The following is a 121,896-nucleotide window of genomic DNA, read 5'->3' on the forward strand; positions in this document are numbered from 1 at the left end:
AGGTGTGAAACTGGTAAGTGTTGATGTTCAGAGAGACTTGGGGGTACCCGTACAAGGAATGCACAGAGTTAACATGCAGGTGCAGTAGTCTATTAGGAAGGCAAATGGCATGTTGGCCGTCATTGCAAGGCGATTAGAGTACAGGAATAACAAAATCTTACAAAAATTGTACAGGGCTTTGGTGAGACCTCACCTGAAATACTGTGTGCAGTTTTGGTCTCCACATTTAAGAAAGGATATACTTGCACTGGAGGCAGTGCAGCGAAGATTCACAAAATTGGTCCCTGGGATGAAGGGGTTGTCCTATGATGAGAGGTTGAGTAAATTGGGCCTATATTCTCTGGAGCTTATAAGAATGAGAGGCGATATGATCGAGACATACAAGATTCTGAAAGAGCTTGATATGGTAGACGCTGAGAGATTGTTACCACTGGTCAGGCAATCTAGAACACGGGGACGGTCTCAGGATAAGGGGCCGATCATTCAGGACTGAGATGAGGAGAAATTACTTCACTCAAAGGGTTGTGAATCTTTGGAATTGTCTATCCCAGAGGGTTGTGGATGCTCCAATATTGAATATATTTAAGGCTGGGATAGCTAGATTTTTGACCTCGCGGAGAATTGAGGGATATGGGGAGTGGGCAGGAAAGAGGAATTGAAGTCCAAGGTCAGCCATAATTGGATTGAATGGTGGAACAGGCTCGATGGGCCATATAGTCTACTTCTGCTCCTATTTCTTGTGTTCTTGTGATCACAAAAGCAGATTATCTGGTCATTATCACATTGCTGTTTGTGGGAGTTTGCTGTGTGCAAATTTACTGCTGCGTTTCCTACATTTCAACAGTAATTCATTGGCTGTAAAGTGCTTAGAGACATCCTGTGGTTGTGAAAGGCGGATGTTAATGCAAGTCTTTCTTTTATTAGTGTTCCAAAACCTGAACTGGATGTAGTTCAGCTGACTGAGTGCAGTACTGAGGCCTGGGTTTATATCTCAACAGAATTTACTCAGCTTTCTAATCATTTGAAGGTAGTCAAGATAAGTGCCACATCTTTGGATGTGGAAAGAGAATAGGATGTTGAATGGGCTGTGTGCTATTTTGAAATACTGATATTTGAACTGGCAGTTTGTAAGACAGTTTGAACACACAGACAAAAGACACAGACAGCTGTGATGAGCACAGCTGAAAAAGAGCTCTCTACCATTTAAACTGAAGTAATAGGATTTTAGTCTGTTTAATTATTATCTCTCAAAATTCTAAAACAGAGATCACTGGTAATTTAAATTGAAGATAGGGAAGTTAGACTGTGACAATCTTTTATCCCTCAAAAACTCTAAAGTCAGATTGATTCTATTGAAAGTGTTTGCAAGTTGTTAATTGTTGAAATTCATCGCCGAAAAAAGCATCACCTGCTGCTGAAGTTAGCCTACGGACTGTTCTACGTGGAAGAACTTTTTCCCCATCGGACAGCTGCGAGGACTTGGAGCAACATCCTGTGAGGACGTCAAACAACATTGGACTTTTAATTTACAAGGACTCTATTTTTTTCTATTTTAAATGTTGTTTATTTCTTCATAGTGTTTAAGAATTTATTTCTTATAATTAAAGAGTTAATTTGTTGATTTAAAGACACCTGGTTTGGTTAGCCTCATTCAGGAGTTAATAGGGGAGGCAGTGGCATAGTGGTATTGTCACTGGACTAGTAACCCAGAGATACAGGGTATTGCTCTGGAGACATGGGTTCAAATCCCACCACAGCAGAAGGTGGAATTTCATATCAATTAATAAATCTGGAATTAAAAATCTAGTCTAATGATGGCCATGAAACCATTGTTGATTGTTGTAAAAATCCATCTGGTTCACTAATGCCCTCTAAAATGACCTAGCAAACTTAGCTAGCACTGTGGGTGTACCTACCCCACAAGGACTGCAGTGGTTGGACTGCAGTGGTTCAAGAAGGCAACTCACCACCACCTTCTCAAGGGCATTTAGGGATGGGCAATAAATGCTGGCCTGGCCAGCGATGCCCACATCCCATGAATGAATAAAATAAAAAGATGATACAATTTGGTGGGTTTTTCTTTAATTTGGAAAGTTTTTAAATGATATGTTAGCTGATCTGTGGAACAACGGGATTGAATTAACAGTGCATTTGTCCTACCACAATCAGAATCGTATATTTTAATTGGGGCTTTGACAGGAGCAGTCAGTCGTAACAATCTCAATTACAATTACAAACATTTTGACCAGACAGGGGATTTCCAGTAAAACATTAAGTGGAGAGTTAGTTAATGATACTACAATATGGATCTTGAAAGCAAGATAAACACACACAAAAAGGTAACACCTATATGCTAAGAGGTCAGATGATACCTTAGAAACAGTATAAACATGAGAGGTTCCGAAGCAAAAAATAGAAGTGTTGAATTCCTCAAACATTGTTTACTCGGGGGATTTAAGGTAAAAGTTTACTTTAAATTTTGCTGGATATTTTAAGATATTTTGCTGCAACATTAGCAGGGTTAAACATTTGGATTCTATTTTAGAAATAAGATTCTGTGTTCTCTTCTCTTTGGCCTCCTTATCTCGAGAGACAATGGGTAAGCGCCTGGAGGTGGTCAGTGGTGTGTGGAGCAGTGCCTGGAGTGGCTATAAAGGCCAATTCTAGAGTGACAGACTCTTTCGCAGGTGCTGCAGAAAAATTTGTTTGTCGGAGCTGTTACATAGTTGGCTCTCCCCTTGCGCTTTTGTCTTTTTTCCTGCCAACTGCTAAGTCTCTTCGACTCGCCACACTTTAGCCCCGCCTTGACTGCCTGCCAGCTCTGGCAAACACTGGCAACTGACTCCCACGACTTGTGATCAATGTCACAGGACTTCATGTCGCGTTTGCATACGTCTTTATAGTGGAGACATGGATGGCCGGTGGGTCTGATACCAGTGGCGAGCTCGCTGTACAATGTGTCTTTGGGGATCCTGCCATCTTCCATGCGGCTCACATGGCCAAGCCATCTCAAGCGCCGCTGACTCAGTAGTGTGGAGAAGCTGGGGATGTTGGCCGCCTCGAGGACTTCTGTGTTGGAGATACGGTCCTGCCACCTGATGCCAAGTATTCTCCGGAGGCAGCGAAGATGGAATGAATTGAGACGTCGCTCTTGGCTGACATATGTTGTCCAGGCCTCGCTGCCAAAGAGCAAGGTACTGAGGACACAGGCTTGATACACTCAGACTTTTGTGTTCCGTGTCAGTGTGCCATTTTCCCACACTCTCTTGGCCAGTCTGGACACAGCAGTGGAAGCCTTACCCATGCGCTTGTTGATTTCTGCATCTAGAGACAGGTTACTGGTGATAGTTGAGCCTAGGTAGGTGAGCTCTTGAACCACTTCCAGAGCGTGGTCGCCAATATTGATGGATGGAGCATTTCTGACGTCCTGCCCCATGATGTTCGTTTTCTTGAGGCTGATGGTTAGGCCAAATTCATTGCAGGCAGCCGCAAGTGTTACACCACTTAATAATATCTGATATTGTGATATATTTATCCACTTAGAAGTGTATTGCATATTAAATTCTTTAATAACGACATAAAAGTTAATAAATCATCTCATGTAGCATTCTGTATACAACGACAATAACCCCTCTCTATGTCTCTTTAAGTGGAGAGATATGTATTGAAGAGAGATTCCCAGACCCTTATAATATCTGGGATATTTATGACTTAGCCATAATTATTAAAAATAGGCTATCTGAAAGATGGTAATATTCTCTCTTAGTTTTCATCCTTTGAGGGAAAGCTTGTTCAATTCTTTGGACCCCAAATAAGTGTCTATAAGAGTTTGTCTGGCTTGAACGTAATTAAAGGAGATACATAGGGATGTACTCCTGATTTGGTTTAGCCCCTATAAGGGGTTAAAGTCATAAATCACTTCAATATAATGATCCCTATACACCAGCACCTTCGAACTACAATAGGCAGCCTGCCAGAGATCTTGCATGCAATGGCACAGAGCACGGAGGAATCCAGCTCGAGCTTGTGTGTGATTACACAGCACCACATGGACACTATCTAGTCAATCATGGAATGAGTAGTTCACTCTATGAGTACTGCAGTGGGGCCCACAACAAACGAGCATCTTGTCACAACTCTGACAGCTTCACTAGGTGCTTAGATGGCTGCCATCGTGGCTCTGGGATCCAGCATCTCCCCATCTGTCAATCCAAGGAGAGCATAGATAGAGCATCACAACACTCATTTGCTCTATTCTCACATAAAGCACAGGCAATGCAGAAATGCAGCCCCATGACAGTGGCATTGGTTCTGTGGTAGAGGCTCATGCTGTCCTTTCTCTGGATGACAGCACACCTGCTCCCCTGCTAGCTTCTGACCCAGTGCCTTTATTGGTCCCAAACAAGTGCTACCCCAGCCAACACCAGGATATAACACTCACAGCTCCCACACTCTTTCAACAGGGCGAAAACTTTGTACGAGGTCTATAATAGGTCAATGGCCCTCATTGCCAGGCACAAAGTGATTGCACATGGATGAAGAGGAGAAAAAGTTGCAAAATAGACAATGTTCATGATATAAAGTAAACAGTTTTCATTTGTTTGGTTTGCTCTTCATCTTCATATTCATAGTTATGTAGGAGGAAGACACGCGAGGTCGTAGTGTTAGATACATAGGAAGGAATATAGGAGTAGGAGTATGTCATTCAGCCCCTCGAGCAAGATCCATCATTTGATTAGATCATCACTGATCTGTATTGGAACTCCATTTACATACCTTGTCTCCATATCCCTTAATACCCTTGTATCACAAAAATCAATCAATCTCTGCTTTGAACTTTTCAATTGACCTAGCATCAACAGCTTTTGGTGGAAGAGCGTTCCAGATGTCCCCCACCTTCCAACTGTTAGAAGACATTAGAAGGTGGGTAGACGGTGTGGGTCAACTGGCGTTCTGGGGAAGGGATTTGCTTCAAAAAATCTCTCCTCAAATATTTGGTGCCTTACAGATTGTAATATGAGCTTTAAACTTCAAACAAATTTATCAAACAGAAAAAGAATGAGTACACATTAAAGTGTTATCATAGTTATTAAACTTAACTCTTTGAGTAACTAGAAAATAGCTGAAAGTTGTAACTGCTGTGCTAAACGAGGTATTTTTATGTGCCAGTTCTTTTTATTTTATCCTCATCTACAGAAGCTATCTGGCCTGATACCATTCTCCAAAGGCAGATGTCTTGATTTGATCCAGTCAGGCTGAGTAATATTTTCCAGAAGAGTACCAGGATCAAACAACTTTAAGTGACTGTTAAACCAATAATTTGCACCAATCTTGCAATATGTTCATCTTTGAAGAAAATGGCTTGGTCCCTCCCTGAGACATTTGGATAAAATAAAATGATTAGTTACTGCAACTATTGTAACCAAACTAAACCAAAGCATCTTTGTTGTGATTGAAGTTGTTTTTTTCTTACATACCTTGACGGAATAAAAGAAACCAACAACATTCTAAGACTAATACAAAATTAATTCATTTTTGTCACAATATAGACTACACAAACTTTGCTCTCCAGGTTTGTGATCAGCCCCTTGACAGATTACTTTGTAATGTGCACGTTCCATATTATAACTTTATATATATATATATATAGAACAGATTACAGACTGCTGTGCTGCACAAATATCGAGTATTTTAGTAATTTCATAGCTGACTAACATTAGCACTGCACGGAAATGTCTGGTGAAAGAACTGCCATTTCAAATTCCCAATAGACTTCCATTATGTGCTATGAAATTGCAAAACAAGTGATGTATAATAGGACTAGACACGGAATGTACCACAGAAAGAATCAAAACTAAACTCCATAGTATCTGTCAAATCATACCAACTACCTTCACATACTGCATCATTATCAGTTTTATCTCTATATATTTCTATATTGTTTTTAAAGTATAACTCATGTGACATCTTAAAAATCATCTCAGTCCCAGGATATCAATGCAGAAGTTCCACAGGGTAATGTCCTAGGCCCAACCATCTTCAACTGCTTCATCAATGACCTTCCCTCCATCATAAGGTCAGAAGCGGGGATGTTCGCTGATGACTGCACAATGTTCAGTACCATTCACGACACCTCAGATACTGAAGCAGCCTGTGTCCAGATGCAACAAGACCTGGACAACATCCAGGCTTGGGCTGATAAATGGTAATTAACATTCATGCCACAAAATGTGCCAGGCAATGACCATCTCAAATAAGAGAGAATTTAACCATCTCCCCTTGATGTTCCATGGCATTACCATCACTGAATCCCCCACTATCAACATCCTGGGGGTTACCATTGACCTGAAACTAAACTGGACCAGCCACATAAATACTGTGGCGACAGGAGCAGTTCAGATGCTGGGAATTCTGCGGCAAGTAACTCACCTCCTGACTCCCCAGTGCCTGTCCACCATCTACAAGGCACAAGTATGATGATATACTCTCCACTTGCTTGGATGGGTGCAGCTCCAACAGCATTCAAGAAGCTCAACATCATCCAGGATAAAGCAGCCCATCCACCACCTTCACCATTCACTCCCTTCACCACCAACGCACAGTGGCAGCAGTGTGTACCATCTACAAGATGCACTGCAGCATCTCACCAAGTCTCCTTCGACAGCACCTTCCAAACCTGTGACCTCTACCACCTATGAAGGACAAGGGCAGTAGATGCACGGGAACACCACCATTTGCAAGTTCTCCCCCAAGCCACACACCATCCTGACTTGGAATTATATCACCATTCCCTCACTGTCGCTGGGTCAAAATCCTGGAACTCCCTTCCAAACAGCACTGTGGGTGTACCTACAGCCCAAGGACTGCAGTGGTTCAAGAAGGCAGCTCACCACCACCTTCTCAAGGACAATTAGGGATGGGCAATAAATGCTGGCCTAGCCAGCGATGCCCACATCCCATGAATGAAAAGAAAGTAAATTAACATGGATTGGGAAAAGCCATTCAGCCCATCAACTCCATTAATGTGAAGTAGAAGGTGCCAGAGTTTCATACACACGTATTCAAATGCATGCACAAAACACTGTGCTAGTGGGATTCATAACAATTAAAAATACTTGAGCAGAAGATCACATTTTTTAATCATTAAGACAGGAATGGTGAACTACAGGGAAACTTCAAAAGCTATGATTTCTGATAGGTGAGAGATTCCCACAGTTACCGGGAGCTGAGACTAAGGATGCATTTAGACAACAATTTAAAGCGATTCCATTTTGTACCAACATTGCAGTTATAAATGTAAATGTAGCCAGAAACTGGTGTCAGAGCCTGACTAACACTGAAATGAAGTAGAGACTCCCTGAGGGAGGGAATTCTCTGCTTCACTTCAGGAAATTTAAGCTTTCACACTTGATTTGTGTTTCATGTTTAGCACTGGTGTGAAACAGTTTCAGCTTTCCATTTGTGGAGTGAAAGTGCATAAGACACAATTAAGAACTGAAGAAAATTAGCCATTTGGAACCTTACAGTGTCAGCTGTGTCTCAGTTGGTAGCACACTTACTGCTGAGTCAGAAGGTTGTGGGGTCAAGTCTCATTTCGAGATTTAAGCACAAAAATCAAGGCTAATACTCCAGTGCAGTACTGAGGAAGTGCGACACTGTCAGAGGCAGTCTTTCAAATGAGATGTTAAACCCAAAGCCCTGTCTACTCTCTCAGGTGGATATAAAAGATCCCAGGGCACGATCTCAAAGTTGGAGCAGAGTAGTTATTCCCAGTGTCCTGGCCACATTTATTACTTAATTAACATCACCAGAATAGATTATTTGGCCATTATCACATTACTATTTGTGGGAGCTTGCTGTGCTCAAATTGGCTGCTGTGTTTCCCACATTACAACAGTGATACACTTCAAAAGTACTTCATTGGCTGTTAAGCACTTTGGAGCATGCTGTGGTCATGAAAGGCACTATATAAATGCAGTCTTTTTCATTGTTTTTGAATCAGTGACAACAGGGGCAGCAAATTAGAAATAATAAATGTTTAAGTTTTGTCCTGAGGTGCTACATGGAGTAATTGTGTGATTATCAAATCTTGCTTACAGCTGGTAGCTTAAAATCTCACACCCAGAATCTGATTGCTCTGGCTGCCTCCCAATCTTCCATGGCCTTGTCCACACCTGGGTGGTCCTGGAGAGGCAGCATGTTGGTACATGCTGGTACGCTTGAGGTCTTCTGTGACTGGTGGGCACCGTAGGAACTGGAGGGCACAGTTGACAAAGGGAATAATACTAAATTCGATAAGCTTTGTGATTTTTTAATTATCTAACTTACTATTAGTTGCGCCCCTCTAAGAGGGGGATTAGCTTTGTTTGATGACACTGTGGCAACCCAAAGTGTTTGATGAGAAAAGACATGCAGAAGCTGGTCTCCCTCCTCAGATGGCAAGGCATTGTGGAGTTTCCCTGTTTATGACACTCCCTATTACTCGTCTGTCAAAAATAGGCACACTCAAAATCTGTCCAATGTTGGCTGTTTTAAATAATGATGGCTTTAAACCACGTGGATTATCCTTGACTATGTTTCCAACACATTTAACATGTTAGAAATAACACTTTAAAACGGTGCAGCGATGGAAACAGTCTAATGGTGAATAGAAGATCTTTTAGTAAAACCATGTGACACAATATAAACCTACCCAATGGTATCTTACTCACCTATCCTTCCTCCCACACACAAACATGGCCTTAGGTCGAAGTGCAACTTCTGATTTTATTCTTAGATACCGTGACGAACAGCGGTGTTTTATTGAGCTATTTAATGCAGTTGGACTATAGGTTGGGTGGCAGAACTGATCTCAAACTGTGAAGGAAATGAGTCACAGATTCTCCACTCCGCACCGCCGGCCGGGCTCCGGGGCGAAGCAGAGCCCGATCTGCATGAGCCGGCTCCAGGAGAAGGAGGATCTGCAGCAGCTCAATGACCGGCTCGCCGCCTGCATCGAGCGGAACCTCTCACTGGAGACGGAGAAGCAAACGCTGCTGCAGCGACTGGCCGACTCGCAAGAGGACAGCGCCGACAGCCGTTCCCGCTATGAGACCAAGCTGGCCGACACCAGTAAGGCGCAGGACAGGGCGGCCAGTGAGCGGGATCGGCTGCAAATCGAGCTGGACAGGGTCAATGAGGAGCACCGCAACTTACAGGGCAGGTGAGAGCAATACAGGCACCTCAACCCAATTGAAACCCATCAGTGCTTCCCAGCTGGTGGATTCCTCCATTCAAAAAGTTAGCATTTATTTTCTCCATTCTGATTATAAATGGTAGGACGTAATATAAGTTGACAAATTATGTGGAGAACCAAGTTAGTAGTTGTTGCTCTTGTCACCCAACCGGTAGACATGGGATCTCCAACAGTCAGGATTTAAATGCAAGCAGCCTTTTAAAAAAAAAATCAAAAGAATTGTCAAGTGGTCACCAGCCAGTTGACTAAATGAGATTCTAAACGTCAATGGGATGGCACACAATGATGTATCTAAAGGGTATTCAATAATGGTCACAAACTGTTCATTCCACATTTGCAAATTTTGGGAGGCCTGCACTTTGGATAGATTGGGACTTTAAAGTTATAGAGACATGGACACTGAGGGTTTTTGAGTGGGGATATAATTTGGTTCCATAAGATGATGAGAACCATTGCAAAAGTGGACATAGGCTGGTTATTTAACTTGGATGTTTGTGTGAACTAAAAAAAGCACGAAACTACCAACCCGCAAATGAAAGTAGAGAATATGTATTTTCCCCCAGAGTAGCAGATGAAGAAAGAGTCACAGCAGAATTATTTGTTATAAAAACAAGAAGCGCTGGAAATACTCAGCAGGTCTGGCAGCATCTGTGGAGAGAGAAGCAGAGTTAACGTTTCAGGTCAGTGACCTTTCATCAGAACTGGCAGATATAAGAAATGTAAAAGATTTTAAGCAAGTAAAGTGGGGTGGGGCAAGAGATGACAAACGAGAAGGTATTGATATGACAAGGTCACAGAATAGCTGACCAGAAGATCATGGTGCAATTGCAAACAATATTTTAATGATGTGCTGAAAGACAAAGCATTAGTGCAGATAGGGTGTTAATGGACTGAAAACTGAACAGCCACAAGCACAAACATGAAAAAATACAGTGGGTAGGTACAGTAGAAACATACTGAACAAACTAAATTAGAAAAAATAACTAAAAATAAAAGTAAAATGGGGGGCCTGTCATGCTCTGAAATTATTTGTTGGTTTTATTAACTAATTTTCAAGAGAAACTAACAAATATCTTTCGAAATAAAAATAAGAAATGCTGGAAATAATCAGCAGGTCTGGCAGCATCTGTGGAGAGAGAAGTAGAGTTAAAGTTTCAGGTCAGTGACCTTTCTTCAGAACTGTACCATTAATGCAATATTAGTTATCGCTGAAAACTAGTAATAGTAATTGAGATCTGAAATACTTTTTAACTGATTTTTAGGAGATTCTCATAACAATAATGACATCATGATATAGTCAATTTGCATGGGCTGATCAAATTCATTAGAACTAGTATTAAAAAATTCTTTTAAAGCCAGCCTCCATCTTACTCCCTTCAAGATATCTACTACATTCCTTGTACCCTTTATGGGGTGATATCTGTAATCATTGTCTCTATAGCACTTGCTGAAGATGTGAAAGGGTTAAGTGTTAATTGTTCCATGAACCATGGGCATGTCTAAAGGTTCACCCGGTTGGCAGATTAATATCTTTTTAAGCAAATGGCCATTTTTAGTACTCCTAGGAACTCCTTTGTGATGATTTTGTAAAGTTTATCTATTCTACCCTTGCTTAGAGCTTAATTTATCATTGGTTGGTTCAGGACAATAATTGGTAATGCAGTTATTGGCTGGTTATGGTAGAGTGGAAAACTAGATTTGACTCTACCCTTGAATGATGTATTAATGGGTCTGAGCAATGGACCATGAACTGGCTGTGTGACAAGTGTTCATTTTTTTCCCAACGTTTTCCATGTTCAACTTTCTTTTGAATATTGATATTTTATTTTAAATGTACAAAATGATTAAGTCCAAAATTCTTCCACTTGATCTCTTTTATAACTAAGTTTTTAATAAAGTTAATTCTCCACCATTTAAAATTAATTTGAGAGACGCACTTGCTGATGTACATTCTAATTCTCAAAATTGCAGAAAGTAAAGTTGAGAGTTTTGTATTTAAGAGGAATTTTCACTTGCAGTTTGACTATGTTATGACCAAGGCAGGAGGAGTGCACTGTTAATTCAGTTCCACTTCTCCACAGGTCACGGCATATCAATAAATTTTCCCCACTTACCGAAACAGCCAATTAGATACTCTGTGTCTCTGAATAAAGCACACCAACCAGGTTTCTTAAATCTCCAACAAAATTATCTGTTTATTATAAAACTGAGTCTTAACCAATAATGAAGTAAATCTATATTCAAATTGAGACATTAAAGCCCCCTTATTTTTTCCTAGCCCTCACACACATACATCCAAAAACCAGCTAACTGGGGAAAAAAGGATTTTGGTTTACAGCTGTTCCATAGCAATGAAAGGAATCAAAGAAACTTCGACTGTCATGATCTGGAAGGAGGTTCTTTGGTTTGGTGAGGTGTCCCAAAGTCGAGTAGTTGAATGCCACGTGAAGTCTTTCCGGGCAAGGTTGATGTCTGTGATGGGTAGATGTTCAAAGAGCTTCAGCGGTAAATGGCTTCACATAAGGTCTTCCACCAAGTGTGCAGCAATAAGGATCTTTTTTGGTCTTGCAGCAGCAGTACAGCCGTAAAAGGTTTCTTCCAATATTCAGAATTTCTTAACTCGGGAGGCAACAGGAACCACACTTGATGCAGGGATTCTTTAGAGACAGGAGGCAATAGAAATCTGCCACATTTGAAATTCAGCATTTCTTCTCGAGATGCAGGGTTCCTTTACAGAGAGGTAGTACTTTTTCTGGGTCGTTTTCTGATCTCCAGGCAGGTCAAAATCAAATTTCAAATGCCTGTTTTTGTCCAAACGTTCTGGCTTTTAAAAGTTCCAAACTGAAACCAAAACCTTTCGCAAGCAGGTCATGTGCCCAGTTATAAATTCTCTCCTGTCATAACAGAGGGTAGCTCTGAGATCAATCTCCTGCTAGTTTCCTTGAAATTACCTGCATTACAGTCCTTGTTTACCAGTTCAGCTTTTGTTGAACTTCCTTTCAAAATATCCATCAAGTTCAACTATTTGCAGGTGTTTCAATGTCCACTGAAATCCTTTTCCAATTTTTTTTCAAAAAACATTGAAATCCTAAATTTTAATACCAAAATAAAATCCTGTTAACTAATACAGCTGAAAATGGGCCTATCACAAAAGAGTTAAGCATTTTTAATCAGGATTGACACTACCACGTGAGAAACCCTATTTTAAATTACTGAGTGTATTTTTTTTTAAAGAAAAATATACAGAACTATTTGTTCATTATGTTGGGGCACAGTTTTTGGTTAATTAAGTTACATTCAAAAACTTTTAAATTGTGCCAATTGGTGCCCTTTCCTCCAATACACCAATTTAATTTTTAGAGCCTCGAAGGCCTGTAAATGGGCGCTATTAGAGGAAAGTCACAATGATGATTAATTCTTCTGAGTTTGGGGGGTGGGGAGGGTTCATGCTCAGTTTTGTGAGCGGGGCTGGCTTCTAGCACGATGTTTTTAAACTAGCACAGAAGATCGTGGAAACTTAGATTGCACTGAATGTATTTTGCACTTAACCAGCACAAAGGATTACAGAAATTTATCAGGTTTTGGGCAATCACCTAAAATCAATGAAACCTAGTGGAAACCTGTTTAAAGGTAGGTGGCGGTGAGACTATAATAGACAACAAACAAATACCAGACATATTGAATGAACAGTTTACATCCCTGCTCACAGTGGAAGAAGAGGATAAAATACCATTGGTACAAGGGAACCAAAATATAAGGCCAAGGAGGGAAGTTACTGGACTAAGAAAATGGTAATGGAGAAAATATTAGGACCTAAGGTTAACAAGTCTCTAGGACTTGATGGTTTTCATCTTAAAAGCTTAAAAGAAATGGGTAAGGACATTGCAAATACGTTAGTTAGATTTGGGGATTGTACCTTTTTGGGCTGGAAAATATCATTGCATTTAAAAGGGATGGAGGCGGAAACCAGTAAATGACAGACTTATCAGTTAAACACAAATTGTGGGGAAAGGAAGGTCATGTCTGACTAGTTGCATTTTCTGAGGAGGTCACTAACATATTGGACAAGGAAGTATCAATGGATTTTGAGTAGAATGGACCTGCACTCTCTGGAGTTTATAAGAATGAGTGCTGATCTCATTGAAACATCTAAGATTGAGTGGGCTTGACAAGATAGATGCTGAGAGGTTTTTTCTCCCTGTCTGGAGAGTTTAGAGCGAGGGGTCATCGTCTCAGGAAAAAGGGTCGGCCATTTAGGACTGAGGGTTGTGGATGCTCATTTGTTGAGTATATTCAAGACTGAGATAGATTTTTGGACACTAAAGGAATAGAGGGATATAGGGATAGAGCAGCAAAGTGGAGTTGAGGTAGAGAATTGGCCAAGATCTTATTGAATGGTGAAACAGGCTCGAGGGGCCATAAGGCCTACTTCTGCTCCTATTTTGGTGTTTTATGTTGTCTATAAAATGCCTCCTGGAAGTCCATATAAGGTTCAAATACAAGAGATTGTTAGCAAAATTGAAAATACACTGAATTCAAGAAATTCCTGTGCCATGGATTTGTAATTGGTTGAGAGGTAGACGACAGAGAACATTCTCTGATTGGCAGGATCTGACAAGTGGAGTTTCTGAAGTTTTGTGCTGGGGCCTCAGCTTTTCAGCATATATTAATGACTTGGGTGAACAAATAAAGAGTTGTATATCCAGGTTGACAGGTGACTAAGTTAGGAGGCACAATACATTGTGCAGATGGGAGCAGGAGGTTACAAAGGGACATAGAGCAATTTAAATAAGTGTGGAAAAACTTGTGGAAGTCAAAATTCAGTGTGGGGATTTATGAGGTCATCCACTTTAGTTCTTAATGGTGATAAACTTAAAGAGCAAAAGGATTTGGATGTCCATGTACACAAATTCCTAAAAGCTACTGCAGAGGTTTGGTCAGACCCCATCTGGAGTCCTGCATTCAATTTTGGGCATCACCCCTCAGAAAGGATATATTGGCTTTGGAGGGAGTACAGTGCATTTTCACCAGAATGAAAGTAGTGCTTCAAGCATTAAATATGAGAACCAGTTACATAAACTTGGTTTATATTTCCTTGAATTTAAACAACTGAGGGGTGATCTAATTGAGATCTTTAAAATAGTAATTTGATACAGTAGATAGATAAACTGGTTTCTGATGAGGGAATCCATAACAAGGGGTCATATTCTTTTAAAATTAGAGCTTTGGAGTGAAATCAGAAAGCCCTTTTATACACTGGGTAGTGTAAATCTAGAACTGTTCCCCAGAAGGCTGTGGCTACTAGTGGTTAATTGCAATTTTCAAGACTTTGATTAATAGATCTTTATTCAGTAAGGGTATCCAGGGAAATGGAGTAAAGGCAGTAAATGGAGTTGAGGTGCAGATCATGCATGGTTTAATTAAATGGCAGAACTGGCCATTCAGTGCTTTGAGCCTACTCTTGCTCCTGTGACCTCTGGGGTGAAAGTGCCCATTGCTAGCATACACCAACAAGGTCCCAGACCAGAAGATGTAGACTTGAATTCTTTTCATCAAACCCAGCTTACTGTGTTGGTAAAAGGACTTGTTTTGTTTACAGATACATTTTATTTTTTCCTATTTGAACCAGCAGAGTTGTGTGTTGGAAGAATAAGATCTGAATTTTGAGGAAGCTATCTGTCGAGCATTTTTAAACAAATTGTATTTTGTTCAATTTTGGATTTAAAAAAGTCACTTTTTAATATAATTATATTTTTTAACATCCATCTCTCTCTGCCCCACTTGACCCTCCACTCCCTGCATAGAAGTTGTTATGACACCAGAATGATGGATGAGTGACCTGCTCCTAGATCAGCACAATAATCCATTGAGTCTGCTGCCAATTTTCCTTTCTTTCTCAATATGGCAATTAAGTACAGTGGATAACCTAATCTGCATCTCCCATTCCATAGTGCCTGGTATTGGTGATTTAATACCCAGTGTCATCATGCTGAAAATGTTTTTTCATTGTAGAAAATTCGAGCAATTAATTAAAAATGGTCAACATTTTAGAGGTCTGAAGGTTCTTTATAGTGCATTTTTATATTTAATATCCTGTATTAAAAGTGTACATTTGGAATATTTATGATGAATCCACCAAACTGTTTGAATATTCTCTAACTTTGCGTTAATGTTTGTTCATGCAGGAAATGATGGAAATTAAGAAGAAGTACGAAAATAGACTACGGGAAATCGAGTCTGGTAGTCAACAGGAATATGAGAGCAAACTAGCTGAGCTACTTCAGCAGCTAAGGGGAGATCAGTATGAAGAAATCGAAGAATACAAGGAGAACTTGGAAAGAAGCTGTCATGCCAAGGTAACTTGTACGGTCTCAAAAGTTCTGTAGAATGTTCTAACACTCAAAATACTCATCATGTTCTGGCCATATGGAATTATTGCTTAGAGAAATTGTTACGACCGACCGCTCCAGTCAAAGCCCCCAATCAAAATATATGATTCTGATTGTGGTGGGAAAAACGCACTGTTAATTCAATCCTGTCACTCCACAGATTGCTTAGCATATCATTTACAACTTTCCAAATTAAAGAAAGACCCAGCCAAATTGTACCATCTATTAACCCCCGAATGAGGCTAACCAAACCAGGTGTCTTTAAATCAATAAATTAACTCTTTAATTAGAAGAACTAAATTCTTAAACACTGAAGATATAAACAACATTTAAAATAGAAAAAATTAGAGTCCTTGCAAATTTACAGTCCAGTGTTGCTTGAAGTCCTCACAGCTGTCCAATGTGGGGGGGAAAAAAGGTTCTTCCACAGGAGAATAGTCCGTAGTCCAACTCCAGCAGTACGTGATGCTTTCCTTCTCCAGCGAATTTCAACAATTAACGACTTGCAAACACTTTCAATAGAATCAATCTGTCTTTAGAGTTTTTGAGGGATAAAAGATTGTCACAGTCTAGCTTCCCTCCTTGAGTTTAAATTACCAGAGATCTCTGATTTGGCTTGACTTTTTTAGAATTTTGAGAGATAATTAACAGACAAAAATCCTATTTCTTCAGTTTAAATGGTTGAGAGCTTTTTTTTTCAGGTGCGAAACACCACAGCTGTGTCCTCTGTGTCTGTGTTCTGTTAGAACGAACTGTCTTCAACTAAAAAGCCAGTTCAAAGTTGAATTGTAACAAATGTATCGCTTGATACTCACTCCCATTGGCTGTATCTATGGTAACGAGAATGCACCCTTTGAATTGCAGTCTCCAAATGGCTTTTCTAAGGCAACAAAATGCACCTTCCTATAACTCCTGAGGCTTGCTGGTTCTTAAAGCAATACTGATCCTTTGCAAGTCTTAAAGGCAAACCACATATTCCCGGGGGTAAAAAAACTACAGGACCATGATAAAATGCGGAGAAAATGACGGTCCTGTAATGGAAGATGTCTTAACGTTTTATTCATTCATGGAATGTGGGCATCGCTGGCAAGGCCAGCATTTATTGCCCATTCCTAATTGCCCTTGAGCAGCTGGTGCTGGCAACTGAGTGACTTCCTCGGCCATTTCAGGTGCCAGTTAAGAATCAACTGCATTGCTGTGGGTCTGGAGTCACATATAGGCCACACTGGGTAAGCACAGCAGATTTCCATCCCGAAAGGGCATTAGTGAACAAGTTGGGTTTTTATAGCAATCTAGTAGTTTCATGGCCACCATTACTGATTTAATTAATTAACTGAATTTAAATTTCTCAGCTGCCATAGTGGGATTTGAATTCAAGTCTCCAGATCATTAGTCCAGACCTCAGGATTACTAGTCCAGAAACATAACCACTATGTTACCATGGAACTAGTTAGCATGTAAATAATTAGGCAAAACATATCAAGTAAACTTATATAATGTATAAATATAATATAGGGGAGTTTTCTTTTTAGAGGAGTTACTTCATGTTTATGCTTTAAATGTTAATTCACCAAGATTCAGATTCCTTTCTCCCACTATGATAGAGGTAGCTGGGCTGGGGGCAAAGTGAAGTGTGTTAATGGGTTTACACAAGAGCTAATGAACCAAACATTGAAATTGCTATCTTCATCTGCTGGAAACTAAAGGATAAGCCATTTGCATATTCAAAAGCTTCTGGTAAATTTTCACTCATTAAGGATTGGTATATTTTACCCTCTGGAGTTCCTGCAGGAGCTAGTTTGAAGAAGCCTCAACTCTGGAAGGGCTTGGAGCCAATTTAATTAGTGGTTCTAGTGCCCAAGGTCTGAACGAGAAAGGCTTTCCCGTGTTGGAGGCAGATTCAATTGAAGCATTCAAAAGGGAATTAGACAGTTATATGAAAAGGAAGAATGCGCAGGGTTACGGGGAGAAGGTAGGGGAATGGAACTGAGAGAATTGTTCTTTCAGAGAACCAGTGCAGACACGATGAGCCAAATGGCCTCCTTCTGCACTGTAACGATTGAGTTGGGTCCAACTGCAAATGTCATGTCGGGAGAGGTCACTTAAAAGAGCCGCATGTTCGGGTGAATTGTTGAGATCTGCTGAGAATCAGGTAGGCTTTGACCAGCCTCTTTAAGAAGAGAGGCCAAATCTTGGTCTGATTCAGTGATGCAGTTGGCCAAAGAAAAGTGTTACATAGACTGCAAGCTGGGAGATATTTTGTTTTCTTTTGGGTGGGAGGAGGAACTGGGATAGTTTGAAATAAGGTGAGAATTGCTATAAATGTTACGCTGTGCATGCACTTATTGTCTGTAAATAAAGAAACTTAAAAATTCATATATTTACTAATCTGTGAATCAGTTTTCCTTCCTGAAGATTGGAGAAGTGCACAATGGTATGAGCAGAGAATATGGTCACCAGTGCTGCAGCATATCGTCACACTCCTGGTTCATGTTTTTGTGCACCTAGATCAGTGGTTGTCAACTGTGACAATCTTTTATCCCTCAAAAACTCTAAAGTCAGATTGATTCTGTTGAAAGTGTTTGCAAGTCGTTAATTGTTGAAATTGCTGGACTTCGAACAACATTGGACTGTAAACTTGCAAGGACTCTAATTTTTCTATTTTTAAATGTTCATAGTGTTCAAGAAATTAGTTCTTTTAATTAAAGAGTTAATTTGTCGATTTAAAGACACCTGGTTTGGGTAGCCTCATTCGGGGGTTAATAGATGGTCCAATTTGGTGGGTCTTTCTTTAATTTGGAAACTTTTTAAATGATATGTTAGCCGATCTGTGGAATGACAGGATTGAATTAACAGTGCGTTGGTCCCACCACAATCAGGATCGTATATTTTGATTGGGGCATTTGACAGGAGTGGTCTGTCGTAACAAAATAAATTGTAACAAGTTGAGGCCCAGCATAGATCCCTGTGGCTCACCACTCGTTATATCTTGCCAACCAGAAAATGACCCATTTATGCCTACCCTCTGTTTCCTGTTAGCTAGGCAATCTTTTATCCATATCAATATGTTACCCCCTGCACCATGAGCTCTTATTGATGTGGCATCTTATCAAATGCCTTCTGGAAATCTAAGTACATTACATCCACCGGTTCCCCTTTATCCACAGCACATGCAACTCCCTCAAAAGCACTCCAATAAATGTTAAACATGATTTTCCTTTCACAAAACCATGTTGACTCTGCCAGATTACCTTCAATTTTTCTAAATGCCCTGCTAGAATGTCTTTAATAACAAGCATCTAACATTTTCCCTATGACAGATGTTAAGCTAACTGGCCGGTAGTTTCCTGCTTTCTGTCTCCCTCCCATTTTAAATAAAGGAGTTACATTCGCTATTTTCCAATCTAACGGAAATAAAGTAGAAACAAAGATTACATTACTTCTTGAGAATGTTCAGAACAGTAGAACCAGAGGACATGGCCTGTCTTTGAAGGAGGGTAAATTAAACACTAATTTGCAGAAACATTATTTCAGTTAGTATTAAATCTATAGAACAGACTCCTGATGGTTATAGTGGAAACACAGGGTTGGATTTTGCCACTGAAGCGGTGGTAGGTTAGAAGTTGGAAGAGCTGGTAAATTCACTTGCCCCCTCCGCGCGATTTTTCTGGAGGCAGCTTCTTGGGGAGGAGGACCACCCATTCGGTAGCGGCAGCCAGGCAATTAGCCCACTTAATGGCCCACTTGGGAGCAGGTTGAGGACACCACTGGGAAGCTCCCGGCACAGACTAACTTCACCCCCCCCCGCTTAGTCAAGATGCCAATGGCAGCTTGGAGGCAGCCTCCTCATGGTAAACTGTAGTAGGAGCATCGAGGCGTTATCCCACTGGCTCCAGGAAGCGGCCACAGAAGTATGAAGGCTGCAGCATTGGCCAGAACCCTTCATGTGGAGGAGTTTCCTCTCCACAATCATGGCCCTGCAACCTGTGAGCCCTTCACATTTTAGTATATTAATAAGGCTTCCAAGGGCTCCCCTACCTTCTTCAGCAGCGCCCACCTCCACCAGTCGGCTTGCCATTGGTCCAGTGTTGCGGACCATTCAAGTGGGCCTCCTGGCTTGGGATCCCGCCCACCTTCCTTAATTGGATGGTGAAAACTGAGACAGCCTGTCAGTTGGCTCCTCCCAGAAGACTCCATAATTAGACAACAACTCCATTGTCATTCTATCTTCTGACTATAAAGGATTATAGAACAGACCTTGATTTCTTTGGTCTAACAATTCCCGTGTTGCCATGTTTAAGCAATACACTTCCTACAAATAAATGTAATCTGGTTTCAGTTGAATCATATTTTAATAACTAAGAATAGCTGTAAACATTACTTTTATTTAAAAAGCCATTTATACATTCACTGTTTGTTTGACTGGGTTGAATAAAAAAGGCAGACTTGCATTTATATAGTGCTTTTCACAACCACCAGATGTCCCAAAGCGCTTTACAGCCAATGAAATGCAGTTACTGATGTAATGTAGGAATTAGTGATTATTGTAACATGCAAGTATATTATGCATTAAAAGTCTGAGTAAATGATTACAGCCAAGGACATTACATTCCGTAGTCAGGCAAGGCAGATTCAGACTAGGGGATTATAGAGGGTCTAGATTTTCCACTTAGAAGTAATAAATACAATTGAAGCAAGTATATTTTTGAACTAGCAGTAGCACAAGGCCTGGAATGATTGTCTTATAATAAAAAGGACAAGGGCAACAGTTGCATGAGAACACTATCACCTGAGATTTCCCTCCAATTCAACATGATCCCAACTCGGGAATAAATCACTATTCCCTCATCGTCACTCGGTCAGAATCCTGGAACTCTGCCTGTAACAGCATCGTGGGAGAACCTACATACAGACTGCAGAAATTCATAAAGGCAGGGGCTTACCGCCATCTTCAAAAGGGCAACTAGGGATGGGCAATAAACACGGACTTTGCTGGCGATGCCTTTATCCCAATAATGAATATTAAAAAGAAAATAACAAATTGAAATAGTGTATTAGCGTAATTTTCCAAGTATAATATGCACCCAAATATGCACTCCGATTTTCATGATCGAAGACTCAAATTTGTCTTATCACCACGAATAATAGATTTTTGCAATACCTTGTCCCTTTATTGAAAAACGTAGTGAGCAAACCTGACTAAACTAAAGAGTCTGTTCCCATGCTAGTTTGCTGAATGGCCGGCTCCCACCCTCACTTAAAATACGTCATACTCAAGTAGCCCAAATGAGCTAACAGTGTTTATCCATCTATCGAACGTCGCACATGACACGCAGACAAATTTCTCAGGGCAGCAAGGCAGAATTCTTTGTACTAATGGTCGGTTAAAAAAATTTAACTCCGTTAACATGGCAGAGAAAAGAACAAGTTACATGACAGCTTTCAAACTTAAGGTGACAGAAGTTGCTGAAAACCATGGTAAACAGAGCTATAGCTGTAGAGGAGCTGTGTAAACTACTTGAGGAGAGTGATTCAGACACAGCTCCTGTACACGTAAATGAATTTTTAAAAAATCTCAAGACTTAGCTTCTTGAAAATTAAGTTTATGAATGCCAAAAATTAATAAAAGCAAGAGACAATTCTCATTTGTGCCTTAGAAACAAGAAGAATTTAGAAGAAATACCATGGAATTGCAACATTTCTAGTAGGTATGTGTAATAAGTCAACGCGTCTGGAAAGGATGCTTTTGACCGGCTGCAAAAAGGAAATCCCATTTTGATTTGTTACCAAGTATAATGTGTAACCCAACTTCTAGCTAAATGTTTTAGGGAAACATTTATATTATATGTGGAAAATTATGGTAGCATTCACTGCAGGCAATTTCCTCAGCAGATTCTCCTGATCAACTTTGTCACAAGATCAGGAGAAATCCCATTTTCATGGTGTTTCCATCAAAATGAGAGTGATCATTCAGAAGAATCCTTCAGGGAATTCCAGGCACATACCTTTAATCCCAAGGAAACTGGCCAACATAAACATTTAGGTGTGGCATGAATTATGAACCCACTGTAAATGAGCTAAGTTAAGGAATTTATTTTATTGAATCGCTGGTTTGTCTCCCACACTGCAGAAGAGTATCACTATGTTGGTGAATTTGATTCAAAATTGCACCACAGTAATGGTGCATCGACAGTGTGTGCTGTTATTATGGAGCAGGATCTGACTTGGATCTGTATAGGACATCGGCTTTGCCACTTCCAACTTGCCACGGTCCTCACTACGGCACGTTCAAATGAGTACGTCATCAAATTTTGGTGTAATTTACTACTGGAGGATTGGTGAGCTCCGTGGTCTAATGTATGGCACGCGTCAACAATATTGTCATTGCACTGAATTCCAGGTCAATGAATCAAAGAGATTGTAAAAAGGACTTGGAACAACCTCTCAATCATCACAAACAATTCCGAAAGTCAGGACAAAGCAGAACTTCATCAATCGTGCTCACATGAGGCCCGATAAGATAATTACAAAGCCCTTAGATTATAAATGTAGCAGTTGGCTGCTTGGCGATCAATGTTATTTCAATCACATGGGTGGACTTAGCATCTATTGCTTTTTTTGTAAAGGAAAAAGAATAGATCAGTGTTTAATGACACATGCCATTTTCCCTTGGCTGGGTGGGAACTGACTGCAAGCAATCAATATCAGTACATGCTACACATTTGGAATCCGTCTTGGATATTCTCCCAGGTCCTGCGACATCTGTCACTCCTGTAAGTGCACCAATTCCCTCAGCATCAGGAGTTGATTTTGCTGCCCAATATTTTGATCAGTGGCTCTCAAACATTTTTGGCTAAAGGAAACTTTCAAATGCATTCGTAATCATGGACACCCTCATCTAAATTAAAATAATCATAATATGAAAGAGCTGCATGTGAAGTGTATTTTAATAATGCTTTTAATGAAAACAAGTATTTACTGACAGATACCAGTTAGATAGGTGTGCCTGCTTCTCACTGCAGAGCCTGTCTATCCTTAGCAGGAGCTCGGAGAACAGGGGAGAGCAAAAGCACTGTGGGAGCACAGCACAAGAGCATGGAAGAGTATGGAAAAAGCAGGAACCCAGAGACAGCAGAGGAGAAATGGGAAAGGGAGCTAGTGAGGAGTTGACAGGTCATTGGTGAGACCACATCTGGAATACTGTGAACAGTACTGGTCTCCTTATTTAAGGAAGGATGTAACTGCATTGGAGGCAGTACAGAGAAGATTTACTGGACTAATACCTGGAATTGGCGAGTTGTCTTATGAGGAAAAATTGGACAGGCTAGGCTTGTATTCACTGGAATTTAGAAGAGTAAGAGGCAACTTGTTTGAAACATTTAAGATCCTGAGAGGCCTTGACAGGATGGATGTGGAAAGGATGTTTCCCCTTGTGGGAGAATCTCAGACTAGGGGTCACTGTTTTAAAAAAAAAAAGGGGTCGCCCATTTAAGACAGAGATGAGGAGAATTTATTTCTCTCAGACGGTCATGAGTCTTTAGAATTCTCTTCCTCATAAGGTGGTGGAAGCAGAGTCTTTGAATATTTTTAAGGCAGAGGTAGATAGATTCTTGACAAGAGGGTGGAAGGTTATCGGGGGTAGTGGAAATGTGGAGTAATCAGTTCAGCCATGAACTTATTGAATGGCAGAGCAGGCTCAAAAGTCCAGGTGGCCTACTCCTACTCCTAATTCGTATTTTTGTATTTGAAACTCTACATATGTACATACAACTGACTAATCAGTTTGTGTGATAGCTATAGGAAAAGAAAATGAATAATACAGTGGAGACTCAAGTAACAGCAAACAGCGTGCTTACAGTTTAGACCATATGAATGTGGAACCAGTGCTCCGTATATAGTATACTGAGAAATAATCAAAAGGCTAAGGGTGTGTTTGTTATCTCAAGGGGGCTGATATACAAAGGGGTGGAGGTTATGCTATTATTGTGTAAAATTCTGCTTAGACCACATCTGGAGTACAGTGATCAGTTCTGGGCACCACACTGCAGGAAGGTTGTATTGGCCTTGAAGAGGATGCAGTGCAAATTCACCAGAATGATACCTGGACTCTAAGGATTAGATATATGAGGGAAGGTGGCTTGTAGTCTCTTATGTATAGAACATTGAGGTCTTTAAGATGATTAAAAGATTTGGTAGGATAAATAGAAACTATTTTCCTTAGTGGGGAGATTGCGAACAAGGGAGCATACCCTAATATTTAGAGATAGCCTATTCAGGGATGATACAAGGAAGCACTTCTTAACACAAAGGGTAATGGAAATCGAACACTCCCACAAAAAGCTCAATCTAGATCATTTGAAAAATTCAAAGCTGAGGTAAATAGTTTTTTGTTGGTAAAGGATATGGAGCAAACGGAGGTTGGTAGCATTCTCGCCTCTGCATCACAATGTTCTGGGTTGAAGTCCCGCTCCAGGACTTGAGCACAAAAATCAAGGCTGACACTCCGGTGCAGTACTGAGGGAGTGCTGCACTGTCAGAGGTGCCGTTTTTCAGATGAGCCATTAAACCAAGGCAATGTCGGCCCTCAGTGGACCTAAAAGATCCCATGGCACTATTTCAAGGAGCAGGGGGTTTTCCCCTGTGTCCTGTCCAATATTATCCTGCAATCAATAACACGAGCATAGATTATCTAGTCATTTCTGTTTGTGGAAGTTTGCTGTGTGCAATTTGGCTGCCGCCAAATTTCCTATATTTCATTGGTGACTACACGTCAAAAAATTTTCAATTGACTATAAAGTGCTTTGAGACATCCAGTGGTTGTGAAAAGTGCTCTATAAATGCAAGTCTTTCTTTCTTTCTGCTAAAATTAGCATTGGACAAGGTAGAAAGAATTTGCATCTATCTGGCACCTTTCACAAATTGTGCTTTATGGTTGATGACAGGACTTTGTAGTATAATCACAGTTGTAATGTAGAAATTGTAGCAGCTAATTTGCACATAAGGTCCCACAAATATCAATGAGAGAATGATCAGATAATTTGTTTTAGTTGCTACCAACTGAGCCACAGCTTATACAGCTAAAGCAGTGGTTCCACTAGGTAAGAAAAACTTGCCTTTCGTGACCTCAGGATGCCCCTAAGAACTCACCAGCCAATAATGTACTTTTGAAGTGTTGTCACTATTGTATGTTGTCAGACCTGTGTCACTTTTAAAATTGGCAACTTTTATAATTGTACACAATTCACAACCAGCAATTCACTTTCATTCCCTGAAAAAATAAATCTTTTATTCCATGGTCTTTCTAGGAGTCTACATAAATCCAGGAACAGAACTGCTGGAAAGTGTTTTGAATTTGAAAATTAGTAGTTTACTTCAGCAAAAAAAAAAAATCATGAGCTCATCTACCTTGAGGGCCTTGACCTGTTTAGAATGTGCTGGTTACTTCTCTTTCTCCATGTACTACAGCTTGAAAGTGCCCAGCTGGCTGCTGCAAAGAGCAGCGATTTGGCTAGTGCTGCAAAGGAAGAAGTGGAGACAGCAAAAATGAAGATCGACACTCTAACATCTCAACTTCAGCAATGCCGTAATCAGGTAAAACCTCAATTTATTCTCTCGAATGTATTCAAAGTTATAAACTTGGGAAAAATGTTTTACATGAAAATGGTAACTGTAGAATCATACATCAGAAAAGAAGGCCATTCGATCCATTGTGTCTATGCTGACTCTTCGCAGAGCTAGTCTCACACCCCTGCTCCTTCCCCATAAAAATTTCTCTTCTGTTTCCCAAGTATCTGTTCAATTCCTTTTTGATAGTGAGTCTACTTCCGCCACCCTTTCAGGCACTGCGTTCTAGATCATAATTCACTGCATAAATTTTATTTCCTCACTTGCCGTTGATCCTTTTGCCAGTTGTCATAAAGCTGTGTCATCTAGTTACCAATCCTTCTGATTACTATGAGCAGAAGTTCTAATTCTCTTTGGATATTAATTAGCATTGCCTGCCAGATATTACTATATTAGAGTTCTTTTTTTTAAAATGTATCATAAGAAGTTGGATAATCCAGTACAGGGGTTCTCAACCAGGGGCCGTAGCTACCTCGGGGTTCATGAGAAGGTTTCAAGGAGGCCACTAGAACTAACAAGTGGAAATGCTTGTTTCATCCATTGTCTCAATGTGCTGCCTGGCCACTAATCTTTGTGTAACTCACAATTGTGACTTCGATCTAGCCAATCTTGTTGTTCAATTTATTGGTACTTTGGACAGGTAATGCAAGATTACTGCTTGGGTCGGGTGTATCGTCATGCTTAAGACATGGTGGGGCAGAATGATCCTGTGCAGGGACTGGGCCAACAGGGTGGACATTGAGGTTATCACCAGCAGCATTAAAAAGATTGTGGATTTCCTCAATTCATTCGGTAAAGAGCAGCAGCCAGTGAATAATAAATAACCAACAGTAACAATAGAATCGCCAAAGGACAACCTCCTCTTTACACCCACTCTTTCTAATGATGCTGGGATTTAAGGCCTGGTTCAGGTCATATCCTGTGTTAATTTTTCTCTAAATTGGTGTTGGTGGAACACTCAAATTGCGTCTAATTTCCAGTAATCGATTTAAAGGGGTTGGGTTAATATATGATTGGTTTTAAATCATCTATATTATAATTAAACTTAACGACTGTATGTATATAATAGAGGCAGTTTTTCTCATTCAAAAATGTAACTCCAAGTATCACAAGCATTGTGGAATTCTTTCACACTGATAGAATTTGTTCATTACCCCAACACTGATGCATTATCTCAAGATTATTTCCCGAATTGCCTGGTACCTTTAGGTTAATCAGGCTCTAAACAGCAGTACACTGAAATCCACCAAACTGAGTATCTGTAAAGAGAAACATCTCTTAATTCTGTAACAAAAGTGTGTACAATGTTGCACAGTAAGGAAGGCTTTTTTAAGACCTAAGATAAAAGCAAAATACTGCAGATGCTGTAAATCTGAAATAAAAACAGAAAGTGCTGGAAATACTCAGCAGGTCAGGCAGCATCTGTGGAGAGAGAAGCAGAGTTAACGTTTCAGGTCTGTGACCTTTCATCAGAAATGCTGATATCTCTTCAGGTAAAGTTAATGAGCATGTTGTGGTAAATAATTACCAAAGGGAATTTCCTCCAGAATGATCAATTATCTGATGATTTCCACATTTGTACCCTTAAAAGTGATGTAGGGCCCATGGAATATAAGTGGACATGTGACTAAGTAGAAATTTTACACCTATCAAATACTGTTTAAGTCCAGAGAAATGAACCTTGCCCCCTTCCCACAAGTAAACATGGAATCATAATTTGTTTGTCGTTGAGATGTCGGTGACAATAGCATAAGATCTTGCTATTGTCCCCTGTCAAGTCATGAGCCTTTCTGCCCATTGCTTCTTGCACTTGGATCTTCCCACTTACTATCTAAATATCCCAGCAGGATGGAAGCTTTGTTTTGGCTCATTGTAGCAAACTGATTTTTTTTTTTAATTGTCTTTTTCTTATAATTCCCTTTTATTATTCTAATTTTCTCAGATTTCTACTCTGCAAACTGAAGTTCAGGATTTGAACAGGATATTAGATTGTGAGAAGACAGCTAGCCAAAAGCAGATGGCAGACCAGGAGCAAGAAATTGCTGAAATTCACCAGCAAATGTTGGTAAAGCAGGATGAGTATAATGAACTACTTGAGGTGAAACTGGCATTGGACATGGAGATAAACGCTTACAGCAAAATGCTGGATGGAGAGGAACAAAGGTGAGTTCCTTGTTTATTTGATTTTGACAAAGTTTCATCGCTTAATGATCTATCCGAAACAAAATTAATCAGTTCAAACTAATTGAAGGAAATACATATTTCCATGTTACTGTTGAGCATTGCTCCTTCTACAGTCACAGCATGAGACTACATTCTATAATTCTCTACAAAGTACACTGTCTTCTTATTTTAATTTATGCACTTCCTCTGTCCTGATCTGCATTTCTATCTAAAGGAACTCTGTAACAAGTTGCTCCACTCCTGACTCCCCAAGCCCTCTACTACCTACAAGTCAGGAGTGTGATGAAACCCTCTCCACTTGCCTGGGCAGTTACAGTTCCAACAACATTCAAGAAGCTTGACATTCGATCCAGAACAAAGCAGCCCACTTGCTTGTTGCCCCATTCACTGGTTTAACCATCACGCCTTCCACCATTGGTGTACCATGGCTGCAGTGTGTCCTGTGCTGTCTACTGACGCACTTCAACACGCCATGGCTTCCTCAACAAGGCCTCACAAATCAGTGACCTCCACTGCCTAGAAGCACAAGGGCAGCAGGTGCATGAGATCACTATCACCTTCAGGTTCCCCACCAAGTTACACACCATCCTGATTTGGTCAAACTCATGGAACTTCCTGGATAGCTGTATTGCAGGAGTAACTTCACCACATGGATGGCATTGGTTGAAGAAGGTAGTCCATCGCCATCTAGCTGGTGGCAACTAGAGATGGGCAATATATGGCAGCCTCGCCACTGATGCCCATGTCCGAGAATTAATTTTTAAAATAAATTTGCGCTAGTCCTCGTGCATCACTACTCCATCTTCCGTGACCATTTATTTCCTACTCCCTTTCTCACCCTTGCCCCACCCCACCCAAAAATATCAGCAGTCTGTAAAAATAGTCTTGGATATATAGTGGTAATTCTGTGATGCTGTTTTTCCTAGTCACTCCATTCCCTATCCTGTCTGAGTCCTGATGTGGAGTATCAGATTCCAGGATCATTTGGCCAGCAGCCGGCTTCCATCAATTTATCTTAACCACTATCCCAAATTCTCTAGAAATATTAGTATTTTTTAACTTGAAACACGGTAGCCTCACAATAAATGATTTAAATCCAATGAAGAGCTGATTGGTAATTTAAAGTGCTATGCTGATAAACACTTGCACTTCAGATTTTTCTTTGTCAGGTTCATTTGATTCTTTGTACAAAGCAAATATAGCCACAGATACACAACCGTTATAGAATATTGAATAGAGCAGTGTCATCAGCTGTTACTATGGGGGGTAAAGGGTGTAGATTCTGCATGCAGAGCTAAAATTATTTTGTTCAGTGATATTTTAGGGTCAAATTCTAGATTTTTTTAAAAAATCCTTTTCATGGGGTGTGGGTGTTGCTGACAAAGCCAGCATTTATTGCCCATCCCAAATTGCCCTTGAGAAAGTGGTGATGAGCTCCCTTCTTGAACGGCTGCATTGAAGTCCCCCACCCAGAGTACATTCTGTGTCCTTGTTACCCAAAATGGTACCCAAGTGGTGGTCAACATGGAGAAGCACTGATTCCTCAGCCGAGGGGAGGGTGGTAGGTGGTTATCAGCAGTAGGCTTCCTTGCCTGTGTTTGGCCTGATGCCATGAGACTTCATGGAGTCTGGAGACAATATTGAGGACTCCCAGGGCAACTCCCTCCCAATTGCACACCATGGTGCCACCACCTCTGGTGGATCTGACCTGCTGGTGGGACAGGATATACCCTGGGTTGGTGAAGGAGGTGTCTGGGACATTGGCTGTAAGGTATGATTTGGTGAGTATGACTATGTCAGGCAGTTGCTTGACTAGTCTGTGAGCTAGCTCTCCCAATTTTGGCACAAATCTCCAGAACTTTGCATAGTTGACTGAGCAGTGTGAGCTGCTGTGTTTTCTGGTTCCTATGTTGATACTGGGTGGTCCATCTGGTTTTGTTCTTTGTTGACTTTTCTATAAAAGTTTTGTACAACTGAATGGTTTGGTATACCATTTCAGAGGGCATTTCAAGAGTCACAGGTAGGTCAGACAGGATAAGGATGACAGATTCCTTTCCCTAAAGGACATGAGTGAACCAGGTGGGTTTTTACAACAATCTGGTCATTTCATGGTCACCATTACAGTGACTAGCTTTTAGTTCCAGATTTATTAATTAATTGATTTTAAATTCCAGCAGCTGCCGTGGTGGGATTTGAATTCGTGTCCCTAGAATATTAGTCGGAGCCTCTGGATTTCTAGTCCAGTAACATCTTCCCTAGTCAATGCTTGAAATCCTGTTCCATTCCAGGAAAACTTCAGCTATCTGAATTTATTATGTTAAGTGTCAGACGTTTGCTCAATGATGTTTGACGAGTTTATTCTCCCTGCTGTGGACATCATATTCCAGAATATTGGCAGTGATTATTTGAGCTGCATTGAGAACCCAATTCATTCTTCTGCATTTGGCTGACAAGACTGCCTTTCCAGGACCATTGGCATCAGGTCCAGGAAGTTCTCCTCCTTTTGTGGTTTGGCTTTATGTGGGCTATATGAAAGTTGCATTCAATAGAACTCCTTGAACTCCTGATTGATAACTGAATGTAGTCCCTTTTATAAGTGTTTTAAAACTGCTTGCAAATGTCATTTGAAGTTTCTTACCTAGAAGGTAGCTTTGATTTTTATAAGCCCAAGATTATAGGTAGTCTCATTGGTTAATTACTTCATATGGTAAGATGACCTCGAATGACTTGATGATGAAATAGCTCATGGGATAAATATTGCATTGTAACATTTCACTGGTAAATATCCTAGAGACCCAGTTTAAAACTATTCTTGCCATTCCACAGGTATTTTTTCTGGCTTCTCTCAAATCCACTTTCCATTGACTGTGTCTTATAAAGCAATTGCACAGCGTACTACCGTAGTTTCTCCAAATTTAGCTAATACTCAGGACAGTGTTTTTTGCGGATCTGTTTTGGCAACTGGGATTGGAGCATCCTAACTAGAGCTGTATTGATATAGTGCTTTTAACATAATAAAACATCCCGAGGTGCTTTACAAGCATTATCAAACAAAATTAGACACTGAACCACATAAGGAGATATTAGGCCAGATGTCCAAAAGCTTGGTCAAAGAGGTAGGTTTCAAGGGGTGGCTTAAAGAGGAAAAGAGAAGTCGAGAGATTTAGGGAAGGAATTCCTGAGCTTAGGACCTTGGCTGCTGAGGCCACCAATAATGGAGTGATTAAAATCAGGACTGCTCAAGAGGCCAGAATTGGCAGAGCGCAGTGATCCTGGAGGGTGTTGTGGGGTCATGTGGTGGCTATAAGTCTGAGGGAGATCAGAGATGGGGATAAGGCCATGGAGGGATTTGAAGACAAGGATGAGAATTTTAAAATCAAGGCTTTGCTTAATCAGGAGCCAATGTAGGTCATCGAGCACAGGGGAGATGGATGAGCGGGACTTGGTGTGGGTTAAGACTTGAACTGCAGCATTTGAATGACTCAAGTTTGCGGAGGGTAGAAGTAGGGACTCAGGCCAGGCGTGTATTGGAAAAATCAAGTCTAGAGGTGCCAAAGGCATGGTTGAAGTTTTCAGCAGCAGCTAAGCTGAGGCAAGGTCAGAGTTGGGCAACGTTATGGTGGTGGAATTTGATGGTCTTCGTGATGGTGTGGATGTGGTAGGAAGCTTATCTCTGGTTTAGATATAACACCAAAGTTATGCATACTTTAGTTCAGCCTCATATAGTTGCCAGGGATTAGAATGGAGATTGTGATGGGGACTGAAGACAATGGCATCTGTCTTCCCAATATTTAGTTGAAGGAAATTTCTGCTCATCCCATACTACTACAAATCTGGTATTTTGGTGTGGTTCCTATAAATGTGAGGGATTCCTATAAGAATGAAAGACCTGCATTTATAATGACAATGAAAGGGGGATTACATACCTTTTTTATAGGATCTTCCATCTTCAAGTAATGACCTCCTTCACCATGATTCCTCTCAACTATCCCTTCACTCATACTGCTATTTCAATGAAGAAGAACTGAGTTGTTAGACAATCCCGAGCCTTTGAGGATAACAGAAGCGAGAGGGAATGTCAGTTGAAGGGGTAATCTTTGTATTATTACAGAGGCATAGAAGACCTTTCTTCAGATTACGCAAGGATGGCCAGATTCCTACAGTTAAGGAAGCCTGCTGTCATCAAAGAATGACAAAGACTCAACAAGCATGTAATTCCACTAATCAGTAAATCAATCCTTAATTTCGAATTGGTACCAAAAGCATAAAGGAGAAAGTAGGAATAATATTTTCTGTGCCAAGAGTAATCAAGATATAGAATGATTTACCACAAGTGGCTTTTGAAGCTGAGTCAATGAGAATATTTAAAAGGGAATAAGAAAAAAGTTGAAAATATTAAAGGATCTGTGGGAAGTGAGTACGTAACTCCAGTGGGAGAGTTAGCATGGTAAAATAGCCCTAGCCTGTACCAAAACTTTTGTTAGAACAAGAACTGAAAAGTGTAATAATTGCTCTGGTATTCAATAATGAGTGTACAAATTCTTACTGTGTGCCAAGTGCAAGGAAGATTATTCACGCTGTAATGTGGTTTATTTCTTAGTGAGCTTTGGCCTGTCAATGCACCGTGGAAATATTAAACCTGTAGAAAGTGAAATTGCTCAGCCTGCATGTAGATTAAAATATTAACATTTTCAACATTATTACAGACTTGATTTGACCCCCAGACCATCTTCACGTAGTGGGGGACGCACTTCAAGTCTCGTCACTTCACTTCGAGGAAGAAAACGGAAATCGTTTGCAGCTGAGCATGCCAGCTGCAATTGTGAAACAACTGAACGGGTGTTTTCTACAGGAAAAATTATTTTTGGAGAAGTTGACAATGAAGGGAGATTTGTCAAAGTAAAGAACATTTCCGATAAGGTAAAGATCCATCTAGGGTTTGTTGCCTTTTTTTTAACTGCACCAAAAATGCAGTTGCATGCAGCAACTGTTGATTTACTAATTGGTACATACCATCTTACCTTCCCACCAAATTAAATTGTTTTCTGCCGTCGTCTGAAGGTGCTGACTCATGTAGGTGAATGGCTTGCTTTATTGTTTCTTTACTCCTGATAATAGCAAAAGAGAATTCTTAAAAAAAAAAGGATTTCTGGTACAGCACTAGGACTAAGTATTTACAATTCATAACCTGTATTGCTGATCGCAGCAAAAAGCTGCCGCTGCATCGATCAAGTGTATGTTTTTTAATCCTTGGGGCCCAGAAAATTTAAAACAGGTTAAGAAACAAAACTGGGATTTTGGCGAGAAGCTTACAGACTAAATGTGACCTCTAGGTTGTGCCTTGGCACTGCTGTCCAATACAATACACAGAATTGTAAGCTACTTTCTGAATTTACAGTATTTTCTGTTGCAGCTTATTGAAACGTAATGTTTGAATATTTTTGGGTGTGAGTTAAGTTAAGCCATGGTTAGGTTTGAAATATATTTTAAAAAAACCTAGATCAAATTACTTTTTAATAAAAGGTATTTTTAAATAGTGAGAAAAATCAGTATTGGATACAAATGGTTACTTTTTAATACTTTACAAGGAATTTCAAAGTACAATACTTTATTAATATCCTTGTAGGATCAGCCAGTAGGTGGATGGACTATAAGAAGACGATTTGAGGATTCGTCCGAGATTAGATATAAGTTTCCTGCACGTTATACACTTAAAGCTAAGCAAGAAGTAACTGTAAGTATTAACCTAGAGCTGTAGAACTTTGCATCTATAATATCCGTGCAGAAGCAACCCATACTGCTTTCTTCTACAAAATGAGTGTGATTTATTATTTTGTACATATTAAAATTGTGCTGAGAAGTTCACATTTCCTCTTTTCAGTTGCATATTGTTAAATTCCTGAATAATAAGTTTTTCTTTAGCATTACACGATGTACTTTACAGAAACATATAAGCAATCACTTGTGTCTGACATTGAAAGAGACATTTCTGCATCGAAGATCTGCACTCAGTGCTGTGAATAATGTAGGTATTAGGATAACTAATGAATTTGTCTGAGTTTCCAACCATCATCTCAACTTAGATGAATTAATCTTGTAATCATTTCCATGCATCTATTTCCTAGCTTTTTTTTCAATAAGTATCTGACATGGAAAAAAAAATGTTCATAGGGCTTGGAAAAAGGTTGTAGAATGCTGGCATTTCATCAGAAGCCTTTATCTTTTACAAAAAAAGGCAAGAAATTGGACTCATTGGTACCCATTTTGGGATACTGAGTGCCCTTAGTGCTCCAAAAGGGCATCCTGGCAGGCACACACATTTGGTTTAGGCATTAGCGTATGTGCAGTGAGTGTCTGCCAGGTGTATGCAAGAGGCAGATCTGTCATGAAAAACGTGTTCATGGGACATGGAAGGACATAGCGTGTGAATCATGCTGATTCCTTTTTTTTGAATGGACATTTGATCAAACACTAATTTAACATCAGTGGTGCCATTTTGGAGCCGCAGTCAACACCCTCTAATAACCTCGCACAGTTCAATGCACCTTCAGCAGCAGCGTGGGACTGCACCGTTGCTATTTAAAGGGATCATCAACTACTTACAAATTGGTCACTAGTTGATTTTCTTCTGGTTGTTGCTACATTTCTACAAGTGTTTGGTGCTTTCTGTAGCAGTTTCAAGTTGTAAGAATCTACAGTGAGTGGTATGACATGTTGAAGGAATTTCTGCTGACTTGAAAGCTTCTGCACAAGCCACTTGCTTCCAAACATGGGTGCGCTACTAGGCTAGTGCACCAGTATGAGCAGAGGGCATGCCGAGTACAACAAACTAGTGGAAAAGGGAGCAGGGAACCTAGACAGTGCCTTTCTGCCTGGGATGTCCGTGAAGAACTCACCTGAGTGCGATACCAATAACTACAATCTCTATTCACCAAAAGTCCCACATCTTGCATTCCCTCTGTTACTTGGCCACAATGCAGAATAAAAGTCACCACAAAATAAACATCCCAAACCAAATTTATAAATGAAATCATGCCATAATGCATACAAAAGTCAATTAATCACCCTTGTGGATTCCCTTAGATCCTGTCTTGCATGTGCCTCTGCTTATCCTAATGCTCCTTTGCAATACTACCGCAGTGGCTGCGGCATGGCAGGTGGAATGCTGCTGACTTTCAGTGAGGGAGTGTTCAGATGGACATCTCCGAGCAGCTCTGAGCCTGGAAGGATGGCACCATCTCAGTATGGGCAATAGCAGTCTGGGATGGCTGACGGGCAGCAGCCAGGTGGGGTGGGAGGTTGAGCACTGTCTTCCTGAGATTGGGCAGCAGGTTCATGCTGCATGGAGCTACTGGGCAGTGCCTCAGCAATGCTAGTAATCTGTTGGAGGATGGAGTGCTGGCCTGCAGTGACGTCCTGCAAGCCCCTTTGCACAGTGTAATCTACAGCCATGATGGCAGCAAGCTGACCTTGCATGACTTCAGTCTGAGCTTCCACTGCAGCACTGAAACATTGGAAGCTGCAACAGAAGAGTAAAGAAATGTCATGACAGTTGTATAGGGCATTGGTGAGGCCACAAAGTCTCCTTACCTAAAGAGCGTGCAACTAAGGTTCACCAGACTGGTTCCTGGGATGAGGGAATTGCCCTATGAGGAGGGAGTGTGCAAAATGTGCCTATATTCCCTGGAGTTAAGAAGGAAGAGAGGTGATTTAATTGAAGCATACTAAAGTCTTAAGGGGCTTGACAGGGCAAATGCTGAGAAGATGTTTCCTCTGGCTGGGGAATCTAGAGTGAGGGGTCACCGTCTCAGAATAAGGGGTCGGGTATTTAGGACTGAGGTGAGGAGAAATTTCTTCACTCAAGGGATTGTGAATCTTTGTAATTCTGTACTCCAGAGAGCTGTGGACACTCAATCATTGAGTATATTCGATAGAGTTTTATGAATAAAGGGATACAGCACAGGAGGAGTCCATTTGGTCCATCATGTCTGTGCTGGCTCTCTGAAAGATCAATTTATCCAATGCCACTCCCCTGCCTTCTCCCCAGAGCCCTGCACATTCTTCCTTTTCAGATAACAATCCTATTCCCTCTTGAATGCCTCAATTAAACCTGCCTCCACCACACTCTCAAGGAGTGCATTCCAAATTCTAGCCACTCGCTGCATGAAAATTTTTTTCTTTCATGTCACTATTGCTTCTTTTGCAAGTTACCTTAAATCTGTGCCTTTTTGTTTGCGATCCTTCCACCAATGGGGACAGTTTTTCCCTATCTACTCTGTCTAGACCCCTCATGATTTTGAATACCTCTCGTGGCGCAGTGGTTAGCACTGCAGCCTCACAGCTCCAGCGACCCGGGTTCGGTTCTGGGTCCTGCCTGTGCGGAGTTTGCAAGTTTTCCCTGTGATAGTGTGGGTTTCCGCCGGGTGCACCCGTTTCCTCCCACAGCCAAAGACTTGCAGGTTGATAGGTAAATTGACCCTAGTGTAGGTAGGTGGTAGGAGAATTGAGGGAAGTTGGGGATGTGGTAGGAAATATGGGATTCATGTAGGATTAGTATAAATGGGTGGCTGATGGTCGGCACAGACTCGGTGGGCTGAAGGGCCTGTTTCAGTGCTGTATCTCTCTATGACTCTATCAAATCTCCTCTTAACCTTCTCTTCTTCAAGGAAAACAGTCCCAACTTCTCCAGTCTGTCTTCATAACTGAAGTTCTTCATCCCTAGTTAAAGTCGATGATCAGTCATCTGTGTGTTGAATGGCAGAGCAGGTTTGAAGGGCCAAATGGCCTTTTACAGCTGTCTTTGTCCCTGACCAGCCAGCAGTGCACACATGCCAGTATCTCACCATGTGCAGGTCACGGCTCTATCCTCTAAGATTCGGTATTTGGTGACTGACAGTGTGAAATCAAGTGATAGCTCTGAGTCTGTAACACTGTCCTCTTGCTGTTCCACTGCTGCCTGGCCTGGTTGCACTTGGGCTATGGAAGGAAAAAGGCACAAGGGTAAGATTGTGGTGCAGGAGGGGACGTAACAGGTGCATGCTTACATCATCTGCAGCTTGCAAATCAGAGATTGTGGGATAAGGGGGAATTGGGATGTGAGAAGGAGAATTAGGTAAGGATACCGTCATCTTTGGTTTCAGCCCCTCAGCTAGCCATAGCCTCAGAAATGAGTCTCTCAATAATGGCCAGCATCGCCTCCTCAGTGGGGGTTAGGACATACAGGCACGCCTGTCCCCCCTCCAGTTAGCTGCTGCTACATCAGGTTGTGCGCCAGCAAGTCCTGCACGATAGAGGGAAGTGTGTCAGTGAATGTTGTGCCATCTGTTGATGTGGCTGTCATGGTTGAATAGCTGGCAGTGTGTTCAAGCTGTGACATGTGGATGTAAGGCTTGCGGCAGCGGTAAGTGTGTGAGGGTAAAATGAAGCATGTGAATGTTGTGATGAAAGTCTAAATTGTTACTATGCTACAAAGCTATGTAGACAATGCATACGGGACTGCATATACAGGGAAGTCAGGTTCATTAGTATAACAGAGGTTAGAAGATACATGTTCTGGTTGTAACTAGAGGTCCTTCTACCTTACTCCTGATCCTTGTATGGGATACTTTAATGTTGCAATAAAGGTTACAGTTTTTTTTAAAAAGGCAGGGACCCCTCACCTCATAGTATTCGGAGGCTATGGTGGAGATTGTCCTCTTCATCAGTTATATTTGAAGGAAGGCTATCATCAGAATTTTTGTCAGTCTGTGAAGCTGTCAGTTTTTTTTGGAACACCTGTCTTTTGTGTGGGGCTATTCTGTAACAGAACAGAAAATTGTCATGCCTGTGTCAAAGAGAAACATGGGCATTACTGCCAAGCTTGTCATTCAGCAAATACTTCTGCAAAGACCTCCTCACAATTTGTGCACTTCTTTCTGCAGCACCATTCGATGCTGGGTGATACGATAGTATTCGAGTGTGTTTGACTCCATTCTTGCTCAGAAATATTTCAAACTCTTCTGATGTAAACTGTGGATCATTATCTGACACCAACACTTCTGACAACTCATTAATTGCAAACCAACTTCCCAAAACCTCAATAGTTATGGCACTTGTGGTATTGTTCCTAAACTCAACATTTATCTACTTGCTATCGCTATTGACCAAAACAAAATACTCTTTACCTTGAGCTTCAAAGAAATCAACATGTACTCGTTCCCACGGTTTTCTTGTGTGTGGCCATGGAATAAATGGAATTGTGCTTCATTTCTCATTCTGAGACACACTTCACAACTTTTCACCAACTCTTCAATATCTCTATCTACCTTTGGATACCAAAAATAGCTTCTTGCTACTGCTTTCATACAGACTATCTCTGTATGCACTTGATGAAGTTCCTGTAACAATCTCTCTCCCTTGGCGGATTCACGACTCTTAAACTACGTAGGAGATGGCGTTGATCTACACTTAGCTCATTTCTGCTTGTGAAATACTCTTGCAATTTCTCATCATCACACTCTTTAGACCAGCCATTCGTGATGTAATTGAGTACTTTACTGAGCACCACATCCTTGTAAGTTTCTTCAGAAATTTCTCTGGCAGACACTGGCATGTCGTTAGCGTACGTAAAGTAATTTCTAGGTAACTCATGGGCTAAAAATGAATCAGTCTTCACAGGAATTCACAAGAACATCCAAATTTGCATGATCTGCTGACCTATGATATTTAATATCGTATTGATGGGCCATCAAAATAAATGCCCATCTCTGAAGCCGTGCTGGTGCAAACAATGATACTTACTTCTTTTGAAGCAAAAAGGTCAGTTAACAAAGTACAGGTATTTATGGAACTTTGTAACACCAAATATGATCACTAATGCCTCTTTCTCAACTTGAGTAATTTTGCTCTGACATTGTTAAAATACGTGAAGCCTATGTGACCGGCTTTTCCGCACTGTTTTCCATTATGTGAACATCACACCTAACCACTGTGGTGAGACATTGTGCACTAAAACCAATAGTTTCTTGGAATCATTGTGGATCAAAACAGCATCACTAGTCAGTACTTTCCTCAGTTTTTCAAATGCATTCTGACATTCCACAGACCACTCCCAATCTAACTTTCTTACAATTTGAGCAGTTGATAAAATGGACTGAACGTATTCGCTAAGTCGGGGATGAAATTAGAATAATACACAACAATTCCTGTGAATGTTCTAAGTTCTTCCTTGTTCTGTGGTCTCTTTGCTTTTAAAAACCCCTCAACCTTCTCCTGCGTTGGGTGGATACCTTCACCCTCTATTTGGTGACACAGGTATGTTACACTTGACACTATGAAGCAACACTTGTGCTTTTTAGCTTTGATGCCATACTCTCGAAGTTCATCCAGGATTTTATTCAACCTTACAATGTGTTCTTTCTCTGTCTTAGTACTTACAAAAATATCATTCAAGAAACAGCACACTCCTTTCATCCCACTTAGTACTGTCCTTACTGTAAATAACTCTGCCTGGTTTAAGCGTATATTCTTAAGCCAATTGCTTCCCATCGGGGAGACTTTGTTCCATCCTAATACTATCAATGGCAAGTAATAGGATGCATCATTGTATTCCACCTTTGCACTCACTTCATTTAATAGTGGAATACTGTTATGGGAATAACTAGTCAGTTTCACACCAATTTTTCATAAGGAAATGTGACCTTGGGGTTTCTTGTACTGTTCTAAGGTAACAGAAGCAGCTGCAGCAGTATCGATGACTAACATAAGTTGTGAATCTCTGATTTTCATTTTTACTGTGGATGCTGGAATTCTGTCTTCAGCCCTGTTTCTCTCAACATCCATATTCTGTTTTCCTTGCTCTCTGACTGAGTACAACTCTTGATCTTCCTGCTCGATAACATCAACTTCTGTTTCCATATCTATCATTTGCACATTTGTGGACTTCCAGGAGCCTGATCTAACTTTCGGGCTACCATGACTTTGACCTGATGCATTGCTGTGACCTGGAGCATTACTGTTTCCTGTATTGCATGCTGTATGGATATTTCCCACAGCCAAAGCACTTTGACTGGAAATGGGACCATTTAGTTGGTTGGTGGCTACCATGGCAACGATAGCTTCTATATTTCTGACTGAGTCTGTGAACTTGGCTGCCTGGTTCCTGCTGAAATCCAGTGGACCTTCCCATCTGGGTCAGGAAAATAACTTTCTTGCAATCTGAAGCTATCTCTTGCCATTTCCATGGCTGTAGCCTCATCACAGGCCTCCTTCCACATCAGCTTATTGCCTTTACACAAAAGCTTGGCCTGGATTTTACTGTTTAGAGTTTCAACAAACATGTTTCTAAGGTTGACTTTTCAGTTGGCACAATAACCACAGTGACTAGACATTTTCTTTATTGCAGATTATATTCTTAAATTAGACTCACTTGGCAACTGTATCCTTCCACGAAATGTATCTCGAAGCGCAATTTTTTTCCTAGTCGTATCATTCTAGACCCCCACCTGCCAAGAATGAGGCATATTAATTTCACCATATGAACATTAAATTTCAAATTGTTGCTGGGAACAAGAGAAGGCCTGTTCCAAGGGCTGTCACCACTTGATTGCAAGAATTTTACATACCAATAGGGGCAAGAGAGGTTACTTCCCTTATCCATTTAACCCACAATGGACTTTGAGCACCAGACATTGAAGGCAGGGAAGCACGTTCCAGGCCCTGCTAAGATGATACAATCCATAGAACTAAGAAATGGTCAGACCAGTTAGTCACATGACTAACCTGCTTGGCAACCTAGGGTTTTCTGAATGGTACAAACTGTTTGAACTCAGAAAGACTGCTTGCTCCCAGATTGCGAAGATCTCTGCTGTCTGCTCCCATCTTTTTCTCACAAGCCTCTGAATCCACTGAAGACACATGAACCCCAAGAGAGTAAAATCTCCTACAGCGAACAAGGTTTAAGAAGAATACTGGGCCCCAATGAAAAGCAAGATCTACCTACAATCAAGGACTCTACAGTGAGCTCGAAGAAATGTAACAAAACTCTCTTCAGAGATTGCCTCCAACTGTTGCACTTTATTTCTTCTGCTCTGTTCTGTTTCTATTTGCATGTGTGTATCGCGTACACGTTAGCATGAGCACATCGTATATCCATAGGCGCTAACCGAATTAGAGTTTAAGTCGAATATATTTCAACCTTTCTTCTTTCAACCTTTCTTCTTTCAACCTAAGAAAGCCTGTTTGTGCTGGTTTCTTTGCCTTATGATTGGAAAACGGTGAACATAGATTCACCAAGGGGAGCTAAAAACACAGTGTGTTTATAATTAAACCCCGTTATGGTAAGACCAGGTGAAGGCTGAGAGGGATACCTGGACTCCTTTTTTCACCAGATCTTAACAGTCAAACTATAATGAGTCCAGAATCTCATTTATTTCAGAAGAGTCCAAAGTACTGGAGTCTCGTGGGCAACATTGATTAAACACCACCTCAAAAGCATTTGTCCTTATCATGGTCAGGAAAACATACTGTTTATCATCCTTTAGGATTTTATTAGCTTGCAGCCAAATGTGTAACCTTCATTCATAATTACACCAGTCCTTTTTTTGTTAGGGTTGAATTCCCCCATTGTCCCAAAATGTGTCCTCAGTGCCATACTTTTTAAAATTATGTACTCACTGAGTTGTAGCTGAACATGAATTGCAGACACACTAAGCAATCTTTCAAATTGCTCGTCCTTCCTGAAAATCGACTTTGGGAGTTCCAAAAAGTGTGTCAGAATGTTCTTCAAACTGTAATCACTCGAATGAGATGCAAAAAAAAACTAGTGCCATCCTTTCCTCATGTTTCTGCTGTGTATTCAGAATAAAACTAACATGAGGTCTTTACTGAGAGCAACCATGTTGGAAAAATGTTTTATTTACACCTCCCAACAGAGAGGTAGTATACAAAAGATATTATATACCACACCACATGATTTCACGTGCTGCAATTTCAGCTATTTATCGCTACATGCAGCCTTGTCAAATATCATCTGAAAATTGTTGCATCTACCAACAATCCATCCTACTCTGAGCTCCATAAAGACTATTGGGTTAGTTAGACATCAGCTATCTTTCCAAAACCATGCCCACGCTCTCTGAGCTTATACTTTTTCAAGTGCTCACTTACTCTGCTGGTATAATGGATTCTACCAATTCTCCCACTAAACTCACTGGTCTGTAGTTATTTGGGCTTGCTGTTCCCTCTTTTGTATATTTATAATGTTTTGCTTTCAATCTAAGTGTGAGGGAAAGAGTCAGAAGAGAGAGAGGGACTGCATTGTGACAGTCATGGGGAACGTTGGGCGGGGCGGGGGGGAGAGGAAAGTTGATGATGAATAGAACAAGTGCCACAAAGAATTTGATAAATGGAAAAAATAACTAACTTCAGGAATTTGCAAATGAGATTAATGAGTTTAACATAACATTCAGTTTCCATTAATGCTTTAATGGTTGTTTTGACCCAGAGAACCCATCTGAATGCACTATGCTGGTGCATATTTAAGTTAATCTACTTTTAATCCATCTCCTATAAATGGATACTTTTAAACTTATGTAAGAAAATATCGAAATGTGCAGTCTGAGTGCTGACCGTCTTCGCTTGTCTTGTGACGTTCTTGAATTGTTGTGGTGGGGCGGGGCTGGGGAGGGAGAATACAATTGATTTTGCTACAATTAATTTTACGTTTGCTGAAATGCATAATTCTGATTAATGTAAAATGTTTTTGTGTGAATCTTGAAGTAACATTAATTGAACTATTCTCTCTTCTTGTATTAGGTCTGGGCTGCGAATAGCAGTGATGCCCAAAGTCCTCCAGCTAACTTGGTGTCGAAGAACTTAAAATCTTGGGAAACAGGAGATGTGCAGGTGGCTCTCCTCGATGCTCGTGGAAAGGTGTGTGCAATAAGTGTTATATAAGTGTAATGGAAGCAGAGAGATGTACGTGCAAAATATATTGATATAAATGCACTGTATATGAGCGGTAACACAATCTCAAATACTAAAAGTTGTATCACTCCATTTTGAATGTCCGCTTTACTAATCTGCGGATTTAAGATGGCTCAATGCTCATTTCATACCATTCTGATTCGCCACCTCAGCCACCAAAAGTTTTAGTAACCTTTTGGAAAAAATTGTTTTGGCAGTATGCGAACAATAAAACTTCTACACAATGCATCTAGTAGTAGAAGTGTAATGTATGAATGCTTTGCTGAATTGGTAACAATGTAGATTCTTGGTGCCTTGAATCAAAAAAAGTATTTTTGTAATGTTTTCTTAGCTGGTGGTGAGATGGTGTGAAAAAAAACTACATAACCTTTTTTGAAAAGAATTGGAAAGTTATTAACTCTGAATTTACACAGGTATAACTGAGTCATGCATGCATTTTTTTAAAGCTGAATTTTGTTCTATTTTCAAAACATTCCTATGCAAATTCTCCATTACTATGACTGTTTTAATTTAATGTAAATCCTGGGAGCTTAATACAATCTGTAAATCTTGTTTCTCCTGAAATGGAAATATTTCCATTATGTCACTTGTTAAGCATGTGAGGTCAGCTATTGACTTGAATTTTGATTTCTCCAATAATTTCCTGGTTTGTTTCAATTAGTGAACCACTTTTCTGATTCTCCTAGAACAATTTGTATTTTATATAGCGACTTTAACACTGTATAATGTCACTAGGCACTTCACAGGAGCATTATCAAACAAAATTTTACATTCAGCCACATAAGGAGATATTAGGGCAGATGAACAAAAGTTTGATTAAAAGGTTTTAAGGCAGAAATGATTCATTTGAGATGAATGTGGAATTGTTGAGTGAGTTGTACAAGAAGCCTGTTTAATTTACCATTTTAAACTTCTTTGTAAAGTTTTGCAACTTTCTAATATAAAAAGCAAATGTTTGAAACTGATGCCTCTAATAAGTAATCGTTTCACATAATTTGATGTCTGGGGGGAGAAATGGTGCAATGAGAATTAATTGCTCAAGGCCAACGTTAAATGAAAAAAACAAAATTATATTGGAAATCTACAGTAACTGGAATCATTGTAGGATTGGAATCCATTTATGGGCTTGGTAAGCCTAGAGTCCCTTTTAAATATAAAACAGACAAGAATTCCTTCAGGATAATTTAACAAGATGTTATAATCCTGTATAATAGCATCTTAAGGGACCCTCTTCAGCCTTTTCATAGTTCTGTGGAATGCATGACCTTTTGGCCAAAAAACACTACTACAACTAACAATGTTGATTTCACAGGAGATGACTGCACAGACTCTTGTGCAAATACCAGGAAGTCCATCTGGAGACGAGGATGGTGACTATCCCAGTGAGCCCATTCGGCGGCGGATTCAATATACTCCAATGGTATGATTACTCAAGAGAATGCTGCTTATCTTCAGATGCACAAAATGCAGCTCGAAAGGGTGCTGATAATCTTGCGTTTGTAATAGAAAGCAAATCTGGTAATACGAGCAAGCTAGCACATGTGGCTAAATGGAATAGATCTATTGGCCCCCATATTAATAACCTATCACAATGATGTCTAAGATCATAAATAACACACGAGATCAATTTGAAATAATATTTCTAGTTCGACAAAATTGGGCCAGAAATAGGACTCACATCCAGAAGCTGTTCTTATAGTCTTCTAGGCATAAAATTAGCTTTTGGACATGAAGTCCAAGGCAAACATCTTTCGGAAGGATGGTGAAGCCTTAGAGAGGGTGCAGCAGAGATTTACTAAAATAATACCAGGGATGAGGGACTTTAGTTATGTGAAGAGACCAGAGAAGATAGGATTGTTCTCCTTGAAGCAGAGACAGTTGAGGGGAGATTGGAGGTGTTCAAAATCATGAAGGTTATTGATAGAGTAAATAAAGAGAAACAATTTCCATTGGCAAAAGGTCAGTAACCAGAGGACATTGGCAAAAGAGCCAGAAATGAGAAGAGAATTTTTTTTATGCAGTGAGTTGTGATGATCTGTAAGGCACTGCTTAAAAAGGTAATGGAAGCAGATTTAGCAGTGACTTTCAAAGTGGAATTGGATATATATTTGGTCAAATGGGCAACTTCTGCTCTGCGAGATTCTGTGATTCTCAAAAAGACCTCGAGTCATTCCAGAAAAATCAGTTGAATGCTGTGACTTCGGTTACTCTCCTCCTTTCTGTTATTTGATCTATTTATTCCAAGGTTATAAGAAAAGCATTCCCTGAATTGTTGACACTAGGTTTCTTCTTGTCCTTGGTATTTTGTTCTGGAGACAAAGTTGGGAGCTGAGCATGATCTGTACCTTGCTGCATAACCATGTTATTTCTAGTTATGTCTTTGGATAGCAATCAGAAGCAAGGCTATTGAGTGGAAGCCCCACAAAAGCTCTAATGTAACTGCTACCAATGCGGTTCAAATCAATATTGAGAAGTCCAATTTAATTCATGATTGTGAACTTGTACGGCTGGATTTTTAAATGCATTTGGGGTCGGGATCTGAGTTGGGCAAATGCACATTTTGGCGCTGTCTGCCTCCATGCCAGTTTGCTGCCACGATCCTGACCCGGAGCCATTTTGAATGAGAGTGGCTCAGGATCAGATCAGGCAGCTTCCCAGCAGGCAGCCAATTGAGGCCGATTAACATTAAAGAGCCCCATTCCCACGCCACCTGACCCATTACAGCTGCCAGGCCACAGCTGCAGCCACTGGGCATCCCCTGGAGGGTTTGACCCTTCAAGATTATGACCAGACCGCTGTGGCAGTTTTAAAAATCAAATAAACTTACCTGGCCTCCTCCGTCTTCAGATCCCACCTCAGTCGGTGCGGCTGCCAATCACTGAATGCTGGAGGGCCTCCCATTGTCCGTCCAGCATTGGGAGCCCATTCAGGGACAGTGAGTCCACTCCCTGACGATTAATTGGCTGAGGATTTGAAAATCCCTCTGCGTGTGCCTAAAGTACACCATGCAGGATCAGGGCCCGGAACCAGCCCCCATTTCCAGTTCCTAACCCCAATTGAAAACCCAGACCGTAATTTTCTGGCACTCACTCGTGTTGAACTATGGTCTATTCACCACCTGTATCTTACTCAACAGAGCATCCTTTGTGTGAATCCCAACAGTGGTGATTATTTGCACATGGTGAACATCACAATTGAACCTATCCTCAACTGACAGCATCCACGTGCACTGGGTAGCAGGGATTGCTGAATACTGATTTGCACAACCTCGAGCAGAATGCTATTCCCAGCAGTACCGGGACCAATTTCACATGTCCTTACTGCCAACCCAGTTCAGAAGAGCAAACTCAAACACCAGGAATTGAATCTTCTGGTGTGTTGTGGCTCAGTTACATGCATGAATTCACCATTTAGCTGCTTGTGAGATAACTAATAGGCTGCATTTTAACAACTCCATTGATGGCTTTGGATCATAACAGTTGAGTTTAGTGCATGCTGTGTCCAGTTTAAATTGAAATTAATAAAACATTAGATATGTTTGTAAAAACAACAGTTCTGGAAAGGGGAAGAAAGAGGGGGAAAAGTCTGCTTCAATCCCTGGTGTGCTTATTGCTAATCAGCCTTGGCTTAGAAGTGACACTCTCTCCTTTAAGTCAGAAGGTCAGTAAATGTTGGATCATGCCAGTTGTGATTGAATAAGGAAGCTGATATATATGCAAACTTTCCAAATTTTTCTGGCAATACTGCCGTAGACGCAATTACTGTTGGAAATGTCATGAGTGATATAGAGGAGACATGGTTACATAATGAGTAAGGTTAACTAATAACAAATGACTGATTCGTGTTGTATGATGTCCTGTTCACTAGTTGTATAAATATCCTATTCAGATCTTGCCATGTTTTGTGTTTAGACTGTGATTTAGATGGGGGCGTGTATTCAGAAATCCAATTGTGTTATAGTTTATATAACGTAGTTCACTTCTTCTCCCTGCTAAAAACAAAAATGATGTTTTTGACTCCTTTCTCTTCCTAATTCTGATGATTTTGGCACAGAACAATCTACCATTCTGACATCCAGTTTTATTCACTCTCCGTATGTTTGCTGGATCTTCGAGGATATGGGCTCCAGCAAGTTCCAATTGTGTCTTTCAAATTATCTAAGTGTCATTGAGAATATTGATATTGTGATATAAAGTGATATTGAGGATGCCCAGTTCCTTTAGGGGAAAATAAGTTGTTTTTCTTGTAAATGATGAGCTGACACACGGAGTGGAATTGTGACTGTTGGTATCCTGTTGAAATAGAGATTCACTGCATTGTTACTATAACTCATTCTTTCCAGAGCTTCAGTAAGACCTGGAGAATATTCAGGCTTGGGCTGATAAGTGACAAGTAACATTTGTGCCACACAACTACCAGGCAATAACCATCTCTAACAGGAGAACTTAACCACCTCCCCTTGACATTCAACGGCATTACCATCACTAACCTGGGGGTTACCATTGACCAGAAAGTTAACTGGACAAGCCACATAAATACTGTGACCACAGGAGCAAGTCAGAGGCTGGGAATTCTGCAGTGAGTAATTCACCTCCTGTCTCCCCAATGCCTGTCCAGCATCTGCAAGGCACGAATAAGGAGTGTGATGGAATACACTTGCCTGGATGAGTGCAGCTCCAAAAACACTCGAGGCTCGACACCACCCAGGACAAAGCAACCTGCTTTATTGGCACCCCATTCACCGCTTTAAACATTCACTCCCTTTACCACCGACGCACAGTGGCAGCAGTGTATACCATATACAAGATGCACTGCAGCATCTCACCTATCCTTTGACAGCACCTTCCAAACCCGCAACCTCTACCACCTAAAAAGACAAGCGCAGCAACTTGCATCACCTGCAAGTTCCCCTCCAAGCCACACACCATCCTGACGTGGAACTATATCGCTGTTCCTTCACTGTCGCTGGGTCAAAATCCTGGAACTCCCTCCCTGACAGTACTGTGGGCATACTTGCAAGAAGGCATCTCACCACCACCTTCTCAAGGGCAATTAGGGATGGGTAATAAATGCTGGCCTTGTCCATGATGCCCATATCCCATGAAATATTAATAACATTTGTATTCCTTACTTCACCGCCCCCCCCTCCCCCTTCCATAGATCTTTACAGTCTAAGCTTATTCCCACTTAGCCTTGGTTCAGTGGTTGCATTCTTGCCTCTAGGCCAGAAGGTTTTGGGTTAAAGCCAGCCTGAGTTGCTGTCTTTCAGATGAGACATTAAATAGAGGTCCTGTCCACCCGCTTAGTGACTGTAAAACATCTATTGACATTCTTTGAAAAAGAGATGGGAGATTTCCTGGTGTCCTGACCAACTTTCCTCCATCAGCAAATATCACTGTAACAGTTACCTGATCATTTGTCATCGCTCTTTGTGAAACCTTTATGCACAAATTGGGTACCACAGTTACCTGCATTACACGTTATAAAAGTATTTAAGATATTGGATGTAAAGCACTTTGGAACATCGTGAAGATCTGAAATGTGCCACATAAATGTGGGTTAAAACTTTTTTTTCTCTTTGTTCTTGGTATTGTTTTTGCAACGAGGGATCTTCATTTTTAAAAAAAACCTCCACTGTCAGGTGTGCAAACAATGCAGGTGTATTTTGGAATTGGGAGATAGAAGACTAGGTTATACTTTAATTAGTGTGCACCATTGCATTGAGGTGGGAAGGAATAAAATGGGGTGTTAATAGATTTGTTAGTCATGTAACAACTTGATCAATTGTCTTCCTTTGTAACAATTTTGTTAAGTCAATATTTTTGAATGAGCCTTTCCCACCCTTCTGTCATTCTATCAAACAACATATTTGATATTCCACTTTCTCTTTCCACATATCCATGAATTTGTTTCATTCTGATCTACATAAAATGATTATATTTGTTGATTCAGTCCCAAGACAGCCATTATTTTGAAGAAGTCATTATTTTGAAGACAAGGATTATCCTTTCTTTGACCTCCTTGTCTTGAGAGACAATGGTTAAGCGCCTAGAGGTGGTCAGTGGTTTGTGGAGCAGCGCCTGGAGTGGCTATAAAGGCCAATTCTAGAGTGTCAGACTCTTCCACTGGCGCTGCAGATAAAATTGGTTGTCGGGGCTGTTACACAGTTTGCTCTCTCCTTACATTTCTGTCTCTTTTCCTGCCAACTGCTAAGTCTCTTCGACTCTCCTCTCTTTAGCCCCGCCTTTATAGCTGTCCGCCAGCTCTGGCAATCGCTGGCAACTGACTCCCACGACTTGTGGTCAATGTCGCAGGACTTCATGTCGCTTTTGTAGACATCTTAAAGCATCGACATGGACGGCCAGTGGGTCTGATACCAGTGGCGAGCTCTCTGGACAATGCATCCTTGGGGATCCTGCCATCTTCCATGCGGCTCACATGGCCAAGCCATCTCAAGTGCCGCTGGCTCAGTAGAGCGTATATGCTGGGGATGTTGGCCGCCTCAAGGACTTCTGCGTTGGAGATACGGTCCTGCCACCTGATGCAAAGGATTCTCTGGAGACAGCGAAGATGGAATGCGTTGAGACGTCACTCTTGGCTGACACACATTGTCCAGACCTCGCTGCTTTAGAGCAAGGTACTGAGTACACAGGCTTGAAACAGTCAGACTTTTGTGTTCCGTTTCAGTGCGCCATTTTCCCACATCCTCTTGGCCAGTCTGGGTCATTCAGTCCCAAGACAGCTAGTAAATGTTTGAAGTCATTATTTTGAATACAAGGATTATACAGTAAACCAATTAACTCATTCTCAGTAAAGCACTCTTATTAGTTGTTTGTGCTCTCTGTATTTATCATCAAATTAAGTTTGAAAAAATGTTAACCATTTTATGCAAAACCCTTCAGCTAATAGTTCGTATTTAAATTAAGGGTTATAGTGGTGCCATGTATCTGTGCTCCAAGCAACACCACAGAATAATGGGACTTGTATGAGATTTATAGTTGTGAACGTGAGTTAACAGTCTTGGCTGCATGACTGAAGATTGTTGGTACTTGGAGGGGGAGGCATTTTCTCCTCAAGGGAGAAAGGCCAGAATGAGTCACCATGATTGCTCTTTCACATTTATTGAAAAAAAAATTAGAATGGTAGAAATCAGAAAGAAGGTGGCTCTAGAATTGTAGAATCCTGCAGCACAGAAGGCAGTCATTTGGCCCTCATGCATGTGCAAGATGCTTGAAAGGGCTATGCAGTTAATCTCACTACCCCACTCTTTCTCCAGAGCCTGGCAAAGTACCTGTCCTCTTGAGGCTGCTATTCAGCTCATGGGGGCTTGGGTTGGGAACAAATGGGGAAGAAATCTGCTGCGCAAAGGAAGTTGAGCTGATCCAATATAAACCTGTTTGGAAAGCTGATCCAACTCATTGATCTTGAAGTCTTATTGTCTCCTGTTATTTTCCTAATATGGCTGGCAAGATGAAAAATTGTTCAGTTTCTTGAGTTAGCACTGTAGTCTAGCACAAATAGCTGAGGGTGTCCTCATAAGAACATAATAAATAGGAGCAAGCGTAGGCCATTTGGCCCCTCGAGCCTGCTGTACCATTCAGTCAGATCATGGCTGATCTAATTGTTTGCCTTCACCCACTTTCCTGCTTGCCCCTCATTACCCTCGACTCGCTTGTAGATCAAGAATTTGACCAGCTTAGCCTTGAATATATTCAATGACCCAGCCTCCACTGTTCTCTGGGGTAGAGAATTCCAAAGATTAACAGTCCTCTGAGAGAAGAAATTCCTCCTCATCTCCATCATAAATGGGAGCCCCCTTGTTTGAAACTGTGTCCCCTAGTTCTAGATTCCCCCATGAAGAGAAACATCCTCTCAGTATCTACCCTGTCAATCCCCCTCAGATTCTTTTACATTTCCATAAGATCACATCTCATTCTTCTAAACTCCAGTAAGTATAGGCCCAACCTGCTCCACCTTTCCTCAGAAGACAATCCCTTCATCCCAGGTATCAACCTTGTGAACCTTCTCTGGACTGCCTCCAATGCAAGTATATTCCTCCTTAAATAAGCAGACCAAAACTGTATACAGCACTCTAGGTGTGATCTCACCAACGCCCTGTACATTTGTAGCAAGACTGCTTTATATTTATTCTCCATCCCCCTTGCAATAAAGGGCAACATTCAGTTTGCATAATTAATTGCAGTACCTGCATGCTAGCTTTTCATGATTTACGTACGAGGACACCCAGATCCCTCTGTAATGCAGCATTCTGCAATTCTGCAGTCTCTCTCCATTTAAATAATCTGCTTTTCTGTTCTTTCCACCAAAGCAGACAACCTTACTTTTTCCCACATTATACTCCATCTGCCAAACTTATGCCCGCTTACTTAACCTATCTATATCCGTTTGCAGACTCTGTGTCCTCCTCACAACTTGCTTTCGTACTTCCCATCGTAGCATCAGCAAATTTGGCTATAATACACTTGGTCCCTTTGTCCAAGTCATTAATATAGATTGTAAATAGTTGAGGCCCCATCACTGATCCCTGTGGCACTCCACTAGTTAGTTTGCCAACTTGAAAATGACCTGTTTACCCAACTCTGTTTCCTTTTAGCCAATCCTCAATCCATTCTAATATATTATGCTCAACACCTTGAGCCCTTATGCAGTAACCTTTTATGTGGCACCTTTATTGAATGCCTTTTGGAAATCTAACTACATTACATCTACTGGTTCCCCTTTATCTGCACTGCTTGTTACATCCTCAAAGACTCTGTCAAACATGATTTTCCTTTCACAAAACGATGTTCACTCTACTTGATTGTATTATGATTTTGTAAATGCCCTGCTACTAATACCTTAAGAGATTCCAGCAATTCCCGATGACAGATGTTAGGCTAACCGGCCTATAGTTTCCTGCTTTCTGTCTCCCTCCTCTCTCAGAAGTGTTACATTTGCAGTTTTCCAATCTGCTGGGATCTTTCCAGAATCTAGGGAGTTTTGGAAGATTACAACCCATGCATCCACTATCTCTGTAGCCACTTTGTTTGAGACCCTAGGATGCAGCACATCAGGTCCAGGGAACTTTTCAGCCTTTAGTCCCATTTGTTTTCCTTGTACTTTTTCTCTAGTGATAGTGATTATTTTAAGTTCTTCCCTCCCTTTTGCCCCTTGATTTTCTACTATTCTTGGGATTTGTTGTGTCTTCTGTGAAAACGGATTCAAAATACTTGTTCAAAGTCTCTGCCATTCCCTTGTTTCCCATTTATTAATTCCCAGTCTCCTCCTCTGAGTTTACCTGGATAATGTGTACTTTTTGTTCATTTGTGATTTTAGTAAAATGGTGAATGTTTAATAGTTTGTGTTTTTGAATTTATATGGCTACCTTAGAAGAGTAAGGTCACAAGTTATTTTAGTTTAGTTTTGAGATACAGCACTGAAACAGGCCCTTCGGCCCACCACGTCTGTGCCGACCATCAACCACCCATTTATACTAATCCTACACTAATTCCACATTCCTACCACATCCCCACCTGTCCTGATATTTCCCTACCACCTACCTATACTAGGGGCAATTTATAATGGCCAATTTACCTATCAACCTGCAAGTCTTTGGCATGTGGGAGGAAACCAGAGTACCTGGAGAAAATCCACGCAGACACAGGGAGAACTTGCAAACTCCACACAGGCAGGACCCAGAATTGAACCCGGGTCGCTGGAGCTGTGAGGCTGCGGTGCTGACCACTGCGCCGCCTTTAACATCATGTATGACAACTACATGCATTAAACGTATTTTGATACAGCCATATTTGCCGGACCATAAGATGCACCAGGATTTTAAAAGGAAATATTTGGATGTAACCTTTGGACAATACAGCATAAGACAATTTTAGGTGAATCTTTTTCCAGAAAAAAGTGTGTCTTATGGTCCAGCACATATGGTACTTTTGTTTCATATTAGAACATTCTAGCTGCATAAAAATGCCTGAGTGAATTATAAAGCAATAATTTTGATTTGATGAGATCACAGCCTGCAGTAAATTAAATTATGGTCAGAAGTCACTGGAAGGGATCAATTATTGGCTTGAAACTATCTGATGAATTCTGTTCACCATGCTTTTTATGGTGATTTTCATGTTCCCTGATTTTAAAATCTGGAAGCTTCCTGATTTTCTATGTTGGATCACCAAAAACATTGCATTTTTAAGACCGCTTGTAAAAGTACCAGAGTTTTTAAAATGGTAAAATGTCCTTTGTGAAAAAAGGCAAAATTCAGTTGTCTCATTGTATGTCCAGAGACTACTTGGATCTTTTTTCGGGACTGCAATGATCCCTTTTTAAATTTTTATTAAAACATTGGGGTTTGGAGTGGGGAGGGCTGATTCCTAGAACTGTATTTATATTTGGTAATTCTGTTCATGTATAAGTTTCTGTAGGATTGCATATTTTTCTGATGTCATAGTTATTTCATTCTGTTTATTTATTCCTACTAGATGTGATCCTCATTCTCTGTTTTCTGCATTGCTTTATCAATTTGGGTGTAAGTATGGAGGTATAAGTAGGTTGCACACTTTCCAGCAGAGATCACAAAATGCTGAAACTTTAGCTGATTTCTCCCCTCCCTCCCCCACTGATCAAAAGCTACTGAAACTAATTGAGTTGTTAATTCTACTTCTGCTGAGATCATCTAATTCAATGTAACCCTGAAATTGAACCTCTTGTTTCATGATCAATATCCTGCTACATGCTGTCATTGCCAACTGAACTATTAGAAGAGATCTTAACCTTTATTTAATTCAATGCATACAATAGATTGAATGCTGTCTATTTGGTTTCCAGAGTCATGCTGAGAATGAAGCCCCAAGCTGTACTATAATGTAACAGCTAAAGCCACAGATTGTCAGGGCCGAATCCTTCAGCAGATGAATGTATTTCTGATTTAGTTTTTTTGAATGATTACTTGGAACATAGAATTGTGTCGGTTTCAGAAGAAATGTTTGATTTTTAAAAAATGAGTGACTGCTGGAACACCTCATTAAATGAAGTAATCTTGGCATCAAAAGGTTTCTAATATCCGAGTACTGTAATGTTTAAAAAGATTCATTCTTAAGGTGATCTGAAGCATTCTGTAAGTGCAAGAAAAATTTGTATCAATGTAGTTGTTTACTATGTGAAAAAGCAGTGTTATCTAAAAATGTAAATCTAAAACCGCACAGTCCTTTGGATACCTCGAGTTGAAACTTTGACTATTTTATTTAGCACATAATGTAATCCAACATTGAATCAATTACAGTGCAGGCTTGAAATGGAGCCGACGCTAGCAACTCCAATCTAAATTGTTTCTGCTTAATAGAAACTGTCAATCTTTCCATTTTAGATGCGAGAGAAATGAATCCTTCCAAGTAAATTTTCCTTCAGATAGATGTTCTCATTAATGGAGTCCCATTAAGTCGTGTCACGTCATACATTTTTGTCAAAATACTGCTAAGTTGTAAAATTATTTTTTTTTTTGCTTTAGCTATTCATTCATGACATCTGTATAAATGAAAATGATGCACGTATAAAAAAAATTACTTGCTCCAACAAATGTGATAAACTCTGGAGAAATTATATGAAGACTCTGATTATATAACTGAAGTGGCCTTTAAGAGTGATTCAGCTCAGTAATTTTATTTTCATTTGGGTCAGTTTTGTTTGATTAGTGCCCCCACCTCCCCAACACACACATTCAATTTCTATCTATCAGCTGTCACCTTTTAGAAGTTGTGTTTGGATGTGAGCGACACATTTCTTTGTTCTTTAATTCCTGACAAATTTTAGTAAACTTCAAGTGCAATAATAATCAATGAGTTCTTAATGAAAAATTGCTGCTTCATGAACATTTGCTGGAAATCAGATATTTCAATTTCAGCCAGCTCTTAAATTTGTTTTCTTGTTTAGTTTAATTTAGAGATACAGCACTGAAACAGGCCCTTCGGCCCACCGAGTCTGTGCCGACCATCAACCACCCATTTATACTAATCCTACATTCCTACCACATCCCCACATTTCCCTACCACCTACCTATACTAGGGGCAACTTATAATGGCCAATTTACCTACCAACCTGCAAGCCTTTTTTGGAGCACCCGGAGAAAACCCACACAGACACAGGGAGAACTTGCAAACTCCACACAGGCAGTACCCAGAATTGAACCCGGGTTACTGGAGCTGTGAGGCTGCGGTGCGAACCACTGCGCCGCCTGTGTGTTACCTACTAAAATCTCAACTTTACTTTTTTTATCCCCCCTTCTGTCCTTGCTTGTCCCTTGCCTTCCCACCCTCATCTTCCAGGAAAAAGAATTACAAATGAAAAATCAGCCTTGGATGCACAAATCCACTTGTAGTGCAGCTTATATGTTGTCATTGATTTAAGATTAGGGTGTCTTATTTCTATATTCTTTGTACCTATGAATAAATTGTTATGTAATTGAGGATTTTACAATGTATTCAAATTATGAAATATTAACTTGAAGTTTCAAATTTACTACATTAATAAATATCTTTTATACTGTGCTATTTCATTTTACCTCTGTTTTCCTTATTTTTATATGGAGCTTAAACTTGGTGAAAATTATGTATTGGTTTTGCTATGTCACTGAATATCCTCACACCAATATAGTTCTACATCCCAGCGAGCAGGTTGTCATTGGAGAGTCCAATCTCCAGCAGTAGTGTCGATCACAAGATTTGGTGGGTTCTTACCTGCCCCCCATTCTATGCTCGTCTGAGGGGACAAGTTTTTTTCATGCAAGGTCTTGACAAAAATGAGTTTAACACAAAATCGACCCTTAAGTTTGCATACCAAGCTCAAACTAATCTAGAGATTCAAATCCACATCATTCCCTTACGTAGGGGTTACAGCAGGGTTATCCAACCTTTTGCGCAAGGGGGGCCACATTACAATTTTTGTTTTACTTTGGGGGCCGGTGAGAAAATTTCAGAAAGATAAAGGCATTAAACATTTATCTTCCTATTCATCAAAACAACAACGAAGGTGCATTTTTGTGAAGAAGCTTTAAATGAGAAGACCAATTTATTGACTTTCTGGTCACTCTATTGGACACTGATTTAGATAACTGGCATTTTTTTGCTTGCACAAGTAATCAGTGTTTGCCTGTACACATGTAGCAATGTGGAGTATTCTGGATAGATGTCTCTCTCTGCCAGGCTTTCTCTGCCCTTCTCTTTCTCTGTCTTCCCCACCCACCCCCCCTCCCCCCCCAACACTCTATCTCTCTTCCACCTCTCTCTTTCTCTTTACCCTCTTTCCTCTTTCTCCGCCCCTCTCTGTCCCCCTTTCTCTCTCTGTCCCCCTTTCCCTCTCTCTCTCTCTCTATCCCCCTTTTATTGTCTCTCTCTATCCCAATTTCTCTCACTCTGTCTCAGACAGTTGCAGATAGCAGGAATGCTCAGCTGGTGCTTGATCAGTTTTTGTAAATCGCAAGTCAGTTTCGACCTGCCAGATTCTGACATCAGGAACAGCAGTGTCTGAACATTGGACAGATTTGGGGTTTTCTAGCAGTCTTTTAAGAAAAACTCCAAATCTGTCTGAAGTTCAGAAACTGCTGTTCCTGATGTCAGGATCTGTCAGCTGTGAAATTGATTTGCGATCTTCTTTAAAAGCCGCTCTAACGATGCAGAATTTCTCATCTCCAGTCACCGACCCCCGGTGAGGATGAGGAACAGCCCCGTGTCCAGTTTGCAGCCACGGATTGGATGGAAACCTTTGGCGAGTCGGATGTTGGACAACCCTGGGTTACAGTTACATGTCCTATGAGACCCAGGATTTATCTACTGGCTACCTGTCAGGTTTTCATTGTTCTATACTGGTTGTATCGGATATAATTTAAATAACAGTGCCAAACATCAATGTGAACACATTTTATTTATTTAGAGATACAGCACTGAAACAGGCCCTTCGGCCCACCGAGTCTGTGCTGACCAACAACCACCCATTTATACTAATCCTACATCAATCCCATATTCCCTACCACATCCCCACTGTTCTCCTACCATCTACCCACACTAGGGGCAATTTACAATGGCCAATTTACCTATCAACCTGCAAGTCTTTGGCTGTGGGAGGAAACCGGAGCACCCGGCGCGGAAACCCACGCAGTCACAGGGAGAACTTGCAAACTCTGCACAGGCAGTACCCAGAACTGAACCCGGGTCGCTGGAGCAGTGAGGCTGCGGTGCTAGCCACTGTAACGCCCCATATAATTCATAAATCAGCAGTATTACACATGGTAAGAATGACTGCAATTCTAAAGAGGCAGCAAAGTGTGTAGAACTGGCTGAATATTTTGTGATGCCCCTGTAAATTGAAGATTGTAGGTTAGCACTTTAACGGCAAAGAATTCTTGGAAATATTGTGATTTTAATGTGTAGGAAGCAGGGCGAGGGCAGACTGGTGGTGTGGTTCTTTATTCCTGTGACCTACACAATAGCACCAGTTCAATTTTTTTTCCCCCACAGCAATTGGACTACGTTCCTTACTCCAAGGTTCATGTTCTGTCTAATTAAACCAGTTCTTGTTCGTAGGTTTCAGGTTAGATTCACAGTTTGCTCAATTTACTTGTTTATATTGGCACAGTTTGTGTATCGTCTCCTTTTTCAAGTTTTAATTTTGAACACCCATTGCCAAGTGTGTCATTCTGGATCTAATTTGACCCTAAAGAGACTACTGAGTAAAGGCTGGCTCGGGTCTGCAAATGAAACATGACCTGAGCCCAACAGAACCACATCCAACCTGAGCCCGAGTCCTGCCATTTTTTCCAACGCCTGACCCGACCCGACCCGACCACCAGAATGTTCAGTTAATCTAGCTTCTATTTTTCACTTTTTAAGCTTGTGCAGATAAGCAACAAAAACTGTAACTAGACTTGAAATGTTGTTTAAAAAGTACATTAAGATTGGAGCCACGTGTCTGAGAGGTGATAATGTGTCAGACCCGGCCCGACCCGAGCCTGAAAGCCAGACCCAGAAGAGCGACCGAAACTCAACACGTCTGGTCCCGTCGGGTTGCCATGCTCTAGTGCTTAGCTACCCCACAAGGAGGATAGTCACCAGTTGGTTGTTAAACTGACAAGTGCAGGTTTTATTCCTTGCTAATGAATACCAATACCAGCAGCACCTCGGAAGCAACAAAGCAGAATGTTCAGTATCAAACGGAAATGTACTGTCACTATCCTGCTGACTGCAGCACAGACACACATCATACTACAATTGGAGGTGCAAGGCTTCAGCAGCAGCAGCTACCAACCTCTGTTTCATCACATATACCTTCAGCATGTGAATGAACATTACAGGGTCATGGCTGGAATACCTCTTCACCAAAGCCCTTTTCAGGGATATCCAAGTTCAGCACTGTACTACATTCACTCATCATCAACTTGGTTAATGCAAGACTTTTGGCAGAGTTGTGCTGTGCATGTGAGTGACTTTACCTTCAGGGTGTTCATGACTGGTTAGTGTCAGTCAGAGTTCTCCCTTCCAGACAGGAAACAGAGTAGGGATAAATGGGTCTTTGTCCGAATGGCAGGCAGTGATTAGTGGGTTACTGCAGGGATTGGTGCCAGGACTCCAGCTATTCACAATATATATTAGTGATTTAGATGAGGGAACTAAATGTAATATCTCCAAATTTGCAGATGACAAAAAACTGGGTGGGAGGGTGAGTTGTGAGGAGGATGCAGAGAGGCTTCAGGGTGATTTGGACAAGTTGAGTGAGTGGGTTAATGCATGGCAGATGCAGTATAATGTGGATAAATGTGAGGTTATCCACTGTGGTAGCAAAAACAGGAAGGTAGATTATTATCTGAACGGCTGTAAACTGAGAGAGGGGAATATGCAGCAAGACCTGGGTGTTCTCGTACACCAGTCGCTGAAGGTACGCATGCAGGTGCAACAGGTGGTAAAAAAGGCAAATGGTATGTTGGCCTTCATAGCAAGAGGATTCAAGTACAGGAGTAGGGATGCCTTGCTGCAATTATACAGGGTCTTGGTTTCCTTATCTGAGGAAAGATGTTCTTGCTATAGAGGGAGTGCAGCGAATTCATGGGATGGTGGGACTGACATATAAGGAGAGATTGAGTCGGTTCGGATTATATTCGCTGGAGTTCAGAAGAGTGAGGGAGGATCTCATAGAAACCTATAACATTCTAACAGGACTTGACAGGGTAGATGCAGGAAGGATGTTCCCGATGGTGGGGCAGTCCAGAACCAGTGGTCATAATCCTGAAAGGTCTACCCCATATTCTGAGACTGAGATGAGGAGAAATTTCTTCATCCAGTGAGTGGTGAGCCTGTGGAATTCACTACCACAGAAAGCAGTTGAGGCCAAAACATTGTATGTTTTCAAGAAGGAGTTAGATATAGCTCTTGGGTCTAAAGGGTATGGGGCGAAAGCAGGAACAGGCTACTGAGTTGGATGATCAGCCATGATCATAATGAATGGCGGAGCAGGCTCGAAGGACCAAATGGCCTACTCCTGCTCCTATTTTCTATGTGTTTTTCCTGGTCTGAATCACTGTAGCCCAAATTTTACATTGGGTGGGAGGCCCATTCCACTGGCCAAAAAAGTCAAGGGCAAGCCCACCTCTGCTGGTCCCAGGAGGCACACCAGGATTTTATGCCTCCCAGGCTCTTAATTGGCCTTGGATGGGGCTTCCACCCTCTGAGGCAAAAAGTCCTGCCTCCAAGAGCTGCTCTCAGTCCCAGCAGCGTCTCTGGGAACGGTGGCCATTTCTGTGACTGCACCCAGCCTCAGCAGCAAGAGGGGCACTGGCCCCGGGCTGAGGGAATGGTTTTGGTGGCCTCGCTGGTGACAATCAGCCAGGGCTGGACGGGCAAGGCAAAGGAGGGTGGGAGGCGTGTTGTGTAATGGGGGCAGTTCAGCTGTTGAGGGGGAAAGCCCTCTGTGGGGGCACAGGGTGCCCAATCAGGCGGGCCTGCACCACCCCCCCCCCACCCCCAGCCCACAAGGAAGCTGGCAGGTTTTACCTGGTGGCCTCCTGGGATACCTCTGCCAGCTGTCGGCTGCCCCCTCAACTCAATTTTACAATACCCCCCACCAGCCCGGTCCTGCGGGTGGGTGTAGAATTCTGGCCAATAGACCTCAGGAAGATTTTTAATTGCATGCTTATAATGGGAGAAGCTAACCATCACCCCTTGACATTCAATGGCATTATGATTGCTGAATCCCCCACTATCAACATCCTGGGGTGTGGTTAACCATTGACCAGAAACTGAACTGGAGTAGCCATATAAAAATACTGTGGCTACAAGAGCAGGTCAGAAGCTAGGTGGCGAGTAACTCACCACCTGACTCCCCAATGCCTGTCCACCATCTACAAGGCACAAGTCAGGAGTGTGATGGAATACTGTGCACTTGACTGGATGGGTGCAGCTCCAACAACACTCAAGAAGCTTGACACCATCCAGGACAAAGCAACCCACTTGATTGGCACCCCTTCCACAAACCTTCACCCCTTCCACCACCGACGCATAGTGGCAGCAGTGTACACCATCAACATGATCCACTGCAGCAACGCACCAAGGCTCCCTAGACAGCACCTTCCAAACCCGCAACCACTACCACCTTGAAGGACAAGGGCAGCAGATGCATGGGAACACCACCACCTGCAAGTTCCACTCCAAGCCGCACACCATCCTGACTTGGAACTATATCACCATTCCTTCACTGTCACTGGGTCAAAATCGTGAAACTCCCTTCCTAACAGCACTGTGGGTGTACCTGCCACACATGGACTGCAGTGGTTCAAGAAGGCAGCTCACCACCAGCTTCTCAAGGGCAATTAGGGATGGGAAATAAATGCTGTCCTAGCCAGTGACGCCCACATCCCATGAATGAATTTTAAAAAATTTAGTGCAATTCCTGGCTGAAGTTGGCATCCGCCTGGACCTGTGTGCTGAAATGAAAGAACCCTGTATCCTTTAAAGAAAACCCTTTGAGGTACTCACCACAAGTGGAATGCCTACCACCATATCCTACTAGTTAACCTGTTCAAGATGGCAGGTAGAGTGTACAGGAGTCCCAGGTGGGTCCATAACATTTTCAGCAATGAGCAAAAGTGCTTACATAATTTTCAGAAATGTCTGGAGGAGACACTGTAAGCTGTTCCTGGATGATACCATCTGATACATTGTTGGTGAATTTATTGAATAGGTTGGGCAACATTGAACAACTTCACCTCTCCCCTTTTTCAGGAAAGCTAAGTTTAGTGAGCCTCCCATCCACCTTTACACAGGCCTTGGTGTTCAGATAAATCAAAGATCTCCCTGTGTACTCGCATAGATTCCAGGGCTGAGTTGAAAGTCTTGGGAAAATGAAAGAAATGATTTTAAGTGGGTTTCCCAAGAGTCATTCTGTGCTCTGCAAATAAAGCCACTACACATTCCATATGAATGGAATCCAATTAGTTGAATTCTGGTTACTGTCTGCCTCTCAAACATCAGATATTCCTGCCATGACAACCCAAATAGTTACTTTGTGGACTACTCATTTCTGAGCTTCTGTGGTGTATTTTGGGATTGTAACAGGACCCTTCTTGTACTTTGGAGCACACAGGCTGTACGTGCCTCAAGCAGAACTTTATTTTCTAGCCTCAGGTGGTCAGCTGTACAGTGACTCAATGTTTCCTGGTATAATTCATTGGACCATTACTGTTCATCTTGCTGCATCAGATTTTAAGGAATTTGACTTCAGCAGCATCCATGCCTGCTACCTCACCAGTAGTTTGGCAAGACATCACCTTCCAACCTTTATGCAGATGTTTCTTGCTACAGGGTGTTGTGTCATGCCAACTTGGCATAATATTTTCTTCTACCCTTAAGAGTACTCTTGTGAGTTTGTTGTAAAGAACTGGACTCCCACTAGTCATAAACAACCTCATCAATTATGAATGATAAAATACTTTTAAGCAATAAAAAAAACTTGGGATCATTTGTGTGTCATTATTTACCTTTTCAGATGAATGTATCCCAAATGGTCATCAGCCTCAGGATAGAGTCAAACAGCACTGAAACAGGCCCTTTGGCCCACGCCAACCATCAACCACCCATTTATACTAATCCTACATTAATCCATTTCCCTCTCCCATCCCCACCTTCCCTCAATTCTCCTACCACCTTCCTACACTAGGGGCAATTTACAATGGCCAATTTATCTATCAACCTGCAAGTCTTTGGCTTGTGGGAGGAAACCGGAGCGCCCGGAGGAAACCCGCACACTCACAGGGAGAGCTTGCAAACTCCACACAGGCAGTACCCAGAACCGAACCCAGGTCGCTGGAGCTGTGAGGCTGCGGCGCTAACATTCGCCACTGTGCCACCCCTAAAGGCGGTATTACATCATCTTTGCAGCAGTGCTCAAAAGCTCTCTTCCCCATTTGTGATTGACTTAAAAGGATTTGGCCTAGTCGATAAATGGGTAGCAGGCTTTAGCTTCAAGTTGTTTCAGCCCTGTTGAATCAGTCATCCAGGAACCCATAGATATAAAAGCACATAATGTATGTGGAGCGACCCCCTTGGATAGTGAGATGATGCAGAGGAGAAGTGTCTTGAATGGTTGCTTTGAAATTGCTTGGAATGAACTGCAGATTAGGTGAAGTATAGCCTGGCCTTCTGCAATAAAATCTGATTTACTGTTTTTAAGTTTTCCATAATTTTAAATTCATGGCCCACTGAAAATAAACACATAGCATCATAGAACGATTACAGCACAGAAGGTCATTCAGCCCATTGTGCCCGCCTTGGCTCTCTATAGGAGCAACTCAGCCAGCCTCACTCCCTCACCTTTCCCCGTAGCCTTGCAAACTTTTTCTCTTCAGGTGCTTATCCAATTCCTTTCTGAAAGTCATGATTGAAATTTGCCTCCACCACACTCTGATGTAGTGCATTCCAGATCCTAAACAGTCGCTGTGTAAAAAGGTTTGTCATTTCACCACAGCTTCTTTTGCCAAAAGCTTGAAAACGGTGTCCTCTGGTTTTTGACCCTTCCACCAATGTAAACAGTTTCTCTTTATCTACTGTCTGGACTGTTCATGATTTTGAGCACTTCAAATTTACACTCAATCTTTTCTTCTGTAAGGAGAATCACACCAACTTCTCTAATCTATGCACGTAACTGAAATCTCTCATCATTGGAACCATTCTCATAAAACCTTTCTGCAGCTTTTCAAAGCCTTCACATTCTTCCTAAAATACAGTGCCCAGAATTGGGCACAATTTCCAGTTGAGACCAAACCAGAGTTTTATAAAAGTTCATCATAACTTCCTTACTTTTGTACTCTGTGCCTTAATCTATAAAGCACAGGATCCCATAAACCTTTTTAACCACTTTTTCAACCTGCCCTGCCACCTTCAATGATTTGCATACATATACCCCCAGCTCTCTGTTCCTGCACCCACTTTAGAATTGGACCCTTTATTTTATTTTTTTTTAAAGTAATGATCCTCATACCTACCTCGAGGGAACACACACTTTCAGTCTTTCAGTTTCAAAAAACAATTCTTCACCATTATTACCATTTTGATGAAAGATCACAGACCTGAAATGTTAACCGTTTCTCTCTCTCCACAGATGCTTCCAGATCTGCTGTGTATTTCCAGCACTTTGTTTTTATTTCAGATTCCCAGCATCCGTAGTATTTTGCTTTTATCTTCACCATTACTCTCTGTTTCCAGTGACTCAGCCAACTTTGTATCCATGCTGCCACTTTCCCTTTTATTCCATGGGCTTCAAGTTTTCTGGCAAGTCTTTTATGTGTCACTTCATCAAACACATTTTGGAAATCCATATACATTCTATCAACTGCATTACCCTCATCAACCCTCTCTGTTACCTCATCAAAAAACTCTATCAAGTTAGTTAAGCATGATTTGCCTTTAAGAAATCAGTGCTAGATTTCCTTAATTAATCCATACTTGTCCAAGAGAGCGTTCATTTTGTCCTGGATTATCGTTCCTAAAAGCTTTTGCACCACTGAAGTTAAACTGACTGGTCTACAGTTGCTGGGTTTATACTTGCACCCTTTTTTAAACAATGGTAACATTTGCAACTCTCCAGTCCTCTGGCACCACTAAGGAGAATTGGAAGATTATAGCCAGTGCCTCCTTAAATTCCACCCTTACTTCCCTCAGTAGCCTTGATGCATCTAATCCGGTCTTGGTGATTTATCAAATTTAAACACTGTCAAACTTTCTAATACCTTCTCTATCAATTTGTAGCCCATTCAGTATCTCAACTATCTCCTCTTTCATTATGACTTAGGCAGCATTTTCTTCGTTGATAAAGACAGATGCAAAAGTATTCATCTGGTACCTCAGCCATGCCCTCTGCCTCCATGCATAGATCGTTTTTGATCCATAATTGGCCCCTCCCATCCTCTTACTACCTTTTTATTATTTATATGCCCAGAGAAGACTTTGGATTCCTTTTTATGTTCGGTGCCAGTCTCTTGTGTACTCTTTCTTTGCCTCTAATATTTTCTTTTTCACTTCCCCTCTGAACTTTCTATATTCAGCCTGGTTCTCACTTATATTATCAACCTAACATCTGTCATACACCCACATTTTCTGCTTCATCTTACTCTCTATCTCTTTCATTATCCAGGGAGCTCTGGCTTTGTTTGCCCTACCTTTCCCCCTCTTGGAATGTACCTCAACTGTACCTGAACCATCTCCTCCTCCATTGTTCCGTTTTGCCTGCCAATCTTACCAATTTACCTGGGACAGATCTGTTTTCACTCCACTGAAATTGGCCCTGCCCCAATTAAGTATTTTTTACTCTGGGTTGTTCCTTGTCCTTATAGCTAGTATATTTACATTCCAGTTAACATTATTCAAACATACAAAAAAAACATTCCACATATCACATTACTTTTTTTATTCTTAAACCAGGATATCATTCTCAATATTTAATTTCAACAGCAAAGAGATGCTAATTATTTAATGTCCAGTGCTGTGTGCTCATTTGATGTGACTTCATTTGCCTCATTGGCTTCGCAATCACTTAAGTGGACAAAAAGCAGACAAGGTCATTAATCCATCATCTAGAATCTAGCTGAAGAATTTAGGAAATTAAGCAGCGTGAACCATTTCCAGACTTTGAAAGTATCTTTTATAGAACGACAGGCATTGAAACTAAAATAGCTCTTCTTTTGTTATCACCAAACTATTCAGCTTGGAAAACTGAAACCAGGATTAAAATGAAATATTAACAATTGCATATCAGTTGCTTGTATGGTTCACGTTAAAAATTATATATTTAACTTATTTGACTTGGCCTCCTCTGTGCTTATGATTCATCCAAACAAGCAAACGTTGACATTTTCATTTTGAAGGAAAATACACAGCTGAGAAGTGCATTGGACTTATAAACAGCTTTTTGCTCATTTGTTTAAAGTGCCAGTGTGTAGCATTCAATAAACTGTTTAAAAGCCTCAAAGGTAATTGTGGATGGGTGGTTAGTGTCTAATGGAGCATTGCAGTCCCTGACAGCTCCTCCCACCATTGCTAAGCCTATGCCAGACAACATACCAGTTGCAGCAAAATCCATGTATTGTCAGAATTTAATGGCTCCATATCTAAATTAACACCAGTGGAAAGCTACTTCCTACCTGGTCATTTTAATTACCCCCATGAGAAAATTACTTTACTCGGAAAACTAATTCACCGCACCTTAATAAGCTTGATCAAATAACATAAGTATTCTCAAAAAATCATGAAGAATTTCACTTCCATTTTTGGTAGGTGGAAAACATGGACTAGTGCACTAAAGAAAAAAGAAATTTTTGGTTTCCCACCAATTCTAATATCCATCTTTGCCTTTGTTACCATTAAATGGTAATAGCAAACAATTCCCAATACAAATCAATACAAATACAGCAGAGGAAAGGCTGGTTAAAACTAGCAGGGTTCATTGAAAAGTCACAGTACAACTGCTTAGTCTACATTCTTCACCCATCTTCACACTGACAAAAATCCATCCTTATTATTTTCTATAACAATCCAGAAGATTGCTCCCTCTTTCAGGCATAGTACACTTCAACATTCAATGCAGTTCTTTAAAAAGTTAGACAATAGTCTCTTTAGAAACAATAATGTTCGAGTTTCGAGCCAGAAGATTGGGTTGGTTGCTAAGTAGCCCTTGTGATTTTGGAATAAGCAATTTAACATTCTGGTTGGTCCGTCTCCATTCTTTGAGCAGTCGAATGTGGTATCGAAAAGAAGCCTGTAGCCGAAAGTAAGAAAGGTATATTAGGTTTTAAATCAGTTTTGCACTTTATCAGTTTAGTAGATTTTTGTAAATGCAAGTTGTGTCCTGTTAACTCCTACTTAGCAATTTGATATTTGTGCATCTTCTATAAACCTGTGACAGTGGCTCTCAAAACATTAAGCACTAGAATGAATGTACTATATGTATAAAAATATACTTCTAAATGAATTGCACATACATTTATAAAAGATACTCACAGTGGTCCAGAGTAGGTAAATTGTAATTAGGACAGCTGAAAGGATAAGAAGCCCAACTGCTTCTATACTGCTACTGAAGTAAAAATGGTCAACTGTCCCTTGGACACACAGCCAGCCCGACAAACTGGCCAAGGGGGTAATGAAAAGAAAACAAATAATGTCTCCACATAGCATCCTCCTCTTCTGTTGCAGTGCAGGATCCTTGAGCCACTGGAAAAATGGATAGAGAGTCATGGAGAGTCATAGAGAGATACAGCACTGAAACAGGCCCTTCAGCCCACCAAGTCTGTGCTGACCAACAGCCACCCATTTATACTAATCCTACATTAATCCCATATTCCCTACTACATCCCCACCATTCTCCTACCACCATCTACACTTGGGGCAATTTACAATGGCCAATTTACCTATCAACCTGCAAGTCTTTGGCTGTGGGAGGAAACCGGAGCACCCGGCAGAAACCCACGCGGTCACAAGGAGAACTTGCAAACTCCGCACAGGCAGTACCCAGAACCAAACCCGGGTCGCTGGAGCTCTGAGGCTGCGGTGCTAAACCACTGTATATAGGTTTAAAAAAAACTGTATCAAGTTACCTTTTTCAGGCTACCAGTGTGCTTATAATACTCTGTGATTGGTGCTATGTGGATTGTTCTATGCAGTTTTCAGATCAGTAACAAATTCTCATAACCATCCAGCCTGTTGCCCAACTGTTGCAAAAAATACTTGTGAATTTCCTAGGCTGCTGCTCATGTTAAGGGAAACAATGCATTGTTTCATGAGAATAGGAGATCATTTAGCATGTGAAACATCATGCATTACGCTGCTGCTACAGATTAGCTGTGCACCCTTTTATGGCTGCAAAGTTCAACTGATATATGTCACCACTGGGGGAGTTTATTGAATAGTTATTTGACAATGAGGCGAGAGATTACAACCCTTGCTTTGTTGGTTGAAATAGCCTTCAGCCAGTTTGGTCCTGGTAACTTTTTGTGCATAGAGAGTTTATTTATATGAATGCAGACATTTGAAAAGTGTTGAGAGAGAACTTTACATTGATCAATGTACAATGCCTGAAGTGTAAGACATGTGCCAAACAGGAAGTGATGACAAATCTTATAATGTTATATATAAAGAACAAAGAACAGTACAGCACAGGAACAACCTCCAAGCCTGCACCAATCTTGATGCCTGTCTAAACTAAAACTGTCTGCACTTCCGGGGTCCGTATCCCTCTATTCCCATCCTATTCATGTATTTCTCAAGATGCCTCTTAAACGTCGCTATCGTACCTGCTTCCACCACCTCCCCGGCAACAAGTTCCAGGCACTCACCACCCTCTGTGTAAAAAACTTGCCTCGCACATCCGCTCTAAACTTTGCCCCTCGCACCTTAAACCTAGGTCCCCTAGTAACTGACTCTTCCACCCTGGGAAAAAGCTTCTGACTATCCACTCTGTCCATGCCGCTCATAACTTTGTAAACCTCTATCATGTCGCCCCTCCACCTCTATCGTTCCAGTGAAAACAATCCGAGTTTATCCAACCTCTCCTCATAGCTAATACCCTCCAGACCAGGCAACATCCTGGTAAACCTCTTCTGTACCCTCTCCAAAGCTTCCACGTCTTTCTGGTGGTGTGGCGACCAGAATTGTACGCAGTATTCCAAGTGTGGCCTAACTAAGGTTCTGTACAGCTGCAGCATGACTTGCCAATTTTTATACTCTATGCCCCGACCAATGAAGGCAAGCATGCCGTATGCCTTCTTGACTACCTTATAGAAGCTAGTGCTGACTTGAATTGTATCATTTGCAATGAAAACAATTTTACCCAGGTCCATGAGTTTTCTGCCAGATGACAGAAAGCAGATTTATCAGCATAAATAATATTAGCTGACTCACATGATGCTGAGCTCTCAGAATTTGATTTAAAATAAGATTACTATAAAAAGGACCTCGATGCAATGTGTCACTTCAATTTTTACAGAGGCTCAAATATTGAATGATTGTGGCAATTGGAAAAATGAAATTATGAATCTACCTCCCTATTTAAAAAAATTTACATTTTCAAAATCATTCTTTAAAGTCAACCATTTATAGAACTAGATCATTTGAAAACTTCTGCTCTATACTACTTCATCAGGAGTATAAATTGAATATTCGGGACTGGAGCAGGGAGCACATGACGTCTCACTGCTAAAATAGAGGTGTGTTTAAAGCACTCTATCCCTTTAAGCTCATTACTCAGGCACTCCTTGTGGAGAAGAGGTCTAAATGGGCAATTGTAGATTGCAACTGTAGGTTAATTGCTGAGGTAAGTTTCTGTAGATGAGCAGCTGTTTCTAAATATCTGGCTCCTACACTTGAAGAATGGCCAGATAATTATTATCTATTAAAAAGCATTTGAAGTTTATCATCTGAAGTTTAGTATTTGAAGTTTGGCTTGTGAAGTGTGACAGTTGCATGTAGGATACAAGACTTTACATCAACAAAACATACAGACTCATAAAAACTTACAGCTAAGTGGTAGGTCATTTGCCCCGTTGTGTCTGTGCTGGCTCTTTGACAGCGCGGTTGTGCTTAGTCTCACATTTTTTGGCCATGAACCTGTAAGTTCCTCATCCTCAAGAATCTTATTTTTGATTTATTTATTTATGAAATCAGCTTCCACCACCTTTTCAGTCCAGATCCAGACAACTCCCTGTGTGAAAAAATGATCCCCATCTCCCTGCTAAATCTTTTGCCAATTATTTTAAATCTATGACCTCTGGTTATTGGCCCACTCAGCAGAGTGAATAGCTTTTCTTTATCTATTCTATCAATACCTCTCAACACCTTGAATATTTCTATTAGGTCACCTCTTAATCTTTTTTCCAAGAAGAATAATCGGAACTTTTCCAACCTCTCCTCATAACTGAAGTTCCTCTTCCCTGGTGACAGCCTACCTCTGTACCCTTTCTAAGGCCGTTACATCTTTCCTGAAGTTTGGTGCTCAGAGTTGTCCACAATACTCCACCTAAGGCCTAACCAATGATATACCAAGTTCCAGTATGATCTCTTTGCTTTTATTTTATATTTAGAAACATGAGGAAACCATATTTTTTAACCACTTTATCAATTTGCCCTGCCAACTTTAAGGATTTGTGTATATGGATACCAAGCTCTCTCTGCTTATCTACACTTTTAAAATTATGCCATTTATAGTATACTGTCTTTCTATATTAGTCCACCTATAGTGAATGACTTTACACTTCTCCACATCTGCCATGCTTCTGCCCATTTCACCATCCTGTCAATGTCATATGGAAGTCTGCATCTATCCTCATCATTATTTATTACTTTTCTAAGTTTTGTATCATCTACAAACTTCCTAATGCTGCTCCCTATACCTGAATTCATAAAAAATTGGAAAGAGTAATGGACCTAAAACTGACCCTTAGGGAATACCACTGCAAACCACTTCCCAGTCTGGAAACTATCCATCCACCACCACACTTTGCTTCATGTCACTGAGCCAATTCTGTATCCATACCATCACTTTCCCCATAATTCCATATTCTCAACAAGCCTCCTGTGAGACACTTTGTCAAATGCTTTCTGAAAGTCCATACACTACCACACTACCTTATCAACCTTCTCTGTTACCTTATGAAAGAATTGAACCAAGTCAGACAGACATGATTTGCCTTTAAGAAGTCCATGCTAGCGCTCATTAATCGATGACTTTCCAAATGTGAGATTATGGTTTCCAATAACTTCCCACCACCAATGTTTAGCCTGTAATTCCCTGACTTATCCCTCTCCTCTTTCTTGTACCATGGTATAACATTAGCAACCCTCCAGTCCTACTCCTGTATCCAACGAGGACTGAAAGATTATGACTAATTCCTCTGCTTCTTTCAGCAACCTAGAATGCATTCCACTCAGACCAGGTGATTTACCAACTTTAAGTAATGCTAATCGTTTTAGTATGTCTTCTCTATTTGTTACTATCCTGTCCATAACTTCCCTCTCCTCTTTTAGTGTAACTGTCACATCATTCACTTCTTTTGCAAAGACAGATGCAAAGTACTCATTTAGTATTTTAGCCATATCTTCTGCCTCGACGTAAAGATTTCCATTTGGGTCCTTAATAGGACCAACTTTTTTCTTAGCTAACCACTGACATTTTGTATGTTTAGAAAATGTTTCAGGGTTCAATTTAATGTTACCTACAAATTATTTCTCTTTACCTCTCTTTGCCTTCAGTGTTAACTTTTTCAATTCTCTCCTGTACTTCCCATGTACATGTCTACACTTCATATCTACATATAGTATTTCCTGTTGTTCAATTACACCTTTCATTTTGTTATAAGGAAGACAACAAAGTTAGACTTAAATATTTAAAAAAAACAAGTAGATTAACAATGGACTATCAAAAGTCAATTCTTTTCAGAAAATTCGTTTACCAAAAATCTTTTATTTCAATAAATATCTTTTTACTCCCCTGTTTATTTTTCTTGGCTCTTATCAATGAGACCTCTTCACTTCCATTAAATATCCTTCAGTCAAATGGATAGTAAATCATAAATTTCTCCATGACCATCATTTTGTGCCTGGTTAAAAGGAAGCAATGACTGCAATCAGCCAAGGCAATATCTGAGCGTTCCCATCCATTAAGATGTTGTACATACTCCAAAGCATAAAAATTCCACCCAGTATTCCAGATGACAACTAGCAAACCTCACACAACTGAAACATGAAAAAGGTTCGGGTAGCCACAAGACACCAAGTTATGAAGCCTTTAATATTAATATGAGGTTGCTGAGCCAGTAATTCTCTCACATTTTATAGTCTTTTCTATTTTTCTTTAAGAAGCAATGCAGCAGTGTTCCTTTTACCTCTGTTAGTGGTCTTGGCATTCGCTCCAAAGCAAATTCAAAGTGACATAGTTCACAGTGGCTGGAACAGGAAGCTGCCAGCCATTGCTCCAGGCAACTGCGATGAACTGTCCCCAAAGTCCCAGAGCACTCACATGGGGAGAGAAGGTTCTCCTTATCACTGGGTTCATGGCAAATTCTACAGATTGGAATATCACTGCACAAAATGGAAGAGAGAAAATCTAATAATGGTTATCTTTTACTTAAGACTTAGGTTTTACGATCTATTTGTTTAGAACACTGAATGATAAGGCATGTATCTTCCACCAACAGTTCCATTAACTTCAGGGATAAAATCAGTCTTGGGAAAAACAGGAGTTAGTGAATCAACAGCCAGTTTTAGAATACTCCTGATTCAGTGGAAAAAGGAAATCGGCGACTGTGTAAAATGTACTGTCTATTTGGTAGCCTTCAGCAGACCAATTTCCAATCCCCTTCCCCAACCTCACATTCCCAATGAGATGGATTGCCATTCATTTGAAATTATTTTAAAGCAGTGACTTTAGAAAAACCTTTATAAATCACTGGTTGAACATCAGCCGGAGAATTGCATGCTATTCTGGGCACCACACTTCAGAAAGGATATCAAGGCCTTAGATGATGTGCAAAGGAGATTTATTGGAATAGTACCAGGGATAAGAGACCTCAATTATAAGGAGAGACTTGAGAAGCTGGGATTGTTCTCCTTAGAGCAGAGAAGGTTTAATAAATATGGGGAGTTTTGATAAAATAAATAGGGGGAAACTATTTCCACTGGCAGAAGTGTTAGTAACCAGACGGGAGAGGAAGAGAATTTTTTTTTTTACACAACAAGTTATGAACTGGAAGGGATGTGGAAGCAGATTCAATATAACCTACAAAATGGAATTGGATATATACTATATATAAGGGGAAAAATTTGCAGGGCTCTGGGAAAAGAGCAGAGTAGTGGGACTAATTGGATAGATCTTTCAAAAAATCAGTACAGGCACAATGGGCCAAATAGTCTCCTTCCGTGCTCTATTATTCAATGATTCTAAATGGCTTTGCAAGCTACCCGAGGGGTAGGGAACATCCATAGTTTCATGGGATCTTAAGACTAAATACTTGGTGTAGCAGACTCAATGGCTTTTCAAATAGATTGCCCATACTGAATCTAATGTTATTTAGGGAGGTGACCTCAAATGATTGGCTGTTTTAACTAAGTCATCCAATTAGAAGAATCCAAACAAAGATCATAGTATATCTGTTGAAGTAAGAGTTGCTTTATGGAGAATCTCCAAGTATTGCTGAGCCTGGAAAATGGGAGCCAATACAGATATACCTTTGGATCTGAATTTTCATAAACAAGGCATTAATTTGTCTGCTCTATTGCAATTTACCTTAAGACTTTCATTTCACATCAACACATATTGGTGCAAGACAATAACACAGGCGTAATGTGAAATTGGATTTTTTTCCCCAAGATTTCTTTCCTGGTAACACTCTCACCATCTGGTGAACTAAGTGGCTGGGTGTACATCTGCTGTGCGTGCCATACAACTTTACTGCTGTTGACTCAACAGGACTGATCCTATACTACATTGACAAATTATCGCAAAATATTATCAGGGGACATCCTCCTTCACCATGGACATGACAACAAGGACTGCATGAGGGGTGAGCACGACTGGCAGCTCAATGTTCCGGGGTACCAATCCTCCCAGTGTGACAGAGGTGGAGGTGAGAGAGGAGGGGGAGTTGCACTATTGATTAGGGAGGACATCACGGCAGTACTTAGAGAGGATATCTTGGGGGAATGCCCAGCGAGGCCATATGGGTAGAAATTAGAAATAAGAAAGGGGTGATCATTTTGATGGGATTATATTATAGGCCCCCCAATAGTCAGAGGGAAGTGGAGGAGCATATATGTAGGGAAATCACAGATAGGTGTAGGAATTATAGGGTTGTAATAGGTGATTTTAACTTGCCTAATATTGACTGGGACTGCCTTAGTGCTAAGGGATCAGATGGGGAAGAATTTGTTAAGTGTGTCCAGGATAGTTTTCTGAAGCAGTATGTGGATGGCCCTACTAGAGAAGGGGCTACACTCGACCTCCTCTTAGGAAATGAGGATGGGCAGCTGATTGATGTGTCAGTGGGGGAGCACTTTGGAACCAGTGACCATAACTCTATTAGCTTCAAGGTAGTTATGGAAAAGGATAGGACTGGTCCTCAGGTTGAAGTCCTAAATTGGGGGAAGGCTAATTTCAATGGCATCAGACATGAACTCTCAAAAGTTGAATGGAGAGGCTGTTTACAGGTAAAGGGACATCTGGCAAGTGGGAGGCTGTTAAAAGTGAGATAGGAAGAGTTCAGGGATGGCATGTTCCTGTTAGATGGAAGGGCAAGGATGGCAAGTTTGGTTGACGAGGGATATTGAGGGTCTGGTCAGGACAAAGAAGGAGGCATATGTCAGGAATAGGCAGCTGGGATTGAGCCAGTCCCTCGAGGAGTATAGGGGATGTAGGACTACACTTAAGAAGGAAATTAGGAGGGAGAAAAGGGGCCATGAGATTCCCTGGCAGATAAGATAAAGGAGAATCCTAAAAGATTCTGAAAGTATATTAAGAGTAAAAGGGTAGGTAGGGAGAGAGTAGAATCAGTGTGGCAATCTATGCGTGGAGCCACGGGAAAATGGCGAGGTCTTAAATGAATATTTCTTGTCCGTATTTACCGTGGAGAAGGTCATGGAAGCTAGTGAGTTCAAGGGAGGGAACAACGATATCCCGAAGGATATCAACATTACAAAGGAGGAGGTGTTGGAGGTTTTGAAGCACATTAAGGTGGATAAATCCCCAGGGCCTGACCAGGTGTATCCTAGGATGCTATGGGAAGCCAGGGAGGTGATTGCTGGGGCCCTGGCAGAGATTTCTGTATCATCGTTAGCCACGGGTGAGGTACCGGAAGACAGAAGGATAGCTAATGTTGTGCCTTTATTTAAGAAGGGCAGCAGGGATAATCCAGGGAACTACAGGCCGGTGAGTGTTACATCAGTGGTGGAAAAGTTATTGGAAGGGATTCTGAGAGACAGGATTTATATGCATCTGGAAAGTCGTGGTCTGATTAGGGATAGCGTGGGAAATGATGTCTGACGAATTTGACTGAGTTTTTCGAGGAGGTGAGGTGACCAAGAGGATTGGCGAGGGCAGGGCGATGGACGTAGTCTACATGGACTTTAGCAAGGCCTTTGACAAGGTCCCACATGGTAGGCTGGTCCAGAAGGTTTGAACATATGGGATCCAGGGTGAGCTCGCAAATTGGAGACAAAATTGGCTTGGTGATAGGAGGCAGAGGGTGGTAGTGGAGGGTTGTTTTTCAGATTGGAGGCTGGTGACCCGTGGTGTGCTGCAGGGATCGGTGCTGGGCCCTCTGTTGTTTGTCATATATATTAATGACTTGGATGTGAATGTAGGGGGCATGATTAGTAAGTTTGCAGATGACACCAAAATTGGTGGTATAGTGGACAGTGAAGAAGGTTGTCTAAGGTTACAACAGGATATAGATCAACTGGGAAAGTGGGCAAGGGAGTGGCAAATGGAATTTAACGCAGACAAGTGTGAAGTGCCGCATTTTGGGAAGTTAAACCAGGGCAGGACATATACAGTGAATGGCAGGGCCCTGGGGAGTGTTCTTGAGCGGAGAGATCTTGGGGTGCAAGTACATTGTTCCCTGAAAGTGGCAACACAGGTAGACAGGGTGGTAAAGAAGGCTTCTGGGATGCTAGCCTTCATCGGCCGAGGCATTGAGTACAAGAGTTGGGACATAATGTTACAGTTGTACATAACGTTGGTTAGGCCGCATTTGGAATACTGTGTGCAGTTCTGGTCGCCGCACTACAGGAAAGATGTGATTAAGCTAGAGAGGGTGCAGAAAAGATTCACAAGGATGTTGCCTGGTTTGGAGGGCTTGAGTTATAAAGAGGGATTGGATAGTCTGGGTCTGTTTTCCCTGGAGCGAAGGAGGCTGAGCGGGGTCATGATAGAGGTATATAAAATTATGAGAGGCATAGATAGGGTCTCCCATGGTAGGGATGACTAAAACTAGAGGGCATAGATTTAAGGTGAGAGGGAGGAGGTTTAAAGGAGATCAAAGGGGTAAATTTTTCACACAAAGAATAGTGGGTATCTGGAATGAGCTGCCTGAGGTGGTGGTGGAGGCAGGAACAGTAGCAACATTTAAGAGGCATCTGGACAGGTACTTGAATGAGCAAGGCATAGAGGGATATGGAATTAATGCAGGCAGTTGGGATTAGTATAGATAGGCATTATGGTTGGCCTGGACGCGGTGGGCCGAAGGGCCTGTTTCTATGCTGTACGATTCTATGACTCTATAAACATCATGATCATCAACAGTATCAGTTTATAGGAGAAAAGGGAGGATTTTATGTGCTATGTGGACTTTGAGCTGTGTGTGGCCTTTCATTAGGAACAAGTTAATCAACAGATGCAGATAACAACATCTTTGAATGATCAGAATTGTGAGTTGTTTGAGTGCTGCATCAATTGTAGTTTGTCGAAATATAGTACAAGTAAACTCACTCATGTGGCCTTGGAGAGGAGAAGGCTGAGAGGTGATTTGATAGAGGTATCCAAAATCATGAGGGTCTGGACAGAGTAGATGGAGAGAAACTATTCCCACTCATGAAAGGTTCAAGAACGACAGGGCACAGATTTAAAGTATTTGGTAAGACAAGCAAATGTGACATGAGGGAAAACTTCTTCACACAGCGAGTGGTTAAGGTCTGGAATGCGCTGCCTGAGAACATGGTGGAGGCAGGTTCAACTGAAGCATTTAAATGGAAATTAGACAATTATATGAAAAGGAAGAATATGCAGGGTTACAGGGAGAAGGCGGGGGAATGGAACTGAGGGAATTGCTCTTTCGGAGATCCAGTGCGGACACAATGGGCCGAATGGCCTCCTTCTGCACTCTAACGATTCTGTGATGTGGGCCTGGTATCACATCTGCTATTGGTTCAAAGTGGTAATCAGACCTAATAAAAATAGTTATCATTTCCCAGTGTCATAAGGACACAAATATTCTTGTATTCCCTTGACTTTCATGTAATATGGAATATTGAGCTATTTAGTTTCAGTCTTATAACATAATCCAAATCAAATTGTTATATCCAGTGTTCTTGTTGTTGGGGCTAAGAAGAAATTTCCTCCTAATTTTTTCCTTTCTTCTGAAGCAGTGACTTGCTAGTTATTCCAAGAGTGTTGACAGCCCTCTATTCAACCATTCTTCCTGGATGTTTTTTTATATAAGGTGTCATGCACTAGCAACAAACCAAGGTTCTAATATTTAGACTAAATCAAGAGTTGATTTACAACATTTTATACTTGATATCTTACTGCATGCATTGCACTACAATGTGTTTGAAGGCAAAGCAGCATTTTAGCACTATTTACCAGCATGGATTGGGTGGATGTGGTCCAAGTTCGCACAAATTGCAGTACACTTCAGCTCAGTGCAAAATGTCATTTTAAAAGTGCTTGGTTTCAACCATCTAAGAAACTTTAAAACTTAATATCGTGTTTTTTTAATGTTGATACGGAATGGATAACTCTGCCCACTCTACTAATGTGAAAAAAATCAGTGTTATGTGCATGTGCTTAAAGCCCATGTCCGCAGAGATCAGTCATCATTGTACCTAGGTGCCGATCATAGAGGTCAGCCTTCAATATAACAATGGTCTTATTGTGTACCACAGCAGTCTTTAACAGAGAATGTCCCAAGACACTTCACAGGGGATGGCAGGGGAGAATGAACTATTTGTCCAAAAGTCTTTCTGGAAAGAAAGGTTTTTAAAAATAGAGAGAAGTGGAGATTAGGGAGAGAACTGTAGATAGGAGGGCTGAAGTCTCAGACACAGTTTTAAAGTTTTGGGCAAAAGATGCAGGGGGATTGTGAGGAAGCACCTTTTGACACAGTGGGCGATAATGACCTGGAACCCGCTGCCCACAAGGGTGGTGCAAGTGGCGACAATGACTTCAAGAGGAAATTGGATGGCTACCTGAGAAAAATAGACTTGCAGGTCTATGGGGATTGAGCCGGGCAGTGGGACTGACTGCATAGCTCTGTGGAGAGCCAGTATGGATTCGATGGGCCAAATGTCCTCCTTCTGCGCCATTAATGGCTCTATGACTCTAGACTAGAAAGTGATTGTGGGCAGGCTGTTTGACCATGGGATTTCTTTGTTGAATCATACAAACATACATACGAACATATGAATTAGGAGCAGAAGTAGGCCATTCGGACCCTTGAACCTGCTCTGCCATTCAATAAGATCACGGCTGATCTGTTTGTGTTTCGAATTCCAAACTCCCATCTACCCCCGATACCCCTTGATTCCCTTGCCTAACAAGAATCTATCTACTTCTGCCTTAAAAATATTCAATGTCCCCGCCTCCACCACCGTCTGAGGCAGAGTTCCAAAGTTGCACAACCCTCAGAGAAAAGATTTCTCCTCATCTCTGCCTTAAAAGAGAGTCCCCGAATTTTAAAACAGTGCCCCCTAGTTCTGGACTCACCCACAAGAGGAAACATCCTTTCCACATCCACCTTGTCAAGACTGTTCAGGATCTTATAAACCTCAATCAAGTCTCCCCTCACTCTTCTAAACTCCAGTGAAAATAAGCCCAGTCTGTCCAACCTTACCCGCTCATTCCAGGTATCAATCTAGTAAACCTCCTCTGGACCGCCTCCAATGCATTGACATCCTTCCTTAAATAAGGAGACCAAAACTGCACACAGTATTTGAGATGTTGTCTCACCAATACCCTGTATAACTGAAGCATAACATCCTTACTTTTATCTTCAATTCCTCTTGTAATAAAGGATAGCATTCCATTAGCCTCCTTTATTACTTGCTGTATCTGCATACTAACTTTTTGTGACTCCTGTACTAGGACACCTAGATCCCTCTGACCCCGGATTTTCCCACATTATACTCCATCTGCCAGATTTTTGCCCTGTCACTCAACCCATCTATATCAGTCTGCAAGCTCCTTATGTCCTCTTCACAACATATTTTCCTACCTATTTGTGTCATCTGCAAATTTAGCTACCATGCCATCGCTTCCCTCATCTAAGGCATTGATATTAAATTGTAAAAAGTTGAGACCCCAGCACAGACCCCTGCAGGACTCCACTCGTCACATCCTGCCAATTAGAAAAGGACCCATTTATGCATACTCTCTGTATTCAGCCAGCCAGCCAATTTTCTATCCATGCTAATGTTACCCCCTACGCCATGAATTTCTACTTTGCGCAATAACCTTTTATGTAGCACCTTGTCAAATGCCTTCTGGAAATCCAAGTACAGTAGGTCAACAGGCTCCCCTTTATCCACAGGACATGTCACTCCTTCAAAGAACTCCAAAAAATTGGTTAAACATGATTTCCCTTTCACAAAACCATGCTGTCTATTCCCGATTACTTTTGAGTTTTTCTAAATGCCCAGCTACAACCTCCTTAATGATTGATTCTAACACCTTCCCCATGACAGACATCAAGCTGACTGGCCTATAGTTACCTGTTCTCTGCCTCCCCTCCCCCCACTTATATTAGCTACTTTCCAGTCTGATGAAACCTTTCCAGAATCTAGCGAATTTTGAAAAATTAACACCAACGCATCTACTACCTCATTAGCCACCTCTTTTAAGACCCTAGGATGATGTCCATCAGGACCCAGGGACTGTCAGCCCGCAGCTCTATCAGTTTGCTCAGTACTGCTTCCCTGGTGATTGTAATTTCACCAATTTCCTCTCTTCCTTCCACCTCCTGATTTACAGCTATTGCCGGAATGTTTTTTGTATCCTCTATAGTGAAGACAGAAGCAAAATATTTGTTCATTTCATCTGCCATTTCCTTATTATCTACTATTAACTCCCAATTCTCACTCTCTAGAGGACCAACACTCACTTTACTTACTCTTTGCTTTTTTAAATACCTGTAAAAACTCTTGCTGTCCATTTTTACATTTCTAGCTAGCTTCCTCTCATACTTTTAATTTCTTTCTCCTGATTAACCTTTTAGTCATTCTCTGCTGTTCTTTATATTCTGACCAATCATCTGAACTGCCACTCATCTTTGTGCAATTATATCCTCTCCTGTCGTCACCCAACATCCATACTTGTTTACCACAGCATGGTCACTGAACAGCAATCAGGAGTAGAAACACATTTAATCTCTAAATAACTAGCTCTAGCCTCCATAAAACTGCCCCTCAAGAGGATCGGCTAATGTAGCACAGATCAGAGAGATTTTATGGTAAAGTTATGGATGTTGTGGTCAGATTCACTGACCACTCTCCACAGTAGGCCTCACATCCCTTATGATTTGAAGTGCACCTTTTTTAAACAAACGCAGCAAGACCCAGAGATTGTAACAGGGAACCCTACTGTCTGCACTGGCTACTGGAATGTACCACCTGTTGCCACCCGATTCTCATCTCTACAAAAATATACTGAATATACATTCCTGCCAGACTGAGAATGGCTCTGAACTAACATCTGGTTCTATTATTTTAAGACAGGTGAATAAACAATATAAACCAGTGTCAAACACTCCAGTAATAAAGATGCCATTCATTTCTTCTTCAATTACAGGAGTCCCAATATTCACTTGGGGTGCATAATCGGGCATGTGAGCAGCAAGCACCCCCACCCCCAACTGACATTTTTGGCTCCAAGGCCTCATTTTAACATGATTGATTGGCTGCACCACTGCTTGTTTTACTTATCAGGCAACTCGTCTACATGACAAATGCCATTTCCGATGCAACTCTGGAGGCAGACTTTATATGAGGTTGCATCTTCTGCCTGCATTTACCCTCAAAGAACTGATGAAGAGTTTTTGAGGACATGAATAAGTCATAGGGGTGCTGCCCCCAACCCTTCTGGGGCACATTTCAGAAGACTCCCCTGAGCATCCTAATGGAGGTGGTGAGGTAAATGAGGGAGCAGCTGTTCCACCAGGGCGCCTCTAATGTCAGAAAGAAGAATGCCTGGACGGCGGTGTCGGGTTAGATCAGTGCCACCAGCATCACACCCAGGGCCTGGGTTCACTATAGAAAGAGATTCAATGATTCACAGCAGCAAAGGTGAGTACAGATCTTCATCTCTATCAACACCTTACAACACAGTTCTGAAGAAGGGTCACTGACTTGAAGCGTTAACTCTGCTTCTCTCTCCACAGATGCTGCCAGACCTGCTGAGTATTTCCAGCATTTCTTGTTTTTATATACCTTACAACACACCTTTCACCCCCTCACCCACCACTCTCAGCAACTGCCTCCACTCCATCACATCCTTCAACATACAATCACAAAGGCAGACTGTAACACCACTTCCTTTCCTCTCTTCACATTACATACTGACATCATTCTCCTCTCATATCCTACTTCCACAACTAATTCTTTCCAACATAACTTCCTCATTCCACATTACCCAAACGCTTTTACATTCATCACCTCCCCGTCATCATTCCTCTTCTCTCTTACCTCATGCACTAACCCTACACATCTTCACTGAAGCTTTTTAACAGATGCTCACCCTCTCCTTCTGCAGACAAGACCATGCATAATCTCAATCATTCTCACCCAAGCAGAGCAGGACATCCTAGAGAGTATTGGCCCAGGCAGAGCAAGCAGCATCAGGCAAGGTGAGGCTGGTGGCTTACCTCAGCAGGATATCAAAATATTACTTGCAATCTTTCTGTTGCTATTAGGCAGAAAAGACGATGAAGGTGTTGTCCCAGCTGTATCAGTCACTGATTTGATACACCAGTGAATAACAAATTGACCTACCATATGTGATTGCTATGCTAATCTGGACAGAGGTGGAGGCAAGAAGACTGAAGGATGTTTCCTTGACTGACACTGGCAATGCTGACCTTACAGAGGAGGTTGGCTGCAGGTCTTCTTGTAGCAAATGTCACAGCTCTACGACGACAATCTGTGGAGTTAAGTTCCCTTGTTTATTGCCAGGGGATGCATCTGGTGGAATAAAGGCTGGTCCAAGCAGTCTTGGTGCTATCTGATCTCTGTGCCAGGCCTCCTTTGATCTTTTTCCTGATCATCCTGCATGAAATCGTGTGATGAGAGTGCTCTAAATGCCATCCCCATATCTTGTTTGAAAAGAAATGACAGCGTATCTTTTAAGAGCTCCCTTCTTGACTGGGTAACCTTTCTGACCTTTAGTATCCACTGTAAAGGGGCAGCAACTTTGCAAAAAATTGAGGGCTACATTGTAATATATTAATTTGTACGTCTTTTCAATATAACAGCAAAGCTCTTGCATGTTCCGTAGAGAAAAAACATTGGACTGAATTTTATCAGTGCATCAAGTTCCAGAGTGGCATGCTGTGAAGTTGGCGGCCTTCCGACACGGAAGTGCCGCCGCAGAGCCCACGCTGGAACAGGCTGGAAGCTTGTGAGTTTGGGATTCACCCAGTTACCATCAGTGGAATCAGGGGTGGAACATTATATCGCATAGTAATCTCCAACAATTGGCAGGCATTTTTTTACACGCTGAGACTGAAAGTATTTAGTAACTGCAGAAACTAACCTAGAAGTACTGCTAGTCATGACTACTGATGATGGGGGATGTCCATCACTGCCTGAAACCTCCATCACACATTGTGGCTTCTGTCCATTCTCTGACAACAGATCGACAGACCTGTCAATTGGTGGGTTGTAACATGCATCCTTCAAGTGACATTCTGATGCCTGCAAGTTATCAGTCTTCATGACAACCATATGTCAAAAGCATTTTGTCCAGTTTATTATGTTCCCTTTTATTCCAAATGTAGGAACTGAAGTAATTAATATAGTATCCACCTTAAGGGGGAAAAAACAGTAATTACTTGTTTTGTCTATTCTAAATGTATAATTCCAACCACATTTAAATACGTGCATTTTCAACTTTATTTGAGCACAGATTTTATTTAACAAAAGTATAAAATCAGTCACAACTTGTACTTACATAGCTCTCTTAATGCAGTAGAATGTCCCAAGGCTTCACAGGAGCGTAATCAGAAAAAAATGAACAATGGGCCAAAGGAGGATGAACAAAAGCTTGGTCAAAGAGGTACGTTACACAGACTGTCTCAAAGGAGGCGAGAGAGGTGATGCGATGGAGAGGTTCAGGGACAGAATTCCAGCGTTTAGGGTTTAGACAGGTGAAGAAACAGGTAACCATGGTGGGGTGAAGGAAGTGGGGGATGCACAAGAGGGCAGAATTGGAGGACCACATAGAACTCAGAGAGTTGTAGGGCTGGAGGAGGTTACAGAGACAGGGAAGGTGAAACCATGAAGGGATTTGAACATGAGGATGAGAATTTTAAAATCAAGGTGTTGATGGACTGGGAGTCAATGTAGGTCTGTCAATGTGGGTTGACGGGTGAATAGGATTTGGAGCAAGTTAGGAAATGAACAGCAGAAATTTGGATGAGCTTAAGTTTACGGAGGGTGTCGAAGACATGAGGCTGGCCCAGACTGCATTGGAGCAGTAGAGTCTGGAGGTCATAAAAAAGCATGGATCACAGTTTCAGCAGGAAATGAGACAGATGATATTTCAGAAGTGAAGGTAAACAGTCTTGGTGATGGAGAAGGTATGGAGTCGGAAACTCAGCTCAGGGTCAAATAGGGTGCAAAGCTTCTGATCAGTCTGGTTCAACCTGAGGTAGTGGCCAGGGAGGGAATTTGAATTGGTGGCTAATGAACAGAGTTTGTGGTGGAGGCGGAAGTCAATGGCTTTGATCTTCCCAATGACTATTTGGACGATATTTCAGCTCATCCATGACTGGATGCCAGACAAGCAACCTATCAATACAGAGGTAGTAGAAGGATTGAAACAGGTAGTGGTGAGGTAGAGCTGGGTGTTTTCCGCATACATGTGTAATCAAACTTATTTTTTCAGATGATGTCACCAAGGAACTGCATATAGATTACAAATAGGAAGGGCCAATGATAGAGCATTGGGAGACTCCAGAAGTAGTGAACGGGGGCAGGAACACAAGCCATTGCAGGAGATTTTCTGGTGACGACTGGATAGATAAGAGTAGAGGCCGAGAAAGGAAGTCTCACTTAGCAGGACAATGGAGGGCAGGCATTAGAGGAGGATATTGCGGTCAACCATGTCCAAGGCTACAGAAAGCTGGAGAAGGATGAGGAGGGATAGCACACCACGGTTACAGTCACATTGAATGTCATTTTTGACTCTGATTAGAACCGTTCCAGTGCCGTGGCAGGATTGGAAACCTGATTATAGAGATGTTCATATATGAAATTGCAGGAAAGATGGGCACAGATTTGGGCAGTGACACCATGTTAAAGAATTTTGCAGAGGAAGGCGAAGTTCAAAATGGGGCAATACTTTGCAAGGACAAAGAGGTCAAGGTGGATTTTGTTAAATTTTGGGGTGGGGGGAGTTATGACAGCCGATTTGAAAGAGAAGAGAGAGAACGGTGTACTATATCAGCAAGCATGGGGATCAGGGAGGGAAGTTGTGTGGTCAACGGTTTAGTGGGAAAAGGGTTGAGATACGATATTATAGGATAAGCAATTTTTAGCATGACAAACTTTGATATTTGTTAATAGATTGATGAGATCAGCATTAGGGTTTGTCCTGTTAATTTTGATAGTTGCATAGTGGAATGGATTGCTTATCTTTAGCTACAGTTACCACTATCTTTGCATAAAAATATCTTGGATACGCCATGAATAATTTGCCAAGGCAACAAGGAGGACTGCTATATTTCTATCCTTACTGAGACATTGAGAAGTCATCCCAATGACGTAAAGGTAAAATAAAAGGCTGCACCTTTGAGCTAAATAAACCAGGGAGGTACTTAAACTTTAAGTTATCTGATCTCATCCAGGACATTGGTAAAGATGCAATAACTGGCTAGTCTGACTTTTCCTGATCATCATGCAGCGATCCCCTACTGGGACTTTGCACATGTGCATAGGTTTGGGCTCAGCTGTGGTATCTTTAACAATTGAACAATTTTCTGCCATTTACTGTTTGGACTCACATGACATTTGGACCAGGTATCTGAGAATGACGGCAGTTGTTGAATCGTGCTCTAATCAGAGGGTGGAGGGGAAGACAATTGGACAGAAAATTTAGAAAAAGACACTTAGATGAAACAGTGTGATTGTTCACTTCTTAGCCTATATAACAGTCCTTCAGATGACCATGGAAAGATTGAACTGACCTGAATACAATATTTTGAATTAAATGGAAAAGCATCTTTGTAGAAACATATTCGGCAAACCTTTTCTTATACTTAGTAACAGAACAAAGGAGGATCTAATTTACATAATTATGAGATCATGACATGACACCCTATCCTCTTAGAAATTGTTATGGATTGAATTTTGGAAGCTTTATTTTGTCAGTATGGAAGAAACAGTCAATTCTTTCCAAGTCATATTTCATACAGTAAAATGTATAATAAAACTTTTTTTTTCTTAATTTCAAAAGTGAAGTATCATCATGGCCAACACATGAAGGTACTTCATAAATGTAAAATCTGATTTACTATTTTCCTTCCAGTAACCAATGTCCCACCTCCTGGTTATTAGTACAGCTCCAAGATGTACCTCCCAGCTCCAGATCTGCCCAATAGTACTCCCTATCACTACCTACATACAAATTAGGAGCAGGAGTAGGCCACTCGGCCCCACGAGCCTGCTCTGCCATTCAACAAAATCTTGGCAGATCTGATTGTAACCACAACTTCACATTCCCGCCTACCCCCGATAACCTTCCATCCCATTGCTTATCAAGAATCTACCGACCTCTTCCTTAAAAATAGTCAAAGACTCTGTTTCCACCACCTTTTGAGGAAGAGAGTTCCAAAGACTCACGACCCTCTGAGAGAAAACATTTCTCCTCATCTCTGTCCTAAATGGGTGATCCCTTATTTTTAAACAGTGAGCCCTAGTTCTAGATTCTCCCACAAGAGGAAACATCCTTTCCACATCCACCCTGTCAAGACCCCTCAGGATCTTGTACATTTCACTCAAGTCGCCTCTTACTCTTCTAAACACCGGCAGATACACGCCTAGCCTGTCCAACCTTTCCTCAAAGACAACCCGCCCATTCCAGATATTAGTTCAGTAAATCTTCACTGGTCTGCTTCTAATGCATTTACATCCTTCCTTAAATAAGGAGACCAATACTGTACACAGTACTCTAGATGTGGTCTCACCAATGCCCTGTATAGCTGAAGCATAACCTCCCTACTTTTGTATTCGATTCCTTTCATAATAAACGATAACATTCTATTAGCTTTGCTAATTACTTGTTGTACCTGCATACCAACCTTTTGCGATTCATGCATTAGGACACCCAGATCCCTCTGCATCTCAGAGCTCTGCAATCTCTCACCCATTTAGATAATATGCTTCTTTTTTATTCTTCCTGCCAAAATGGACAATTTCACATTGTGCTTCCGGGCCTGAGCTCCTGGTTTCTACTGTGACCAAATATTAAGATGGCTGCCCCATCCTGTTAATACGACTCAGAGAGAGTGCTGAAGTCAGGGCTATTCCAACTTCCCTTGCAACCAATTTCTTATCAAAATGACTAATAGAATGCAAAAGAGTTTGGGGCCTGGATGGGGGATGACCAAACTATTTTGCCATAAAAACATTGGGATATCAACAAGCAGAAGCTGGATTTCATTAGTTCTTAGCCAAGGTTAAACCTGATGGCAGTGGAATTTAAAACAATACAAGTGCATTGAAGAGGTCTATTATTCACCATATGAAATTGTTGAAATAGTGCATATTTTTGACCCACAAGATAGAATTTACAGCACAGAAACAGGTCATTTGGCCCAACTGGTCTGTTCTGGTGTTTATGCTCCACACGAGCCTCCTTCCGCTTACTTTATCTAACCCCATCTGTGTATCCTTCTATTCCTTTCTCCCTCATGTACTTATGAAGCTTCCCCTTAAATGTATCTATGCCATTTACTCCATTTGATAGCGAGTTCCCCATTCTAACCACTCACTGGGTAAAGAGGTTTCTTCTGAATTCTTCATTGGATTTATTACTGATTATCTTATCATTATGGTGCTATATTAACAATAGCATATCAGCATAGCGGTGCCTCATCAGACCTCTTTCCTATCCTGAGTGGTGTGAAACAGGGCTGTGTTCTCGCACCTACACTGTTTGGGATCTTCTCACTGCTGCTCTCATATGCATTCAAGTCTTCAGAAGAAGGAATTTTCCTCCACACAAGATCAGGTGGCAGGTTGTTCAACCTTGCCCGTCTAAGAGCGAAGACCAAAGTACGGAAAGTCCTCATCAGGGAACTCCTCTTTGCTGATGATGCTGCATTAACATCTCACACTGAAGAGTGTCTGCAGAGACTCAGACAGGATTGCGGCTGCCTGCAACAAACTTGACCTAACCATCAGCCTCAAGAAAACGAACATCATGGGACAGGACGTCAGAAATACTCCATCCATCAATATCGGTGACCATGTTCTGGAAGTGGTTCAAGAGTTCACCTACCTAGGCTCAACTATCACCAGTAACCTATCTCTCGATGTAGTAATCAACTGCTATGTCCAGACTGGCCAAGAGGGTGTGGGAAAATGGTGCACTGACATGGAACACAAAAGTTCGAGTGTATCAAGCCTGTGTCCTCCGTACCTTGTTCTATGGCAGAGAGGCCTGGACAACGTATGTCAGCCAAGAGCGACGTCTCAACTCATTCCATCTTCGCTGCCTCTGGAGATTCCTTGGCATCAGGTGGCAGGACCATATCTCCAACGCAGAAGTCCTCGAGGCAGCCAACATCCCCAGCATATACACCCTACTGAGCCAGCGGCGCTTGAGATGGCTTGGCCATGTGAGCTGCATGGAAGATGGCAAGATCCCCAAGGATACATTGTACAGTGAGCTTGTCACTGGTATCAGACCCACCGGCCGTCCATGGCTCCGCTTTAAAGACGTCTGCAAACACGACATGAAGTCTTGTGACATTGACCACAAGTCGTGGGAGTCAGTTGCCAGTGATCGCCAGAGCTGGTGGACAGCCATAAAGGCGAGGCTAAAGAGTGGCGAGTCGAAGAGACAGCAGTTGGCAGGAAAAAAGATGAGTGGTGCAAGGAGAGAGCCAACTGCGTAACAGCCCCAACAACCAATTTTATCTGCAGCACCTGTGGAACAGTCTGTCACTCTAGAATTGGCCTTTATAGCCACTCCAGGCGCTGCTTCACAAACCACAGACCACCTCTAGGCGCTTACCCATTGTCTCTCGAGACAAGAAGGCCAAAGAAGAATAAGATGAACTACAATAAAGAATGCAGGTGAAAGGTGGAAGCAGCTGCCACCTGTATGGAGTTGAATGAGATTCAGTTTATGAGTTCCTGAAATATCTGTGTTATTTCAGAAGACAGGAACTAATAATATATTACTGCACACCATCTACTAAATGCTGCCATTTCTAATTGTAAAACTCTTGAACAAAAGCTTTACTTGTGACAACAAAAGTGATGACAGTACTTAGTTTCTATATTTAGGCATGTAGGGCATTCCCTGTATTGGTTGCGTTGTAGTTAAATATGGTAAGGGATGTCACAAATGCTGTCCATGGACATGCAGAAAGCTACTGCAGTTTTAGCCTCAAAGCCAACAGCAGCAGAGGAAAGCAGAATATTTTCAAGTTTCTGGCTTCCTAAAGGTGCAGGGAATCATCGACAGTACCCACAGTGCCAGCTATGATTCTACCACCAATCTAGTGGCTTACATGACATTTAAATCTTGGGATGGCCCTAGGCACTTTACAGCCAATGAAGTATTTATCATTTGAAACATAGTCACTGTTCTAATATAGGAAATGTGACAGCTAACGTACGCACAGCAAAAACTCATATGCAGCAATAAGATAATAAGATCATTTTTATAATGATGTGCTCCAATTCTCTTTATAAGTTATCATTGAATCTGCTTCTACCATCTGCTTTTAGGCAGTGCAATCCAGTCACAACTTTCTACTGTCTCCTCATCTCACCTCTGGTTCTTTTGCCAATTAACTTAAATCCGCTTTCTCTCCTTACCAACCTCTTTGCCACTGGGAGACAGTTTCTCCTTATTTACTCCATCAAAACCCTTCATGATTTTGAACACCTCTATGCAATTTCCCCTTATTCTTCTCTGCTCTAAGGACAACAACCCCAGCTACACTAGTCTCTCCACGTAACTTTATCCACTTGTCAATGTGTTCAACAATGTAAGCCCATGCTGCCTGAACGTTGTTCCTTAAACTTGGTTGCTTAGCATGGAGCTGAGACATTAACAAAAGGTGGAACAGACTATGCGTCCTGCACATGAAACCTGATATTGAACCAAAGGCAATCAAGATTTCTTTGTAGTCTACATTGTATGATCAAACTGTATATAATGGGGCTTTATATAAAATGCACGTAATGTACCAGCAAGTATTTAATATGCACTATGCTTGGCCATCTGTATAACAATCTCTAGGACATTAGAATCTGTTCTTTGATTTATAAGAGTAAATATTGTTTGTTAGATGGCATCCGTTCAAGATTCTTACCTTTGGCAGAATTTCCTTTGTCCAATGAATGTTGATAATTACAGGGAAAAAAATAATTTTGCAGTTGCATACTACTTCATTTGGCACATCACCTGGTAGGGCCCAAAAATAATTATTATTGCATTAGTATATTTAAAATATTCAGTAATATGATTTTTAAGTAAGAGTGTGTAATTCTTTTGCATTCCTACATCTCAATATCTGGTAATGGATGCAATCCATTGGTTGTGAGCTCACATCCCACCATGACAAGTTGTGAAATTTAATTCAATAATTCTGGTCAATTATGGGTTGGTACCAGAAAAAATGACCATGAAAGCCTCTGACTTGCTCTAAAAACCCAACTGGTTCACCAAATTCCTTCAGAGAAGGAAACCTGCCATCGCTACCTCTTCTGACTTACATGTAACTCCAGTCCCTCAGTACATGGCTAATCCTTAACACACTCTGAAGTGGCTTATTTAGTTTTGAAAATAATTGCAAAGAACTGATGGAACATCACCTTTTCAGGGCAACTAGGGATGGATAAGAAATTTTTCCTTGACACCATCACCCACATCCTGAGAACACGGTGTGAAGACACTCAAGTTGAAATTTCAAGTGGCACAATTTGTGTAACCACCAACAAGTCACACAACTGAACAATAAAAATCTTCTTCTTTGGACTCCTTGGCTCGAGAGACAATGGATAAGCGCCTGGCGGTGGTCAGTGGTTTGTGAAGCAGCGCCTGGAGTGGCTATAAAGGCCAATTCTAGAGTGACAGACTCTTCCACAGGTGCTACAGATAAGATTGGTTGTCGGGGCTGTTACACAGTTGGCTCTCCCCTTGCACTTCTGTCTTTTTTCCTGCCAACTGCGAAGTCTCTTCGACCCGCGACTCTTTAGCCCCGCCTTTATGACTGCCTGCCAGCTCTGGCGATCGCTGGCAACTGACTCCCACGACTTGGGATCAATGTCACAGGACTTCATGTCGCGTTTGCAGACGTCTTTAAAGCGGAGACATGGACAGCCGGTGGGTCTGATACCAGTGACGTGCTCACTGTACAATGTCTCCTTGGGGATCCTGCCATCTTCCATGCGGCTCACATGGCCAAGCCACCTCAAGCGCCGCTGGCTCAGTAGGGTGTATATGCTGGGGATGTTGGCCGCCTCGAGGACTTCTGTGTTGGAGATATGGTCCTGCCACCTATTGTCAAGGATTCTCCAGAGGCAGCAAAGATGGAATGAATTGAGACGTCACTCTTGGCTGACATATGTTGTCCAGGCCTCGCCGCCGTAGCGCAAGATATTGAGGACACAGGCTTGATACACTCGGACTTTTGTGTTCCGTGTCAGTGCGCCATTTTCACACACTCTCTTGGCCAGTCTGGACATAGCAGTGGAAGCCTTTTCCATGCACTTGTTGATTTCTGAATCGAGAGACAGGTTACTGGTGATAGTTGAGCCTAGATAGGTGAACTCTTGAACCACCTTCAGAGCGTGGTCACCAATATTGATGGATGGAGCATTTCTGACGTCCTGTCTCATGATGTTCGTTTTCTTAAGGCTGATGGTTAGGTCAAATTCGTTGCAGGCAGTCGCAATCCTGTCGATGAGTCTCTGCAGACACTCTTCAGTGTGAGATGTTAATGCAGCATCGTCAGCAAAGAGGAGTTCCCTGATGAGGACTTTCCGTACTTTGGTCTTCGCTCTTAGACGGGCAAGGTTGAACAACCTGCCACCTGATCTTGTGTGGAGGAAAATTCCTTCTTCTGAAGACTTGAACGCGTGTGAGAGCAGCTGGGAGAACAAAATCCCAAACAGTGTAAGTACGAGAACACAGCCCTGTTTCACGCCACTCAGGATAGGAAAGGGGTCTGATGAGGCTGAATTGTGTCTTTCATATCGTCATGGAATGAGGTGACGATACTTAGTAGCTTTGGTGGACATCCGATCTTTTCTAGTAGTCTGAAGAGACCGCGTCTGCTGACGAGGTCAAAGGCTTTGGTGAGATCAATGAAAGTAACGTAGAGGGGCATCTGTTGTTCACGGCATTTCTCCTGTAGCTGGCGAAGGGAGAACAGCATGTCAATGGTGGATCTCTCTGTTCGAAAGCCACACTGTGCCTCAGGGTAGACACGCTCAGCCAGCTTCTGCAGCCTGTTTAAAGCGACTTGAGCGAAGACTTTCCCCACTATGCCGAGCAGGGAGATTCCACGGTAGATGTTGCAGTCACCGCGGTCGCCCTTGTTCTTATAGAGGGTGATGATATTGGCATCGCGCATGTCCTGTGATACTGCTCCCTCGTCCCAGCACACGCAAAGCAGTTCGTACAGTGCTGGAAGTATAGCAGGCTTGGCACTCTTGATTATTTCAGGGGTAATACTGTCCTTCCCAGGAGCTTTTCCGCTGGCTAGAGAATCAATGGCATCACTGAGTTCCGATTTTGTTGGCTGTACGTCCATCTCATTCATGACTGGCAGAGACTGGGCTGCATTGAAGGGGGTATCAGTGACAACATTTTCCCTGGAGTACAGTTCTAAGTAGTGCTCAACCCAGCGGTCCATTTGCTTGCGTTGGTCAGTGATTGTGTCCCCTGATTTAGATTTGAGGGGGGCGATCTTCTTGATGGTTGGCCCAAAAGCTCTCTTAATGCCATCATACCTTCCTCTGATGTTTCCGGTGTCGGAGGCAAGCTGAATATGACTGCATAGATGTTGCCAGTAGTCATTTGCGCAGCGCGTGGCTGTTCTTTGTGCAGCACTTCTCGCTGCTTTAAGTGTTACAGATATTAACTTGCTGGGGGCTTTCTTGTAGTTCAACAGTGCAATGCGCTTAGTGGCTATGACAGGTTCCAGCTCTTCAAAGTGAGATCGAAACCAGTCTGCATTCTGCTTCACACGTTTGCCAAAGGTGATCATTGCTGAGTCATAGATGGTGTCTCTGATGTGGGCCCACTTGGTCTCTGCATCCCCTGTAGGAGTGTTTTGAAGGGCTTTTTCAAGTGAATTTAGAAACTTACCTAACAGCTGTGGATGAGAAATTCTGTTAGTGTTGATGCGCGGGTGGCCCTTCTGCTTGGAGTGATGCAGCTTCTTTGGTTTGAGTCTAACCTTGCTGCACACCAGGGAGTGGTCAGTGTCGTAATCTGCACTGTGGAAGCTGCGTGTGGTTTGAACGCTGTTTAAAGAGGCTCGCCTTGTGACGATGAGGTCCAGCTGGTGCCAACGACGTGATCTTGGGTGCCTCCAAGAAACCTGGTGACAGGGTTTAGTGTGAAAGAACGAGTTAGTGATGCAGAGGTTGTGATAGGTACACAACTCAAGCAGTCTCTGTCCATTCTCATTCATCCTTCCAATGCCATAGCGCCCAAGGCAGGAGGGCGATGACTCATGATTGGCCCCAACCCTGGCATTGAAGTCCCCCAGCAGGAACAGGTGTTCAGTACTGGGGATGCTACTAATGATATTATGGAGTTCCTCGTAGAATTGGTCTTTAGCTGCAGGTGAAGAGCAGAGTGTTGGAGCATAGATGCTGAGTAGGTGTACTAGACCAGAGGCGGTGAGCAGTCGGATGGATAGTATGCGTTCCGAGCCATTTGAGGGTGGCTCTATCATGCTGAGCAAAGAGTTTCTGATGGCGAATCCCACTCCATGCTGTCTTGGTTCTTCAGGATCGCTACCCTGCCAGAAGAAGGTGTAGTCTTGCTCTCTTAGAGATCCGCTCGCAGGGAGACGTGTCTCCTGAAGTGCTGCAATATCCACACTGAGTCTCCTGAGCTCGTTGTTAATGATGGCGGTCTTCAGAGAATTGTTGATTTGTGTCAGGTCTTCCAACAGGCCAGGCCACATAGTTCTGAAGTTCCAGCTTGCAAAACGAAGGGCTGGTAACTTTTTTCTTTTTTTTGTCGTGCTGTTTGGTGCAGTGTTACAGTCCACTTGTCGGGCAATGACCCTGAGCTCCAAGCACCCATTGAAGCAGGTGGACTATGGCAGGACAGAACCTTATTGACCGGGGGCTGCCCGGTTTGAGGTGGGCGATTGCTGTCCAGTGAGATGTGATAACCTCTCCCACCGACAAAGGCAACCCGTAGCGCCCAATCTCTACACCAATTGAGCTGGACTTATAACCCGTAACTGCTGCCTTCTGCGTTGTTTTGGTCACTGTGAGGCGACTATGGAGTGACCTCTCCATGGTGCATGCCTGGGCAGATGTATGGAGGTTATGAGTTGCCCAAGCATCAAAACCCCCCTCTCGGCCTTCCTCGTGGGGTCCAAAGGAGTGCAGAGCACGATGTATGGCTGTAGGAACTGCCGGAAACATGCAAGGTGACACATGACCGCCTTTGGGTTTCCGCTCCAGATTTTCTGTGAGGGTTTACTCCCTTAGCCTTGGTCCCTCCCGCGACGCCCAGAAGGCAGTGGGGTTGTTAGGGCCCCTGCTCAGGGGTAGGTGGATGCCGGTGGGAAGAGGTGGGGGGAAGGGGGTGTGGTGGTGGGGGGGTGCAAGGGGGAGGGGTGCGGTGGTAAGGGGAGGAGGGAAAGGGGTGCGAGGGGGAGCTGGGAAGGGGCTGCAGGGGGGTAGGGGAGGCGGTGCAGGGGGGTAGGGGAGGGGGTGCAGGGGAAGGGGGTGCGAGGGGAAGATGGTGCGAAGGGGGAGCTGGGAAGGGGGTGCGAGGGGGGTGAGCTGGGAGGGGTAGGGGGTGAGGGAAGGGGGTGCAGGTAATAAAACATTTCATCAGCTCCCACCATTGTCCACTAGTGATCCTCACTCACTCAGAGCGGCCTCCTCCCTGGAGCCCGGCATGGCCGCGCCACCCTTCACGCTCGACACTCTGGATGGACAACTGAGTTTCCCGCCGGCTCAGGAGCAGCGACCTCGCTCCTTCATCTTTCAGGCTTTCACTAATAAATTCGGCATCGGTATCGTCGAAGGAGAGGAAGACCACATATATAATCGGAATAATGTCCAATTAGGAAATTTTTAAAATATATTTCCATTAAGTATTTTAGATAGAGTTTATGTGACTGCATATGTGAGTATAGTGTGAGAGTGCCCGAATGTGTGTGCATGTTTATATGAGTGTATGCAAGTGTGAGTGCTGTATATGAATGCCTGACTGTACGAGCGTGTGTTAGTGTAATGAGTGTTTCCGCATGAGTGTGACTTGTTTGTGTGTGTTGAATGCGAGTGTATATGAGTAAGTGTGTGAGAAAGACAACAAATGACAGTGCTCTAATTAAGTCATCATGGCTTTTGATTTTTGTTCTATTAATTTCCAAAAGCATATGGAACAAATAGGGAGAGAAAGAAAGAGGGAGTGTGAATTTTCACTTATATCACCAGGCAGAAACTAGGCAGCAGCCCATCAGCTGCCTGTTACACACCTTGCCCAACATTCCTTTCTATTTACTACACTAGAAACATGGGACCGCCAATCACTTCTGCCCATTATCAGTCTCCGGTTGTTTTTGCAGATTTTTCTGTGTTTGAAATTTAGTCTTGTAAAAGATTGTGTTTGTTGTCCACAGCTCACATTAATGAGCTTCTGAGGATTCATTTTTTGCAGATTTTTCCCTGTATTCAAAGTTGTGAAAACTGTGGTTTGCAGCTCCTGGGCAGATTCAATTTTGCTTTTAGTGTCATTTTACCTTTTTTTCTGTGACCTTCCCTTTTCCCTCGTCAATTTATGTGGTTTCATCTATCACAATTTGTGTGGTTTCAATGATCGCTATTTGTGTGGTTTCAATGATGTACTTCACAAGCAACCAAGTGAGTCAATTTACATTCCATGACAGCGCTTCTGATACGTCTTCCTTTTTCCTCAACCGAGGATTCCTCCCCACTGTGGTTGATAGGGCCCTCAACCGTGTCCGGCCCATTTCCCGCACGTCTACCCTCACCCCTTCCCCTCCCTCCCAGAACTGCGACAAGGTTCCCCTTGTCCTCACTTTCCACCCCATCAGCCTCCACATCCAAAGGATCATCCTCCGCCATTTCTGCCAGCTCCAGCGTGATGCCACTACCAAATGCATCTTCCCCTCCCTTCCCCTGTCAGCATTCCGAAGGGATCGTTCCCTCAGCGACACCCTGGTCCGCTTCTCCATTATCCCCATCACCTCATCCCCTTCCCACGGCACGTTCCCTGCAATCGCAGGAGGTGTAATGCCTGCCCATTTACCTCCTCTCTCCTCACCATTCCAGGCCCCAAACACTCCTTTCAGGTGAAGCAGCGATTTACTTGTACTTCTTTCAATGTAGTATACTGTATTCACTGCTCACAATGTGGTCTCCTCTACACTGGAGAGACCAAACACAGACTGGGTGATCGCTTTGCGGAACATCTCCACTCAGTCCGAAAGCATGACCCCGAGCTTCCGGTCGCTGCCATTTCAACACATTCCCCCCTGCTCTCATGCTCACATCTCTGTCCTGGGATTGCTGCAGTGTTCCAGCGAACATCAACGCAAGCTCGAGGAACAGCATCTCATTTACCGATTAGGCACGCTACAGCCTGCTGGACTGAACATTGAGTTCAATAATTTCAGAGATGACGGGCCCCCCATTTTACTTTTATTTTTAGTTATCTTTTTCTTTTTTCTTCTTTTTTTTGTGTTTATTTTATTTTATCTTTGTTCAGTTTGCCAACCCACTTTTTGTTTCATGTTTGTACTTGCGGCTGTTCAGTTTTCAGTCCGTTAACACCCTATCCGTACTAATGCTTTGTCTTTCAACACACAATTAACATACTGTTTGCCTTTGCTCCACGACCTTCTGGTCGGCGATTCTGTGTGACCTTATCCTATCTACACCTCTTTTGTTATCTCTTGCCCCACCCCCGCTTTACTTGCTTAAAACCTTTCACATTTCTAATATTTGCCAGTGCTGAAGAAGGGTCACTGACCTGAAACGTTAATTCTGTTTCTCGCTCCACAGATGCTGCCAGACCTGCTGAGTATTTCCAGCATTTATTGTTTTTATTTGAGTCAATTTACATTGTGTGATTTCAGTAGTTATTTAAGTTCTTTGCATGTTTTCGTTGGTCTTTTGGTTGCCTGAGGTGTATTTGATTTGATGAGAGAGTTGTGCTGCATTGGCTGAATAAATACAGTTCATTTTAGCACCAAGAACATAGGGCTAGATTTTATAAGTTCGCTGCCGATTGGGCAGGCAGCAAGCGCAGTGGCTCATTTAAATAGCGGGTGGGCTGCCCCCCCCCACCCCCGCTTACGTGGAGGGGGTGGGGTGACTGTCCCTGGCAATGGCGTCAGCTGCCTGTGCATCGGCGCTGACACCATTTTTAGAGGGCTGTTAGCCCTACCGGCTTATTTAAATATTTAAAGATAGATGGAATAAAATTAAATAAATACATCTCTTTGGCTCCTCTCCCACCCACTAATCACAATTAATTATTTGCCCTTCCCCCCCAAAACACTTACCTTTACCATCTGACCTTCCCCTCCCCCCCCCCCCACAAACTGCACAAAGTTTAAACTACAACCCTTATCCCCATGACGTTAATTTGACCCCGTCCTCCCCCTCCCCACCAGCGTTGCGCCTCGTTTCCCCGGACAGGGACCCAAAGGCACGGGAGTGCCAGCCACTGGGCCGAAGATGGCGGGGGGATATCAAGAGGTGACATAAGTCACAGTGGCGCAGTGGTTAGCCCCGCAGCCTCACAGCTCCAGGGACCCAAGTTCGATTCTGGGTACTGCCTGTGTAGAGTTTGCAAGTTCTCCCTGTGTCTGCGTGGGTTTTCACCGGGTGCTCCGGTTTCCTCCCACATCCAAAAGACTTGCAGGTGATTGGTAAATTGGCCGTTGTAAATTGCCCCTAGTGTAGGGAATATGGGATTACTGTCGGGTTAGTATAAATGGGTGGTTGTTGGTCGGCACAGACACGGTGGGCCGAAGGGCCTGTTTCAGTGCTGTATCTCTAAATAAAAAATAAATAAATAAAATAAAGTATATTTAAGACAATTAATTTAATTGATTTGAATATTAGAATTGTGGTCTCGTCACCCTGCAGCAGAGAGGTCAGTAGCAGGCCTGGGGATCCGGGTGTCGAAGGCTCCTGAAAATCAAGCCCATAAGAACTGGGAGCAGGAGTAGGCCATAAAGCCTCTTTAGCCTGCTCAGCCATCCCATTAGATTACAACTGACCTTCTACATGAACTCCACTTTCCTGCCCTATCCCATATCCCTTGATTTCCTTAGTGACCTGAATTATGTCTGCATGCTGTGGGGCAATTATGCCCCAACTTCTAACTCAAATGGGACTGAACAGCACTTGGTCTTTATCATGGCTTTGGTCTGGACCAAGGGAGATACACTAATTCTAAATGATGTGTCTGTTTTGATGTGGACTTACGCAGCTTCACTGGCCCCTGATTTACAGCAATGTTTTCCCATTCTGCAGACCTTAAACTGCAAAAACATCTGAAGGAATAATATCCTTTTGGGAAAGGAAATGATGGAGTTGTCATTGTGATACTGGAGGAGTAATCTGGAGGCCTGAATTATTACTCCAGAAGATGCGAGTTCAGATTCAGCACTTTACACATCAGCAACATGATGGAAGGTATGGTCAACAGTGCTATCAAGCGGTACTAACTCACCAATAACCTCCTCACCAATGCTCCAGACCCATTAGAACCTTGTCCAAACATGAGCAAATTGCTAAATTTCAGATGTGAGGTGAGAATGACTGTCCTTGACATCAAGGCAGCATTTGACTGAGTGTGACTGGAGTCATACCTAGCACAAACGAAAATGGTTGCGGTTGTTGTAGTCCCAAGATATTGCTGCAGGAGTTCCTCAGGGTGGTGTCCTAGGCTGAACCATCTTCAGCTGCTGCACCCAACATAAGATCAGAAGTGGGGATGTTCACTTTGCAGACAGCATTCCGTACCATTCGCAACTCAATTAATGAAGCGGTCCATGTCCGCATGCAGCAAGAGCGGGACAACATTTAGGCTTGGACTGATAAGTGTCAAGTAACATTTGCACCACACAAGTACCAGGCAATGACCACCTCCAACAAGAGCGAGTCTAACCACTCCCCCTTGGCAGTCAACAACATTACCATCACTGAAGTCCTTACTATCAACATCATGGGGGTCACCATTGACTAGAAACTTAACTGGAGCAGCAATATAAATACTGTAGCTGCAAGAGCAGGTCAGAGGCTGGGAATTCTATGGCAATTAACTCACCTCCTGACTCCCCAAAGCCTTTCCACCAACTGCAAGACACGTCAGGAGTGTGTTGGAATACTCTCCATTTGCCTGCATGAATGGAGCTTCAATAACACTCAAGTAGCTCAACACCATCTAGGACAAAACTGCCCGCTTGATCAGCACCCCATCCACCATCAACATTCACTCCCTCCATCACTGGCACACTGTGGCAGTAGTGTGTACCATCTACAAGATGCACTGCAGCAACTCGTCGAGGCTTCACGACAGCGCTTTCCAAACCTGTGACCTCTACCACCTAGAAGAACAAGGACAGCAGGTACATGGGAACACCACCACCTGCAAGCTCCCCTCCAAGTCACACATCATCCTGACTTGCTGTTCCTTCACTGTCGCTGGGTCAAAATCCTGGAACGCCTTTGCTAACAACACTATGGGATACTGTCACCACACAGATGGGAGCAGTTCAAGGAGGCAGCTCACCACCAATTTCTTAAGGTCAATTTGGGATGGGCAATAAATGCTGGCCTTGCCAATAATGCCCACATCCCATGAACGAATATTTAAAAAAAATCTCCACCTGGCAATTTGAGAATTTGAATTTAGCTTAACTGTCTGAGAACTCTGTGTTCTTCCAATTCTGACCTTTCTGCATCCCTGATTACCTTCACCTCAACACTGGCGGCCACGTCTTCAGCTGCATAGGGCCTGAGATCTGGAGTTCCCTCCACGTCATCACCACCTCCTTAAGACACTCCTTAAAACCTGCCCTAATATCTCCCTATGTGAAGCGAGGTTAAAGTTTGTCTGGTGATGCTCCTGTGAAGTGGCTTGGGACATTTTACTATGTTAAAGGCTAGCTATATATATATATATATATTGTTGTAAAAACCGAATGAGTCAAGAATGTCCTTTAGGGACGGGAACTCATTGCCTTTACCCAGTTTAGTCTACATCTGACTCCAGTCCCACATCAAACATGGTTGACTCTCAGTTGAACCAAATCGTTTCTCAGGACAACTAAGGATGAGCAATAAATGCCCGCCTTGCCATCAATGCCCATATCCCGAGCATGAATTTAAAATAAAATATGTATCTCGGCCCAGTAATAACTGGCGTAATTATGATATTAAAGATGATCTGATTTTTCTACACAAGTGTCTCAATATTCCACATGCAGCTTTACTTCAGTGTGGTACATTTGGGGCAGCACAGTGGTTAGCACCGCAGCCTCACAGCTCCAGCGACCCGGGTTCAATTCTGGGTACTGCCTGTGTGGAGTTTGCAAGTTCTCCCTGTGACCGCGTGGGTTTCCTCCCACAGCCAAAGACTTGCAGGTTGATAGGTAAATTGGCCATTATAAATTGCCCCTAGTATAGGTAGGTGGTAGGGAAATATAGGGACAGGTGGGGATGTGGTAGGAATATGGGATAAATGTAGGGTTAGTATAAATGGGTGGTTGATGGTCGGCACAGACTCGGTGGTCCGAAGGGCCTGTTTCAGTGCTGTATCTCTAAAATAAAAATAAATAAATCATTTAGACTTAGTCATACTGACTGCCAATATAAACATTTGCTCAGATTTATATTTCAACTCAATGTTTATTACAGATATAGATTAGGCTGACAGGCTGGACCTGTGCAATCACCCAACCTCACTATAGAAGCACATTATGATTTACTGTTGTAGATTTCTATACAGAAACAGTAGCCATGGAATTCAACTAATTTGCTAAGTTTCCAAAATTCAAGGCTTGATTTACACTCGTAAATATACCACTAGAATAATTGACTTTTAAAATTATAACTTATGGTTCTGAAGACATAATTCAAATCACCCTGTTAAATAATCTGCAAAGCACAACAAGGGTAAACTACAGTCAATAGAATATAACACAATGACTTGCCCATGTTAAACGTTTGAACAGCACTTGCATCCTATGGCATCATAATAATTAATAAGTTAACATACATAAATAAAAGCTCTGGAACACAACGTTTTTGAAAAAAAAAAGTATTTTTTCCTCACAACATGCTTCAAAAATGTGAATGAGTTTAGGGACAGAAGCAATTTTCATTTCTAGACAATCTAAAATGACTACACTCCATATTTAGCAAGACAAATTATCCATTGAAGTCAAAGCACCCTCACTCATTCTGGCGGAAATTTCACGTATAGAAAGTTTTCGTGGTCGCATGTTAATTGCAGTTGCAGCATTCGTAAATATAAAACCTTTCAAAATTAAAGCTAACTTTAACCAACCTGGGGAAATAGGTTTGTAATCACTTGCATGTCGAGACTTGCAGCTTTTCACTCAGTAACTGGTAACAAGCATCGCTTTCAATGGATTTCCAGGCTAGTTTCTCAAACTGATATTCACAATGTCACCACTGAAACGGGAAAACAATAAAACCTTGTCTAATATTGTCTCTCGCTCGCAGCAATTCCCGTCCTTTTCAGGCTCCAGAAATATGATTGTTCCCGGCAAATTTTCTACGTATTGTCAAACCGCTCTCGCACAGTTACAAATCGATTCCGATCTAACAGGCTCAACTAACACTGGTTAATAATTCCCTGACGTGCTCAAAGCAAAATCAAACACAGAACTAGAAAGCTCAAAATTCCCAGTGCAGTTTTAAATACCTCTTGTCATACAAATGTTTCAAAATAATGCTTTGCAATTATGTAATATATCCAATAATTAAGCCTGCAGACAAAGACCCAGTGAAGATAAAACTAGGTCAGGATAACGGTCACCACTTAAACCTTCCCCAATTGACGTCCGGTTATAACAGTCCACTCACTGCTTGCTTAATGCGTACCGTGTGTGTGTCTGGTTATCATGGGCGCAGTGTGCAACTAAAGGGGAGACTTGTGCATTGAGATGACTAACTCTGTATGGTTAATGCTACTCTCTTGTAACGCTGTGGATTCTCACCGGTAAATTTACAGGGATTTACATTAATATTTTGCACTGGGGAGATTGCATTTATAAAATGGCCTTGATGCAGTTCTAGTGTAAATGCAGTCTAGTCATGCCCTGACTCTCAATTTCCACTAGAACAACAACTTCATTTATATAGCGCCTTTAACGTAGTAAAATCATTCCAAGATGATTCATCTGGAGTATATGAGGAAAATTGATACTGATCCACATTAAGCAATGTTAGGGCAGTTGACCAAAAGCTTGGACAAAGAAGTAGGTTCTAAGGAGTGGCTTAAATGAAGAGAGAAGAGTAGAGAAATAGAGAGGTTTAGGGAGGGAATTCCATGCAGAGTGTAGAGCCTAGGTTGCTGAAGGCAGTGTGATTCACTAATGTCCTTAAAGGAAGGAAATATGCTCTCCTTACCCGGTCTGGACTTTATTAACTTCAGACCCAAAGCAATGTGGTTGGTTAACTGCCACTCAGTTATATCCAAATGTTATGAAAAAGTCTAAGAAAAATAAAACTGGATGGACCACCCAGCATCAACCGAGGTGCTGGAAACAACAAAGACACACCCAGCCCGGTAGACCCTTCAAAGTCCTCCTCACTAACATCTGAGGACTTGTGTCAAAATTGGGAGAACTGCTGCAAAACCTAGTCAGGCAATAGCCTGACAGTGTCATACAGAATCATACCTTTCAGACAATGTCCCAGACTCCTCAACCCTGGGTATCCCATCAGCCAGACAGACCCAATAGAGCTGGCAGCAGTGGTATACAGTCGGGAGGGAATGGCCCTGGGAGTTCTCAACATTGACTCAGGACTCCATGAAGTCTCCTGGCATCAGGTCAAACATGGGCAAAGCCTCTTGCTGACTACCACCAACTGCCCTCTCAGCTGATGAATCAGTATTCCTCCATTTTGAACACCCTTGGAAGAAGCATTGAAGGTAGCAAGGATGCAGAATGTACTCTGGGTGAGGGACTTCAATGTTCATCACCAAGAGTGGCTCAGTAGGACCACTACTGACTGAGCTCTGAAGGACATAACTGTCAGACTTCACCTGTGGAAGGTGATGAGAGAACCAACAGGAGGGAAAAACCTACTAGACCTCATCTTCACCAATCTACCTGTTGCAGATGCATCTGTCCACGACACTACTGGTAGGAGTGACCACTGCGCAGCCCTTGTGGAGACGAAGTCCGTCTTCACACTGAGAACACCCTCCATCCTGTGTAGCACTCACCGTACTAAAAGGAATGGATTCAGAACAGATCTAGCAATTCAAAACTGGGCATCCATGAGGCACTGTGGGCTATCAGCAGCAGCAGAACTGCATTCAACAACAAGCTGTAACCTCATTGCCCAGCATATCCCTCATAGCACCGTTATCATCAAACCAGGCAACCAACCCTGGTTCAATGAAGAGTGCAGGAGAGTGTGCCAGGAGCAGTACCAGGCATACCTAAAACTGAGCTGCAAACCTAGTTAAACTACAACACAGGACTATGTGCAGACTAAACAGCGGAAGCAGCATGCGATCCCATAAACAAAGGATCAGATCAAAGCCCTGCAGTCCTGCCACATCCAGTTGTGAATGATGGTGGACAACTCAACAACTAAGGGGAGGAGAAGGTTCCATGAACATCCCCATCTTCAATTACGGCAGAGTCCAGCATGAGAGTGCAAAAGACAAGGCTGAAGTGCTTGCAACCGTCTTCAGCCAGAAGTGTCAAGTGGATGATCCATCTCAGCCTCCTCCTTAGGTCTTCACCAGCACAGATGCCAGTCTTCAGTCAATTTGATTCACTCCACGTGCTATCAAGAAATGGTTGAGCACACTGCATACAGAAAAGTGTATAGGACCCAGCAACATCCCAGCTGTAGTACTGAAAACTTGTGCTCTAGAACAAACCACACCTCTAGCCCAGCTATTCCAGTATAGCTACAACATTGACACCTACTCAACAAAGTGAAAGTTTGCCCAGGTACGACCCATCCAAAAAAACCCCAAATCCAGCTAATTACCACCTATCAGTTTGTCAATCATCAGCAAAGCGATGAAAGGTGTTGCTGATTGTGCTATCAAGCAATACTTACACACCAATAACGTGCTCATCAATACTCAGTTTGGGTTTCCCCAGGATCACTCAGCTCCAGACCTTTTTATGGCCATAGCCCAAATATGGATAAAAGAGCTGAATTTGAGAGGTGAGGTAGAGTGACTGACCTTGACAGCAAGGAGCTGTAGTAAAATTGAAGTCAATGGGAATCAAGGAGAAAACTCTCCATTGGCTGGAGTCATACCCAATATAAAGGAAGATGGTTGTGGTTATGAAAGGCCAATCATCTTGGCCCTGTTAGCCAGAAAGTTAACTGGACCAGCCATATAAATGCAATGGCTACAAGAGCCAACTCAACAAAATGAGACTGGGAATTCTGTGGCAATTAACTCACCTCCTGACTCCCCAAAGCCTGTCCACCATCTACAAGGCACTAGTCAGGAGTATAATGGAATACTGTCCACTTGCATGGATGAGTGCAGCTCCAACACCACCCAGGACAAAGCAGCCCACTTGACTGGCCCCCCATCCACCATCAGCACACAGTGGTAGCAGTGTGTACTATCTACAAGATGCACGGCAGCAACTTTCCAAGGCTTCTTCAACAGCGCCTTCCAAACCCGTGATCTCTACCACCTAGAAGGACAAGGGCAGCAGATGCATGGGAACACCACCACCTGCAAGTTCCCCTCCAAGTCACACACCATCCTGACTTGGAAATATATTTCTGTTCCTTAAATGTCACTCAGTTAAAATCTGGAACTCCCTACCTAACAGCTCTGTTAGTGTACCTACACCACATGGACTGCAGCAATTCACGAAGGCACCTCACCACCACCTTCTCAAAGGTAATTAATAATGGGCAATAAATGCTGGTCTTGCTAGTGAAGCCTGCATCCCATGAATGAATAAAAAAAAAAGCAGGGCCACCAATGATGGAGTAATTAAAACCTGGATTGTGCAAGAGGCCAAAATTGATGGAGCACAGAGATCCCAGAGGGTTGTAGAGCTGTAGCAGATTACAGAGATAGGGAGGGCTGAGGCCATGGATTGATTTGAAAACAAGGGTGAGAATTTTAACATTGATACATTGTTGCACCAGGAGCCAATGTAGTCCAGTGAGAAAAGGATTTTTTTTTTTTAATTTGTTCATGGGATATGGGTGTCACTAGCTAGGCCAGCATTTATTGCCCATCCCTAATTGCCCTTGAACTGAGTGGCTTGCTATGCCAGAGGGTATTTAAGAGTCAACCACATTGCTGTGGATCTGGAGTCACATGTAGGCCAGACCAGGTAATGACAGCAGATTTCCTTCCCTAAAGGACATTAGTGAACCAGATGGGTTTTTACAACAATCGACAATGCTTTCATAGTCACCATTAGACTCGCTTTTTAATTCCAGATTTATTAATTGAATTCAAATTGATGGGTGAATGGGACTTGATATGAACTAGGATATGGGAAGCAGAGTTTTAGATGAGCTTAATGTTACAGGGGGCATAAGGTGGGAAACCAGCCAGTAAAGCATTGGAATAGTTGAGTCTACAGGTAAGAAAGGCATGGATGAGCTTTTGAACAGCATATGAACTGAGGCTGGCTGGAAACGGGCAATGTTACAGAGTTGGAAGTAGACAGTCTTGGTGATGGAGTGCGCATGTGGTCAGAAGCTTAGCTCAGGATGAAGTAGAATGCCTAAGTTGCGACATATAGATAAGAATGGAACAGGGGTGAGGGCAGCCCCATCCCATTAGACAACGGAGAACCGGCATTGGAGGAGGATAGTGTGTTCAACTGTGTCAAAGGCAGCAAACTGGTCCACAAGGATATGGATGCCAGGTCACAGACACATAGGATGTTATTTGTGACTTTGATAAAGGCTGATTCAGTGCTACGTCAGGGGTGGAAGCCTGATTGGAGGAATTCAAATATGGCATTATAGGAAAAATCGGCATGGATTTGGGAGGTGACATCAGGTTCTAGGACATCACAGCTGCCAAACGAAACACAATAAATAACTTGCATTTATATAGGACCTTTCACATTCTCAGCATTTTCAAAAGTGCTTCACAGGCAATGATTTATTTTGAAGTCATATAGACAACGGGCAGCACAGTGGCGCGGTGATTAGTACCGCAGCCTCACAGCTCCAGCGACCTGGGTTCGGTTCTGGGTACTGCCTGTGCGGAGTTTGCAAGTTCTCCCTGTGACCGCGTGGGTTTCCGCCAGGTGCTCTGGTTTCCTCCCACAGCCAAAGACTTGCAGGTTGATAGGTAAATTGGCCATTGGAAATTGCCCCTAGTGCAGGTAGGTGGTAGGAGAATGGTGGGGATGTGGTAGGGAATATGGGATTAATGTAGGATTAGTATAAATGGGTGGTTGTTGGTCGACACAATGGGTCAAAGGGCCTGTTTCAGTGCTGTATGACTAACTGCAGCAGCCAATTTATGCACAGCAGAATCCCACAAACAAGAGATAAACGACTATTGTTTTTGCAGTGTTGGTTGAGGGATTAATGTTGGCCAAGGTACAAGAACTCACCTGCTCTTGTTCACTTAGTCCCATGGGATTTTTCCATCCACTTGAATAAGTGCATGAGGCCTCCATTTAAAACACTTAACATGTTGTCTGAAAGGTAGCACCTCCGACAGTACAGCATTCTCTTAAGACTGCACTGAAGTGTCAACTTAGATTTTGGTGCTCAAGTCCTGATGTGGGGTTTGAACCCACAAGCTTCTGACTCAGAGGTGAGAGTGTTACCCATTGAGACAAACTGTCACATATTGAAAAATGGATTAAACCTGTCCCTTATATTTCACAGTTTTCAATATAGAAATCAGAATTTGACAAAGTGGTAATTAAAAGCTTAAATGACAAATATAAACCTTTATGCAAGGCTAGGCTATGTGATCACCTGAGCACCTTGATGAGATTGTCTTATCTATCCAGTATTTCCTCTCCTGTCTGTTGATAGGCCCACTGTTGCTATAGTATCAATCAGATGATGTCATAGATATGCGAGTTCTATGTCACTATCATCCCTCATGTCCTTTCACCTGTGTCACACAGCCTTTATATTGTTCAATGTGCTCACAACACAATGATAACAGCTTTTCAAAATTGTTTAGATGACAAATAGATATTTATGGCAGCAATTCCACCTCAGGGTTCTTTTGACAAGTTTAAGATACCAGAGCTGTTTGACTGCTTCATTTCCTTGTGCACTGTAATTTGCATAATACACTATATACTTTTATAGCATAGAAGACTATTTATTGGTCCTATTGTGTCTGTGTTAGCTCTTTGCTAGAGTAGTCCAAACCTAATGCCACTCCCCACCACTTTCCCTTGTCTTCATCTGCTTCAAATATTTATCCAATTTTCCCATAAATGATGGTCCCTATTTCATTTATTTGATCGAGTTGTCTATATTTCACTTCTTTCCATTCAAAGTATACTCTCACTCTTTGTTTCTCTTTCCATTATGTATTACCTTGCACATATTCACATTACAATGCATCAGTTATCTGTCTGCCTGTTCTGCCAACCTCTCCATGTTCCACTGAAGTCTCTTACTGTCCTCCTTCCTGTCTGCTCTGGAGACTCCAGTTCTAATGAAGGGTCACTGAACTGAAACGTTAACTCTGCTTATCTCTCCACAGATGCTGCCAGACCTGCTGAGTATTTCCAGCATTTCTTGTTTTTATTTCAGATTTCCAGCATCTGCAGTATTTTGCCTTTATTTAAATGTTTACCCAGTTATCGATACAGCCAATTATATGCTCTACTTTTTATCCCAGAATAAAATACACCAACCAGGTTTCTTTACTAAACAAAATCAGTTTATTATAAAACAAGACTTAACCAGTAACAAAGCAAAACACTAACACACTGATTAAAATATGAAAGTTCCCTTTTTAAAAAATTCTCCCATTACACTCACACAAACACCGGGAAAAAATACTATAGTTCACTCTGCAGAGGTCTGTTACAAAAAAAAGACAAAAAAAACTACTTTGGCCAAATACTTGCTAATTCTTGACAAAGAAAGGAGATATGGAAGGAAGTCAGTTGTCCCTTTTTTTGGTCTGCCATCCGGGTATACAGAGACGGGTCACTGGGATCGTTTCAGAAGCTGTCCGTTCTGGAGATGTCCAGAGTTATTCTAGTCGGCTTTCTAAGAGAAATGTGGCATCACGGTTTTTCCACCAGCACAGGCTTGAATTGCAGAATTTTTTCAGCTCCTCAGGAGTTATATGGCACCAGGGATTTTTTGTTCCCCACATTGGATCTTGGCAGGATTTCTACAAAAAAGTAGAGAAAGAGGTGAGCTGGGTGACTTCTTTTTCCTTGGCAGGAAAACACCAACTGTCTTCAAAACAGTTCACACTGCAACTAACTGAAAACAATGTCCAAACCCCAGAGGGCAACCTCCTGACCTCCACAAACTTCTCTGTAACCATTTTTCCCAGGTCACCAAGGGTTCTGCTGTTTTCTGAGCCCAAATCACAGGTGGCCTCCAGCACAGGTGGCTTTCAAACCACAGGCTGAATTTTAATCGCGTGCCGCGCACTTTCAACTCGGCAGCCTTCCGATACGGAAGTGCCGCCGAGGAGCCCCCGCGATATTAGGCGTGGGGGTTCATTTAAATACAGGGGGTGGAGTGGCCACCATGTCCCCAGCAACGGCATCCGGCATCCGGCATCCGGCACCACTGTGCAGGTGCCAGGACCATTTTTAAAGGGCTTTAAGCCCTTAGCAAAAATTACAATTGTTAAAGGTGTGGCATTATTAATTTTTATTACATAAAAACTGTTGTGATGGAGGCCCTTCCCCAAGCCCCGCAATGGTCATTTCATTGCTTGGAGATAACCAAAAAATGCCTTTGTCCCTAACCGAACTTTACCCCCCGACCTTCAAATTTTTGCCCTTCAACCCCTTCCCACCATTCACACAACCAATCAAAATTGTTTTGCCCGCTCCCCAATCCCTTCCATCCTGAAAATTTTATTCCTCCCCCTTCCCCACCTGATTCTCGCCTCGGAACTCCGTATGGAGTTCCGAAGGCTCGCGAAGCATGAATGGCGGCTGTAAAATTGGCGTGGGATGGCTGCCACCTGCATGTGCAGATGAAGGGCCCGCCACTAGGCGGCAGGGAGCCGCAACAAAATCCCCCCGCCACCGGTTACATGCAGCGGGCCCTTCTTGATGTCGAGGTGGGCCTCTCCCAGCAGAATTTTACCGGCCCCGTACCACGACCCACGGGGTTGAGGGGCCGGTAAAATTCAGCATCACATCTCAAGACCAAGCGGCGAACTTGGTAAAAAAAAATCCATGGAATCTTTTCAGTTTTAACACAAGTTTTCAAAAAATAAAATATTCAAAAAAAATGGAAGCACTTTCGTAACGATAGGCAACTATAAATGTGAACACAGGAACTTACAAAGGGGAAAAAGTGGGCACAAACTCGAACATAAATAATGACAAAGGAAAAGTTTTGTAGATAGTAAGTGTGCAGATGTTAGATACTGTACCAATATAGTGCCTGTGGTATTGCTTATGGTCAGTTTATAAAGATACTTTTTTATATTTAGAGATGGCAACAGAATCGATAAAGACTTCAGACACTCATTTGCTATTTGCTACAGCTTATAGCAACATTGTGACAGCTGACATTTCAGAACTGAATATGAAATGTTGACATAATAATTTGCCTTGATACACGTTGACAACAAAGCATGACCATAAATTGTAACACCAGGAAATGTGCACCTTTTGCAAGATTCTTAATTGTATATGTATTGAAGAATCAGATTTTCTCCAGCACTGAAATGTATCTTCAACATCCAGTCCTCATTAAGCTTCATATTGACCCTGATTTTGTGGCAGTAACGATGGAGAAACTGTTAGTGCTCATCGTCATTACTCCACTGAAACGGACAGCAACTTCTGGAGTTCACACATGTGCAGAATAAAGTGGAAATCCAGAAGCTGCTGTCAGTGATTCTACGCTTCTCCAGAGGGTGCGCTATTGAAGCACCCACCACCACCACCCCGCCCCCTCCCGAACCCAGACTGCAATCAATGGGAAATCTATGAACTGACGAGAACTTCCACTCTTACCCCGTTACTTTCACTGCAAAAACCCTTGAAAAAGTTATACCTAATGCAGGTGGGAAGTATACAGTAAATGGCAGAACCCTTAGGAGTATTGACAGGTAGAGAGATCTGGGCGTACAGGTCCACAGGTCACTGAAAGTGGCAACGCAGGTGGATAAGGTAGTCAAGAAGGCATATGACATGCTTGCCTTCATTGGTCGGGGCATAGAGTATAAAAATAGGCAAGTCATGCTGCAGCTGTCCAGAACTTTAGTTAGGCCACACTTAGAATATTGCGTGCAATTCTGGTCGCCACACTACCAGAAGGACGTGGAGGCTTTGGAGAGGGTACAGAAGAGGTTTACCAGGATGTTGCCTGGTCTGGAGGGTATTAGCTATGAGGAGAGGTTGGATAAACTCGGATTGTTTTCACTGGAACGACAGAGGTGGAGGGGTGACATGATAGAGGTTTACAAAGTTATAAGCGGCATGGACAGAGTGGATAGTCAGAAGCTTTTTCCCAGGGTGGAAGAGTCAGTTACTAGGGGACATAGGTTTAAGGTGAGAGGGGCAAAGTTTAGAGGGGATGTGCGAGGCAAGTTCACTCCCCACAGAGGGTGGGGAGTGCCTGGAGCTTGTTGCCGGGGGAGGTGGTGGAAGCAGGCACGATAGCGACGTTTCAGAGGCATCTTGACAAATACATGAATAGGATGGGAATAGAGGGATACGGACCCTGGAAGTGCAGAAGGTTTTAGTTTAGGCAGGCATCAAGATTGGCGCAGGCTTGGAGGGCCGAATGGCCTGTTCCTGTGCTGTCCTGTTCTTTGTTCTTTGTTGAATGAGGTGTAACTCGGTTTTTTTTAAATGGCATACCAATTTCATAATTACTGCTAAATACCCTCACTGGCCCTGAAAGGCAAATTTTAATTTGTCGAATCTTAAATTTCTCCATAATGATAAAATGCTCCACATATTTTTAAACTCATTTTTTAAAAATAAAGTTTCTTTATTTTATCTTCTTTTTAATCCAGTCATGATCATTTATTCTGCTATCCGAAAATTTAAATTAAAAGTGAAGGATATTAACTTCCTTTAATAAAAGCAAAATACTGCAGATGCTGGAAATCTGAAATAAAAACAGAAAGTGCTGGAAATACTCAGCAGGTCTGGCAGCATCTGTGGAGAGAGAAGCAGATTTCAAGTTTCAGGTCTGTAACCTTTCATCAGAACTGGCAAAGGTTAGAAATGTAATAGGCTTTGAGCAAGTGAAGGCGGTGGGGTGGGGGGGGGGGGGCGGGGAGGGGGAGAGGGGGGGTGAAGAACAAAAGGGAAGGTCCGTGATAGGGCAGAGGGCAGGATAGATTAAGTGGCAAAAATATCATGGAATAAAAGGCAAATTGAGTAACAAAAGACAAAGCATTTGTCCAGAGAGAGTGTTAATGGCAGAATAGTGAACAGCTCTGTCCAAAAGCAAGAACATGAAAAACAAATTTAAGACTGGTACATGGTTAAAAAAAAAATCAAAATTGCGATCATGACCTGAAGTTGTTGAACTCAATGTTGAGTCCAGAGGGCTGTAGAATGCCGAATCGGAAGATGAGGTCTGTTCCTCAAACTTGCGTTCAGCTTCACTGGAACACTGCAGCAGGCCGAGGACAGAAATGTGGGCATGAGAGCAGGGAGGTGAATTAAAATAGCAAGCATCCGGAATCTTGGGGTCATGCTTGCAGACTGAGTGGAGGTGTTCCACAAAGTGGTCACCCAATCTGCGTTTGGTCTCCCCAAGGTAGAGGAGACCTGGTTAGCTGTGTGATTACTTCAAAGTCATTGGCTGCTTACCTGCTTGCTTATTTCCCTGCTGCTACACGCCAAGAGATTCCCTTGACATGGTGCCAGATTTAAACTGCTGTTGGGAAAGGGGAAACCAGGCCATAGAGATTGCTCACTTTCTCCAAGCACTATCGCTTTGCCACTAACTACAAAATCCAGCCGATTATATATCTAAAGGTTACTGTGAAATGATGAGAATCATCAGTCAAGGCAGTTGTGCAGCAGACTGATGGGAAGGAAGCCTGAGGCAGAAAGAAAATGATACGTCAACATATTTTATGAGATGAATGAAATGTATAATTTCACACTTGACGACACTGGCCTTTCCAAACAATCATAGAACACATAGATTTGCAATGATGAACTGCAGCCTTGACCATTGCTAGGAGCTGGAACTTCACTGAAAGCAGCTTTCAGTTTCAATGTGGCTGAAATTAACCATTAAAATCCTCTTCAACCACTGCACTTTGATATTTATATGGTGTCAGGGTGGAAAAATATAATTGAGGGAAGCTTTTATGACTTCTCACTTGGGCAGTAACAAGTCTTCAAATAATTTTCGATGACTTCCATGCTCATCAGTTTGGTATCTGTGCAGGACAATTGATTTTGGATATAGATTTTTTTTTAGATTTAGAGATACAGCACTGAAACAGGCCCTTCGGTCCACCGAGTCTGTGCCGACCATTAACCGCCCATTTATACTAATCCTACACTAATCCCATATTCCTACCACATCCTCACCTGACCCTATATTCCCCTACCACCTACCTATACTGGGGCAATTTGTAATGGCCAATTTACCTATCAGCCTGCAAGTCTTTTTGGCTTGTGGGAGGAAACCGGAGCACCCGGAGGAAACCCACGCAGACACAGGGAGAACTTGCAAACTCCACACAGGCAGTACCCAGAATTGAACCCGGGTCGCTGGAGCGGTGAGGCTGCGGTGCTAACCACTGCGCCACTGTGCCACCTAGAAAGGCCTAGAAATCAGCGCATGATCCAGATGCACAGCAAATTGGTCCACCGACTTCATTTGTTTATTACTAGTGAGCTGCGAGCCCCAGACATGGTCCCAGAGGCAGCTCATCAGTCACGGGAAGGGGAAAAATAAGATCGCCAGGTTGGGATGACAGCAGAGGGCCTAAGGAGAGTCTGGAAAAGGGGATTGATGGTGGGAGGCAATTGGGAATGGGTAAGTGGCAGTGGCCTGTGGTTTTAATGTGGAGCCAGGAAGATCTTCCCGGTTCCCCATTCAGATAAGTTTATTTAAAAACTTACTTTTAAAGGACCAATGGTTAGACTGCATATAGGCCTAGTAGACCAAGCTTGATACCTGCTGTGTTCAGTGCAAACCAATTTCCAACTTGGCTCTGTTGGCCAGGGGCTGCGAGAAATAGAGTCTGTTACAAACTGCTGGATTGTTTGTGAACTATAGTAACCTGGAGCTCAGACACTGGCCTGTGCTGGTAAAAACCATTTTGAACTAATTAATTTATGTGACAAGACAAAGGAGAGAACACAGGAAAAGAGCCTTATTTGGACACGGTGTGATACCGGGGTCTTTGTGCCTGGGCGAATAAGGAGAAGATACGAACGAGGTGAGCAGGCTTAAACCAACCGGAACTGAGACAGCATAGCTTTGAAAAGACAGAGAAAGAGAATAAGAATAGAGAATCTCGGGCATAGAGCCAGCGATAAACTCCGGAGACCAACCATCGTGGAAGCAGAAGATCCTGCGTGAGCAACGCAGCGATGACGTAAAAGAGAGAGAGAACGGAACGCCTGGCCAGCGTCAGCTCTCCCCTTTTTCGGGTATTATCCTTTGTTTTCTGTGACTAGGTCAGGGAAAGGTCAGAGGAACATAGTGGGTGTGCTTATCAATTCTAGCTAGCTTTGTTATTAACTGTATAACTCAGTTTGAGTTGCATGCTTTTGTCTAACCAAGTGTATAAGCCTTATTCTTACATTGTACAACAACGTGAATAAAGTAAATTAATAGTTAAAGAAAGGACTGAGTTTTCTCTTCTTTGTACTAAGCCATTAACTGTAGCCGGTGGATTAGGTGGAGGGTGGCTCTCCTGTAACCCGATATTCCAAAACCCAGCCTGTTCCCTTATGGTGTCAGAATTGGATGCCCCCCTAAAGTGAATCTTTGTTCACTAATTTTCTGCCAGTAACACGGATTCAGAAAAGTCTAATTGTTATCAATATAAAGTACTACTAATTCAGAGCCAACAACATCATGCAGAGTAAAGCTGCTTGTATTGAGTTGCCTTTTCATGCAATTAATGAAATGGAGAATACTACTGCTTGCTAAATTATCACTTTTGCTAATGATACTGAGCTATGTGACTAGTTGGTTAGGATAAGAAAATGCATGAGATTCAAAGGGACCTGGATTAAGTAATTAAATAGTCATGGTTTTAATAGATATTGAGATTAGAATATATTTATTGAATTAGGGAATATTAAACATGCAACTGGCGTAAAGGATCTCCATTAGCGAAAGGTGCAAAATGAAAAGGGTTTGGAAATGAATAATGGCTTTTCACTCTAAGAATCCAGTCAAATTGAAGGGGTGTTATGTATTTGGCTGCATCTCCAAAACATTTATCTATTGTCATCTTGAACAGAAGAAGCCATAGATATAGAAAGCTGGTTAGAAATATAAAAACAGATAGTAAGAGTTTCTATAAATATTTAAAGAGTTAACAGAGTGAGCGTTGGTTCTATCAAAAGTGAGTCTGGGGAATTATAATGGTTAATAAGGAGATGGCAAATAAAGTGAACAGGTATTTTCTATTGGTCTTGACCATAGAGGATACAAGTAACATGCCAGAAATAGCTGTATATCAGGAAATGGAAGGGAGGGAGGAAGTCAAGAAAACTACAATCAACAGGAAAGTAGTACTGAGCAAATTGTTGGAGTTGCGGGCTGACAAGTCCTCGGGTCCTGATGGACTTCATCCTCGGGTCTGAAAAAGAAGTGGCGAGTGAGATAGTTGATGTGTTGGTTTCAATTTTCCAAAATTCCCTAGATTCGGCGAAGGTTCCATTAGATTGAAAATAGAAAATGTAACTCCTTTACTCAAAAAGGGAGGGAGACAGAAAGCAGGAAACTACAGGTCAGTTAGCTTAACATCTGTCAGTGGGAAAATGTTGTCAGCTATTATTAAAGACAGGGCACATAGAAAAATTCAAGGTAATTAGGCAGAGTCAACGTGGTTTTGTGAAAGGGAAATCATGTTTGACAAATTTATTGGAGTTCTTTGAAGAACGAACATGTGCTGTGGATAAAGGGGAACCGATGGATGTACTGTACTTGGATTTCCAGAAAGCATTTGATCAGGTCCCACATCAAAGGTTACTGCAGAAAATAAAAGCTCATGGTGTAGGGGGTAACATATTGGCATGGACAGAAGATTGGCTAGCTAACAGAAAACAGAGAGTAGGCATAAATGGGTCATTTTCTGGTTGGCAAGATTTTTGATTTAGAGATACAGCACTGAAACAGGCCCTTCGGCCCACCGAGTCTGTGCCGACCATTAACCACCCATTTATACTAATCCTACACTAATCCCATATTCCTACCACATCCTCACCTGTCCCTATATATTTCCCTACCACCTACCTATACTAGGTAAATTGGCCATTATAAATTGCCCCTATCAACCTGCAAGTCAAGATGTAACGAGTGGTGTGCCACAGGGATCAGTGTTGGGACTCAACTTTTTACAATTTATATAAATGACTTGGATGAAGAGACTGAAGGTATGGCTGCTAACTTTGCTGATGACACAAAGATTGGTAGGAAAATAAGTTGTGAAGAGTACATAAGGAGGCTACAAAAGGATATAGATAGGTTAAGAGAATGGGCAAAGATCTGGCAAATGGAGTATGATGTAGGAAAATATGAAATTGTCCATTTTGGCAGGAAGAATTAAAAAGCATATTATCTAAATGGTGAGATATTGCAGAGCTCGGAGATGCAGAGGGATCTGGGTGTTCGAGTGCATGAATCGCATAAGGTTAGAATGCAGGTACAGCAAATAATTAGGAAAGCTAATAGAATGTTAGCATTTATTGCAAGGAGAATTGGATAGGAAAGTAGGGAGGTTATGCTTCAGTTATACAGGGCATTGGTGAGACCACATTCTGGAGTACCGTGTACAGTATTGGTGTCCTTATTTAATGAAGGATGTAAATGCGTTAGCAATTCAAAGAAGGTTTACTAGACTGGGCGGCATAGTGGTTAGCATCGCAGCCTCACAGCTCCAGGGACCCGGGTTCGATTCTGGGTACTGACTGTGCAGAGTTTGCAAGTTCTCCCTGTGACCGTGTGGGTTTTCGCCGGGTGCTCCGGTTTCCTCCCACAGCCAAAGACTTGCAGGTGATAGGTAAATTGGCCATTGAAATTGCCCCTAGTGTAGGTAGGTGGTCGGGAATATGGGATTACTGTAGGGTTAGGATAAATGGGTGGTTGTTGTTTGGCACAGACTCGGTGGGCCGAAGGGCCTGTTTCAGTGCTGTATCTTTAAATAAATAAAAAATAAATAAATAGACTAATACCTGGAATGGTTGGGTTGTCTTATGAGGAAAGGTTGGACAGGCTAGGCTTGTATCTGCTGGAGTTTAGAAGAGCAAGAGGCAACTTGATTCAAACATGTAAGATCCTGAGGGGTCTTGACAAGGTGGATGTGGAAAAGATTTTTCCTCTTTTGGGAGAATCTAGAACTAGGTGTAACTATTTAAAAATAAGAGTTCACCCATTTAAGACAGAGATGAGGAGAATGTTTTTTCTCAGAGGTCGTGAGTCTTTGGAATTCTCTTCCTCAAAAGGCAGTGGAAGCAAAGTCTTTGAATATTTTAAAGGCAAAGGTAGATAGATTCTTGATCAGCAAGAGGGTGAAAGGTTATTGGGGGCACGCGGGAATGTGGAGTTGAGGTTACAATCAGATCAGTCATGATCTTGTTGAATGGTGGAGCAGGCTCGAGGGGCCGAGCGGCCTTCTCCTCCTTCTAATTCGTATGGTCGTATAGAGACATGTTAGAAGTGGTGGGGCTGGGGGAAAGGGTGGACGGGTCCAATATTGCATGGAAAACCTGTAAGTAGGTTCAGCGCGGCTGTCAATGGCATGTTAATGGAGCCAGCTCATCAGCAGGAGTGATGAGGACCTGGACAACATGATCTGAACTCCAGTGTTTAACGGGCCAATACAAAAATCAAATTTGGAAGAGTTTGGAATTGGAAGCAAGGGAGGAAGAGCTTTGACAATGGAATCAGGGTGATTAAAGGCTGCACCCTGCTTCAATGATGGCTCCCTTTATGCATTTCTGGGTTCATAAGGAGTCAAAAAGAGATACCTGCTGCTAGTACTAAGATGGTGTAATTGGAGGTGGCCCAGGAGGTCAGCAGCAGTATTGTCCGATGCTACTGGCTTCAGCACAGGAAGCAGTTTAACGAGCTAACCAGGTCAGGAAAGGTGAGTACAGTTGCACATTTACCCACATCCTGCTGTGCACATCACCCCAATCCCACGTACGACCTCCATCAGATCACTCCTCACTCTCACCCATCCTTCTTGCTATGCTACTCCTCACATCCCTGTTTATCCATCCACTGCTGCCACTCACGCTCATATTTTGCAATTTCATGCCTCTCCCTGCTAGTCATCCCCACCAAATGCAATGCATCCATCTGGTGAACACAAACTATTAGTCGCTCGTAGGTCAGTTCTTTTCCTTATTGCAGAAGAGAGCATAGAACACAAGAGAGGAAAGAATCGGAGGTAGTCCTCCACAGATTTACAAGATCACAACTGCGGAGGACCAGACCCTGGAGATCAGCGGAGTTTTAACATCCCTGGCCAGAGATGAGAAGACAGGGATCTCGCAACTACATGGTACTGCAATTAAATATCAGCAACACATATTATACAACACTTGGGCACGTTGGCTTGATTTCAACAGTAAGAAATACAATCACCTTCATGACAAGTTTCAACATACTGACCTTGCCGGTACTAATTCTTATCACTTCTCCCTGCCAGGGCCTCATGTGCAGCAGCTGTCCATGGACTTCAGGGATGATAAATCCTCAAAGAGTCTGCTTACTTCTGAGGGTGCAATGCAACGGAACTCATGCTTACTGTGCACCAGCTCAGATACTTGTACTTCAATGGAACGGTTAGACAGATAGTTGGGTTTTCACCTGGTGACTCACACTTCACAAGTGAGCACGAGCAGGCAGTGGAGAGTCTGCATCACAGGGCGCAGACCTCTCCAAGCTCTGCTCAGCTGGACACCGATGCTCTTTTCTGGGGGCCATCGATAAAAAGGAGAATCAATGAAGAGCAGTAGTGAAAGTGTGATGCACTGACAGGCCCACCACAATACACTGAGAACAACTTCAGAAAGAATGGAGCAGCCAACCTCAAACATAAGTGTGTTGATGCTGCAGGAAACTGCATGGATAGCGTGGCCACCTCCATTGAATATCAAATGCTGCAATCAAATGAGTCCATGCATAGTCATGCAGACTCTGGACACCAACTTGACTCCACATTAAATAGGATGACAGGTACCTTACCTTGGCCTTACAGTACCATACTGATCTGCATCAAAGTATCTATCTCCAACAGAGTAATTGCAGTTTGTGTGGCTGGGCCATGAGAGGGATGATGACAAAATGGGACATGGAAATGGGGACGACTCAAAGTGCTTCACATCTCATCTGTTGCTAACACACACTCAATCGGTACCTGACATGCTTGCATGTGTACCAATGGCCGAGTCTGTCCCTGCACAGGTGCAGGTGGAGTGGTCTTTTGCAGGGCCCTCACAGGCTCCAAAACAGAGGTCAACAGCCAAGAGTACCTCAGTAGTCAGAGCAGGGATCTAAACAGCCCACCTCTACCTCTGCTGAAATCACAGGGGTTGCGCCACACAGCAGCAATAGGAAAAGGAACAGTAATGCTTTGTAGTTGCAGAAGGGTGTGCACATGGGTGGATGATAAAATGGTACGCTGCAAAGTTTTTGGTCTTTGGTAGAATCACATAAGTTTTATTAGTTTGTATCACTTTCCTGCCTTACCCATTTTTGGCTACTAGATCATAAGTCGCCTTTTCAGTTGCTTGATGATGAATGGGAAAATAAGAATTGATGGGGGATGTGAAAGGGATGATTGGTTGTTTGCAGGACTGCTGTAATTGTGGCATTGCATGTGGTTCTGGTCCCCTGGTGCAATCTAAGCGAACTCTGCAATAATAATGGAATTCCTGGAATTCCAGACAACAATGTGAGAAGCTGATGCTGCTTTGCCTTTATCACCATCCTCCTCATGTTAGGAACATAGGAACAGGAGTAGGCCACTTAGCACCTCGAGCCTGTTCTGCCATTCAATGACATCACAGCTTCTGTGTGAACTAACTCTATATTCCTGCCTTTGCCCCATATCCTTTAAAACCTTTGGTTAACAACAATCTATCAATCTCTGACTTAAAATTAACAATTGACCTAGCATCAACTGCCATTTGCAGAACAATGTTCCAAACTTCAACCATCCTTTGCGCATAGAAGTGTTGACTAACTTCACTCCTGAAAGACCTAGCATAATTGTAGACTATGACCCCTAGTCTTAGACTACACAACAGTGGAAATAGTTTCTCTAGTTTCTCTATCAGTTCCCATTGATATCTCACAAAACTTTGATCAAATAACCCCTTAATCTTCTAAATTTCAGGGAATACATCCCTGGTTTATGTAATCGTTCCTTGTAATTTAACCCTTGGAATTCAGGTATAATTCCAGTAAATCTGTGCAGCACTCTCTCCGAGGCCGATATATCCTTCCTAAGGTGTGGTGTCCAGAACTGAATAGTTTCCAGGTGTGGTCTAACCAGGGTTTTGTGTAGCTTTAACATGTCTTCTACCATCTTGTATTCAAGGATTTTAGATCTCAAAACCAAATTTTCATTAAACTTTTTGATTACTTTCTGTGCCTGCCCATGGCCTATTAATGATATATGTACGTAGATCCTTAATGCTCCATGGACCTCCACCATTTCTAGCTTTTCACCATTTAGAAAGTTCTCTGATCTATGCTTTTTAAGTCTAAATTAGATGACCATACACTTGCCTACATTGAAATCCATTTACTACAGTTTTTCCTATTCACTTAATCTATTAATATATTTGTCATTTTAAGCTTCCACCTACGCTGCTTACAATGCCATGTATTTTTGTGTCATTAGCAAAATTGGATTTGTGGGTCTCCATTCCATCATCCTAGTTGTTAATAAATACAGTGAATATTTGAGGACCAACACATATCCACACCCTGCCAATTAGAGTAACTGCCCATTATCCCAACTTTCTATCTCTTGCTGCTCAGCCAATGTCCTTAACAGGTTTGCCCTCAATTTACCCTTACTTTCATGAGCTTCAATTTTAGCTAACAGTATTTTATGAGGGACTTTATCAAATGCCTTGGAAGACCACAAATATAATATCTATAGACATTCCCTTGTCCACTACTTCAGTTGTCTCTTCAAAAAGTTCAATCAGATGCATCAGGCATGACTTACCCTTTACAAATTCACGCTGGCACTCTCCAATTAGGTGAAAAGATGTTCAGTCATTCAATCCTTAATTATAGACTCTAGTAATTTCCCGACAACAGATGTTAGGCGAACTGGTCTATAATTCCCTGGTTTTCATCTCTTCCCCTTTCTTAAATAGCAATTTTCCAATCTAAAGGAACAGTTCCTGAATCGAGAAAACTTAGAAAGATTATAGTTAGGCCATCTGCAATGTTCTCATCTGGTCCTGGGGGTTTGTCATTTGTTAGTGCCATTATTTTCTTTGTTACTGGTAACTTATTTACCTTAATTTTGGTGAGTCCCCATCTCTGACTCAAAATTAATTTCTTTGGGGTGTCTGGAAAACTATCCTTTTTCTCTACTGTAAATAGCGAAACAAAGTAAATATTTAGCATATCTGCCATTTCCTCATTTTCAATTACACTATCAGCATTATCAGTTTTTAAGGGGCCCACACAGCTCTTGATCACTTTTTTCGAATATAATTGTAAAAGAAATTTGTGTTGATTTTGATATCCCTTGCAAGTTTATTTTCACACGTTTTTTCTAGCTCTTACTGTTTTGTCACCTTTTGTTGTTCTTTGTCTCCTCCTCCATGAAATCATCAGCAGACAACCTGTGCTCTGCAACCTGTTTCTCTTGCAGGTTCAAATCTTGCTGCTGTGCAATGTTGTGCAGACGCAACAAAACGATGACTATTCTGGACACCGTCTGGTGCATACTGAAGGGTGCCTCCAGATCTGTCTAGGCACCTAAAGCACATCTTCAGCACGCCGATGGCTTATTCAATCAAATATCTGGTGGTCATGTGGCATTCACTGCAATGCTGTTGGGCTTCATTTCTTGTGGATCTGACGCATGCCATCAGCAAATTTTGAAGTGGGTATTCCTCGTCTCCTTCCTGCCACCGCTTAAGTGTCCAAAGACAGGAGGGAGCTTGGACTGCCGCAGTATGAAATCATCATGGCAGCTCCCTGGGAATCTTGCACACACTTGTAGAAACATCTTTTTGTAGTTTCACACCAACTGCACATTGGTGAAGTGGAAGCCCTTGTGGGTAACAAATATTCCTACAATAGATAGCCATTACAGAGACATGGTTGCAAAATAACCAACGTTATGAACTAAATATTCCAGGATACTTAACTTTTAGAAGAGATAGGTAAAATAGAAATGGAGGAGGGGTAGCCCTGATAATAAAGGATGGGATAAAGACAATAGAGAGAAAGGATCTTAGCTCAGAAAATCAAGTAGTAGTATCAGTTTGGGTGGAACTAAGAAAACAATAGCAGAGTTATTTATAACCTAACAGTAGTTGTAGTGTAGGACAGAGTATAAATCAGGAAATTAGAGGCATATGTAATAAGGGTAATCAGTAATCATGAAGGACTTTAATCTTTATTTAGAATGAGAAAATCAAATTCGCTCATGGAATAATTTTCCAAATCTATGTCGAGGAACCAACTAAGGAACAGATTATTTTGTATCTAGTTTCGTGCAAAGAAGAAGGGTTAATTAATAACTTTGCAGTAAGGGGCCTCTGGGGTGGAGTGACCGTAATATGATAGAATTTTATATAGAGTTTGAAAGTGATATAGTTAAGTCCAAATCTAGGGTCTTAAATCTAAACAAAGCAAACTATGCAGGGATGAAGGGTGAGTTGGCTAAGGTAGATGGCAATGACTAGCAATTAAAGAACTAATACATATTTTGCAACAACTATAAATTCCTTTCAAGGCCCAAAAATCCCACAGAAAAAGTTGTCTGTCAGTAAAAAGAGTTAAAACTGGCATTAAATCAAAGGAAGAGGCTTATAATGTTGCCAAAAAGTGTAGTATGGCTGAGGATTGGGAGGATTTTAGAATTTAGCAAAGGAGGACTAAGAAATTTCTATGAAGAAAGAGAAGAGAAAATATGAGATAAGTATGTAAATGGTAAGAGATTAGTGAAAGTAAATGTGGACCCATTAGAAGCAGAGACAGGAGAAACTATAATGGGCAATAAGGAAATGGCAGAGAAGTTAAACAAATACTTTGAATTTCTCTTGATGGTAGAAGACACAAAAACATTCCGGGAATTACGGGGAACCAAGTCTGCAGAAGGTCGTGAAAGCGTTTGCGGCACTGAATCCAGGTCCTCCTCACCACAGTACATACAACTCGCTTCCTCTGCCACCTCCAACCAAGACTGTTTAGTCTGGCCAGCTGACCTTCGGGAATAGAATGTCAGGACTGGCATGGGTACCTGTCTTGCTGCTGGCTCGCTGTTCCTCTCCTGTCATCTCCCACTAAATTGACAACCACAATCATGGCTGTCGGTTCCTTTTTAAAAATAGGCAGCTTTCCTACTGTCCAATCCACACCGCCCTAATTACAGACAGTAAACACGCCACTGGCCACTAATTCTGATTGTTTAAAATCGCGTCGGACGCCGGGGTCGAGACCCGGAAATGCTCCCAGTGTCAGGGTCTAGGCACCAGAACAAAAATTCTGCCCGTTATGAGAGTAGACTAGCAAGAGACATAGAAAGAGATTGCAAATGTTTCTATAGGAATGCAAACAGGAAGAGATTAGTGAAAGTAAATGTGGACCCATTAGAGGCAGAGACAGGCAAAATTATAATGGGAATAAGGAAATGGTGTGCTATTAAATAAATACTTTGAATCTGTCTTCACGCTACAAGAGACAAAAAAATTCTGGGAATAATGACGATAGTGCGAGAAGGTGGAGTTGAGGTAAATGA

The 121,896-nt window shown here is 42.1% G+C and overlaps 2 protein-coding genes across 2 annotated transcripts; one reads left to right on the plus strand and one right to left on the minus strand.

Moving 5' to 3' along the window:
* The first annotated feature begins 8,899 nt into the window (after positions 1 to 8,899).
* LOC137352315 (lamin-B3-like) lies at positions 8,900 to 54,864 on the plus strand. The gene is made up of 10 exons (XM_068017599.1): positions 8,900 to 9,202; positions 15,421 to 15,591; positions 25,090 to 25,215; positions 27,191 to 27,411; positions 32,139 to 32,352; positions 33,059 to 33,166; positions 42,226 to 42,342; positions 43,709 to 43,816; positions 52,890 to 52,936; positions 53,236 to 54,864. The coding sequence occupies exons 2-9, from the start codon at positions 15,424 to 15,426 to the stop codon at positions 52,893 to 52,895; spliced, it is 1,068 nt and encodes a 355-aa protein (XP_067873700.1). The 5' UTR covers positions 8,900 to 9,202; positions 15,421 to 15,423; the 3' UTR covers positions 52,896 to 52,936; positions 53,236 to 54,864.
* Positions 54,865 to 64,663: 9,799 nt separating this feature from the next.
* LOC137352317 (E3 ubiquitin-protein ligase MARCHF3-like) lies at positions 64,664 to 100,084 on the minus strand. The gene is made up of 6 exons (XM_068017606.1): positions 99,898 to 100,084; positions 88,460 to 88,551; positions 81,442 to 81,713; positions 70,811 to 71,006; positions 65,937 to 66,146; positions 64,664 to 65,694 (listed from the first exon to the last, which is right to left on the minus strand). The coding sequence occupies exons 3-6, from the start codon at positions 81,630 to 81,632 to the stop codon at positions 65,536 to 65,538; spliced, it is 756 nt and encodes a 251-aa protein (XP_067873707.1). The 5' UTR covers positions 81,633 to 81,713; positions 88,460 to 88,551; positions 99,898 to 100,084; the 3' UTR covers positions 64,664 to 65,535.
* Positions 100,085 to 121,896: the final 21,812 nt, after the last annotated feature.

The sequence above is a fragment of the Heterodontus francisci genome, chromosome 38, assembly GCF_036365525.1.
Source record: "Heterodontus francisci isolate sHetFra1 chromosome 38, sHetFra1.hap1, whole genome shotgun sequence".
In the NCBI taxonomy this organism is placed as follows: Eukaryota; Metazoa; Chordata; class Chondrichthyes; order Heterodontiformes; family Heterodontidae; genus Heterodontus; species Heterodontus francisci.

Excerpts from the sequence above, each read along its gene's own strand:
- LOC137352315 (XM_068017599.1), top strand. The coding sequence starts at position 15,424 with ATGATGGAAATTAAGAAGAAGTACGAAAATAGACTACGGGAAATCGAG. Across the intron at positions 25,216-27,190 it reads TTCAGCAATGCCGTAATCAG|ATTTCTACTCTGCAAACTGA; the intron begins GTAAAACCTCAA and ends TAATTTTCTCAG. Across the intron at positions 42,343-43,708 it reads TCCTCGATGCTCGTGGAAAG|GAGATGACTGCACAGACTCT; the intron begins GTGTGTGCAATA and ends TTGATTTCACAG.
- LOC137352317 (XM_068017606.1), bottom strand. The coding sequence starts at position 81,632 with ATGGTTGTCATGAAGACTGATAACTTGCAGGCATCAGAATGTCACTTG. Across the intron at positions 71,007-81,441 it reads ATGACTAGCAGTACTTCTAG|TGATATTCCAATCTGTAGAA; the intron begins GTTAGTTTCTGC and ends CATTTTGTGCAG. Across the intron at positions 65,695-65,936 it reads TTTACCTACTCTGGACCACT|GCTTCTTTTCGATACCACAT; the intron begins GTGAGTATCTTT and ends TTTCGGCTACAG.